This window comes from Sander vitreus, chromosome 15, assembly GCF_031162955.1.
Source record: "Sander vitreus isolate 19-12246 chromosome 15, sanVit1, whole genome shotgun sequence".
Taxonomy (NCBI): Eukaryota; Metazoa; Chordata; class Actinopteri; order Perciformes; family Percidae; genus Sander; species Sander vitreus.
Window position 1 is genome coordinate 12,558,773 of NC_135869.1, and position 142,988 is coordinate 12,701,760.

The window sequence follows — 142,988 nt, forward strand, 5'->3', positions numbered from 1 at the left end:
AAACATGTGAGCCTCAGGTCGACATGCACAGACAACAAGCCCCAGGCCAAAGCAAGGCCACAGTCTTCTCAGTCAACTCACGTGGGCACACCGAGGGCATTTATGTCCACGCAGACTAGTCAAACTGCCTCGCAGGAGACTTAGAGAGAGACGTGTGACTCACATTTAACCTTTCCTGGATATTGAGGCTGACACTGACAACACCAGACTTGGTTTGATAGTTTTGTGCAACACTGCTGGCGGCGCTACATTCTTTCTCATCCCGCCAGGATGACAGGAGTTCCTGATGGCTGTTGTGCCCCAACTACAGCAGATGGACCTGCTTGTCCAGGTGGAGAGGAAGATAAACTTTGAACAGGCTAAAATCCTACTTTGAAAATGATTTTAATCCAGAAACTATCTAAATAGTGTACAGGCTGAAACTGTCCTTGATCTGATGCATGGCTGCGAGGCAAGCTCCACTACAGCTTCCTGTTTATAATATAATCTCTCGCCAAAGGCTACACACCATCTTAGACAATCCTTTTTAACCAGCGTCTTATCCAGCCTCATGTCCACCCTGCGACAGTCATTTTAATGTTCTCTCTTCTTGTATTTTTTTTGGCTGATAATTTTTCCTAGGGACAACATTACTTCCATTTATAGGGACAGAAGAGAACACCATATGAATGCAGAATGCCAAACTTTGTTCTGAACAAATGAATAGATTAAAATGAAACATTATTGATACCTGTCAGAGTAAAATGCTGTAGTGTGTCAGGTAAACACACACCTAAGAGTTCAAACATTGTGTATATGTAAGTGCTGTGTATAAATTAGAGATGGTACGATACCATTTTTTGCTTCCCGATACCGATTCCGATACCTATACTTGCGTATCGGCCGATACCGAGTACCGATCCGATACTAGTGTGTCATATATTTTATTATGTTTTAACAACTTTATACTACTATCCCTGTATGGATGTGATATGATTTCTATCTTTGTTGTCTGTCTGGCTCAGGTTAAACTCTTTGTGAAACATGAACGCCACAGAACGTTCTTTTATTATCCAGTTTGACAGTCAGTTATAACGGAAAAAGAACATAAATAAACTACTTTAACGTATTTTTTCTTTAGGGCTTTATTACATGGTATCAGATCGGTGCATAAACTCCAGTACTTACCGATACCAGCGTTTTAGGCAGTATCGGAGCCGGAACATCTCTAGTATAAATGTGTAAAACATAATGGATTGAAGCTTTAATAAGATGTAAAAAAAGAAGGAATTGAATTTATGGACAAAAAGAACATGACAATGATTAATGCATCAATATATTTGATATCTGACATACTGTACAATAGGAGCATAATAATATGAACAAAAACAGTTTTCTTAGTTCCCAATCACAAGCTTCGTATGTAAATACAGAAATGATCTGTGTGTATGTAAATGTGAGCTGTGAAAGTACTATGTATCTTATATCCAAATTAAAGATGTAGATAACATGCAGTGTGTAACAGATATAGACACATGTTTTTTTATATTTGGATATGAGTGTTGCAACACTCATTTTTTCATTCAAAAAAAACTAGATGGAGAAGACAGATTTACATAAATTGTGGCAGTGTGTGCACTGATGTGTGGTGTCATTGCAGTTGCAATCAACTTTGCAAGAAGATGTAGCAATAGTATATATAAAGTAAAGCATATATACAGTAATATAGTGTTGTATACACACTGATGAGTCAAATACACAGCACAGGCACAGCTATACGCAGAGAAGCATAGAAACATGGATCATTCTTTAAAAATGATCCCTTAGCAGTTGTAGATAGACAGTTAATATTAAATGTTGATGTGGTGATGTGGAAAAGACTGAAATGCCTCTTCAGTTTGATTTATATTCACCTTCATATTGTAACATTTTTCGAAAAAGATGGCCAAGAGAGCTCATAAAAATGCCCTATCCAGCACACTAAACAAGCCATTTGATTGAAAAATTCAAATACTAAAATAAAACCTTCACCGTTCTCTTTCACAATCTGATTTTGAAAGTTTTAATGGTTGATGAATCGATCCCTCCTGCATTTTTGCTACAAATTGAAAAGTAGAAAAGGATAAAAAATAAGTCAAGAAATAAGCCTGGAGCTGCATGAGGCAGTGCCGTGGAGAAATTACCTTTATTAAGTCTACAACGACCCTATTGATTTTCTGTTGCGTGTCTGCCATAATAATGAAGACGGCGGATATCAATGCTGCCACAGTGTAATCAGTGCATGCTCTGACAGCCTTTCTCCAAGTGAGGAAGAGGAGACATGTAACTGCCTGGCAGGCCTGCAGGTTCACAGCCAATTTGAGCGCTGCTGACTGAAACAAATTAGTTTTTAATGTGGAAATACAGATCAAGATAACATCAATCTTTGAAGTACACATTTTGAAAAATACACAGCATCTGGGTTTAGGAGTTCTTGAAGGTTGAAGGCCCAGTTATTTGTTTTACATGAAAATCTGAGCTATATTTACATACGTTTATGATTAAAGAACTTTTCTTAATGATGAAAAATCAACATTTGTATTAAAGGATGTTTCAGGGTTTTTACAACTTGTATCTCATTGTCATAGTTTGGCCATCATTTCTATTAGGGCTGCACGATATGAGGAAAATATCAAATAGTGATTATTTTGATTCATATTGCGAATGCGATATGATTCACAATATTGGAGGGAATGATAGTTTTTGTATCATTATTCTCATTTTCATTGAAAAATATTAATTAAAAGAATAAAATGATTTTAGTGTACTTTTTACGAGGATCTGTACCAAACAGATTTTTTTCTTTAGTCTGTAGGCTACAATTTGTAGGCTGGGACGTCTCTGTAGCACCACAATACTTAATTCAGAATAGTTTGACAAATATCTTTCCATTAACAAATGTCCCAGATGTCAGCATTAATCAGTGAGTCTAGTGTCATAACTAATAGGAATGAGGGCCAAAACTATGTAAATAAGACTCAAGTTGTAATGAACGGCACTCAGAGAGCACAGACCTCTACCAAGGTATGCCCTATCTCGCAATAACTTTCTAACTTGAGGGGTTCATGTGAATATTATGAATTTTCCCACATTTTTGTGATTATTCTGACACCACCGATTGCAGCACAAATGCCCTATCTCCCAATGTTAATGAAAGTAAAAGTGAAAAATAATTTGTCCGCCCCGTGATTCAGTTAACTCCAAAATTCAATGGGTTCTTCCTTCGCCCATGCTACACCCTTCCACCAAGTTTCACAATTAGGCCAGTAGTTTTTCCATACTCCTGACAAATAAACAAACAAAACAGACTGTCACACTTCTAATGGGATAATGTGATCATACCTCTGCCTGCTTACTACTATAGAGAGATGGGATGACAGTAGCATATTTAGCTACTTTAAGGATTAAGGATTTCATTTTCTACAGATGGTGAAGTGATGGGTAATCTGAAAAGGCTTATCAGTACTTCCATAGTACGGTAATATAGGAGTGGTGTAGAAGGAGGTGGGACAGAACCATGTCTATCTAAAAGCAGACATAGAGTAAGTTCTTCTTCAAGTTGTTCTCTAATCCTTCCCGTAGTAGAAGGCAGAGGTATGATGGGTATCATGGCTAGGAATACCGTGGATAGCCTATTTTCTGTCTGGAACCTAACTGTCAGAATGAAGCCAAAAAAGATTTAGTGAGGAAAGTAGCCACAAGATTGACTTCAACCATCCCCTCTAAGTCTTTTCTCATACATAACCATATGTACACCAGAGACACACATGCAACACACATACACACACACACACATTCAACACACACACACACACACACACACACACACACACACACACACACACACACACACACACACACACACACACACACACACACACACACACAGACACAGCAGACACAGATACATGCCAGCACAATCCCAAATTGTGGACTTTGACTTGATTCCTGACATATTCATATCCAGGACAATTTCTATGTAAATTTGCAGCTATTCTGCATCTCTTGACATTGTCTGTTCGGGCAACACTAGCCACAGCACAAATTGTAAAGTACCCAAGACGAATTTGATCCTGTTGAATACAAATGATGACACGACTCAACAAAGAGGCCTTTCACACGGACTCCTCTATCACACCAGCCCGTTGCCTTGAAGTCACGTCACAGATGGAATAGAAGTGTAATGCCTCACTCTGTAGCTTAAGAAAGCTTTTTAAAGGAATTTACCCGATGAAGGTCTGAGACCAAAACGTTGTATTTTTCTAAATAAATTATTGCTTGCATAATGGTCAGTGTGCGTGACTTTCTCTAAGCTCACTCTGTAGCTAAAACAGAGAGCTCAACACAGGGTGAAAAGAGGAGCTGCAGCAATGTGCAGTACAACAAATATATGGTATTTTTTGAAAATGAAACCATTTCAAATTATTGTAAACTTGCATATATTTTGCTTTTGGAAAATTGTTGATTTTTTAAAAACTATTTTCTGACATAAATATGAATTACTAGCAGTAACTGACAGATGGACAGATGCATTTGTAACAGGGACATATTTGCATTTGGCTTTATCTCTTCTTTCGCAGATCTGCGCAGAATCGATCACCACCGATCGCCGCTCAATGCATGCCGGTTAGATTTGTGTCCGACTTGATCCCGACTTGCTCTGACGTCATGCACATGTGGGCAACGATAACCTCACAAGATCAAGGAGGCCGCAGTTCTGAGATGCAGGCAGCGCAGTTGCTTTTCACCGACTGCAAGACCCAGGCGCACCCAGGGCATGCTGGGAAACGCCGGCCTCTCAACTGATCTAACAGCTGATTGGTTCAGAATCGACTCAACATGATGATGTTTTGTATAAACTTTTTACTGATTTTGAATTGGAGGGATTTTAACTGCTGTACAAACCACGTGTTGTGTGGCTGAGAGTTACGTTTAGAAGTCAGAGAGACGAAATCCGTTCAGATTACAGATCATCTACAGTCTGTTGTTTATTAACATCAGCAACAGATCGCATGTAGAGCATTTTGAGAGCTACTCTGTCATAATAAAAACAACTGAGACTGTGTACAAACTGATATATGGGTCTGATAACATTTTATTAAATCGGAATCGGACCACAGTGTTTCTGTCACTTCCTGTTCAGCCTGAATGCTGCTGGAAACAGCTGGAAACTGTCTGACTTGACAGCGGACTTTGTCACCGCCCCCTGCTGCTGCCGCCTGCTCTCGTCTACTTTACAGGTAAGGCACAGTTCATCTCGAGCGAGCCTATAGACAGAGGCTGTCAAGTCAACTCAAGTGTGTTTTATTGTCATTTCAGCCATATACGCGAAACAACGTTTCACCGTGGCTCAAGTGGTGTTACACATTTAAAATATATAAAAATGACATACAAAACAGGCTACATTTAGTGCACACACATTATAGGCTCCTTAAAGTTCAGCTAACGCATTGGTAACATTACCGCTTGGTGTGATGTAAACACTGAGTATAAACACAGCCGTGAATTTGCGTGTAATGTAGAATGGTCAGCATTTAACAGTCACAAACTCCACCAGCGGTTAGCAGTAGTTGGATAAAAGCACCCCATTTCTGCACCAGTCCGTGTCCGTGTTAACACAGCCCACCTCCACGAGTCTTACCCGACAGAGCAGCATCTGCTCTGAAGGCTAGCAGGCCTGGTAGCTGTCACACATTCCACCGGTCACACATTCATAATGCAAAATAATGAAAATATCCATCGGTTGCAGCCCTACTCGCCTACAGCTATTTTTCAGTAACAGATGGAACACAATGGCCAACACTTACAATAAAAATAGTGACCTGTCCTTAGAAAGGGGAAAGTTCTCATACATCATGTTTAAACTTGATAACAGATGGTGCACTCTCTTTTTTTGTCTCCAGGTTTCTTGACGATAAGGGCTGAGGAGGAGACGACCAGACATATAGAGGTCTGTTGGATGCAGGGTGTGAAGGTTCAGAGAGTGGTGATATATACTGTATATTCACAGAGATGTTCGCTCTGTGTGACTTATTGCTCCTTCAAAACCTTTTTATGCTGTAAGAATTCTTCATGTCTTCTACCTTGATGTGCAGAGTGCCGGCTCTCTGGAACATGATGGACATTCGAGTCTGTGAACTATAGGCAGTCCTCTCTGTTCTGTCTCAGCTTCTCGGTTTTGTTATTCATCTCTTCTGCTCTCTGCAAGAGGGAAGCAACATTGCCTTTCATTGATACTTCGTTCCACGGATCCAGCTGAGCATGCAGGAAGTTTTTGGGGTTGCTGTCGGTGTGTTCTGGGGTTGAGTGTCTAGAAATTCAGAACTGCTTGCTTATATGTATTATGTTTATAGACAAACTTTATAATTTTGCATTATTTTCATTTTTTTTGACCAAATGGTGGCCAAATTTCTAGATAGCTAGCTAGCTTGTTGCGTGGTTACACCTATTTGGGTGATGCGGAATAGCAATGTTAATTGATTTATTAATTTTGCTAATTAAGTTTAGTTTAATAAACTTAATGTCTTGTTTAGTAATTGAATGAAAGTGCATGGTAAGTTAATCAATAATGAAAACAGTTACAGTAACTGGTCATGTCACTCCGTACATACTGAGGCAGCCTACTCCATTATGCAATGCAATATCCTGTGAAATTCTCTTAGACACGTCTCCTCATTAAGAACATCAACTCATGAAGGTATAATCTGCTGTCAGATCATAACTTAATAACTTTGTACCTCTGTAAATATCAACAAACACCAGTGAGACTACCCTATCTTTTTCTAAATGTAAGACTAAGTATTTTTTGTGCCTTAACCTAACCAAACTTTGAATGTTTCAACAGTAACAGCGTCTTTAAAACAGCGACCATTACATTCTCTTATATACAGTACGAGGATGGAAAAACGCTCCTGTGGGTTGTATTTCCTGCCACTGCTGGGGGCGCTAATTTCTGAAACGCTCCTGTGGGTCGTATTAGAGGGTAGGAATAAACAACCCATATCATCGTATGGTTTGGAGGACTTGTTGCCGCCAGTACCCCTGATTTCTCCACCTCATCCCGCTCACTCTCCTCTCCACTTCATGGCCTGGCCCTCGCTCTCAGACAGAGAAACTCATTATAGCTAAGGATTAGATCGATCAGTATAAGGGGGGAGATGCCCAGTGGAGAGGCAGCATGCCTGGGCCAAGCAATTTATGCCAACAATGGAGCTCATCTCTGCATATCCTGACTGCTTCACAGAGGAACACTCAGCAGCAAGCCAGAAAGGGAGGGAGGGAGAGAGGGACGGACGGACGGGCACACACACACACACACACACACACACACACACACACACACACACACACACACACACACACACACACACACACACACACCTAATTATTAGTAGAAATCTACCAATGGTTACTGAGAAAACCTTGTTGGTAAAACTCAAACTATTTTTACATTCTGAGAAATCTGCAAAGAGAAAAAGCTCCCATTAATGGACCATTTTCCCCACAAAACATTTTATTTTCAAGGCTGAAATTTTCTCCTCTAAGTAGGTTTGCCTCTACAGGAAAGGCAAAGCCTCCTGCCATTGCCTTGGAAACCAGCGAGAGTAAACACAAGTGGAATTGGGTTGTTACTCTTCAGTGTGTCTTCATAGTAGCATCATATCAATCCTTGTGCACCCTCGGCCTATCTTTATTTCCCAGAGGGGTAATATTGGCTTCAGTACCTGGTTTCCCTGAATCAGGAATCCTCAGCTCGTCAAGGTGTGTGTGCGTTAGAAAGTGTGTGCGCACATGCATGTTCATGTGTGTCTGCCCAATGTTGTGGGGTTTAATAACGGATTAAGCATCAAAGCAGTGAGCATCGGAGCAGCTGAGCTTTCCATAAATTACCTTCACCTTTTGTCTCTATTTCTTCTTATTTGTGCCTCCTTACTATTATTTTCGGGTGGGAAACCATACAAATAAGGAGGTCTAATCCCGTCCCTGTTTAAGGGTGATAATGGTACCTTTAGTTGTTTACAGTAAGGAATTATCATTAGGCAGGTGGAGGAGTGGGCATGTGTTCCTGTCACTGCTATTTCACTTTACTTCATTTTGAGGCTTTTGGCTATAGCACACAAATGCTCTTTTTGAAGTGCCAAAATAGTTCAATAAATTGTGTCTCAGGGACAGAAAATGGTAATAAAAAAAAAGAGAAATCAACTATCTTAAATGCTTGGTTCAAAATAAGGGTTGCTATTCTGTCTGAGCAGTGAGGGTTTTCTTGTGGTTAAATCTCAGCTCCCTTATCGATTTGTCATCTGTACATAAAAAGGGTCTGCTTTTGAAATTAGCACAAGCTGTGCAGGCCCTAATTACACCCATTAAGGATGCTAATTACATACCTGAAAAATGGCCAAAAAACAAGACAACCAAGTGCAGATCACAGAAGACAGAGACTGGGAACAGTGTGCCCATAATCCCTTTCACCACACGGATGCTGTCCTTGGCCTGAGAAAGAACAGCATCCCGCAGGCAAAGACATGTTCTCATCTGCACAGTGGAGATAACTGCACCACACCCAGCATCCAGGCCTCCACGCTCCCCCCTCCGCCAACACCAACTTGCCTCTGCAAACCATCCATTCTCCTGGGGGTCCAAGTTTTTTCTCTTACAACTGTACATCGCAGCACACACACACTCAAACTAAAACACAACGGCACTGCAAACTCACTGAAAAAATGAAAAGGGAGAAGAAAGACGGGAGTTGAAATTAGTTTGAAAAGCAAAGTGAGAGCAAAGCTTTTTTTTCCTTTCCTTTCTACTGCTCTGGCATTGCTGTTCTGTCTGTATCTCTGCTGATCCAGTCACTTTGAAGTGTGCAGCCTTTGATTTGGATAAAGATTAGGGAATTTGATCCCCATTTAAAAGAAGCTGGCACATAGGGGTTGTTTTCATGACCATAAAAAAATCACTTTGACTAAAAATCAATGGCTGATTCCAGATGGGGCCTTCTTTGCTAGAAGTGAAGTGCATCATCTCTGCGTATGTCATTGTGTCTGCAAAGTGTTTATCAGGCAACTGGCCAAGGAGATTATTATATTGACTCCACGCTCACAGTTCAGAGGGGTTCGGCAATGACAAGCATCTAGCAGTAACAACAGGTGGATAGAGAGCCATCATACTGCATGATGACACACCAGAATCAATCTCGGCCAAGAGCTCTTACCACTGCAGATAACAGAGATGGGGACATCATCATCCCTGTGGTGCCTTGATATAAAATGAAGCAGGACAGCGCGAGTACGCTGTGCTCTGGACGGAGACCAGTGAAGGCCATTAGAAGCACTTTTCCGGTGATGGCTGAGCATTCTGCACAGCCTCCAATTGAGAGAGACGACGTAAATGTGCTGTAAGCAACGTGTCTGAAAGTTGTAAGTCTTCTGGTAGCTGTGCCAGGAGAAATCTCAATCATTCCGAATATTGCAGAGACGGAGAGCGTAGGTATATGTAAGGAGATAACATAGGCACAGGCTAATTATTGCTAACTAAAATGCTAGTTAACATTAGTAATTAAACTTAAACAGCTAATGTGAGAGGAAACTGCCTGTGCGCTTTTCCTATACTATACGGTAATTCCTCTACTATGCGACAGTAAGTCGCGTGGTTATGACACAATCGTTAGCCTATTTTTACAAAAACGTCCGCTACGGAGCCATAACCTTTTATACATTGTCGTGTTTCTTTAGAAATAAACAATGGACAAATAGAGTCTTTAAACACTTCAGATGTAAAGTTATTCGCTGTCAAAGTGGCGCCAAAATGAATGGCAGTCAATGGAATGCTAACGGGAGGTGATGGCTTATTAGCATCAAAATGGCGCCATAGGAGGTTCGCGGTCCGAGGAGAAGCTTACCCCCTTGCTTAATACATCCATGAGACACACCAGCAGTAGCTTCTTCTTTAGTGTTTTAGGGGTTGGCAACTCAGTTTAAAGGTGCATGGTCCATGCATTGCTGCAGCTGCTGATTCTCACACATTTTATCATGAGCTTTTTTAACTTTTGTTTTAACTCTGTAATAGATGCTACTTGAAATGTAGCAAATTGTACTACATATATAACAAAAATAGGTTACTTGGGGAAGTAAAATGACTGATTTAACATTACACAAGTTCACACAAAACGACTTTGTTAAAGTAATGAGAGCAAATGCAGGGGTGTCGGACTGGGGGTGTAAAGGGGACTGAGTACCTAGGGCCCTTGTGTGATGAGGACCCAAAAAGATGCTAGAATGAATAGCTGTGGATGTGGGGTGGGGCACATAGAGAATTACTTTCTACAGGCCCCAGAATTTTGTGCTACGCCCCTGAGTAAATGTGATGTATTACTTCCACAGGCTACACTGATAGACAATCTTATCGCCAACCCCTAGTATGGGGTCGTAGCACAAGTTTTCCAGGCAAATAGGCTATACCTCAAAACTCTGGAACATGCAGGTAAAACCCAAACTATCTGCATGGCTATAGATACCACCAGAGGTGTGTGATTTAGGTGAACTGACCCTTTAAAAACAGCAATAAGTACAAAGAGGAATGGAGAAGAACTTGTTTCTTCTTTTTGAATAAGAATAAATAAGACTCAACATGGTAAGGCATTGTGTCAAGTGCTTGGACTAAATTACAACAAAAGCAGCGAGCAAGACAAATAATACAGAGTGACAAGTACCTGAAAACCAATACCTGGTGGCAAAGATTGCATCCACCTCTATTACTGTTACTAAACTGCATTTTGTTGCACTTTGGACCTTAATTAGTACCTATAGTTCTGTAAATGGTAATTTAATGAAAGTGCCGTGTGGTTATCAGCATGAGAGGTTTGCTGATAAGCTGCATAGTCAGTCTCATAGATCCCATTTTGGACAAGAAGCACTAAAATACATTGATTATATAAGACATCAGCAATTCTAGATGTGAGCCAAGTTTTTTATTAGGCAGCTTCTTTTCAAAAGAGCCCATTCCATTGCTGGTGTTCAGGAGGAGAGTGCATGATTCTATTCCTTTCAAAACTCGCTCTTTTTTTCTGAATTTACTTTTTTCCTCTCCTCCTCCTCTCTCTCTCTTTGTCTGTGTCTCTCTCTGTGTCTCGCTCTCTGTCTCCCTCCTCCATTGCCAGCCTAACAGCTGCTTCTCCTTTGGCCAGCCTCCAAATGGATGACTGAGGAGAGTGAATGGGTTTTTAATTTCACTTGTTAACGCTGCTTTCTCTCTGGTTCTCCAATCTCAACCTGCAGTGCCAACCAACCAGATAGGAAGAAAACTTGGAGAGGGAGGAGGGGGAATAAACAGCAGCAGCAGTTTGTGACAAACACAAGAGCCTGATCTGACCTTCAACCCTTCAAATTAAGAGAATATTGATTAGGCAGGAGTTGAGATATTTGAAGTGTGTTTCATTCTCCTTTCTTTTTAATTAATCATGAAGGGTTTCACTCGAGTATTTCAGAGGAGGCGAGGACGATTGAAGCAGTGATATTGTTCTGTTACTCCATGAGCAGAGACCTCTGCCACCGCTGCCTGTCTTCAAACTCCAAAACCCCAGACAGGTGAATTCAAGATGCCTCAGGCAAGATGGCTGCTTTAGCTATGGCTACTGTACATGTGCAAAAAGAAGCCTCATGACTTTGACTCTTTTCACCTCACACTGACACTTTTACATGTGACCTTTCATTGAGTCATTACTGCATCATCAAATGAGGAAATAAGGGAAAACAGTGCAACTGCTGCTTGTTAAAAATCCTAATGATCATTAATCATTAAAATGATAAGTAGGCAGTCAAACAGCTTCAAAGAAACCTTGGTGAACAGGTCAGGTCTTCTTATTACAAAGATGATGGCAACATTTTAGCAAACACAGACACATGATCAAACTGTATACAACACTTAAAATTTCCTTCAGATGTTGCCAGGGAAACATTTTAATTAAATCAGCTGTTGTGACATCTGAAATATTCAGGTGTCTAGCAAGCTTTTTGATATCCATTAAGGACAACATAGTACTAAAACATTAGGGTACAACACAGCCAAAGATAAATACAACAAAACAAAGACTAGAGGCTGTTTAACACAGCTAGAGTCTAAAATGCAACAGACAGAAAAGAATTTAGTGTTTAAAGAGTAAAAGTTCCCAGAGGATGGTTTCCATACACCAGACACATTAAAACCGACAGGCGGCAGTGTTGTGAAACTTATAAACAACTGCTGCAGTGCATAACCCCTGGATGCTTTAAACTGAGTGCCTGCAGCATGTAGTTGAATGAATTGTGACATCCATCCTAAGTGAGATGGATTACTGAGAGCCAGTTTGATTTGAATAACAAGCAATTTACTGGGATGTAATGCTGCAGAGGTGCAGGTCTCAGGCAACACCTGGTGTAATGGAAGCTTCAAGGTGTTGGGTTTAAAACACCCACTTGTCTTTGTGTTGGTCTGCCTGTTTAAACATAGTCCAGCCAGGAGGTGGAGTATGGCTTGTAGTTGCCTTAGTTGTAGATAGCATCTTATCAGGCATAATCATATTGTTTGCATAAAATGCTTTAACATGATTGCAATCACACAGAAATGGAAATTCTGCAGTTGAGCACAATGCAAAACTGGTCGTTGTATGTAAGTTGTGTACCTTCGTAGAGAAATAAAACACACAGTGACCTGGGCCTTGAGAGACAAATAGTCAAATGAATCAAATGACACCATGAGCAGGAGGACGTGTCCCATACATCGGGCGAGGTGTGCCCTCTTGTGGAAAAACATCAACATTGCAGTCCACATTTTACACATCAATTCCTTAATTCATTTCAACAGTGAAAACGTATCACTAAGTCACCAACAAATGGAGAGTATACTGTTTCTCTCTGTTTGTGACAGTAAACAGGAAACAATTTCACATGAGAACTTGCTCCACAATGAATAACAATCCACAAATAATTGTGAAAGCAGAAGCTTTGAGAACATAGACTTTATTCATTTCATATAAAAAAAAGACACAAAAACGTTCAAAAAAAAGTTGAACAGGTGCTTCAGCTAATCTTCACAGGGACAAGAGCCGGCCTGCCTCACAGACATGATCTCATTTGGGAACACACAGAGGGCCGTCACACCTTCAGCTCAATCTGTTCATATTTTACTGTATATAAAGACAAACCTGTACAGCAAAACTACCAGCAGAGGCCAGGGTAAGCCACTGCACCCTTTACACTCCTATCCTGCCTTCTTCTCTTCCTACATCCCTGACTCCTCCTCACACTCCTCCTTTCCCCCCTTTTCTCCTTCATCTAGTTTTCCTTTTTCCAATCTTCTTCTTCTTCCTGACCCTTCATGTCCCTGAGCCCTCCTTCTCTGATTGGTTCCAGACGTGCCACTGAGCTCTTCTTGCCGACTCAACATTCCACAGCTGGAGACTGCACACGCTCTCTCTCACCCACCCACCCACCCACCCACCCACACACACACACACACACACACACACACACACACACACACACACACACACACACACACACACACACACACACACACACACACACACACACACACACACACACTTCTTCTTACTCCGTCCTCCTCCTCCCTTCCCCCTCTGTCTTAGTCCAACTCACGGAGCAAAAAAAGCTGTTTTTTTTTTTCACAGCAGCTCTGTGAGACACCAAAAGCCTCAGACTGAAACGGCTCCAAAGCATTCCTACAAGCAGAAAGACACAAATGCACTCAGAGGCAAGAGCTGAGGGAAAAGGAAAAATGTTCGAGGAGGCAAATGAGCTCTGATAAATGTAGTTATTACGCTGTGCAAATGTGAAATCTTAAAATGACATGGAAAAAGAGGTTTTCTTGTACACAATTTTCACTTTAAAACATTCCTTGGCTCTCATACTGTATATACAATAGTGTCATTCACTTGAGGGATGTTTTCTTTTGTGGGGCAATGAGAGGAAGTGTTGATGAGTATCCCATAAAAGTAGGAGTTTCCAAATGTCTTTACCAGTAATTTTTAAGTCAAAGCACATAATAAAACCTGCATCGTTAAAAAGACAAAATATCCAAAAGATAAAACATACAGAGAAGTGAAATGCGGTCCATAAAAAGATGAATCAGACAAATATCAAATTGCAAATCCTTTTTCATGATGCATACAAAGAGAATTACTGCTCTTAAAAATTGCTGAAACAGCAACAGATGGTGGCATGGAGAGCCAACGCAAAAAAAAGTTAAGAATCACAGGACAACAGTGTCTCAAGGAAAATGACTAAAGGCAAGTGGATGATTGAATTAGCTCAAGAAAATAGCAGAAAGTGCCAAAATGTACAAGGAGCTGGAAGCTGAAAGTCTGATCATGCAGTCTACTTACAGACCAGCTTTCAATACTAAGTACAAAACTTAGTATTAGTAATGTGCACAATTCTAGTGTACTGCCCTCAGACGGTCACCACTAATAATGGTCCCTGTCACCCTCCACACATTCACATTTGGACTTCCTCCTCTGTTTGCCTGACAGCTGGTGCTGACGTGTCAGATCAGAAAGGAGGAGAGAGGCAGACTCACAAAAAACACACATGCATCATCAGTAACAGCTCTCTACAGCTGCACAAATAATGACAAATCAATGGGAATGACATGAATGCAATAAAACAACAAAAACACACCTCAAGTTCAGGTAAATGGCAAAACAGAATTAAAAAAAGGTGAATTTGGTCCTGAAGAAGACTGTGACTGTGTATTTAGAGGACAGAGACAAATAGTTTTAGTTAAGAGTCGATCTGTGGATCTAGGACTTTTTTTTTTTTTTTTTTTTTTTTTTATAAATCTTTCAATCAAAATGGGAACAACAAAGGAAATATACACCGAGCAAAAATTTACATTGGCACCAGGGAAGACAGCGAGGAGTCATTTCAGTAAACCGATTTATGTTGAACTTTTCCAGCTGCGATAAAACTAAACTCCCAGTAGATCCACTCATGGCCTTCATGAACGCTTTTGGGGATAAGCTGTAGGCTACATATGGAAGGATCTGATTTGTCTGGAGAGAACTTGCCTGAACTGTTAAGTCTTGGCAGAAGAGGGTTGAGAAGGCAGGGATTCAATTTAAACTTAACATCTGCTGCGCTCTACACAGCCCTTCAAAATATATATTTTTTTTGGTGTTAAAAGAGACAACACAAGCATAAATGCCACAATGTGTATCTGAGTCAGCACGTTAAAAATCAGCCTTTTCTGTGTCAGGTAGGGTCCAGTCCTGGGTTGGTCGTTTTGTCCGGGGCGGCTCTGCTACTCTGCCTGCTCGTTCAGCTCCATGTCAGACACCAGGATGTTCTTCTCCAACTGCTCTGCGAGGCTCGCGTTGGTGCGGCTGTAGCGGGCCCCTTCATAGGACCCCTGGGACCCAACAGTTCGCCGACGGTACAAGTAGATCACGCCAACAATCAGCACCACCAGCACCAGGCCCGTCACCATGACAACAATCAGAGTGGGCAGGTGGTCGCTATCCACTAGGTAGAAGATGGATGTCAGGATTAGTATACATAATTCACTTTCTGGTTAAGTCATTTATTCAAGTGAACAGAATACCATAGCAGCAGATAATCACACTTACATTTTACAGCTGAGGTTTCAGCAGCTGCAAATGGAAGAAGAGACAGTTAGTAAAAATTGATCACTTTAGTATTTGGCATTCATTTTAATTGCATTTGATCTCCACTGTCTGTTTTTCTGTGGCTGCTTCATTGTTAATTTATTTTCTCTCAACACTATAATCAATTTAAGGGTTTAAAGTTTTGTATAGTATTATGTGAACCTCTTTTAATCGATTAGCCAATATTTGATGTATTGATTGGTTTGATGTTAAAGGACACTGTGTCAGCTCCTGCACATGGATCATCATGCTTTAGAACATCTTCAGCATTTGTGAAACCTTGAAAATGATTTGATTTACTCTGGTCTCATTGTTGACATAGTGTGATCTCAAACTTGACAAACTCAAATAGACTGAGAATAACCTCCCCTTGGCTAAAGTGGTCTTGTGTGTGCTTACTGCGAGGCCGTTTGCAAATGACTCCATGTGTGCGATTTCTGCATGAGCCCGGCTTCCACAGGCCACTGTTGCTCTGGATCCAGAAGCAGGAGTTTGGAGACAGAACAGAGAAGGCGACATCATGCGCCTCCCAGTTAGTGTACGACATCTCTGTGTCCTCGCTCCACACTAGGCTTCTACCTGCAGCAGGAACACATGCACACACACTCAGAGAAGCTTCAAATACACTGAAGCCAAAACTGTTTCTTTAGTTTTATCTTAAGGAGAGATAATTCGTCATATCATGTTTTGCCTGACATCTCTGTTTATTCATAGAGGTTTCCAATGTTGGATTCAGTTACCATTAGCTTACCAAGCATATTTTAGGGCATTTTACTCAAGAGATAATAATGCAGTTTAAATTAATTAATTTTTCCGAGATAATGCACCGTTCTTAATCACATTTATTTGACACAAGAGAAACAGTCTTAATTAGGTTTTGTCTCCATAATTAATTGTCTCATGATTATTCTAAAAATAAATAATAATCAATCAGGTAAAACTTATTAAATTAGGGGAATTATCTGCAAGCAGAGTAAGAAAATTTCACTACAAGCAGCCAAAAATGAATAAGCTTGGATTTTTTTGAGTTTTTAAACTGAAGGTTAATAAGTTTGCTGCTGTAGAGAGAGATGGGACAGACTGTCTGATGCAATGTTGCTGGACCTTTCACGCTGATGCCCAGCCAAGCTCCATGCGCCTGCGCTGCATAGCTCTGGATGTGTTCCCATACAAATCCATTCTCTGTCTCATCCAAGATAGAGAGAAGTTCAGCTCCCACTAGAAGAGACAAAAAGAAAGGGAATACACAGAGATGGAACAAATGATAAATGGGAATTGATCATGTAAGTAGATTTAACAATGGTGCAGCCGGCTCAATGATGAGCATTTCTAAATTTAGACATATTGATATTGATCCTTTTGTCAATTATGTTTGCAGTGGAGAAGGTCAGAAGTGTTGCACTAAATTGGCTTTCAATTCAGTATCATGAGCTGTGTGGGCAGCACAGTAGGAGGATGGAGGATGTGTGAGGGAGCTTCTGAAACTCTTCCCTACCTTGTTTACAGTATGTACGTGCATCCTGCTGCAGTCTAACAGTTTGCAGGTTAAAGGCGTAACAGTAGTTTCTGAAAGGCACCCATGGCCACTCCCCCACAGAGTGGGGGCACTGGCCAGGGTAGATCCACTCGTGAAGCACACGCTCATCTGGCAAGAAGAAAAACAACAGAGATTAATACATTAAATTAACAGGAATTGATTACTGACATGTTATTTTGCACATACCACTAATTTGACAGATAGCAGCCTCCAATTTAGCATCACAGGGAGTCATAGTCCACTGGCCAGTAGTGGTCATGCGTCCGCATCCAGCTGTCTGATGGGGCTCCCCATCTCTCCAGTTTGAATACCAAACTTCTTCTTCACCCAGCCAGGTGAAGCTTCGTCCCTGAAAACATTATTATTATTATTTTTTTTTAATTAAAGTTGCAAGTCATTGCAGTTTCCCTCTGCAAGGAAAACACTGTTGCACGTGTGTAACTCTATTAATATTATAATAAGATATACTGTAAGTTAATAGGCTCACTCCATAATTGTAGAGACCGATCCAGGCAGGCTGACGCAAGCTGTTGATCAGCAGTGTGAGGTAAGCTTGCTGGTAGGGATTCTTCACCGTGGCCAGGGTCCCATTCAAAGATTCACAGAGGTGCAGGGCGCCAGTCCAATCCAGACGCTTTTCCACAACCCGGTATGTCACTCCACCCAGCTCCACAGGCTTTGACAGGGAGGCAGGAATAAGCGCCGGGGCCGGAGAAAGACTTGAGTCTGAAACATGGAGAAGCAGGGTTCAGTTTCTATGAATTTAACATATATCTGGAACAAACTCCCAGAAAACTGCAGGTCCGCTGCAACTCACAGTTCCTTTAAATCAAAACTACAGACTTTTCTGTTTGCCGCTGCCTTTTATTAAATCAAATAATTATTAATCTCTTACACTGCACTGTAACTTTTATTCTTGTGTTTTATACCCATCTTATTCAATTTGTTCATGTTTCTATTCATTTGGTTGTTTTTAATTGTATTTAAAATACCGTTTAATCTTTTATGTAAAGCAATTTGAATTGCCTTGTTGTTTAAATGTGCTATATAAATAAAAGCCTTGCCTTGCCTTGAAGAAACGACAAAGTCACACAAGATGATTTACAGTAAGTAGAATTCTGTTTGTGTTGCAAATATTCTGCAATTTTGAAGCAGACATTGTTGTGGTTATTATTCAATATCCCACCTTGTTGCCTTTGACAGATGAAGCCATTACTTTCCATCTCACAGGCTCGTGAGGCCCACATGCCAGTGTTCTTCTGTGGGTTCCCATGAATCATCACCACACAGTTTCCCTGAGAGGTGACAGTGAAATCATCAGAACAGGAACAGATTGAGGACAAAAACATGACGCGTGCGCTGACAGGTAAGTGTTAGGGGTACCGGGGTCTTGTTGTGGTGTGGTCCGCTGTTGTCGAGTGGCTCTCCAGCAGCCCAGTTGGTGTAGCTGAGCAGGCCAGCCTTGGCCCAGTGGAAATGACCTTTAGAGTCTGCGGTCAGACCCACCCAAAGGTCAACACTGGCATTTTGAAGCAGGGTAGTGACAAAGGCTGTGAGGAGGAGAATCGATTGCATCAGTATGCGTGTATGTGGTGAGACTCTTATGAGACACTCATAATCAGTGTTGAATATAGGCATAGGTAAATACAAACATGAATATCTAAATCACACACTGATGAGTGAATTAACAGGCAATCACGTAAAATCAACCTATTAAAATAAAATGACTGTTTCTTTTAATTCTCATAACATTCTACATCCATTTGATGCTGCTGACAATGGCAGATCATACGCATTTACCTTATAAATAAATTTAAAAAAAGTAAGTTATATTGAAGTAGAGAGGTAAGTTCATTAACTTCAGCTAAATCCAGCACCACCTTCCTGCTTCTAACTTTATGTCGGATGTATTCTGCTGTAATTACCTTGCTCCAGATGATTGGACACCACTGCCAGTACACCTCCCTGCGTTTCACATTTCAACTTGGATGCAGACCATGTCACTCGGTATGACTGATCAAATACTCTGAAACACTACAGAAACACCAGATGTCATGAAATAAAACATTAGGTACTTACTTGCTAAGCTTCACTGCCTATGTGGTAACATATTTGATACATTCTAGACACCCAGCATCCTTTATACAACTTAACATAATAGCTGCATTATGCTGAACTCCTGGTGTGTTGCAGCTCTACCTTATGTTGATAGGAAGACCATCCATCAGGACAGCCTGAAGGTAGGTGGGGTGATGACGGAGTTGGAGGAATGGTGCCTGTGACATTCACTCTCTTACAGATGTAGGGCAGGTCAGACTGGCACTTCTGATCAGCCCAGTCCGCTGTTTTAAGAGTGAAAAATACAAGCTCATGTATGGGTACTGCATTTGATTTACTCTCTTGAGGTCTCTTATTCTGGCTGTTCTCACCTGTGCTGGCGGACATGTGGACACATTTGCGATCACGGCTGACTGGGTGCGGCCTCCCAAGGGCCCAGGACACATAATTGAGCACAGAGTGGTCAGACCAGTGGAAACGGCCATCGTTTTCGTAGGTGTGAAGCCCCAGCCACCAGTTGTCACCCTCCACCTTCACCATCTGAAAGTGAGAGAGGAATGGTAAAAAGGCATGTTGAGGCCTCACAGACTTTTAAAGCCTGCGGAAGGCTGCCATGCGGAATATAGACACAATAATTACAGAGATCACACACAGGTTGGTGCCTGTTAGGTATTTCAGAGAGTTTTGCCCTTGATTATATCAACTCATACAAAGAATTATGAATTTTTTGATAAAGTGTGCAGTGCCTTGCGTAAAGTGTTGGCCAGGAAAGCTTCCTCCTCAACTGAGTGGACCGAGACCAGCGAGGAATCAAACCAGGAGCAAATCCTCTGGGCCTGGTTCCAAGTGGTGCGGTGGTCAAAAAATTTATACTCAGCTTCCTGGAAGCCAATCCACTCCGGTGAAGTTGTGCCTGACAGATGAGGGATGAGATAAGAAAGACAGCCATGAGATAGAAATGGATGGTTTTTAAATAAGCCCTGAGGAAATCAGTTTAGTACCATGACAGAAGTTCAAAGCTAAGAAAATAAGACTGACCTTCAGAGACGTCTGGTTCCTTCTCAACACTACCTAAAAAAACAGATTAAAAAAGATAAATACAAAATAACAAAGTGTGAGAGAACCAAAATGCAATGAATAACAAGAGGGAAGACATCTTGAGAGACTCAAATCAGAGAGTGATGATATAGGTGGAAAAGGGTATTTCAAAAAGATTTATAGAACTATATAACTGTATTTTGACCGCACCAATACAGTGTACTGTAGGATTGTCTAAATAAGCCCAAAATAAGAGGTCCAGTGTTGTTGTACCTCTGGGGATCTTGCAGATCCAGTCTAACTCAGAGTCACAGTGCATGGCCAGCCAGGTCATAGTGCCCAAGTCTGCTGCAGCACATTGCCGGACGTTGTAGTAGTAGCGGCCAAAGTTCTGGTATGTGAACTGAGACACAAGCAAAGAGTAAACAGATTGTGCTTCAAGCATTTTTAACTACACAGTGAGGCTGCATCTTGTCTTTACTCACAGCCAGTCCATCACTCCACTTCCAGCTGCCATTGTCCATTGGGTTTCTGCGGTTCAGTCCGATCCAAAACCAGTGCTGTTCATGGTCCTCTGACTCCCTGTGGGCCCCATCATCATCATCATCAGCAACAACATCGTTATCATCATATGACATCACACGTCACCTGGTCAGAGGTGCACACCCACCCAAAGGCCTCATGGAGGACCTGCAGAACAAATTGCTCCTCCTCAGGGCTGCTGATACTCAGCAGGTTGGCTCCGTGTCTCCGGCAGGACAGGTGAGCCTGCAGCCAGCTCAGCTTCTTCTCCAGCTGGGAAGAATGGAACACCTGCACACAAGTGATAAAAGTATAATTGCAGTCCAATTAAAATGCAATACTGGTGTAAAACAATTAGTATTAGCAATAGTATTACTTCCACTCCTTTGTCTGCCATTTGACAGTAAAAACTGTGAAGAACTCAGTGCTGTTAACTTATTTTTTGTTAGACTTTACAGATTTTTTTTTTTTTATAGTTATGAATTAATGAAAACCAAAGTGTGACTGAAGTGAGTACTGATGGTGTGAAACAGTGAAACTTTGCTGGGGTGAACCTTGTAACAGTAGCGCAGGTCGCTGTTGCTCTTCCAGCTGCTGGGACAAGAGCCGCTGAGGCTCGGGGTGGGCTGGGGGACAGGGGGCTCGGGGCTCAGAGACGTGTCCTGGTTCTGACGGCAGATGAATTTAGCCTTCGATGACGCACACTCCCTCACCTCCCACAGACCTGTTGCGAAGCCCGTCGCCATGGAAACACAGCCGCCACGGACTTTCACTGAAATAGATACCAGGGTGAAATGTAGGTGAGTGGAGAGAAAAATAGGCTACAATGATGAAATGTGTGGAAATAGAGGAATGAAAAAAAAGTGTGGAAAATGTAATTACACATTTTTTAAGAGACAATTATGAGTGTTGGATGCTACATTCAACTTTTCTCAAAACAAGGGCAACATTTCCTGTAAACCCTGTTTGGGCTCTATTTCTCTAATCACCCTTATGGATCTCTGTTATGGACCATATTTAAAAGAAAATAGTGGTCTTCGATGTAATGATTTTTAAAAATTTCATTATGAAGATATCTGTCTGTATATTTTTCTATGTGATTGTCTCTGTATCACATAGAAATAGTGGGCTTTTCTCCTAAAACGTAATGATACAATCATAGGCTTTGGAGCTTTGAAGAGAACCAATAGAGGTGTTGGGGTTAAACTGTAGTAAATACTTCTGGTACTACTAGGCCTCAGGTGCAAGCTCAGGTGTTACATTTCGGGGGTTATGAATATCATCAGAATATAAGTTAGTATATAAGTGTTTATACTAGAAATTAAATGAGTTCTTTTAATAAGCCAAGTCTACAAGAGCAACAAAGTGCAGCTATAATCTATGCAGAGGTCAACCAGTTCATATCTTTGGATCTATCAGTGACTCTAAAGACAGAGGACTCGCCCACAACTGGTTTTTGCGTCTCCACGTATGGTTTAGAAATTATGGTGAATCTAAAATCCATGCTAGCCGGAATTTCACAAGGAGTATTCTCCCCTGTTTGCTGCCTCATTCCTGTGGAGCTCTAATGACTATTTGCTGGAAGACAAAACACAGTTTACGATTTCCTCAACAAGCTGGTCCAATTTTGATACATTAAATTTAAATCAGAACATACCCATGCTGGCTGGTTTTGACAGCTGCTGATAATTTTTGCAGATTGTCAGCTAATCACAATGCTTTACAGCCAAATCAGGATATCAGGGTATAGTTTTGAGTTTGTATTTTAGCCAAAGAAAAAAAGAACCTCGAAGAAATCCAGTTTCTTCTTTGTAGATGCAATCCAAAATTGGCTCTGGTTCAGAATGGACCTCATGTTAAAAAAATCTCCAGCTATAGAAGTGAACTCACAGCAACAGGAATAAAGTAATAAATAGGCGGTGGGTGGAGAAGATTCTGTAACAACCCCAATCTGGTCATTCTACTTCCTGTAATACATTATCAGATCATATTTGCAGTTCATTCTGCTCATTCAAACATGGAATATATGACCTACCCGGCTGGTCGCGATTCCAGTTGGTGTAGGACACTTCATCCCCGCTGAGCCAGTGGAAAGAGCTGGGGCTGGCCTGGTCATGGAGGCCGATCCAGAAGGAATCACCAGAGCGACCAAACACCAGGCTGTTGGCGAAGGCCTGCTCGAACCTTTAAAGATTTACAAGGAATTTTAGAAAGGCAGAGTTAACAGAACACACTGTGATGTCGGTGTGCATGTGTGTGTGTGTGTGTGTGTGTGTCAGGGTATGTACAGTTTGTGTTGCTGTCGCACCTATTGGTAATGGTAACAAGGGCGGCTCCATTGTCCTCGCAGGACTTCCTGGCCTCATCAAAGGTAAACAGATCTTCTCCCACCCAGTAACAAGCTGGACTGTGCCACTTCCAGCCCTGAGAGAAGAAACAAGGAGAAAGTGAAAAACATAACCATAACGAAACTCAAAAAATAGACATTAACCATTCAAATAGTACTAATGTCTACAATGGCTGTGCAACACTTTAGATTGGCTAATTCAATCATTTAAAACCTGGATGTGCATCAAAACACACATGGAGGCATATAATCATGCAGCTTTTTGGATACTGTCTAAATCCCAGCAATACTGGTGCTTTGTAAATGGAAAGTTACAATTCAAGTGAGTCAGGCATTTAAATAGCTCATGTTTCAGTAGCACCACCTGACTAGTCTAGGTTTTGGCAATTTATAGGCCAACGACAAATTGGAACAGTTAAAGAAAAATAGAGAATCAAATAACATTGAACTGGTTTGAGGTGTTGTATGGATATGTGAAAGAAATGTGTTTGACCAAGGAATCAAAGAAAAAACTCACAGACAGACAAGCAAACAACACCTAAAACATACCCTCCTTTGCAGAGGTAAAACACATAAATGGTGTCTCTCAGAAAATAATTTGAATGCCATCTTAACAGTTAAAACAAAAGTGAGTCCACTTATCCCAGTATCCCAAATGCAGATTAAAAAGAACACGTCTAGGCATGCAGAAATAACTTTTCCCTGGCCTCAATCCCTCCTGACAGCTCATGTAGGCCTACTGTAGTTGTGGACGTGTACAGATGCAGAGCGCAGCCAACACGCAGAAGGTCACAAGGGGTGAGATTTTGCAGAATAATAGAGAGAGACAATTCGTATACAGTTGTGGAATAAAGCCAAACCTCGGGCTTTTTGCACAACCACGTTGTTATAAAGACAAAAACCTCAAAAATTACAGCTGCTGGAGGTTTGATCTGTTCAAACTCACGTCTCTTAAACACTCATTCCTATCCTTCCTTTCCCTGTCTGACAGTCACAAGATCAGTGTTGACTTATTGCATCTTCTGAATACCATGTAACAGTATTGGGACGTATTTCAACCAGAATAGACTGTTATGTAGTTATGTTATGAAACACCACACCTGATTTCACCCATATTTCCATTATCCATTGATTTAGCTCCCCAATAAATGACACAGAAGCTGAACCATCCTAACATTACATTCAAGTACACAATCATCCCCCCCAAACAACAACAACAACAACAATGACATGGCAGTATGGTAGCAAACTATTTACATTCAGCAATTACCTAGCAACATTATCATTCATTTGGAGTTATGTTTCTGAGCAGCAGATAAATGTGCAATATTCTCTCTAGCTTTGTTGTAGGTCTCTACCAACTCCTGAGGGAAATATCTGATTCTTTAGCTGCTAAATGTTGCACTATGTTCACCAGCTAATCTTGGTGGGTTTTTCGAGCTTTTTCAGCTGCCAGCTGTGGCCGAAAATTGACGCTATGAGAGCGGTGAGAGTGACCCAAAACCTAGACAGATAAACAAAGCTGAAACTCACTATAAAGCTCTGTAAAGCTGAGGGGAGCTGCAGATTCAGTTGATCATTTTCTATTGGTTTATCACTACAAGCATCCTCTTTCACATTGTTTTTTACCTTGTCATTTAATATTTTGTCATTATAACAAATATCGATTAGTCACTGTAATATACACTTGCTGATTTTGTTGCTGTTGTTCCTCTAGAATGTGTTATTAGCTATAATTCCAATTCTGGAAGACATCTGGGGTGTTATTAGGCAAAATCCGTACTGTGGCTTTAAATGGTTAAATAATCACACAAAAATGAACACAAACGAAAGAGCTCATTTCTAACTTTTTCCCTGATGAAGATCCTTTGAGGCAAAACACATTGGTTGTTAACTTACTATCAGAGTACCTCGGATACTTTTTAAAACTGACAACAAATACCATGGACTTCCTTTAAAGTAATCTGTTTTTTGTATTCTTACTCTATTACTTGCCCTATCCGTGACGAGCACCTGGTTTTTTACTTCAACATCAACAACGGCACTCCCTATTTTTTATTCCCATTTTCAATTATTGCAAGGGTCTCATGGTGACTGAGGGGCCCTAAGCAGCTGCTTACGCCCCAGGCCACCTCTGACATCAGAGATCAGTGTTGTCTCATCTCTCTGTTTATTCACACATGAAGCAACTGAGTTATCCTGATAATAAAATCACTATCTTTGGAAGTATAAAGCAGAAATGCGACACTTCAGTGAGTAAGTACAATGACAGCATTACTGTGATGAGCAATCCATTACATTATTTGAGTAATGAGCCAAGCGCTGGATGGGGTATTGGTTCGGGGATCATGTGGTGTAATGTTGCTGAAGCGGTCTGTCATTGTTGTTTCACATGTGTGAAGTGGCTCATCTGCCTGAGACGAACTGACCCGCCACAGGGCCCTGCAGTGTGTGCCATGCCAAATGACCCCTGTCACATTACCACCCATGATGCCTCGCTCCCCCAGGGAGAAGGGTAAAGATTCATTACACCAAACAATCCATACAAAGATCTTTGTTGAACGTAACAGCTGAGAAACAGCACGACTCTCAACGTCAGATCATTTACATCATAAATCAACGCTTAGCAAAAATGTAACATTGCTGAAGGGCACAAAGACACACAAACGCACACTAAGATTAATTTTCTCACTAAGATTATCCCATATGTCAAACATGGATTGAATAAACTATACTGTCCACTTAGACAGTGACCATCAGCAGCAGTGGTCAGGTAGAGACAAGTAAGGTATGAGAGGCCTAAAGTCTCATATGGAGAGAATTATGGACTGGGAAATCGGAGACAGATGTAGATGGATCCTCCAGATGGGGTTTGGTTCGCCATGTAGATACAAGTAGTGGGCGTGATAGTGCATTTCTGTTGTATGTACTGAACACACTTGATGAAATGAAGACACAAACAACATTTCCCAATTTGAATACCGTAAAAATATAATGTATTTTGTTTTGTTTTATTGGGCCATGGAAATGTGTTAAGCCAAGTTTCCAGCGTTCCGTTTGTCTGGGGTGCATGCTCGTAGTCTTAGGGGAGTGATTTATATTACAGTTACAGACTGGGGGTGGACTAGTGGATCAGTGGACCAGTGAAAGGGTGAGAGATGAAGGGTGAGAGATGAAGGAGAGTTCTGGGAAAAGGGGTCAAAGGTAAAGGAACAGCTGAAATACTTAGAATAATAATTATGCTCACTACATACTGTCAGCAGCTGGAATAAGAGCACAGAAATGCTGCAGGGGATCTGAATAAAATCTTTGTGGCGTAAAACTGAAAGATATAGGGAAGGAAAAAAAAAAAAACTAAATTGTATCTACTCCAGAACTGGGGAAAAAAACAGTGATCTAAAGCACAAACAGACGCGTCAATGAGAAATTGAAATATGTAGCACTAAAAGCAAAGCAAGAAAAAGAGTAATACTTGTTTGCAGTCTTGGTGCTGTGGCTTCCCATCACTCTTTGTTCCCGGTTTCTTACAGATGGAGGCCAGAGTCAGATTACAAGGGCTGTCATCCCAGCGGCCCTCCTGCACATGTAAGCAAGACACAAACAGAAAGAGAGAAAACAGCTGTTAAATATATACAAACAGAGGAGACTCGCTGACAGTGAGAGTCCATTACTTTGAGGTGATTAAGGCCCCAGACGTTTGGGGGTCAGTAAGAGGGTGAAGAGGGTCACTTACAGCTCCCCAAATGGAGACGCAATCTTCCTGGGTGTTGCGGAAGTTGTTGGGTTCAAAGGGGTGCCAGTAGGTGAAGATGACGGGCGTGTGGTCAGTCCATTGGAAGTCCATTTGCATATCAGTGTCATGGAGCCCGATCCATAGCTGGTCAATCTCTGACAGAGGAAGTAGTGGAAGAAGTATTCAGATCTCTTACTAAGTTAAAGTAGCAACAATATGTTGTGTTAAAATACTCTGTAAGTAAGTAAGTAAAAGTCATGCAAGATGTTACTAAAATTAAAAAAATATTAGCATTAGCATTGAAGCATGAATGTGTTAGTGGACTAAAAGATACTATTAATAATAGTAATATTTCACTCTGAAATGTAGTGGAGTACAAGTATAAAGTAGCATAAAATGGAAATAGTCAAGTAAAGTACAAGTACCTCAAAATTGTACTTAAGTACAGTACTTGAGTAAATGTACTTAGTTACAATCCATCACTGGACAGAGGACACAGACAGACATTAAAAGGGTGATAGAATGATTATATAGGGTATTTCACACTGTTCCTTAAGGTCTCCTAATAGGGTATGTAACATTGGTTGGGCTGAAAATTGCCCGAATGCTATTTTATTAGGCCCTTAACTACCCTGTGAATATGGCTCTATTTGGAACAAGAGCTTTTCTTCCAAATATGGTATGCTCATGAATATTTAGATGAGCTGCACGATGATTGGTTTGAGCGAACCACATAGAAACACATTGGAGACGAGACAGCAGGTCTCATATTTCAGCCACTGCAAAGTTACACATTGTTTGTCAGGCTATTTCGTTATTAAATTCACTTCTGATACTTTTTTAAGCGAGAAATCAACTATATAAAGCTCAAATATGGGCTGTTTTACGAAAATTGATTCCTAATTGCAAATTTGGTAAGACGTGTCGGACTTTAGGAGCTTTAGCAACCTCCATACCCAGTGAAAGTCACCATTTCTCGGTTACTGGACTACCGGGGCTCGGGGCTCCGGAGAGCTCCGCGAAGCTGGCTGGCTGCCAGCTGCCAGCATACCTAGAGTATATTTACAGTTTGAATTTCGTCACTCCACTTATATTACAGCTACCCCAAAGTCTTATAAAGCTAACAATGGTGTCCGATTTCAATTTAATGCATTTTTGTGAACATTAGCTAGGGATTTCGTTAGCTGCTACTGTCCCTTCAATCCTATGTGTACAGATCGCGGCTAGTTAGCTTCACTTTCGGCATAATTAGAGTATAGTTACAGTTTGAATTTCGTCACGCCACTTATATAAAATCTACCCCAAGGTCTTATAAAGCTAACAATGGTGTCAGATTTTAATTTAATGCATTTTTGTGAACATTAGCTACGGATTTCGTTAGCTGCTACTGTCCCTTCAATCCTATGGGTAAAGATCGTGGCTAGCTGCAGGCCTTTGAGCTCCATCAGGGCCTCGGCATTTTGTAGTCCAGTAACCCAGAAACTGTGACTTTGCGCGGATCCAGCTAGCTCACAGCGAGCCAGAGTCTATGAAGTAGGACACGGGGCGGCGAGGCAGCACCGGCCGCTGTCATGTAGCCTGCTGAGCTCCTGCTGAACTGCGACACACAGTCGGACAAAATTTGCAATTAGCCATCAATTTTCGTAAAACGGTCCATAATTGACCTCTACATAGTTGATTTCTTGCATAAAAAAGTCTCAGAAGTGAATTTACTAATTAAATAGCGGACCTCTGGAGATCTGCATGACCTAGCTAGATTCAGAAGACTAAGCTGACAGGTCAGTGGTGTAGCCTATGCAAATGTTTGGGCGTGACAACGACTAGGAGTTGAGATGTTGACGTCAACTTTCAGCGGCAGTTTCAAAATGTGAGATTTGCATAGTAAAGGGGTATCAATGGGATTTTGAGCTTCTATGTATGTCCTATTTACCCACCGAACTGTCATTATTCAACTATGACAAGGTTTTGCATTCTATCACCCCTTTAAGGTTAGGAAGACAATTAGGAAATACAGAAACAGGGTTCAAAATGGGATTAGGGTTCCAACTTTGACCATATTATAAAACTGACAAACTTTTCCATGAGGTTCATTAACTACACTGGAGCAATTCCATGACCTAAAAATTTGATTCCTCACTTTATATGCTGTTTTTCAGCTCAGGAAAAGGAGTGAGCTGCCTGGTTTCCACTACATTTGAGCTTGCTCTGGAGATGTGGGCATACAATGTAGGATAAACAGCTGGAAAATATCATTGATCGTCGATATTTTACTTATCTTAACTGAAATATTTGCTATTGCTTTTCTTTTCTTTTTTTACACAGAAATATATATCCAAATCCACCGGAAAGCATACTGAAGAAGGCATAGCTGAGACATTTTGCTCCACTGTGCTTAAAATATAAATTGAAGAAAATAAATTTACAGAGCATTTTGATAGACTTGAGTGTGTGAACTCTGTGAACCATTTGCCTCATTAGTTACACACAGTGCAATCCTGTTCTTTCTTTTTTCCTTGATTGAGCGTGATGTTTTTTATTCTTCTATAGTTATACAGAAAAATAGCAAATTCCCTCACTTCCTCTGCCTGGAACAGGTTATTTTTGTATTTATTATATTCCTTAAAGTGTACTACTAGTGGGTATCCTGTGGTATAGAGATTGAACTCTGATTTAAGATAATTCCATTTAATTTCTGGCTTCCAACAGCAATACAGTTTAGAGGAAAAGGTGCAGTACAATAAAAAAAAAGGACAAAACACCTTTCTTCAGGTTGCGTATGATGAACTCGAGCTCAGGTAGGGTGTGGATGCTGACCAGGTTGGCCTCCATCCTCTGACAGGTTTTCTGAGCTGTATCCCAGTCAATCTTATCTGAAGTTAGCTTGTAGCAGCCAGCCTGGAAGGCCTGCCAGCCCACATCACACTCATATTTCTCATCATCTGCCCACGAGTCTGTGGGAGAAAAAAAGATAAAAACCCATCAAATGCTGGACTTTGGCACTGTGGCAGGACTGTTTCTATTATATTTCACTTCAATGTACTAATTCAGATGTCTGTACACTGACCAGTAGTGAAGGGGTCCAGGGTGGCATTGGGCCTCTTCTTACAGACATACGGCAGAGCAACAGAACAATCTCGGTTTTCCCAACGACCCGATGTTCTGATCACAGCGCAGTTCTCCTCCTCAGCATGGTTTGGCTGCTCTGGAGGACGAGAGTTAAAAAAAGAAACTCACTTTAAAACATCACTAATGCCAAGGTACCTTTATTCACCACTTAACCCCAAAATACTCCAGTGCTCGACAGTAAAAGACTGCAAATGCACTGGAAGGCCACAAAGAGTGTATTTACACTCAGAGCAGTGTGTGCTCAAAATGAGCAAGCATGCTCATTCAGCCTTCTGTGGGAAATGGATGTTTAAAAAAAGACCACAGATACTTCAAGCTTAAAAAAAAAAAAACAAGAAAAGGGTGAGTTGTTTTTACAGTCTAACCTGACTCCCAGTTGAGATATTTGAGCGGTGACGAGTCGGCCCATTGCCAGCCTCCATTAATGTCCAGGTCATTGAGGCCAATCCACAGAGCAGCACTGTAGCCTGTCAGTAAACCTAAAACAGTGGAAAAATACCTTTCTCAAATGTTGTGAAATATGACAAAAAACCCTGTGTTTTCTCTGTGTACTTTTGGGAAAGAAAACACAATAAAAGTTAGCCATGATTTTAACCAGGGCTGCTGTGTGTCTTGCTCGTGCCCAGGACAAGATGATGTCCAAAGGCCCCACCCGCAGATTATTTAAAGGTTAGAGAGCCCAACTGACCCAGTGTTCCCCCCGTGTGAGCGGCCCTGGTTTTAAATGTCAACACTGTATTGGGCAGATGACAGAATTATTATCTAATAATTGACTAATATTGGCAACAGGGTCATAACATCCCAAAAATCAATTATTCCTGTTAGGAGAGTGAACGTGCACAGAAAATATGAGTAAATATTATTCCGCACATCAAATGTTATTGCCCTAAATGGCCTATTAATATTTGAGATTTTTTTAAATGTTTTTCACAGGAAAACTAAGAAAGAAAGGCTTGATCAGCAGACATGATAACACAGTTTCATTTTAAAAAGTAATATGGTGATTGCTCATATTAGAAATTAGAAATGTATTAAGAAATCAAGATTATTTTCCTCACTGCTGATTTGATCAGGGGTGCAAACGGTGGAATTGCACCCCTACGGATAAAAAAACCCAACAGAAATCCTTAAATTCCAAATTATCTTTCTTTAGACTGTAATTAGACTTTCTCTTATTTTTTTGTATGCCAGGACGTAAATCAATGATTCATTGTCTAACTGTGTTGATTAATGTGTGGTTGCTGCATATTTCTGAGGTTTTATTTGATGGTGTATTGTGTATTGTATTTCCAATATAGTAGCTTTGTGTCTACCCTAAACAATATCAATGTATATTTCAAACAAGTAGCTATAACATGAGTGGATGTCTTTGCACATAAAAGTACATGTGTGCACATTGACATTACCATTGATGTATGTCTGCTCATGTAGCTTGGTGATGCTTAGCAAATCTGCTCCCTGCTGCTGGCAACTGATCCGAGCCTCGCTCCATGACAGCGTAGCTTGGAAGTTAAACTGGTAACAGCTCTCTGTCAGCGGGTCAGTATCCCAGAATGTTTCACAGCCACTGGCTGACAGTGAAGGAAGGGAAATAAGACGTTAGTTAGACAGGAGGGTGAGAGGAAATTGTAGTAAATTTTGCTGAGCTTCTGCAATTAATCATTTGTGCAAAGTGATAACTCACTCTTTACAGGACAAAAGCCCCAACGTTCGTCTTTGCCGTAGTCAAAGGTGGTGGCACACCAGAGGTGACCGTCCTCACGCCCGATACTGGTGCAGTTGTGGAACCACTGGTTGTCATACTGGAAGGGCAGATAGCAGGGGCGGCCATGAGAGTTCCCTTGGATTGTGTAGATCTCTGAGGAGCAAAGAGAGGAGAGTCTTTGAATCCCTGCATGCGGAAGGAGAACCGGCTGAGAACGGTGCTGAACTGAAATACCTCATCTGTTTTCCCAGTGACTTGTATAATCAAACACATTGTGAAAAACAGAGGGTGATGTTACAGTTAAAACAGTGAAGTCAAATAGTGGTCAGCAGAAGGAAGAGCAAACAAACAGGAAAAGCGATATTATGAACTATATTTAAAAACAGAATCAACTGTTTTCATTTTCATGTCATTTCATCAAATATGTATGCCTCAAAGCAAGATCTTTAAAAGAGCACACGCAATTTGTGAACCAGGCTAGTTTCCCTTATAAACTATATCTGTATTTATATTTTCACAGTTTCACAGTCACTCTGAGGTTGCCGTTCTGCTCTCTAGAAGTAAAGTATGGTGTGAGGAAAAGGGCAACAGAGAGAGGGAGACGCTGGATCTGCAGTGTTACCAGAACAAGTTAGGCCAATGGAAAGTAGGGCAGACATGTTAAACGAGGAAGGAAAGATTTCTGAAGCTCCCTCCCTGACTTCCCTCCACCGCTGGCCAGCTGGCTGGTAGGTTGGCTGCAGCGGAGTCTCTCCGTCGCTTACTAATGTCAGAGGCATTTTTCTCCAGCAGCGAGTTGACTTCACAAAGAAACTTTTGAAGCTCGGCATTTAAAAGTTGAAAATGTCCACGCGCCCAATTCCCTCGCCACAAAAAAGCTAAAGAGAGGAGGGATAAAGGAGGAAGTATAGGGAGATTTTCTGATCTTGCGTTTATGGCAGATCTGGTTTTTATTGCAGTCAAGCAGAGCCTGTTAACTGTAGACTCGTACAGCTGACTGAGCCTCACAGTATAGTTTGTCAATGAACAACTGTGACATTTGATATTGGTAAGAATGGCATTGACAGCGGAAATGAGGCTTAGCTGTCAACCACCATGGTTAGATTTAATCTGAACTGAAAACTATACATAAATATACTTGAGGGCAAGGAAAACTCTGTGTGTTTACTGGAGTTTACAAACACTAGCAATGTTTTCCTTGGTGTCAGCCACTTGTCCTCAAAGATGCCCTAAAAGCAACATTTTGTTATATCCATTTGATCAGATACAGATGTGGCATTCACAACAGTAAGTCTATCTTCCGCACTGAGGCCCCACAACATGCAGCGAAGGAGCAGTTCACTGGGTCACTGTGTCAATATTTGGGATCTCATTTCTTATATTTAATGGATTTGATGAATTACTTTATCTATTGTTATTATCATTACTTTTATTTTTTTTATTTTTCATCTTATGTATTTTTATTTTTCCTTACTTAACTTAATGTTGTTCCTATATTATTATTTTTTTTCAAATTTAAATAAATAATGATCACATTAAATAACATACAGACTTAATTAGCTGTGCAGGTTGTGTAAAGTGTCTATTCTATTGTCTATATAGTATTCTATGTTTCTATGATTATTTTTTTAAATGAAAGTATTTTAAAGGGAATCTGGAAGTGTAGTTAGTTAGTAGGGTGGCAGTAGCTTTGTCCTGGGCACTGCCAAGGTGTTCTTGAGCAAGGCATCGAACAAACCCCCAACTGCTCGGTGCATGTATAGGTCCTTAGCAAGTGTGTGTATTTCAGGCCTGTGTGTAGTGTGTGAAAGAGTGAAAAAAATTTAATTTCCCCCCTGGGGATCAATACATTCTTATTATAATTAGTAAAGCCTTTTGGGTCAAACACACAGGTAAAGACTGACCACCAATCTGAAGAATCAGCAAATCTGATCTGGTTTGATTAAAAGCATGCTTACCACGATACGTTTTAGAGCACAGGTCCTGCACACCACCATACAGTGTCCATTTGAGCTTTGAAGGAGGGGAGGTTGAGGAGGAGTTCCAAAACGAGGGTGAGGGAAGGTAGTTGTTGAGGTTGTCCAACACCTGGCCACAGTTCCAGGTCCAGCGTATTCTGGGTGGCTCGCGGTCACAGGTGTACACACCCAGAGGAGACCCGTCCCGTCTGGAGGTGACGTTACCAGTGGTTACGCCCAGGCACAGCGACGAGCCCAAGTTGAACAGGCGACCACGGGTCACCCACTTCCAGCGCTGGTTGTCTTCCTCACAGGAGGTTGACAAGACGAGGGAGTGATCCCGCACCCCTAGGCACCCCTGGGCGCCCTCATGGAAGAAAGCAAACTCGTCAGAGTCCAGCGGCGCTGTCCAGACAGAGGGAAACAATTGCATCAGTCGATAATGCTGATGAAAACGGGATTCCATGTTAGCAGCTAATGTGGCAAAAGAACGGGTCAGCGGCTAGATCAATATCTCCATTAATGGAGGCAGTGCTGGGTGAGAACTAGATTGAGTTGTGGCCTCTGATGTCCTGCGTAATACACTTCAGTGGTATTAATAGTAATAATAATATTAACCCTGTAATAACCTTAAAATCCTGTGAACACATTATATGAAAGAGCTCTCAGCAGGACGTAATTGCAGAAATGTAATGCAATAAACTGTAATAAAATGGTTATGCATGTTTATAATGCAAGGTTAGGAAGTATTTTAACATGCACCCACCCCATTCCTAAGGCTTGACCTGAAATTGCCTCTCACTTTGTTCACTTGGTGTCTATTTAGTTGGGTCTGACTATGGAGAAAGCAGCATTTGGTGGTTTTGGTGGAAAAGGTCTTTATCGTGAGAATCTGGCGGGTGACTGATACATTCGACCCAAATGACTGAATGTTTTCACAGGTCTGAATTTGATTAAATTGATGAAACTGTAATGATACTCAGGAGTGAAATGGGTAGCTGTTTTCATTCAGCAGACTGTCATGGCTGTACACTGATGCCTTTATTGGCATCACCTCAGTGTGATTCTTTGAGGAGCTAATAGCCGCCTGCAAGGTGTTAACAGAGCTTTGCAGTATTCTCATATACACTTGTACAAATGTATCAAAAATAAATAAAAATGTAAGCAGAAAACTGATCCTAACCCTATCTGTAACGGGGGGGGAATTATTTTGAACTTAACATATTCAGAGCAGTGGCTGGATGCCAGCCTCGGTGACTGGAATTTCAGGATGAAAACCCAACACCCTTTCTCAAAAATATATGTGGTTTTCCATCATTCTTTTTTTTTTCTTGAAGGATTTAGGGTTTGGTAACCTAGAAGCCAGGATTGTGAACAGAATGGTGTGTGGTTGTGAGTCTGTGTGAAGGTGGTAGAAAAAAACAACAACTCTGGAGTGTAGGAGTGATTCTAAATTACGGTCCTGCTAAAATGATTTGAAAGAAAATATCCACAAAATACACATAAATCTCTTTTCTCAGATCTGAGATTTGGAGAAAAAAAGTGAGACCCTCAGCATTCCTACTCGGCAGGCTCCTGTGAGAGGCCAGGAAGTGGGGAAGGTGGGAAAAGATCACTGGGCATTTGGTTTAAAAAACACAGCTTTCCTATGTGGATACTTCACTCCGCTCAATGAGCGGCAATTTCTCGTTTCCTACCTAAAAGCTAAAACCCTCCAAACCTCCTGTGCTGCTTTTATAGACACAGAGACAATGGAGTCTCATCAAGAGCCCCATAAAACTCCCTGTAATCTGGGGTAGACGAAAGACACGCCCCTCTTTTTGCTCTCAGCCTCTGTGGTTGAGTTTCTCAGAAGCAGTGTTAGCTCATTTGGTCGGTAGCAAACACAGTAATGGAGCGCAGTAGAGGCACAGTGGTTCAGCTTAAGTTTGAAAGTGCTCTGTACAGTGTAATCAGATATAATCACCACCCTGTTCTTTTTATAAAGCTATCCCTCTTACAGTAACACCCAGCTGCTAGGTTTGTGTACTGCCGGTTATGGTTTTAATCATGAAAGATTCAAATCAGAGCAAGTGTTCCCTGACAGGGACACAAAAAAAACCTTATATCTTCTCAGAAATTCTATTGTATCCAAACACTGGTCCAGTTAACACAAAACATCTCAGTTGCTTTTGGTGCAAGATTATCTTTCCATGAGGCTGTTATTCTCGTCACTTCTATTAATGCAACGTAATCCAGAGCAGGATCAAATGTAAAAAAAAAACAGACAGCAAAGAGCTGTGGAAAATCACAGTAATCTCCATTGAAAGTGGAAGTGTTAAAAGGCAAAAACATCAGCGACATCTGTCTGATCCTTTTCTGCTGATTATTTTCTTGATTCATTGATTAATCGTTTTTCATATTCGTAATCGTATTTAAATTGTTTTGTCCATTCAACAATCCAAAAACGATACATAGTTAGATACTTAGTAAATGTAAATATTCACATTTGTGAAGATAGAACTGTTGATATTTCTTTGCTTAAAAAATGACTTAAACAATGGATCGATTATCAAAATAGTTTGATTCATTTTCTGTCCACTGACCAATCGTTACAGCTCTAAAAATCGTATTTTGCATTAAACCCTCAGGATAGTTCACATAAAACCCTCTCTGACAGACATGTCCTCCGATCTCTGCTGTAATTCAGCTCTACTCTGCAATTACAGTGGGGTGTCTACCACAACACACAATAAAATGTTGATCTATAATCTTAGCTCAGGTTTTAGTTACACTTCTCTTTGCAAGTAAAACCCTTATGAAGACTTGAATAGCTGGAGTTACACAATACTGACTTCTTAATGAGATGAGGCATATATGCAAATAACTCAGTCTTATGCCATTTTCACCCAAAATGGGGATTAAAGCCATGTTTTATAATGGACCACAGTGTTACCTCCAATGGTGCCTGTAAGAAGATTTTCACACTGGAACCAGCCCAGTAAAAATCAGCATTACAGTGACTGTTGAATAAACTTCAGTATGTGAATATAAGATCAGGATTAATATGATGACTGCATGAGAAGTTCCTGGCAAAAGCTTTTGAACCACTAGACAACCTGAAGCTGAAGTTCCAGACAGAAAGAAGCAAATTCAAAAGAAGTTTTAATTCCAGTCTGGAGGCGACACAACTGGATGTTTGATGTGAGAAAACTCCCGGGCAATCAGAGAGAGTGCAGAATTCCAGATTAACTTTAAGCCATTGAGCCCTGTGAAAGCTAAGCCACAACAGCTCTCCTGCTGTGATCTCATCCTCCCCTTTGCCTTGTCACCCCTTTCTTTCAACGCTGGAGACAGTTTCCTGCTGAAGAGAAGCTGAAACTCACGGCCAACCACACTTGCCAAGAGAGGCAGATATTCCCAGAACCCCCACCTCCGCACTATGGTCATCTGTTGGACTAGGTTTGAGGACAGTACTTGCAAATCTGGGTGACGAATCAACAGCGAGTCTCGGCTTGAGAGATGATGAGTTCAACAAACTTCTCCATTGTGTGACTCATTGCGGTTGAAACAATAATTTAAACGAAGTGGCCTACTTTTACCATTCATTTATTTTACATAATTATGTCTAATCTAAAGATTTAGATTGATGTTCGAGCAGAAGGCTTTTCCCGTATAAACCTTTCCGTATTTTGACAGATGTCTGAGATTAGAAGAACAGGCCTTTACTGGCCAGTGTGATAAAATGGCAACCAACAAATAGGCAGGAAATTCCAGCCTGCTGTGTTTGTTTCTTTGGTGTTTTATGGTGGTCTGGCCTCTGAAGCAACCCAAACTGTGGATAGGTTTAACCTCATCCAAGAAGCATGGGACAGGGGAGAGGAGAAAGGGGGGGGGGGGCATCTCTCAGCCACACTCAGAAACAGAGCTAACTGGAAAGTGTTTATCAAATTTAGAAACCAGTGTGAATACATGCAAACTGTCGAAACTTTTCATCAGTCCTCACGCTTCTGCACGGTATAAGGGGGATAACGACTTGTCACAGTTCAGGTTTAACTGCTAAATTATAGTTTGATAAGAGTTATATACAATAGTAGGTAAAGGGGAACAGTGCTAAGATGAACGTTGATGGGTATTTTGTGTGAGATCATGAAGATCTTCGCTCTAAAGCTTGGCACCAGAGACCACCAGAGAGCTGGAGCTGAGTCTCCACATATGATAAATCATGGGAAACTTACTTTGAAATCCCACACCATATTGGTCTGAACTTTCCATGCCCGAATAAACTCTGTTGTATTGCAGTTCTGCCAGTCATGAATCAGGGGAATCAAATCCTAATTTCCTATAAATCATCTAGTATCACTGCCCTTCTTTTTCTTTCCTGTTGTGTTGTGGTGACAATACATGGTCCCGGACAGCACTACACTCTCATTTCTCATGACGTTACATAGTGCATGAAAGTTCATGACAACATGCTGAGCACATAACAAATCCAAAGAGACCTAATTTCATTAAACAAATCAACAATCATTATATTTAAACTTAGATCAGTTTGCAGCTCATTAATTTGGTCCAAAAAAACATTTAAAAGGGATTCTATAGTTTGGCAACAGGGCAATTTGATGGCAAATGGATGCAAGTCATTTTAAAATAAAGAAACTAGTGGCCAATTAGCTCAGTTGGTAGCGCGGGTGCACATATGCAGAGGTTTATTCCTCGATGAAGAAGGTCCAGGGTTCAAATCCAATCTTGCAGGTTTTCCTGCATGTCTTCCCCCTCTCTCCTTTCATATCTCAGCCTTCCTATCCAATAAGGGCAGAAATGCCCCAAAAAATACTTGTCAAAAAGAGCTCCAGATTATTTAGATTGTGCAGTATATTCTTAGGGATAAGACTGGGAATGTAAACCTACACAATCTCATAATCTTAAACTAACTTTAAGATCAAACTAAAAGTGGTACATGTGTGGTTAATCATTTTCTTTATGGTAGCTGCCTAACTCTTATTTCCAGTTGACAAGCAAAAACTCTGGAAAAACAATTATGTGGTCAAAAAAACAACAAAACATTCTATAAATTTCTAATTTAATATTTACTGGAAGACATTGTTTAGGTGGGTTTAGCCTCCACAGCATCCCATAACATGTTAAGGTCTAATAGCTGTGCAGGCCTGGACTGAATGTGTTAATTGCAGCCTGTAACAGGATGTAAAGGTCACATCTGCCCGCAGGGTGCCAAATGAATCGTCACCCCCACGTCAGTTTTATCAATCCGGCACAAAAATAGAACAACACAGTTAAAAAGTGCGTTGCTTTGCAGCTTTAAATAAACGTAATACATAAATAGACATCACAATAGAGACACTAAGCCAGCAGCCCCCCTCCTCCCCCCGTTTTTCTCCACATCTGGTTCCACTCACTGCTCGGACTTTTGGTTCGTGGCATACCGAGGCACCGAATCCAGAATACGCAGAAATGATCTCTCAGTATCTCCTTTCTAATGCCTTTTCGAACTGGAAGTCGTTGTCAAAACAAAAGCATGCACACTAGGTTAAACGTCGGCCCGGTTTCTCGACTTTTACATCAATTAAATTAAGCGAAAGTTGATATTTTCTCACCCGTAACGCTCCTCTTCAGTTCCAGACTAAAGATGAATAAATATAAAGTGCATTTGTAAAATGTAAGTTGCCGATTTGTCCATGTTTTCCTTGATTCCTTGTTTCGGTGATGGCCGTTGCTTTGCATGCTCACAACTACAACACACACGCTGCGAAAAACACAGCAGAAAAAAGCGAAGCAGGAGCAGCAACTGCCCCAGTGTTTTACTTTGAGTAGCCTACGGATGATGCAGAGTTGGTGGCGAGTTTGACCGCTATAGCTCCGTCTGCCTCTCAGTCAGATCTGAGTGAAATGAATGGAGCAGCGTCAACAACGTGTGTGTGGTTCCCAACATGAGGTCCGGGGACCTCCAGGCGCCTGTGAGGGGACCCCCAATAGCAACCAAGTACAAAGAACTGGTGACAGTAAATAAAAAAAACAATTTAATCTCATAAAAGCTATTTATTAATCGTAGCTGTGAGGAAAAAGTAAAATAAATGATGATGATAATGGTGCTAAAATCAAATATAAAATCGGAATTTTTAGAAAATATTTAATTATTTGAGAAATTCCTATATGCCTCCTTTACATCATTATTTTTTGTATTTACTTTTAGAGTTTTGGCTCTTTTGCACAAAACACTATATAGGATTTACTAGTTAAAGGTCCCATGGCATGAAAATTGCATGAGTTTTTTTTTAACATTAATATGCATTTCCGCAGCCTGCCTATGGTCCCCCAGTGGCTAGAAATGGCGATAGGTGTAAACCGAGCCCTGGGTATCCTGCTCTGCCTTTGAGAAAATGAAAGCTCAGATGGGCCGATCTGGAATCTTCCCCTTATGAGGTCATAAGGGGAAAGGTTACCTCCCCTTTCTCTGCTTTGCCCACTCAGAGAATTTGGCCCACCCATGAGAGAGAGAGACATCATGGCTTTCAAACGAGCAAAGTGGCTGTTGGTCAAGGCCACACTAACACGCTAACAATTAGAGACAGGTGGTCTTAACTCTTCGCATATCACTGGGTCTGGACTTTCTCCTTTTCCAGAGTTGCTCAGGGTGAGAGCCCCGGCGATAGTGGGGATAAGGTAGTAAAGAAGCTTGCCAGAGGCAAGGCACCATGTGTGGATGAGAGAGCACCTTCTATGCTGAAGCTGCGGAGGGTATGCTTAAATTGTCGGGGCATCCCACTCCTCAGCCTCCTGGGAAAAGCTTATGACAGGGTGCTGAATCTGAGGTCCGACAATCTGACCTCAGATTCAGGGGGGGTACTACGCACTGGTGTAGTGGAAGGGTAACGGCCAACGGTTAACAGTCAGCCACCCGTTCCTCATATAACTGTAATGAGAGCTCTGTCTATACTCCGCCACGGTTGTCCCTTGTCACCGATTCTGTTTCCGATTTTCATTGACAGGATCTTAAAGCCATCTGGGGAAGGAGAGTGTACTGTTTGGGGAACATGGAATTGCTTCTCTGCCCTTTGCAGATGATGTGGTTCTGTTAGCTTCATCAGGCCGTAACATTTAAAACACACTGGGGTGGTTTGGTTTAATTAGTCGAGACTGGGGTGATAGTCAGCTCCTCCAAGTCTGGGGGCATGATTCTGCCGGAAAACAGTGGATTGCTTACTTTTAGTTTGGAGTGAGTTGCTGCCCCAAGTGAAGAAGTTCAAGTATCCTGGGGGTCTTGTTCACAGGTGAGGGTAAAATGGAGCTTGAGGTCAACAGGCGGATTGGTGCGGCATCAGCAGTGATACAGGCACCGTACCGGACCATTTTGGTGAAGAGGGAGCTGAGCCGGAAGGCAAAGCTTTCAATCTAGTAGTCGATCTACGTATGTTCCAACCATCATCTATGGTCGTGAGCTCTGGGTAGTGACTAATAAATTAGATTGCAAACGGCTGAAATTAGTTTCCTCCGTAGGGTGGCTGGGCTCAGCCTTAGAGATAGGTTAAGGAGCTCAGACGTCCGGAGGGAGCTCGTAGTAGATGTGCTCATGTGTAAGTTGAGGTGGTTCGGGCGTCTGATCAGGATGCCTCCTGGTCGCCTTCCTTTGCAGGTTTTCAGGGCATGTCCAACTGGTAGTAGACCCTGGAGAGACCCAGACCATGCTAGAGATATTAAATATCTCATGTGGCCTGGGAACACCTCAGGATCCCCCAGGAGAAGCTGGAAAAGGTTGCTGGGGAAAGGGACATCTGCCTTGCTTAGCCTGCTACCACAGCAACCCAGCTCCGATACTGCCTAAAACGTTGGTATCGGTATCGGGAAGTACTGGAGTTTATGCACCAATCTGATACCACGTAATAAAGCCCTAAAGAAAAAATACGTTAAAAGTAGTTTATTTATGCATTTTTCCATTATAACTGACTGTCAAACTGCATAATAAAAGAACGTTCTGTGGCATTCATGTTTCACAAAGAGTTTAACCTGAGCCAGACCGACAACAAAGATAGAAATAATATCACATCCATACAGGGATAGTAGTATACAGTTGTTCAAACATAATAAAATTTATGACACACTGATATCGGATCGGTACTCGGTATCGGCCGATACGCAAGTTCAGGTATCGGAATCGGTAAGCAAAAAATGGTATCGTACCATCTCTAGTTGAGAGAGAGCTACTTATGGAGTTTCATATGCATGCACAGTTGTGCAGAATTCCTTATTGTGTCTATTATCATTCAACATGCCACCACAGAGACAGATGACAAATGAGAACCCACTGAATATTGGCTTTTAAAATGGTGTTTGTATTAATGTTGTCCTTCACCTTCTGACAGAAGCACAGTGACTCCAGACCAGTACTGGATTTATGAATGAGACAGCATTTATCAAACTTTACTAATTTGACTGCTGCGCTACACTAACATTTGTATTAAACCATAAAGTAAGCTCATACTAAATCAACATTGTCAACGTGGGATTACGGTCCAAGTTTACAGTATGTTTTCTGGCAATTACTGAGTTGTTTGTTCCATTTACTCACTAATCAGAGAATATAGCTTAATTAAATATAACTGAATACGAAGAATACACCCCAACACCAGCTAGGTGAGGCTGGATGTAAGTATTATCTAAACATATTTGAATTATATTCTGTAAAGCCAATTTTACTTAGAAAAGCATAACACAAAACCCAAGTACAGAGATAATACTCATGACTACATTGTCAGCTGTGTTGTCATTAGAGGTTTTTCCTTCAAAGAAAGCTGTGATGGTTACGCCAGTCAAACAGAAGCCCAGAACAACAAACACATTTTAACCAATAGTATTTAATGGTTTATGCAATTCTCTGCTAAGGCCCATTCTCCCCCAACAGTACTATTAGGCAAACCAGTCCCTTGCATTTTATTGGCCAAAAATAAATTCAAACATACCTAAATAAATATGTGTTTATGGTAGGGGGGGGTCAATAACAGTTCTAATTAAAAGGCAACTTGAAAAACAACAGTTTTCGTCATAAAACTGGTTAAATTGAAAAGTCTTTAAAAAAATGTAAAAGGGGTTGTTTCTCAACAGCTTCCACTCCATATAACACAACTCTAAAACCATTCATTATAAAAAAACGGAGGTGGAACACTGCCACCAGCTGGAAGTTCTAAGCTTTGGTCACAGGAGTTTGACGAGGAGATGGGAGAGGGTTAGGGCCTAGTAGCTTCTGTCCCTCCTCGTCACAAACTATCTGGTCTGGAATTTAAGCGGGGCAGGGGATCCCAGAACAGCGGGTTTGGTGACATAGTGCCATAGATATTTAGGGGTTCAATACAATAACAGGCCAGACTGGTTCTTTCAGTTAAGTTCAGGGAGATGAGAACAAACAAAATGTTTGAGCTTGGGGAGTTCAGACTACCTCGGACCAGAATGGCTCATGCATGGGTGTGTGTGAGTGCGTATGGGTATGAGGCCTTCCACAATCCTTTCCATCTGGCCAAGCTGAAGCAGTTCTATACTTCTTTTTAATTTCTCTTTTTTAAGCAGAAAAGAAAAATCCCAATCACTGAACCCCACTTTTCACCAACACAGTGCCAAACCACGCCCCCTTACTGCGGGAGTCGTCCAGGGCTTTGACCCCCAGAACAATGCCAGCCTTTGGAGAAAGGAGGATAGGTAGGCTGGGGTGGGTGGACATGAGAGGGACGATTGGACGTTGGTCTCCCTTCCCAACCCGTCCATGACTTCTCACCCACCCCTTGCCGTCATCTGACCCGTTTCTCTTTCTCGTCATGGCAAGGTGGGATGCTGTCGGGTGGGAGGACACAATAAGGCGTCGCCCCCACCCCACCCCACTCAAATGGTTCTGTCAGTCAGTCAGTCAGTCAAGGGGTGTGGGCTCAGTTTGAGGCGCTGCTGTTGGAGGAGCTGGATGTGGAGGCCACGGCCATGCCCGAGGTGCCCGAGGAGGCCACCGACTTGCGGATGTGGGGCATGAGGAAGGGGTCACTGGCCAGCTGGTGCACATCGATGCGGTCCTCCTTACGGTAGACTAGACAGCGTCTTATAAAGGCCTGGAGAAAGACAAAGTGACATTGGAATGACGTGAGTTATAGTATAAAGAGAGAATACGAGGAGGGTATTGTGGGGGTTGAAGTGCAAAGACATGATGCAAACACTAAATAGAGAAAACAAAAGCAGTGAGTTGAGAGAGCAGAACCAGTACCTTAGCTTCAGGTGTGACTACTGGTTTAGGTGGAAACTGCACATCTGTTGCCTTCAGTATGGTGTTCTCCTGCAGGATGTCCTGCTGGGACTGGTTGTGGCCGAAGGGCTAAAAGAGCAAAGAGAATGAACCAAGTGTTATTGAAACAAACCAAAACATGAACTAAAATCAAGTGAATAGGAATCATTTAAGTGTGTTGATGTTCAATACACTGCCCATAATAAAATGTTACTTAATCTTCTTTTGTCTAAAAACCATTTTACATACAATAAAACATTAAATTCATGTAACCAACATTTTTATCGACTTTATAACTGACTTAATAGCTTAGATGTCTTGTTGCAACATATTTTCTTCAGTGTGTCTCCTACCTTGCGGCCATACAAACACTGGTAGAATATGACTCCTACAGACCACACATCCACCTTGTTGGAGATTTTGGGTGGTTCCTTCCCAACCACAAAGCATTCTGGGGGAAGGTACCTAAACAAGAGAAAAGGGGAGCTATGTTAATATTAATCAGTTTCAACAGATACAATTTAACTGTCCAGTTTCAAATTGCATTTTGTAGTCATGACAAAAGACTAAGAATCTTTTTTCAACATGATCTCAGCTCTCTGTCCCCACATATGAAGTAGTAACATCAACAACAAACAATGTGCACAGAGTGATCCTCATGAGAACCAGGCTGTGAGTGGATTTGTTCGTGTGGTGGGCATCTTGCTTAAGTGACCTTTGTGTGAGCATTCGTACACCAGAGGCCTGTACTACGAAGCAAGATTTGCCGTTAACGAGTAAACTTCAGGTTCAACCCAGGGTTTTGTGTATCACGACGGTGGATCAGTTGTTACCGGGTTAAATCACTGTGGTAACTTATGCTAACACCTAACCTGCTCGGGAGCAGGTTATGTTGGAGATTAGAGATCAACTGATGTAAAAGCACCGCCTACTGACCAATCAATACTCGATTGATAACAGCGTCACCGTTCTTAGAAGATCAGGTGCGCTCAGAAAAGTTAAAACATTTAGAGACCGACAACCCCGTTAACATTCTCTGATGGGCATCTTTATGAAATATATAGATTTTCAACGGAGGGAATTACGTATCTTTGTCGGCTTCTTGAGCCATGTGTTGCCAATGCGCGCGTCGGTTTGAATTACGTTTTTATACTTTTTTTATTCGCTCTCACGATCGCTTACCACTGCCAGGGTTGCAAATGAAATAAAAGGCTAAAGCAACAGCAGTTTATGGAAAGCACAAGTGTAATTATGGGCAGATCTTGGTCCTGACTGATGGGAAAGTGATATTGATAAGCGTTGTGATTTACGCATAACAGCGTCGGCTATTTTTTTGTCAGCTTTCCTTCCCGTTTTAGGAAGCAGCGACTGTATTGCGTTTTGCCTGTAAAACCGTGTCCGTGTTCTTCATATTTATGTAGAATTATAGTTTGCTCTTCTTATGTAAAATATGTAGCTCGGGTAGATGTTTGCGATTGGTCACGATGTGCAAACACCGCCTCTTTTATGTGAACGCGTGCGTCTCTAGATTGGAAAACCCTGGGTTGATTGAACTTGTTGTTAACCACCGTCGTGACATAGTTTAGGCGGTACCACGGTTGTTAGGGTTAGGTGAAGCCGGGTAACAAAGAAATCCAGGGCATGTTGATCTTGCTTCGTAGTACAGGCCTCTGGCAGCATGATAGAAATGAAAAAAGCATTCAACTAAATAGACGCTGGAGCTTTTTACATATACCATATATGTACCATATACCAAGATACACCTCAGTAACATTACAACTACTGGGATTAAAAGGCATTATAACCGTTGCTGCCCTGTTCTCTGGATGGATTTTCTCACATGTCTTTATTGCTCCTAACAATGTTTATTGCTCAAGCACACCCTGTCATATTTCTTTGTATGATTCTTCTACAAATGTTATAGCAAGCTTCCAACTCTGATTTTGCATCTAAAAACACTCATACTGCACACTTTAGATTCCGCCATATTGTTGTTTCCTTCTACAGCATAAAATGCCTTCACACAGCAAAATTATGACTAACGCACTGTGCTGTGGGAAAGCAGTCAGGCATTGAGAAATATTTCAGCCCTGACAACTGAACATAAAGTTGACCCTTGAGGACTAACGCTCCGTAGTAAAAAATACACAGCACAATTTATTATATCACAGATGGTGCCCCCCCCCCCCACCTGCGGCAGAGTGGCATCTTCTTCCAGTGTAAATCTCACCAGTATGTCCCTGCTCCCTGTGACGTCAGCTCCATCCCGTCCACTGAGTTGTAGCTGTCATCGTCCATGATCTTCGACAGGCCAAAGTCTGTGATCTTGATCTCTCCACAGGCAGTGCCGTTCACCAGGAGGATGTTACCTGAGCAAGGTGGGGAGAAGATTTACAGCAATGAAAGAAAACGCCTGCATAGTTCAGATTTATATTCACATTTTGAGATGAAAATAAAAATTCTTCTCTGGATGATTCAGTTCTGTTGAATGCACAATAAGTGCGTTAACCTCCAGTTTAAAACCTGGTTGTATTGGGTTAAGGCAATGCCCCGGTTTCTCAAACGCCATGTCAACACCTTACCCTGGCTGAAATCGGAGTTCTCATACCCCGGTTAACAGACCTAGCTAACTCCTTTAGTAACCGCGGTATTCGCGCATGTATACACCTTAACAGGGGTAAGTTCAGGTTATGCATCTGCGCATGCTCCGTAGGTCATAACTACCCCTTTTGACCCGGAAAGAGAGCAGTAGAAGCCAAAAACAGCAGCAACAACACAAGCTTTAAACTCACTTAACCGGGGTAAGACCATACCCTGCATGTAAACACACTGAATGATTTCAAATTTTCTTAATCTTAATGGAATAACGGCCAGCAACTGGATTGAAGGCCAAATCACCTATCAAGACAAACCACAAATATAATCTGCCCAACAATTGTATTGCGTGTACGCCTATTAAGACGCTTGTAAATTCCCAACGCTGGACAATGTCTCCCTATCATCACTACTGAAGCTGCAGTGGTTTAAGTGGTTCATTTAACTGAAAGTTTAATTTGAAGTAGAACTGCACAAAAGACAACTGAAACTAGACCATGCAAGCTGGAGACCCACCAGGTTTGAGGTCATAGTGGATAATGGGCGGTCTGATCTCATTGAGGTACTTCAGGGCGTTAACAATCTGCATGATGATGGAGCGGCCCTCTTTCTCTGACATAAGTTTGTGCTGCTTCAGGTAGAAGTCCAAATCATTGCCTTCGCAGTACTCCAGGACTGTGCAGAACCTGCTCCAAAATAAGGGAAAAGCATTTATCCACCTCAGCAGGATTTGGTCCATCAAATCAAAACACAGTTAAGGCTCTACTTTTTGGCTCAAACTGAACACAATCTGCATGAACATGAGTCCATATTTTGGAAGGCACACATTTCTTTATGAGGAAATGACTTACGAGTCAGTGTCAAGCGAAAAGTAGTCGTAGAGTTTAACTATTCGTGGGTGGTCCAGCTCTTTATGGATTCTATATTCCCTGCACGCGTGTCTGAAACAAAGAGCATTTCCAACATTTGCACCAATCACTTGAAATGTGGATATATTACACACAGTGAATCCGATGTGTTAATAAATGAACTGAACATAACTCATAGTCATTCAAAATATATTACAGTATTGCATTAAAAATTGAACAGCACTCACTTGTGATAATTTTCCTTCTTCTCATCCCTCCAGTTCTTGTTTAACTGGTGGATTTTGACCGCAACATACCTTTGCTCCGTTAAATCAAAGGCCTGGAAAATAAATGTCTCATTAGTTAGGAAGTACATTTGGCTTTACTTTGTTTTAACTGCAGTGAAACTCTTGCATCATAATTTTTACAGTGATGACGGCAGATTCTTGGAAAAAGTCTCACATTCTGACACAAGGAGTTTTAAAATCCTAACCGATTTTGAAATCCGGTTGCAACACGAACATGAGAATCTCCACAGATATTCTGTTCCCCAATCTTAAACACACGCTACAAGATTTGAAAATAATGGTGCATCTATGAGTTACGATAATCTAAATAATATCCTGTAGTAGGACTACAGGATATTATTAAGATTACCGTGCCAGAGGGAGCAAGGCACCACCTCACGTGATCTCTCTAACGTGATCTCACGGGGAAGCAGATGTAAACAAAATGGTGACTGACTTGGGGCGCCGACTTTCTGTAGCAGGGATTAAAAAGTGGTTGGGAAGGCGTGGTCAACACGGATTGTCTGTTCTTGACTCTTCAGCGAGAACTGGAGGGGAGTTAAACCATTTCTGTCTCATGTTTACTGTTGCTTGGCAACACTGTCAGTTGCTGCAGGACTCATTTTCTTTTGTGAACTACTGACATAATCATACAGATAACCAGTTCGGGAGGTTTAAGATTGGATCTGTACATGGCTCACATTACCAGGTAATCTGGGCCGGATTATTAACTATTTTTTATATATATATATAAAAAAATTATTATTAATGATATCAAATATTATTTCTCCGCTGCTTACGGGATAAATCGGCCCAAAACTCTTGTAGTCTGAGCCAGGCTTTAGTGTATAGCAATGAAACACGCATCCTCAAATATTTTCTAAAGTATCACTTTGAGTATATGAGCACCACAGTCTATGACATAAAAAATGACCACAGACTTCAGTCAACTCACACTCTCTTAAGCAGCAGAACACTGGTAGTTGTTGCAAGGCTGTTGTACAAGATCATATCGAATTGTACACGTTTATTACCCAATTTTTAAGCTGGTAGAACTGTAAATACTGAGTACTAATACTGCCTTTTCTCTGTCTAATATACAGGATGTATTGGCAAAGGTATTCACTACATTAATTCAGTAACAGAAACTGGAATGTATTTATAGTGTATAAACTATTATCAAAAAGCAGTGGTTCTGCCTAACAGAGAAAGATGAAGTTTCTCTCACCTTGTAAACTTCACTGAAACCTCCCCGTCCAAGTAAATAGAGTAGCAGGTATCTGTCATTTAGCGTAGGGTGATCTTTGAATCTACACAGGGTGAGAAGCAATCCAAGTCATGTAATTAAACAGAGCATAGGACACATCATTACAGACGAACTAGGAAAGAAGAAATCGTACTGAGAATTATCCTCATTGTGGATCCTTTTCAGCTCGCGAATGTGCAGGTTCCGCACTCGCTCCAACCTCTCCAGCTCTGCCTGGATCTCTGCCTCCTCCTGCAAAAGGACAACAAACGTATATCTAAACCTGTGCAGCTAACAAAACAATGAAACAGAAAACAAAAATACATCAGGCATTACCTTCTTAAGGTGGCCTAATCTTAGTTTAAAGATTTCCTCTTGCTCGTGGTACTCTGCCTGTGATAACCTACAAGGACACAGAACAAATCTCAGTGCCACTTCGAATATGCGAGCAGGGGAAAAACAACTGGTATGAAAGGGATAATAAATGAAAAACAAAAGCATCGTACGCTTCACTTTCTGTTCCATTGGTTTTGCTTTTGCGTTTGTTTTGCTCCAGACTTGGAGGTGGAGTCTGGGCCATGGAGGGCGGTTTGCGTTTGGCCAGCAGCTTCCTCTGTCTTTCAATTTCCTCTCGCTGGGAATTGATTCTTTCTTGTTGTCTGTAAACAGATGACACATTGCAATGACATGTAGACCTAATGCATTTATCAGTTTGTGTATGATCTACTGTAAGCGTTCTGGCCCTGGTCACGATACTGCCCCTTCTATGTTATATTTGATTATTTGCAAACAACGGCTTCAACACTGTTTTCAGACATGAAACATTTTATGTATAATGCAAATTGTTCTGCATACAATGCCACAAGACGAAGATGTATTGTTTATTTTGCAAAAACTAAAATTTTAACTAACAGTGATATCTACATAGTACCAAAACCGACTTGGGTTGTTCATTTCATACTAATACCACAACTATTGAAGTATGTTAGTGTGATTTTGCCTCTCTAACTAGCAGCTTAATAGTTAAAATAATAATAGAAAAGTGTGAAAGGAGGATCTTAAAGATGAAACATAAAAAAAGTCCTCACTTGATAAGGTTTTGGAAGGCATATCCATCCGTCCACTGCTCAGTGAAAGACGCTCCATGTCTCACTGTGGTGAAGTGACCCAGTCGAAGCCTGTCCTGCATGCTTTTGTCCCGGCACGCCATCTTCTCCTGTTTGGACTGGAGGAAGGGCAGAGAAATACAGGCATCAAACCAGTACTGTTGATTCCACGTGGCATACAAGGCAGGGTTGGTAATGTTGAAAAGCTAGCAAGATTTGAAAGTAGCATCTCCTCGGGGCTCCGTCTAACCCCGCCCACTGCCATCAGGCTACGACCCACACACAGACGTGCACGAGCACCGCTGCTTCAGAGCAGAGCGCAGAAAGGACCGCAATTTTACTTTATGTCTCATTCACCACTAAGCAAACACCTAATATTATCATACCGTATGTTTACAACAAGCCTGACAACTGTTAGCACTGCGGTGACAACACGTATTGAGCTCAGGCTCATACACTGGAGGGGTAGAGTACGCGCAGCGTGGCAAGGAGGCATTTCATTGGTTCTTTCAAATCGGACCCCGAGGCACCGAATGGTGGATGTTTTCACAGGATTACAGCAACAAATGAAATATCTTTTTTGCTCCATTTTCAGATCCCATAAGTTATTTATTGCTGTTTGGGTATAAAGACCATTTCAAACAATATATAAGAAAATGTATATTGGAAATAGTTACCAACCCTGCCTTTAAATAAGAGCTTCTAAAACTAGCTCACGTCAAAAACCCACAATGACCCACTCATTGGAAACTAATAGTTTAAAATAAGTCATGGTGCTATTAGATTAAACATACTTTTTCAATCAGTAGCTTCTTGGACATGGTCACACACTTATTTAAGCGTTCCTTGTATCGTTCCAGCATCCTCTGCTGTTCATCAATCTGTCTCCTCAGATCACAGTTTGCCTGAAACAGAACGAGCAGGAAAAAGTTCAGGTAAAAAATATACATGTACAGACAGAAGGAATGTTTCAGCTCTGACATGCCTTGAGTGAAAAACCATACATTCATTCAACATAGAAAATGGCAAGCAGAGTAGCAGGGATGAAATGAAATGAGATTAGTACCCGCAGCAAATCGTCTATTCGGCCCTCCTTCTTCTCCAGGTCAGAGTTCTTGTTGTTCTCCATTGCTGTTAGTTTCTCTATAGTAAGGTCAGACTACAGGGTACAGTGAGCACAAAAACAGTGTTTATGTTAATGGTGGATCAATGTAATACAAGTAGTCCCATCTAACAAACTCTTCCAGTTGCTTACTGGTTTCCAGTTGCAAATGTATTGGTTTATATGTACCACTTATATAACAACGGCCTTTTGAATTATAATAAGAGTTAAATTAGATAAACAGCCAGTGGCATTTCAAGTACCTGTGTGGCTTTGTGGAGCATGTGAAGAGAGGCAGGCTTCAGTGAACACGTTGAGTGCTCTGTGTTGGCCGAACTTACAGAGGAGGGGCTCCCCTGCTGCACCTGGGAGGCAGAAACATTCATCCAATAAAAACCTTACACAGACTGAGGGTGTCTTAATGTGTGAACTTTCACATTAAAAGAATTCGAGACCTGCAGCTGCAAGTCATGATAAGACAACATATAACAAAACACCAAAAGATGTGTGCAACTGGTTAAATTCAAAGTGTGTTTGAATCTGTAATTACTGGCCAAACCGTGTTTATAAACCACATCAGATTCTTCTAACCTATAAACCACTTGACCTACTGATGTTAATAACAAGCGTGGAAGAGAGAATGGCACGGAAATGTTAAGATAAAAGAGAAGAATGAGACAGATCATAGAGCAAACATGCTCACCGTGACAGGGGGGTTGGAGAGGGAGTGTTGTGGGGAAGAGCGGACCACTGGTGGAATTCCCCTGGCAGGGCTGGTACCAGGACCGCTACCTCCCGCAAACTGACAGACAAGCAAAAACAGAAGAAAGCAGTTCAATGGAAAGACCAAGATGGAATAAAAAAAAAAGTGGTTAGAAAGTAAGTATGAAAAGTTAATACTGAAGCATTGTTAGAGGCCATGAGCTTTGCTGCATACACACTCAAACCTTTCTGCCACTCACCTCAAAATAATCACTAATTTTATGTCCCCTTGCACCTGCTTTACCTAGAAGAGAGACACACGGAGTTCAGACAGAGAGGCTGATATTTGGGATACACAATGAGAGGATCATAGCAGTGGAACAATCTTACCTTGGCTGCTGTCAAAATGTTCTGCTTTCCGTTTTCTCACTCTCTGCTCATTCCCTTTTTTCTCAGGAGTCTGTCAGGAAAGTAGTGTGAATCAACTGCATGTATAATAGGGCAACACAGACAGATGGTTGACATAAAAAAAAATCCTGTTCATTTGTAGCAGAGACTAACCTCTAGCTCTTTGTCACTGAGCGAGCCTACACTGCATAGACTCTGATTGGATGACTCATTTTGGTTCTGACCCGAGCCCTGTTAAAATGAGATAAAAATACATAAAAGTAAAGTACAACGAGCAATTAAATACAAAGAAGCATAAAACTTGCAAGAATACATTCGTAGAAGTGTTTTGTTTTTAATGTGTGCACATGTACTTATTGTGTATGCATAAACTTGTGAGAGAGAGAGTGCACACAGTTAGAAAACAGAGTATAATGGGTGAGAAACAGAAAGAAGGGATGCAGAGGTTTGGCTGCTGTCACTATTAACTTGACACTGAATCTAGACCTGCATCAGCCCTAATGCGGTTCCCTAGGTGATGCCTGTCAGTCAAATGAGTCACATAAAAATTCTGCAGGCACTGTCCAATCAGGGAGAGATACTTAGTCATTCAGAGCACACCAGAGCTCTCTCACTGAACCCTCCTAAAATGGCTGAACATTAGGCATGCTGCTGGGGATATAGTCCTCCCTCTGTCTGTCACCTTTAGATAATGTCATCCATTTTTCTCCTGTTCACCATGGTCTTAACTGTTTGTTTCTTCTCTCTCACTCGCTGGAGAAAGCCAGTGTAAGATGCTTTGCTTGATTTAATAATGACAGCTTGTTTTCACCCCTGCCACATATACTGGTTTGATCAGACCTGTTCAAAAGGAAATGCACTTTCCAAAAAGGTTAGTAGGCCATCTCTGTTCCATTACCAAAAGGTGTGCATTGTCCTCAAAGGATAACAATTTCCCTTTCTTGAATACCAACTCAGTGATAACAGGGAGCACAGCAGTGCCACAGGGCTGTTCCAAGGTCAAGAAAAAAAAACTTGGCTCTGCTCTGTGACATTGAAGGGCTTTTAGACCACCAACCCACATTTCTTCATAGCCATTTGTTGACACACTTCTTTCTCAATACCCCCCTACACACATTGCATCTCTTGTCCTACAGGGTGGCTGTGGCATGATGCCTTAGCGAGAGCCGCCATTTTCTCTGCGGCAGCATCCATGCCATGCTCTGGGCTCAGCTCTGCCTATGGCTGGCACAGGGCCCACTCCTGGCACCGACTCTCGCTCCCTAACTGTTCCAAGATCACCTTCCACAAAGACGGCTCCATCCATGTAGCAAGCAAGAGGGTAAAAAGCTAAAATGCTGCCTCCACTCACACCTGGTCAAGAACTACATTCCTCCTCTGCCTCCTCCCCCTACCACCCCTGTCCTGTCTGTGGCCTTTTTGGCAGGCATCACAACTTGAATATGCAGCCTCTACATCATGAGCCAGGAAGAGATGCCATATCATACTAGCCAAAAAAAACACAGACACAGCTCAACCTTCTCCAGAGACAGACAAAGAAAAGGAGTGGGGCCAAGCTTGTCCAGGCCAAACAGCAGAATGATACTGAGGCGGAGTGAGACAAAGAAAGGAAGAGATTCACAAAAATGTGTAATGAAGAAAATCTGTGATTATAAGCACTTTGACAGGAGAAGAGTTCTCATGCTCCACCTCAGAGACATCTTCTGCAACACAAACCTTAGCCACACCGACCCCAGTGAAGCGAGCCTCCAACAGCTCCTGTCGTCGGGGGTCCAGGCTATGCAGTTCTTCCATCATGGCTGCAGAGACAAGAGCACAGATTAAGGAAGGCATTGTGGGGTCTGGTATAGTCAAGCGTGAGTGACGATCAGTGTTTCAAAAGGCATTATTGGTGATGAGTCATAGCTGTTTTAAGCTATATGGATGTGGAAAATTCCTGTTCTAAATCATCAATAAGCCTGACAATAATGTGAATGACTATCATGTTTGTACAGCAAGCACCAGTAATGCAACATAAACACTCACAGCGCTAGAATGCACAGAAATATAGCCAATAATGGATACCAAATATGCATCAAAGACTAGGGCCAGATGTGTAGAGCCATTGCCTGCTAACGTATAGCATCATGTGATAACACCCTGGCAGTTTAGGCCGAAGTTACATAGCGCTGGAGTTATGAACGGTCACTAATGGAGGTACTGCCAAGTATACTCTCAGAAATGGAAATCGCAACAATAGACAATAAGTGCCCAGCTTGCTAGCCTATGCATGTGTTAACGTTTAAGTTAACGTCATACGCCCAACACTGATTGCTAGCTAGGTCTTTATTGTTATATAGCTATAGCTTGCATTAACGTAGCTACACACATTACATGAATAGTGTAGCTACATTAACCTAACGTTACAGCATTCGTGTCGATTTAGCTAGGGATACATAACGTTACTAACGTTAGTCCTTATTCGTGTATAACTCAACTCGGGATTGAGTTTGCTGGCTCAGCTAACAACGATTTGAAACATTATCAGCGAGGTAGCTGGCTAACATTGGATAAATGAGCTAACAAGCATACCGAGGTTGGGCATCACTTAGCTAGCATTACAATCTAAGAGCTAACGTTAGCTAGTGACATTAGATCTGATTTTGTAAAGTAACGTTAATGTGCCCAAACAAGGCAAATTGTAATTAATGTTGGCCCAATTACATTTGTCTGATTAGCTAGATAACGACTCAACCCATGACAACTACTGTCCGCAATAGTTACATTATTTTACAAACACTCTATGATAGCTAGCGTTAGGTAGCCAACATGCTAACGTTAACTCGTCTGTCAAAAAGAAGCATCTTCTCGGTTCTGTGTTGTCAGGTGCTTTTGGTGCCACGACGCCTGCAATCACTGTAACAAGAGACCTGTCCAGATATATGACGACCACCTAACGAGATACTTACTGCAATTCAATATTTTCTGCGTCTTTCGGAGGGTCTGTGATTAACCCTGAAAACGTTCCCGTTGTTTCCCCGGTGCTTGACAGACCCTCCCAGGCTAGGCCGCATCCACAGCCGCGTCTCTCGCGTGCTGACAATTAACGATCGAGACACGGGAGTGTGCGGCGTAGCTCAAGGTAGACGACGGTGGATTCCCCTCGGAGGCCTCGACAACTCCGGGTAACCCAAACCCGCCTTGCTGTGCTCCTTAGGCGGGGATCCCCATCACATCCCTCTCGCCGAGGACCATACCGTGCCTATGTCGGGTATCTCCTTCCACACAATGGCGACCCTCGAGATTCTGCGTTTTTCACCAGGTATAAATGATGTCTTTGAAACTAGCTTAAGTTACCCCTATATTTTCTCCCCCGGTGGTGAGATCAATTTCGGGTCCTGGCTTTCAGCTCGATCAAAACAAAGTTCGGCTCCAGTCGTCTTCCTCGCCGCAGGGAAAAAAACAATCTGTTTCGGAAGTTGTGCTGTTGCAGGCGTTTCAGTTGAATCCGGATCGATTCGGTTCGGTTCTCATGTTTTTACAATGTAAACAATAATCAGTAAAATCTCATATTTTCTCGTGAGATTGTTTAAGTATTTCACCTTCGTTCAGTCCACGCCTGCCCCAAATCTCTTCTCTAGACCAATGGCAAATCCCTCTGTACACAATACAATTTACAGCGCCCACCCAGGCAACCACCAAAATCACTTATCACTTATCAGAAAGTTTCCATTCCCATGATGTTCACGCCCACACATTGAATTTATATAATATCAGTGAATTGCCAGATTATTGGGTTTTTCCCCCTAAAGTAGCCATTCAATCATAGGTGTTTAACCATTCAAGAGACTGTGATGGAAAGTAAGCAGTATGGACCAATATCATTAAGTATGTGATTCCTTTGTTTAACAAAACACGTTTGAAAGCAACTTTAATAGATGTAAAAAAGATTTACAGTTTGATTTTTTGATTTTGCATGTACAAAAAGATTAGAAAGTTATTTTTAAAAACATGCAATTTATTCCAAAACATCAGCTCATTAAAAACTGCATCTGGCAGAATAAAAACACTTAAACATGGGTAACCAGTCCTTTCTCAGATTACTGAACTCATCAGCACAAAATTAGAAATCATCACTCTTGTAGGTAGAATTTCAGCACTATATGGAACTCTAGCCATAAAACAAGCCCATCAACATTATGGCAGCTATCCAGTTCCATCCCTTTATCACAATGCAATGGGGCTTCTCAATTCCATACATCCTCAGAAAAAGGCCTTGATTTGATCTCCTAGTTTCAGTGGTTCAGGTAAAGGTCAAACCAGGCGGGTTCTCTCCCCTGTCTCAGCCCTGGGTCTCAAGTGGCTAGAGCCTTGCGGTACTTGCACTGGATCCACACCCTGTACATGGTGAGCTGTTTGCCTCTATTCACCTGGAGCCTTCTGTCCACGAGGTTCTGCACTTTCTCAAATCCTGCCTCAGTGAACATCCCATGGAGCTCATCTAAAATACAAAGCACAGAAATATTTTCATATGTATAATAAAGAACAATTCTGCAAAATAATCTCAGTAAATCTGTATTAATGTCTTGAATTTTACCTTGAGTAAAGAAATACACTCTTGTTCCATCACCTCGGACATAAAAGTTTTCTGACAGACACCTTCCTAAAAGAATTAAAAGGGATGCACAGACAGTACCTATTATTCTACAACAAGTTGCAAACATTAAATAACACTTATTCATTAATGCAGTGCCGTTTTAATCTGCAGTGTACCATTAGAAGTACTGCATATGGACCCCAAGTCAGACAGGTCTTGTGCAGCCAGACTTATTGTTACTATCTACATTAAGTGTGGTCCATAGCATACTTTGACTGTCATTTAAAATGACCAAACGCAGAAAGTTGCTTTGGTGTGACTTAATGCAGCAGTCAATTCTGAAACGGTGCTACCAGAAAAACACATTTTGTGAAACGCATTTTCAAGGATAACCACTAATCATAGATCTTGTAAAATGAAGCTTTCTGGATCTGGACGTTCTGAACAGCTATTTGGACTGGCGCTTCGCTGGACTTCAGCCTGACTGACCTTTCTTGAAGCGAAGCTGTGCCATATCATAGCGTCCATAGTCCCTGAGCAGCATCACTCCCCCAGGCTTCAGCAGCCGCGCTAATCTACTGATGGATGCCTGCATCCTGAGACAGGGTAAAACATTAAGACAAACAGTGCTATATTCAATGACACACACACACTCTTCAAAAAGAAGAGGAGAAGAAAGACAGAGAAAGACACATACTTGTTGGGATGCAATGCTGATAACACAAAGATTAGCACTATAACATCAAGGGTTCCATCTGGGATGGGGTAATTGGCTCCCACATCACTCAAGTCATGAACAAAGGCGAAGCAGCGCCCAGGGTCGTACTCTGTATTAGTCTGAAGACAAGAAAGCAATGTTAATTAATCCGTTAGCCCACAACCCTAGAGATGAGACATCAGATGAGACATCTTTTCAGGAATCCCACCTCACCTTGACTAACTCCACAGCAGTGCTGGAGAAATCGCAGCAGTAAACAAAGAGTCCCGGGTCACTGCAAAGAGCAAAGCTGCAGTTATATGTGCACATCATAAGACAGTACCAGAGAACAGTATTTGTCAAACATGGTTTGAAACGACATGCTAATGCCTTCACTTACTTGTTGGTCTTCAGTATTGGAAAAACTGTATTGCCTACACCGCAGCCAACCTGTCCAATAAACATCAATTGTTTACTCCAATTTCACCCAATGTCACACACCAACACCTACAGTAGCAAAGTTTGTTTCAAGAGAATGAATACTATCAAAAAGATTGATACGGTTACTAGAAAATGCATTTCTGCACACATTTATTTTAATAGAAAATGTTTAGAAGTGTTTATTTGGCATAACAATAAGAGATACCACAATGTGATCCATGTGAGGAGGCTGCTTATACACAATACAAAACAAATTTCAAACATATTTCACTTTTTGCTCTTTAGTAAACAGAAAAAGATGATGTATTGAGTGAGGCCGCTGACTTTTCTACTACAAAGGTTTTGTCTGTATCTGGAACTAGATTTGCATCATATTCATAAACAGTGGTAGACAACCATGGGGCATGTGCCATATTTTTTCATCCATTTATGTAAGTGCAGTAGTTAATTAGAGATTTTGCAATTTTAGGCAATTCTTTGCACCAATTTCCACTAAGATCTGTTGCCATTCTTTTTTAGACCACTTACTAACAGGCAGACAACAGAACTGAAAACAGAGGTGTATAACAGCAGACATTTGGTTTTGTCATTAAATCTGTATGATTCAAGTTTAGCTAACTTGCTTTCAAATTAATCTCTCACCTCTAGAATGCGATATGAGGCAGAGGAGCCAGGGATGTCACCATCAGTGTGAGACAAAGCTGCAACTTCCCTTCTTTGTTCTTGATCCAGAGAATCCTGCCGACTGTCATCTGTGCCAGAGACCTCGAGATGGGACTCATGGTTGAGGCTACACTGTGGGGCCAACTCTGGGAACTCTGTGAAGAGCCAGTGACGGTCTTTGAAGAAACGATTCTCGTGGATTGTGTAAAAACCATTCCAGAACTCATTTGCCCGGCTGTCGTATTCCTCTGCCAAAAAAAAAAGGTAAGGCAGGGGAGTAAGAGCAAGAGTAAGTCATAATTATTATTACAAATCAACGACAACAATTTCTGTATCCTTTTACACATTGATCAGATAAAACTCAAATGAAATGAAAATAAATACATATACAACATTAGAATCATTTATAGTTCTGTTACTGATCCTTGATGCCAGTCATGTGTATGAGCAATGAGTCTCGACAACAGCAACGCTACCTTGTTTCTCTGCAGGTAGTGGCTGATTGTTTTCTGAGACTTTCTTCTTAGCAGATGCTTCTTGTTCTTCAGTCCACTCCACATTGTCCCTGTAGGCAACAGAGCACTATTATCCAGTGTGGGTGATGTGATGCGGTTTTATATAGCCCTATAAGGTCTTTACAATCTGCATAGCATGCAACACCCAATATTTTTAGACTCTCAATATGAAAAAAGGAAAAACCTGCCAAAAAATAAACAACCAGTACAAAATAAATTAACCAAAAACAGTTAATGGGGATAAAGAGTAGGGAACTTCAGGTAATGTTATATTGTTCACTTGCTCAACAGAATGGAGTAATGCTAGTAATGTCATCATTTTATCCACATTTGATTATTGGAATTAAAATATATTTTATTTAATGGCCAATATAATCAGAGGAGATGACCACAGGATAACTTATAACCCCTCTATCAAAACAACAAACAGAATGCCATAGCTAACGTTACTAAATAATAGCTTTTACATTTGCTTATTTTTAGATAACGTTACAGTCAATTCAGCAAAAGACCATCCATACAACTAATGTACTACTAAAGTAGCTAAGTAGTGATAATACCTCAGCCAGAGGACACTGGCACTGACCATATTGCTCTGACAGAGATGCACACCAAACATCTGCCTGCCCTTTTGGGTTTCTGGAATAAATGACCCACCATGCGTTGTGCTGGAAGACCTGTCGTGGGTCTGTGAGGAAACGTGTCCCGAACTGAGGTCTCTTCACATCTCCGGTGGTTGAATCTGACAGAACAAGCCCTGTTTCGCTGCTGTCTCCATCCACACCGACCACGACATGGGGCGCCGCCATGTTCGAACTGACGCAACGGAAGAGGGGCCGTGCATCTAATAGTGCTGCGTTCACGGATTATCGGACATATTGCAATTAAGACCAGTAATGTAAATGCAACTTAGTATGTCGAGATTTTCTGACAACAAAAGTTGCAATGCATTTTTAAAAGGTAGAGAGTATGGTTCTGTAATTATGTTGTTGTTTTGGGATCTAAATATTTGCTATTGACATGTTTTCACCTGTAAAACAGGTCGCGTATAACTCTAAGGCATATTTCCCCTTTGTCTTTACCTCTAGAATTTTTGTAGAGCATGTACATACTCCTTCGTTGCCACAGTACAAAATGATACATTTCATTTTCACTGGCCGAAGTACAGACTGCATCGGCATAGACAGTATAGGCTACCAATAGGCATAAGTTAGTTGCGACCTACATATTAGCGATGTTGTTTGGAGCACATGAAGGAGACACGCTTCCATATCCAAATGTCGATGGACGGCCATAACAACTCAACTGAAAAGTCACAGTCACACTATCATCCAGCTCTGTACACTGTACTACAGGCTGCTTGACAATTAAATGATTTGCACAAGACTTTCAGGGCTGCACATCCACAGGTGTGCTGCAGCATTTGAGCAATGCCGTGTTTATACACTAGAGGGAGACATTTGCCAATATCATCATTGCTATGGTCAGTCTGAGGCCCATGTATGAGAATACACATGACTTTCCCCCAGTCCTATCAAACGTAATTTGTGCACAGATGTAAAACAAATGAAATCATCGTACACTTGTGGATTGATTTTTGTGACCTCATACATTTATCAGTTGTCTGATTCCCAAATAAACAGGTTCCACCCTTATTAGCCATTTTCTTGCACTCTGGAAGTTTTTGCAGAGATCCTACAGCAACTACTTACTATCTGTAGGCTTGCGGTAAAGATTTAGTGATACTTTGAACATGATACTTTTCTACATTTTTATGCACATATCTTTATATTATTATACTATAACATTTGCATGGGCTGCAAGAAAAACCCTAAAAGGTTATTTACTAGATTAAGGACAATGCTTAGTTGACCTGATTGTTGTTGAGTTTAAAGTCAGGAGGTAGTAAACATCTGGACTGAGCTATACGATTTACAAATACACCCTCCTGTTACTGCAGATAGACACACTCTTCATTTGTACTAGGATTCTGGATAAGACAGCAGATATGCTACATACCATTGATTAAACATGTTATATTACAACATAAACAGCGAAACCTAAGGTAACTGTACGGAGGCATTTCCCATGTATGGTAATTTCCCCAAGATCCGCTTTGATATTATCCATAAAAAATTATACACATTTAGAAAATACTAGAATATGGGCATACTTGCTGTACCCTAAGCAGTACCAGTAACACATTCTACATAGTTGTGACTTAATGTCAGCTAATAGGAAAATTAATTTAGACAGTAATGATGAATGTACCTTTTATTTCCATGGTGAACTTAAGTACCAACAAACTGTATAAAAATGGCTGGGTGCAGCACATATTAACTAGACTCAACAGGCTGGTGTGAACAGGATGCCATGACAGAAATATGTTGTGGGTAGTGAAGGAAATGCTATGTTTTGTGACAACATTTATCAGATTGAATACCAGAGAAGTGCACAAGAACAATAAAACTAAAAACGTCATGGGCCATGCAACAGGAAATATGTTATGGCTTGATACAGAAGATAAGTGAAGGAATGTGGTCAAAGGAAATTCTCGCCTCGGCAGCCTGACATTCGATTAGTATAACACCCACATCACAGTGAACTTAAATTGAATGGAAAAACCTAGCTAACGAATCATTCTTTCTTTAATATACTTCTGACATTTATGACTCAAAGAAAACATTAATTAAAAACCTCTTAGGATTTATACATCTCTCTCTGCTTAATTTAATGATTTTCAATGTTTGCATTTAGTCATTTTCAGAGTTTATCTCAGAGTGTTTGTGAAATATCTTGCTGTGTGTCTTAACAAAGCTGGGAGGCAGAATGAAACATTCAGCTTTTCACTGAAATCACACAGGCCATCAGTGATATTTATTGTAATGTTCCACCAAAATGTACTGTCAACCAACATCACAGAGGGAATACAGAAAGAGTTAAATAACGTTTTCTATTTCAGAAATTTTAGCAACTTATTGCTTGTAAGTCTGATCTTAAAGGCTAAAATCAGTCAAAGTCAGGTATATTTTTTTAATATTTAACATTCCCTTTGTGTAACTACAGCAAAACCTCATGCATCTTTAAAAATGCTGCACAAAAACAGACAACTACGCAACAGGCGTGCAAGCCATCTCCTAAGACAACTAAAATACACCTCACATTGTGCTATTTTCTCCCATTTTGAGGTTACGCAAGAGTAAATGTGTTCATTATCAACAATTACACTGCATTATGGCCAATCATATTGGATGTGCAATAAAATCTGCTCATACACAAAGGAAGAGCTTGGCATTTCAGTGTAACACAGTGCTGGTCAGTAGAAAATTGAAATATTTTATAATTCAGCTATGGCAAGATTCTTTTTGCCATAATACAAAAGCCCAACCGGCGCAAAAACAGGTGATGGTGCAGGGATAAATAAACATGTCAAAGCATTTATAAAGTTACCATTGCTGATATGCATTTAAATAACAATCTAGACCACACACATCACTGTAAACCAAGTCAGCCTAGAGGTTGCAGTTAAGGAGATATAGAAAAGACACTGAAGAGGGCTTCAAAAAGACCATTCATTCATGTATTTTCTATACCTACTTATTACTATTAGGCAATGGTTATTCCTTTTTCAATTTCAAAATGTGAGCCAAACTAAAAAGGCATACTAAAAAAAATGTAAACAACTAATATTGCAGTGGTAGAACCTGAAGTGGTAGAAGAATTGGTAAAAAGACCACTTTCAGCAGCAGTTCCCCTTGTGGCACTGAAAGCTTTGACCCGTCAAGATCTGTGTTGCCCTACCTAAACCTGAACAAAACCCTTATCCCTAACCCTAACTACGGAGGGGGTGCTACGCATTTTAGAAGGAGGGACACAGATCTCGACTCATCACAGATTTCGGTAACACCCTTACTGTAAACGGACAGTATAATTGTTTATGTTAATGAACTCCTATCCGACTGTAGAGTACTTAGAGAAAACCATGTGACATAGTGTGAAAACAGATTTTTTTACAATATGTACAATTATTACACCATTGTAATCATTATTGACAGCATTAACTACTTTTCAGCTACAGTGTAGATCTTCTTTCCATCCATTTCTCTGCTACTACATTCCATCTCTGTGGCTGGCCCCTGAGTTTTGCTCATAGCATGTAGTCGTTAGTTGCCTCGGTATGCTACATTGGTGAAGGTGCTGGTGGCTCCTTTATACAAAGGATTGTTAGCCTGGGAAATGAAAACAGAGGAAATGCTGTTTAATTCAGTCCCAAACAGATCCAACTTTATGAAGAAATCTTAAGACTTTCCCCTTTAGAAGGCAGCCAAATTCTGTTACTGTATTAGCAGCACTGATGAGAAGCTGTTGTTGGATGCGGTTAGTGTTTTAGTTATATTATTATCTCACCGTATCCCATTTGGCTTTGGCTCTCTCCTCCTCAAACTTGGCGAACTCTCTGCGGTCGTGGATGGTGACCAACAGCTTCCAGATGAGCAGGCCAACAAGGCCCAGAAGCAGGATGGCTCCGGCCACTGCCAAGAGCACCACTAAGATGTCTGGACCCTGAGGACACTCTGAGAAACGAGAGACAGGAAGGCAGAGGGAGAAAAAGAGCTCATTTCCTCCTGGTTTCCATGATGTTTGTTAAGCAGTGGAGCCTACTCATGAAGCTGAGCAACTACTGCAGTCCAGTGTCAAACACTCCATTGTACAGTGGTTCAGTACATCATCACAACATGTTTGAGTTTCTGTGGTGCGGCAAAGTGTAGCTGTTGTTAACGCGCTGATGAAGCCGATGACTCTTTTTTTTAGAAAATGACAAGTTACCGAATGCACACACTGTTCCCCTTTTGCTGCAGCAGGCAGGCTGAAATCTCTTCTGTCCTCATAACGCACCTGCATTATAATGCTCAGTAGAGTTTAGATTCTCTGCCCGAGCCCGAGTCTTTTGTGTTTTTTTAATCATTTTCAACATTCAACATTCAACATACTTTATTAGCCTAATTGGGTAGGGAGAAAGCTATGCCTCTCTAGCTTCTCCCGTAGCTCTGGGTATATGTCCTGCACTGACTTGAGTGTGAGGTATACTGTGCTAAATTGTGTCTTCCCCATCTGTAGCACTGTCTTTGATAATTGCGCAACCAGGCCAGATTGTTTCAGATATCTCACGAGTCCTTTAGCAGCAGATATGGTCTCTCCTATATCCGGCGCGTTGTCGGCCAGTGTGTCGGCATGCAGACCGTGGCGAAGGACAGTATTAATTAGGTGATTGAGACAAGAAAGTCTTTCATTATCTTGCTGCCTTGATCTGTTACCCACAGGTAAAAGGAACTGTAGTTGAGAACGTCAGTTATAACGGCCCACGTGTTAAAAAATTGTCAGGTTTAAATCGGGCTCGGGCTCATAATTACAGTTAATGTGTCTCGGACACAACGTGCACGGGCTCGGGTAGGGTCGGGCTTGATTTTTTTGGGCCCGATCTAAGCTTTAATGCTCAGTTCTCTAAGAATGTTAACGTTTCATACATGCACACAAACTCTAACAGTACCTGGCTCTTTTACCACGAACAGAATGGATTTGCCACTTTCATCTTCGTAATACTGGAAGTATACCACGCAGTCATTCTCATCTTTGTATGAGCAATTCACTGCAAGTCTATCATGGAAAACTGTAGGAAAGATGAGAAAAAGAAGAAGAAAACAGGGTCATTAAAAGTGATAAGTGATCTTTAAAAACATTGAGTATTTATCAGTGTATTATGTGTTTGACTACAATGCAAGTATGAAGCCTCCAACTACTTCCATATGATCAGCAGGAGGAAATCAAGAGTAGGCATTACCACAACAGATTAAGACCACAGTATGTAGTGAGGAGGTTAGAGAAGAGTTCTCACCCAGTTCATCCACTACTTTAATCTCATCTTTGCAGATTCTACTGCAGCTGTTGTCATCGGTGTACTGTCCTCTCTTGAAGTGCTGACACTCAACACACTCCCTGTAAGCAGAGTCCCATTTGGTTACCTTTATACAGTACACAGTGTTAAAACTCTTGATGCTCTTTAATAGCAGTGCACGGTTCAACTTGATATGCAAGAGATGGACAAACTACCAGTACCACCTAAGGGTATAGCTACATCAAGATACATCTTCAAAGTGTTGATATCTGCTGCCTGTTGTGGCCATGAAAAGTTTTTTCTTTCTCTGCTGTACATGAAACCACACCTGAATTTGTTAGAAAATGTGAGTGGGAGTGGTTTGTTATCATCTTGGAATGTGGGAATATCATGATGGAAAGATGTTGCACTGCAGAGTGCTATCAGCCAACATAGTTAGCCTCAAATTCTTTGCTGAAGATTTAGTATTAGCAGTGCCTGAGGTCCAGAGCCCGTTATATCAGTTAGCCCCTCAAAGTTTTTTTTATGTTTCCTGTTTTGTGATTGTCTGTGCTGGTATCTTTTCATGTTTCACTGTTTTTACCTGTATGTTTTATCTGTATGGTTACTGTTTTTAAGGCACTGTAAGCAACCTTGGGTGTCCTGAAAAGCGCCCAAAAATACAATTAGTATTATAATTATAATTAGCTACTGGCCAATTTGCCATGAAATTCGGTATACATCTTCAGAGGATGACTTCTAATAATTTGGTGACCTCTTACCACCAACTTTCCTTGACCAACAATTGTTTTTTCCATACAAGTTGCATACATTTATCTATGGATATTCATGGTTCCCTGTTGTTTTTGATGACCCTATCTTTAATTGTTTTAGAGCCATGACGAGGCCAAAAGTTTCACTTGTACAGTAAACCCACAAGATTTCTTTCTTATGGCATACATATTTGTGGTTCCCAAAGGATGAACCGTTTCCATTTTGGACACTCCATGATCTTTCCTCTTGCGCCACCCTCAGATCAAAATGTTCAGATCAAAACTAATTTCATGGTAGACTGCATGTGATTTGCTGAGAACATTCATGGTCCAAGGGAAATAAACCCCATGATCTTTCCTCTAGTTCCAACCACAGAACAAAAAAAATGTTTTAGCCTCGCGACTGCTATGACTTTAAAAGGTTTGTGCTGTCTAAAACATGAACGTTCTAGGAGGTGGGACTCCATCTAATTGAGTATAGGTTACTTCAAAAGTTACGCAGTTACACAGTCTGTTTGCATGTATTTTTTCTGTTATTTTGTCCATTCCTTTATCTCTCTTCTTCGGTAAGAAGTAAGAAATATAATTACTTTTTTATAGTGCAGGAATCAGGACACGTAGGGCACTTCTCACAGGTCTCTCCGTAGGCGCCAGGCTGAGTACACTGACAAACCCCACACTCACAGTTACCCCGGCCGCTGCACAACATGCCGATGCTGGACATGCAGGTGTCTATGCGTGTGGTGCAGTTACAGTTTTCTCCTTTCCAGCCTGCGTCGCACTGGCAGAGGCCACAGCTGCACTTCCCATGATCTGATTAAATAAAAAAAGGATGATGAGGTTAATGCTATAATAGTAATTTAAAGGAGCAGTGTGTTGGATTTAGTGGCATCTAGCGGTGAGGTTGCAGATTACAACCAACTGAATACCCCTTCCTTTCCAAGCATGTAGTAGAACCTACGGTGGCAGGAAACATAAAAACACAAAAGGCCCTCTCTAGAGCTGGTGTTCGGTTTGTCCGTTCTGGGCTACCGTAGAAACATGTCAGTTCAACATGCAGGGCTCCATGGAAGAGGGCCCACTCCCGTTCATTTTAAGCTAACGAAAATACGATTCTAAGTTTCAGGTGATTATACACTACTGAAAACATAATTATCAATACTGTATTACATTTCTGCAAATATAGCCCCCTAAATCCTACACACTGGTCCTTTAAAATATATTCTATCAATTAAAATAATTTTTTGTACAATTCAAATAATACATCTAATAATACAATGCATATTAACTGAAATATGTTTTTCAAGGACCATAATCACATGGGTGGGGTTGGGCAAACAAAACTATGAAATACAAATTACACAATTGCTAAATGAATCAGTGAGTGTGTGTTTCAGGGGGGTTGTCCTTTGTTGCCTATTATCTTGTGTATTTACATGTTGCATGCCTGGGCAAGTGTACCTGTGGATGTATTTTGATTCTGCAACAATGTACTCACTAGTGTTAAGTGTAATGTGTTACTGATGTGTTGTGTACTTATCTGTTATGTGTTACTTTTACAATTAGAATGTTGCTTCTTTTGTCATTAGATGGTTATCTTAAATTGATTCATTAATTAACTGTTTATCAATCAATCAATCAATCAATTGATTAGCTTGCATTTTAAAACAATGATCAACATCTGACAGCAGTAGTCATAAATTGATGGTATTTTAAGTGGGTAATGCAAACATTTACTTACTTTTATTTACAAGTAAGCTTTGTGTGCAGCTCTGTTTGTCTTTACATTGTTACTTTACTTTAGAACAATGCTAAATAACTAAATAACCTGGTAACTTAATGTTCTAAAATGTAATATGACTCAGCAAGGGACATTACACATATCTCTTAATCATCCCTCTTCTGACAAAGGCAGGAAATGCTCTTTTGTAAATAAACACACAAATGACCAACTTCAGACAGACAGACAGACACACACACACACACACACACACACACACACACACACACACACACAAACCCTCAGACTCTACGGAAGTGTAGAAAGCACCAAATTCCAGAATTTAAAACAAATCATCTGCTGTTGTAAACTCAAATGTACAATTCCCCAGTCTCCACCATGACTACTACAGCTTCTCTTTGAGATAGTGTTATAGCTGTGATAGGACAAGGCATGGTCATTGGTTAATGGTTAACAGTCTCACACATAACGCTTAGCAACAATGGTTGAGTCATCGTTCTTACTCTGTCAGCAAGATAACAGCTGAAAACTGTTGGAACACTTTTTAAACAAGAAAAATCTGATATTTATGTCAAGACTACATTGTTATTGTAACTATGGATATTTTTGCAGCATATTGCACTTAAACCTTTCTTGTTCTTCTTATTAATTGTAAAGTTGATTCACACATAAAAGGGAGTTTTTAGGTTTACATCATCCTTCTCTCTGTGAGACTGCACAGTAATCCTGCCCATTAATCACATGCCTGGGCTTTAGAGAATGTTAACATGCTAAAAGGACAAAACAGGGATAAAGACCAAACAGTTAAACAGAGCATTACACACTTTGAAGAAGAGAGGAAACTGAATCAAGTGCAGTGGGGATAGCGACATAATGGAGAGAAAGGAGGTTGGGCAAATTGCGAGCAAAGGAATGCAAACTTTCCTGTCCTCTCTTCCCTCATATTTATGGCCTGGGGCTGTGCTTGCTGACTCCTGCTCTCTGGCCCTGCACCGGTCCCACAGCCCCTCAGCAGACGAGGAAATACACAGCCACAGGGAATATCACAGAGATAGAGCTCCAATTGAGCTGAGGCAGAGGGACGCTCGCTTTTTAAAGACAACAACGCCATGACTCTACTGAGACACAACAACTATGCGGTCCAAAATTAAGCTTTGTGGACTGTCTTACACCAGACATGGCTTTGTGTGTGTGTGGGCAATTTGGGTGAGTGTCTGCGCCCAAGCTCTGGGTGTCATCACTAAATGCCTTAATACCTGTTTCTCAGAAAAACAACCTTCTTTGAGAAAGACTCCAAACTCCTCCTTGTTGATATAGATCAGCATATGTTAGCAGCTTGCTAACATATACATGGGTGGCCCTCCATCTTCTCCTTAGGTCATGGTGCAATCACAATTGGCCCACAGTATGTTTTGTTTAGTTTTGGATGTTGAAACTTAACCTTGAAGTACTATAAGGCTGGTATAGTAAAGTATATATTAACCATTTGGGATTTTCATGTCAAATTATACCCATATCCTGAATGTTGTACTTTCAGTTCTGTTCACTGGAAACCAAAGTCCATTACTGTAGAACTGTATGGAACTTTTAAGTTGTGAATTTAAGGTAAAATTGCACTTCAACGATTAAGTATTGCACTTCCATTGGTGTCACAAGAGAGATTTAAAAAAGAATGATCAAAATCAATACAGCAGAGGCTGAGATATCCTGACTTCTAGCTCCAAAAATGCTGGTGCCTACTATTCCCATAATGCAACTTAAATGTATCTTTTAATTTCAGTTAGTATGCATAGTTTGAGATTAATCTGCCTAATGTACATAAAGATAAAAGAGCAGTTTCCTATTCTGCTCAGCGTCCTCCTTACAATCAAAGGCCCAAACTGCTGTTACATTGAATTACCCAAGGACAAAGCCTATTAAAGTTTTATCACTGTGATTGAGTAACTGTGCACTGAGCTGTTAAAACTTGTAATAGGGAGTAAAAGCACATCATGTTGCACTGCTGTTAGAGGTAACAACATGAATCAAACTCAGTACACACATCAAGTTTACAGACCTAACAGAGGATTGATCATTTGTAAGCATTACTGTTTATGCTTGGCAACTAAATTTACAATTATGTACATGTCCTTTCCAAGCAAACAAAGACTAATAATAATTGAACATTAGTTTTGAAAAGACTGTGGATTTTGTATTTGTCAAGTATCAGAAAACTATGTAAACTGACTAATATGTGTTTACAGACTGAGAGCAACTGGAAACAACCAGAGTAATTCCCATTAAGGTCAGACTGGGCTTCAGAGAAGAGGAAAAAGGAAGGGAAGGACAACTTTATCTTTCCTGCTAACATTGGCATAAAGGATTGCTTCACCCCAAGTACAAAAAACATGCAGATATTTTAAGTTGTATGTGGCCAGGTTTTGAGATTTCTGCCACCATTTGATATATTGGAAGGGAAAAGCTGTTAAGTTTGTGGTTCTCACAGTGATGCTGTGGTTTGAGCTAAATGCTAACACCAGCATGGCCCTCGTGCTCACAAAACTATCTGCATGGCTAGATACCACAGAGGTAAATAAGAATATATGTGCAATTTGTGTGAATCAAACCATTTAAGGCCAGTGCTTTTGCTCTAAATGTTTCAAAGAGTAAGAGCAAAATGGCGTGGTTTCAAGATAATATACTTGTATATATGTTTTCATTACTTTTATTTATGACATATTGTATATTCATTGAGTACTGAGTACAGGTCTAATGAGGGAGCTGGATGAGGCTATTAAAATTATCATATGTATGATTGAAGCTTGTACTTAATTCCCTTGTCACTTGTGATTGTGTGATTGTTTGACCATGAGGAAGATTGGCGTGCGGTCAACACGTGTTGGTCTTGTTTTAAATAATGTTTTTTACTTTTGTACCTTGATGAAGCAAAGTGCCTAGAATGTTTGGGAAATTCATTCCACTTTTTTCCTTACCCGTGCATCAGGAGCACTGTCAGATCCATTAAGCGCTTCCTTATTTGTTTGTTTTTTAGCAAAATGTCATATTGGTGTTGGCAAAGCTGCGAAGAGGACTGACACTGATCATAACAGAAAGACGTGTATCTACTCACCGGCGCACAGCGACCCTTTGAAGCGCAAGCAGTTGAAGTCGTCACATTCGCAGTATTTGCCCCACACCTGACCGAACTCATTTGCATGGCAGGAGCACTGTCCGCACAAACAGTCTCCTCTCCCGCTGCAGATTGGCCCCTCTGGCTTTGGGATGCAGTTGGCATCATCAGATGGACTGTAGTCCTCCACTGAGCACTCGCAGCGTGGGCCCAGACGACCCTGGTGACACTGACACACACCGCACTCGTGGGTCCCGTTGCCGTTGCTACAGATGGGACTGTTGGTTTCGGCCTTCGCCTCACACTCGCAGCCACAGGCAAAGTCCATCGTGACTTCCAGGGAATCCTTGAAGCCTCGAGGTTTGATTGTAAAAGTTCGGCTCTTCTCTTTGGGGCAGCCACGCAACTGAGCCTCCACATTGAATGACACCTGAAGAGGAGGACATGTCTCTGTGACAATCTGTGTGTGTAGATATCAGATGTGCATATCAGCATTTCAACAGATACATACTGTGTCTCCAATCTTGAGGCCAGAGCAAGACTTAAGTCCAGGGATGACCTCTCCATTTAGGCAAGTGGCGTTGAAGGAGAGATTCAACTCTTCTGGGACTCCCAGTAGTTCCAGCTCCACTTTAGAGCGAATTTTCTGCTCAACACCAATTTATGAGGTTAAACAGTTAAATTATATCACTTTACAGATGTTACATACATATTGTCCTACATTTGGGAAATTCTTACCGCATAAGCATCCTCAATGAGCTGAATAACATTCCCAGAGTCATCGGACAGAGTTCCCACAGTTGTGCCTGGAATGAGCTGACTGTACTCCTGGAATGACAGGCATGACAGCAAGATGATGTCACAGTTTTTGTGTTTTTCATAACTTAAACAAATTCATGCTGCACAAGCAGTGCAGTTACCTGGTAAAGCGGCACCACATAGCTGGTCACAGCAAAAATTAGATTTATGTTGTTTTCAGACATTTTGTCTGTCATGAGTGCCAAGGAAGGATAGTCCTGAAAGACACAGGAAGCAAATTGTCTTCAATGGAAGCAGCTTCTGTCCAACAACTCCACAAACTATTAAAAACCAAAGTGAATAATTGATGTACTTTAATTTATGCCTTTACCAGCACAGTGGATTTGTTGTAAACATCGTCATTATCAAGGTAACACTGTCCATCATTGGGCTGGACAATTCCAGCTATACGTCCATCCAGGGCGGTGTGAGTTTTGGCATCAGTGGTGAATACTAAAAGGTGCGAGGCATCCGGACGCCAGCCAATCTTGTCCTGATGATGATTAAATCAGAAAAAAAGATGATAAGTAAAAGACAAACTAATACTGTATGTATGTATGCACACAATCTGCAAGCATGTGTATGTAATGACATTTTCATACCTTGCACACCACAGCCTGCATGACAGCATCAAATCCACCCTCTGGAGCATCTCTATTTCTAGACACCTGCTGTTTCCCCACCTCCTCGGTGAAGCGAGCCACCTTCTCTGTCAGTGACAGGACATGCTTGAACCCAAATTGAGCCAGGCATGTGTCGTGAATTCTATTTGTATTGAATAGGTGAATGGGTGATAGGAAATCAGTGAAGGGAACTGGACAGAATATTTGAAAATCGCCATTTCAACTCTTTCTCCTCCTTAAATGTAGCATCAACAATAACTTACCCAAAGCAAGGGTTTTTGACTGCCTCTGGAGGATACATGTACATGTAAGGGGAGGTGGTCTTGTCCACAAAGGCTCCAAACCCCATGCGTAGGTTGCTTGTGGTGCGGCCCATGGCCACTGCAAGCTCACTGCCCAAGGTGCGAAGGCGAGCCAAGTCATCCTTCATTGAAAATGAAAGATCCATCAGATAGTAGAGGTCCACTGGGTAATCCTCCACCTGTTTCACTGACACGGTGAAATGCTTGGTATCTCCTGAGAGGGAAAGAGCACAGGGTTGATTGCATGAGATAAACTGTGTGTCCCTGAATCTTTTTTTGTCTTTAAAGTGAAAATTATTAAATATTAGATAATAATAAAAAACAGAATCAGTATGTTACAGATGTGCAACCAACTCTGGTGCATCAGGCTTTTAGTGCATGCACAACAATAATAATGTTCCTTGGTGTCTGGTGTCCAATGTGTATATCTGGTCATGGTTGTTAGCAACTAGTCATAAAGGTGATGTCTTGTTGGGTGTAAAAGTACCTGGCCTTAGTGCCATATGGATTTTCTGAGGCTTTATCTGTGTGACATCGTCAGCAGTACCCAAGGCCTTGTCGCTGAGCGGTTTGTTCTCCTGAATACTCAGGGTGCTGGAGGGAAACTCCACAGCCGTACTACTGCACCCTCCATTCAGCAGATTCTGCTTCAGGTCGCAGCGGGATGTGCTGGATCCCCCCTTCCCATACTCCTGAATAAAGTACCATTGCATTAAAGAAAATCCATAAGTTCTTATGTATCTCCCATGTAGCCCTGAGGACAACACCCATGTTCCTCTTATTTTTAATCGTAACAGTTCAGAGGCTACAATGTACTGTAATAAGAATGTTAAACAACAACTAGGATGACAAGAAGAAGAATGCTGTTGGCAAATGAGGTTTCTGCTCCAACTTGTTGCACTGAGCAATGAATGGGAGGAGCAACTAGACACTGTGTGTATGTGTGCGTCTGGTGTTTTTACCTCCTGAGAGCACCACGCACAGGTAGGGTGAACAGCCAAGCACCGTTGACAAGTGGTGACTCCTTGTGATGTGCAGATGTTGGAACCTTTGATAATCACACAAACAGAAATGTAACACAAAATCAGTGGTGGAAGAAGTAAAGTAAAAATGAAAAAAAATAAAAAGTAAAGAAAAAAAGAAAAAAAAAATGAAAAAAAGTAAAGTAAAAGTAGCAGTACCACAACGTAGAAATACTGTTACAAAAAGTAAAAGTACTCTTTATACAGAATGTACCCAATTCAGAATAATGTTTATTATATAATTGATAATAGGCAAATTATTGATGTAAATTACTTAAATGTTGTAACTGGTAAAGGTGGGGCTATTTTCTTTTTTACTATATACACCACAGGTAGCTTGTGAATTTCACCAAGGGATCAATAAAGTCTTATCTTTATCCATAATAATACATCATAATTTAGTCTGATTATATTTTGTATTATTAATCGGAATCTGTAAATAAGTACAGTAAAAGAAGAATAAGAAAGTAGCAGAAAAATGGAAATACTCAAGTACAAGTACCTCAAAATAGCACTTTAAGTATAGTTCTTGAGTGCATTTCCTTTCATTTACTGTTGAAGCAGAGTGACATAGATAACTACTGTAGTATCTGATTGACTTAAAGTCTTTGTTATAACAAACATGTTTCCATTTGGCTGAGGCTGAGGGCACACAGAAGTAGCTCTGTGGGGGCAAATGGGGTTACTGATTGATTGACCCCAGGACCTGGATTCATTTACCCCCATCATCACGTCTCATGTTACACACAGCTCAGGGTATATGTTTTCAGGTTTGACCAGAATAACCTCAGAGCGACAAATTTCAAGATTGGGTCGGTCATCTCTCCAGATGTCCATGGAGTCTGTAAATTGATGCTGAAATCTTTGATGTAATAAACCTTTTATAATCAAGGACAGTGTCAACGAAGTTCCTTTCCTACACATCGGCAACACAGTGCTGCAACTTAATTTACCACACTACTGACCACATTTTTTAATCAGCAGTGCAACATGCAGCTCTGTTCAACCACAAATGCAGATACCGTCCATCACAAGAGTACCGAGCAAGCTGGATGGTCAAGTCTCGGTGCAGTTTACCCATAACGTTAATGATTCTAATCCTTGTCCTGGCCATTTGACCATGTTAGCAAATGACACCTACCTTTTCATTCTATGTAGTTCAACAGATAGGCCTAATACCAAACGCTTTTCTATTTGTTATCTAGCATGGCCTGTGGGTGTGGCTCACTGGAGATAACACAGAAGCATAGTTGCCAAGGTGAATCTACCTGTGTAGAAAGTGTTATATTTGAGATCTGACAGAAGAATAAATGGACTTCATTGGACTCTTGAATAACTACCTGAAATCATATCAACTCCCAAATTACCTGGCATGGTCAAGGACCCCTAAAGTACACAGTGAATAAGCACACAGTAGGATATGGTTTTTCAGTTACACTACTTAAGCTCCAAATAAGTCTGATAGTGTAGTAGACTACATAGTCATAATAGTTTTTATTTCATTTTTGAGTTAATTGAGAAAAAGTAAAACCCCAAACAAGCACACATATATATATAGCCTATATAATGTACAGCCTACACATTCCCTATTATTTGCTGATAATGAAATGATCCTTGATTCTTTTTTCTGAGGAGACCCAGGGAGTCCTGGTCCCCTCGCTTTGGGAAACACATTTTCACTCCCTTATAAGGAGAGGTGGCGAAAGCTCCAACAGAGCAGCGCAAATTACAAACAGCGTCGCTCCATTCAAGTCAGCGAACAGTAAATTACTCTATGTTCCGTTTGAGAACATTTTATTGAAAAATCATCAGAACATAATAAATATTAACAGTAGGTGGTACCTACAAAGATGAGCTACAAGTCGGGCGGAAACACCCCCAGGTCGGCTAAACAGGTGAACGTTTTAAAAAGCAGCCCAAGTAATATAAACTTACCGAAAACCTTTGATGCTGACAACATAAGGAGAAACAGGATCACTGGACGGTCTGATAAAGTCCCCATGGCTGGAGAGTAACGGAGCCGACTTGACATGAGCCGCGTGTGTTCCCTGTGGGCTTGTTCACTTCTCAACTCGAACGCCTTTCCTCATTCTCGACAACGCATGTTGGGTCATAGCGTTGCCTCATACATAAAACTCTCCATACAGTGGGCTACATGTAGCCTACATGGGAACGGCATGTTGACACTCGTTTCTTAATGGTTCAATAACATTTGATAAGTCGAGGAGGAAAATAACACCAAAAGCCTACTTCACTTTTGCATACGGTAACAGTACATTGACTTTTACACACAGCCATTATGGTTGGGTTTATACCTTGTCTCAAGAAACACCTGGACAGATGTCTCTGCAACTCCTAAAAGCTACAAAAAGAAGAAAAGAAAAAAAATCAGATGGGTAGGTTTGGCGAAAAACCCTTAAAACAAAGACAAAAAACTAACAAATTATTTTGAACAAATCACTCTGAATATCAAAACATACAGCAGTGTGTTTCAGTAATAACACTTTAAGTACAGTATGTGGGCAACTTGGTTGAAAGTCCTTTACTTTGGCATTCGTGTACAAGAAATTCATATAGCCTATTTAAGTTTTTGTTTTATTTTAATGAAAAAATATAAGTGAAATCAATCAAACTAAAACTGTTGAACACAATGTCACAATAAAAAAATATAGCCTACAAATTAGCTAATTAATACATTATTTAATTATTCTGTTTCTTTAAATACTGGACCATTTGCACCACTGCATACATACGTTTTCACCTTTTTACAGCTGAGAACGCCCCCCTTTTCCATTTTGGAATAAATAGTTGCCATCAACACTAATGGGAACGTGTTTTATTTTAAGTGTGAACCATAGACTGTTTAACCCTTGTATGGTGTTAGGGTCTGTGGGACCCGTTTTCAATGTTTGCTAAAAGAAAGATTATGCTATTTATTACTTCTTCTAACTCAAACTCATTGGCCTTGGCTCATTTTCTGTGAAGAACATACAAAATAACTTATTTTCAATGACTGCACATGGTACACCCCCGCTACACATAACTATTAGGTCTACATATGAGGTGTTCGGGTCTACTGGACCCGAGTGTAATAATTGTGTAATAATTGTAGGTGCTATGAAACTTAACTGTGTCCTCCTCCTAACTGGGCCTGCTGTGTGTGTGTGTGTGTGTGTGTGTGTGTGTGTGTGTGTGTGTGTGTGTGTGTGTGTGTGTGTGTGTGTGTGTGTCTATGTGTCTGTGCGTCTCTGTGTGTGTCTGTGCGTCTGTATGTCTGTATGTGTGCGTGTCTGAGTTTAGGTGTCTGTGTGTGGGAATGTTGTCTTTCTGCACCTGCTATTCCCACACAAAGTTACAAAATTGTTACATTTCAAACACTTTCATCTGTTCTGATTAAGTTCTAAGAAATCTTGTTTCTATTTTTTTTACCTTTTTTATAATTGAATTTCCTTGTTTTCTCACAAAAAACGAAAATGATCATATGATCATAAATGTGATCGCACAGGGGTAAATGGCAAACATGAACCATAAATGATGTATATATCATTGTTAATTGAGCTAAAGTAAACATCTGTTAAGTATTTTTACATACATTGTCATGACTGTATTGATTTAAAAGCCTTATAATGTGGTGGGTCCACCAGACCCGGGAACATTGGCTGTGTAACACTACACAAGGGTTAAATAAGTTACTAAAAACTAATATGCTATGCTATGCTAATCCTCATTGTGTTTTCTGGAGTGTCATTTGACCATATATATATACCAATACATATCAGCAGCATTTTGGACACCTGCATACTGTGCAGAGGTGTTTGTCAAGACTCAGCGCAGTTAGTGATTAGTTGCTTTGCATGTACTTACGTATTACAGATACAGTTTATTTGAAATCACTACCACAGTGCTCCTCTCAGGATACATATATTATTTAAAAAAACTGAGTTTAAAGTGACTTACATCCTGTTAAAGCCCTGCCCTCTACTGGATTGAAAAAATCACAGCATATAACAGTTAATAAGCGTGTATACCTAAATGAATGAATCCACACAAAGACTTGAAACAGCCAATACCAAGTTGTGTAGTTGTGGTAGAAAGATAGTGGGAAAAATAATATATAAAAGAATAGTTAAAGTATTTCTTTCTTGATTTTTTTGGGGGGCTAAGGAGAATGATATTGCCCCAAGCAATTTCTATGCAATACCTCTAGCCAAGCTCTCTGTCCTCCTCCTCACTAAATTTATGAACTGATAAGAGCCCGCCACAGGAATCCACTTCCCATTCCACTAAATAACGGAGCATGTGAAGATTTGGCAGCTTTTAAAACAAGAAAGAAAAAGAAAATGAGGCAAAAACTGAGATAAAAGCTAAGATTGCCCGACTGAAATGAACTTTGGGAAGTGTGGTGTTGTATGTGTGTGTGTGTGTGTGTGTGTGTGTGTGTGTGTGTGTGTGGGGCTTGCAGAAGCAGACAATGCTTCTTATGTCTGCAATTGTCCATTTATTGAATTTTTATCCCTGTGCCTTGCTGTTATTCACCAGCTTGTTGCTAAGTTACTGCCACCCGTGTCCAAGAATTGCCACGACAAGAAATGATAAAAATAGAGAAATAAGTAGAAAAGCTATAACAGTCAACTTTTCTGATGGCATTAAGCTCTTAGTATGGGTGGATGGTGGAGGTAATACCCTGGGATCAATCAAACCCCCTCTCCAGTATTGACTGATTTGGATCTATTGGCTCCAAAGCCTTCTGTGGCAATCACCCCTACAGATGAATGGCATTTTTGGAAGACCATAGTGCCAGTTGTCCTGAGTAAAAAGCTAGACACTGGGTCAGATGGCAGCCAATTAATACTGAACAAGAAGCGAGGATGTGGGCTGGAGGAGGAGAAAGGGATGGAAGGGTCCTGACCTGTGTTGCAGATCTATCTGGTGCCCTTTAAGCTTTTCACTGAGTCTGAGAGTCAATATTAAAACGCAATCATTCTCAGACAAAAATCAGTGTTTGGTTTCCTGCTTTCCTGCTTCGCTGCGTTTAACTGGCGGGTGGGAGGGTCAAGTGGGGGGACATTACTTTTTTCTCACTCAGGTGAAGGGTTGGCAGGCTTATGAAATGTGCTCCGGAGTCGCTGACGTGGGACAATGTGTATTTGTGTTGTGATGCCTTGCTATCGAATCTGTCTTCACCTCCTCTAGCCCCTCCGGATCTGCAGCTTACATCTCCCTCTCAGGGGATGACAGTGTTTATGTGGAGAAAGTAAAAATAAAGAGAGAAAGAAATAACTGAGGATACATGAGGGATGGAGAGAAGGAAGCAGCGTATTTCTGTTGTTGTTTTAAGTGCATCCAGACTTCAGAACTGTGGGAAGTCTAATGTAGCCTGCTGTTTAATATAAGCGAGACACCTGGAAAGAAAGAAGTTGAAGGAACAAAGGAGACAGAATGTGACAAATAAAGGGAAAGAAGGGACAGAGCAGCATAGCCTGCATTACTGAGATGTGTCTAAATGGAAATGAGGTTAATGGGTGGCGGCTGGTGGAGTGCATGAGATGTCTGCACTGGAAAGGATTTTCTTCAATCAGATTCATGAAATCTGTAATCTGTTTCTCAACAAAAGACTTTCACCATTCAAATGGATGGCTGCAGTAGGTGCACACACACCCACACACACCAACACACCCACACACACCCACACACACCCAAACACACCCACACACATACACACACACACACACACACACACACACACACACACACACACACACACACACACACACACACACACACACACACTTAGTCGAATATCCCCCTACAAATCAAAGCATCAACTTCAATAACTTTAATGATGCTTGTTTAGTGGGGTTGATGTGGGGCACCACTCTGCTGTGGCAATGTGTCCCTGCAATCTGTATCAGTGTGTAATTAATGATTGTATTTCTCTCTGCGTGATTAGGAGTCCCAAAGGTGACAAGCCCCTTAAGATCAAAACATGGCTTCTAACACTTTCCCTGCTATTTGTGATACTTGGTCCATCCATATTCAATATCCAATACGTACTTTTGTTAACCTACATTTTACTTGCCTTGGGGTTTCCTGGCATATAACAGCACGCACACACACACACACACACACACACACACTGCTTCCTTGCAGTTCTGTGCGTGCTTTGATCAGCTAATAAAGGGGCATCTTAGGAGGAATCTGTTAATTGAAAAGAGGGAAGTTGTGAGGAAAGTCTGCTCCCTCCGGGGTGGAGGGGCTTGAAAGGGTGTGTCCACTTTGAGTCCTTGGTCACGTCAGCCCTGTGGCAGCACCACGCACAAAAAGGACGTAGGGGTAAAGAGCAGAGGGGACGTGGGTGGGGTCAAACACCACCTCCTTGTTGCTAGGGATGTCTTCACTTAGTTTGTGTTGCTAGGCTGCCAAATCCCCCATGTTAAGTGGAAACGTTTCCCCCCTCCTCCATCCAGGCACCTCATCGCTCCCTCCCTCTCCTTCTCCTCTAAACCAAAATAACTTCACCAACCATCTGTCACTGGGCTCACAGGTCTACTGTTGCTTAGGAACAAGTCAGACACTCACATCCATGTCTATATGCATCCTCATATGAATATCTCTTCATATACAGTTATACCAACAATAATCACCGGTTAGTTAAATATCTCTTTCTGTGACCGGTATATCAATGAAATGTGCCGCATTCACAGTAAATCCTCAGCCTGATAATCCAAAGAGTCTGAAGTTGTAAATCAGCCACAGGTTCTTCCATTTATGAAGCTTTTAAAAGGGGAAAAACCTCTTCAAAAAGACATTTAATAATGATGTGGCAAATTTTCAAAAGATTTTGGTAATAAATTAAAAGGAGTAGCATGTTCATTAAAGTTTCCTCCTCCGGGGCGACCTCTAGCTCACCCAGTAGAGTGTGCGCCCCATGTAGGCTGAGGCCTTGGCAGCGGTCCGGGTTCAAATCCGACCCGCAGCCCTTTGCTGCATGTCCTCCCTCCTCTCTCTCCCCTTTCCTGTCTTCAAGCTATCCTGTTGATTAAAGGCCATAAAAAGCCCCAAATAAATAATCCTAAAAAAAGTTTCCTCCTCCTTGACCTTGTAATTACTTTCTCCTCATTTGTAAATTCTTTGAAGTTTTGTAGTTTAAAGTCTCAAAGAGGTAACCTGGAAATCTAGACGCACCCTAGCGGCAGCAAATTTATTTTGCAGCCAGGGAGGTCTAGGCACGCTCCGTTGGCTTGCGAGATGGAAAAACCAAACTCTGGTCAGGCCAATCATATTGTATATAGAGTCTGTAGGCGGGCTTATGGCTGCTGCTGCTGCTGGGAACGGCGGTCTTCTGGAAGACTTGGAGTTAAGTTTTTCTTTGAGAAAAGAACAGCACTGAAATCATTCTTAAAAAAGGAAGATGTGTTCAGAGTTTTGCCGACCGGATATGGCAAAAGTTTAATCTATCAACTAGCTTCGCTACCTTCTTCGTTGCTCTGCCTGGTTGTAGCGCTATCCTATTGCGTGCAGAGGGAATTTGAAAGACAACCGTTTATCCCACCCCTCGGATTGAGCTCCGTCAATGGTGAGTTCCCAGACCCAACATCTTGATGTGGGTCTGGCTTGTCAGGCTATCAAAGAGGTATTGTTAGGTTTTAACTGTAGCGGAGGATTTGCATATTGACAGAGAGATGAAGTGTAAGTACAAGCTACTTTCCATAATCACACTGCAATGAATAATAGAACAGAATCAAATTGTGCAGGATTGATTTACATGCTGCCAGTTAATTTGCAGCAACCAAATCCTCAGGCTAATGAGATTACTTGATCGTATTATACACAAAAAACGTTCCTTGTTCTTCTGTTATCAGCCATTAATGAATGATCTGTAAGTAAACCACCTCAAAGCTTATGGAAGGTATTTGTGGATGGAGCTAATCATTGTTTGTACACAAGCTTGTCAGTTGGTAGCTGAAAGCTGCTTACCCAGATGTCAGGAGCATCCCAAATTGAATTTCATAGTCTTTGTTTTTAGACAAACAGCAGATTAATTTGACAGGCTCTGCAGACAAGTCTTGGGGACTCGTTTCAAAATATTTGAGGCAGCTTTTTATCAACCTGTTAATAATAATAATAATAATACATTTTATTTATTGGCGCCTTTCATAGCACTCAAGGACACCTTACAGTTAAAACAAGCAAAAATACAGTTAAAAGCTGAAGTTCATCAGTGCAATTTCATGTCAATATAAGTAAAAGGGAGGTATTAAGATAAAATAGGAGAATGCAGTTTCTCTTCTGTATCTTTTAAAGAACATTTGAGAGTGTTTATGTACAATATAATTACATACTTTATTTATATAGCAGCTGTTATCCTTTGCCGATGTAATTGGATAATACATATTAAATTGGTGCCCAGATAGTTAAATAGTTTCTAACTTGGTTATAGTACCTCATTTCAGTGATTTTAGGGCCCTTCCCCTTGCAGCAGTTACATTTCCATTAAAATCTGATGATATTTTCATAAATTTGTAATGTTTGAAATTTTAAAGCAAAGACTAGCTGTGTCAGATTATTTTCAAACTTACTGGGCAAGTCTCCATCCATCCAGTAACAATCTGTGTTGATGTGTAGTAGATATCCACTTATACTCATCAGAAAAAGGGAGAATCTTGCAAACAAGTCAGAATTTTTAAACGAGTTTCATGTATGGGTAGAAATCAGCTTAAATATGTATAAGTTATCTAATAATACAATCATTGGAGTTATTCTTTAATTACAGGTAGGACATTATGATTAATTAAGTGCTGACCTAAAGAGAGAGAACTACTCATTGCCATTTCTTTAAAGTCTGATAATTTAGAAAAATGCAGAGATAGTATTGGATAATGTAGACTGTTAAACCAATAACAAATGCAGCCTGTCAATACAGTACAGACCTCATAAAATAAAACCTCACATTTTGCATGCAGAATGAGGTGGGGGACGAGGGAGAGAATACTTCTGAGAGAATGTTATTGTAATCAGGATCAATAATGATTTGAACTTTTTACTTTATTCATCATTTGGTATATTTGCATCTGGAACATGCTTACCCAAGGCTCATATTTCTTTACAGAACAGGTTGCAGGGGTTTCAACTCCACTTTGGTAATGGTGTCCCAGGCAGCTGCAATAGTTACACACATTTTTTAGATTTTAGATGCTTTTTAGTGGGCCCCCTAAATTGAATATTTTTCCATCAATCATGGATCATCAAATCAATTTTGGTACTTCAAGTGAGAGTTTGTGAACTTGTCTGTTAGTGACAGAAGACAAACAATTACAGGTTCAAAGGGTTTGAAACAGGTTTAATATCCTGTGTCGCTGTCGCCGATGCTACGCACCTGTAACCCAGTCAAGGAAAGGGTTAACAGAAACATAGTGTCGGCCAATCGGAGGTGGTTGTGCCAGACTCCCACCTTTGGCTGAGTCTCTATCTAATCTGTCAGAGGGAGAGCAGGAGTGCTGTTGTGAAGTTTAACGTTAGCAGTCCCCAGAGTCAAGTCGCAGATTAGAACCCAAATTGAAACGTAAGCAACTAAAATTGATGAATGATAGAACATTGTGTCAAATTAGTCGATATTGCTGTGATTTATGAAGTGTCAGGTTTAGTTAAAAAACGTTAGCTGACGTTGTTGTTCAGTAGCTAGCTCAGAGATTATCAGCTAATGAAATTACTGATTTAGCAGGGGGGGATGGGGTTAACACTAGAGATGTTCCTCCGATACTGCCTAAAACGCTGGTATCGGGAAGTACTGGAGTTTATGCACCGATCTGATACCACATAATAACGCCCTAAAGAAAATCTACGTTAAAGTAGTTTATTTATGTTCTTTTTCCGTTATAACTGACTGTCAAACTGGATAATAGAAGAAAGTTCTTGGGCGTTCATCGTTTGTTCATGTTTCACAAAGAGTTTAACCTGAGCCAGGCCGACAACAAAGATAGAAATAATATCACATCCATACAGGATAGTAGTATACAGTTGTTAAAACATAATAAAATATATGACACACTGGTATCGGATCGGTACTCTGTATCGGCCGATACGCAAGTTCAGGTATTGGAATCGGTATCGGGAAGCAAAAATTGTATCGTATCATCTCTAGTTAACACTTATGCAAGGCACTGTATCCTTGTCACATTCTCATTAGGGGCTGAGCCCCCCCTAAAGGTCTGATCCTAGAATCGCCCCTGGTTACACACAACACCTGGAAGACAAAGTGATGTTTGAATAACACATCCAATAAAAACAGAGAGCCGTCTGCTTCTCAGAGGTTTTAATTACAGCTGCTGCCTGAAAGGAAATAGCAGAGACAGCGAAAGCAGAGGAGCCAATATTTCTGATAAATATTTACCATGGTTCAATCATAGATTATTAATTCATGTCTTCATTTCTAAGTTATAGCCGGCTGTGCCTATATTGGTCTCTCTCGCTATGTAACAGTGACATTTCCCTCAGCAACAGACATTAAACTCCACATAAATACCTCTCAAAGAAGCAGATGCTAATCTGCAACTCATTTGGATTCTAATTGAACTGAAGGCTTTCAGGTTTTAAAATGATTTTCAAACACTTTTTTGATTTGACTGAATTTGGTGAGGCTTTCAGGCATTATTGATGTGCATAAATGAGTGCTACCGGGGTTTCCGAAGAGCACACTTAAAAATATCCACGTTTAAACTCATTCTTTAAAAGCAAATTTTCTTGAATTAAGAGACTAAGACAATATATCACTTGTTTGAAATACATTCACCTGTTGGAGGATATTTTTTAGGAAACAAGAATGCACATGATTCCCAAAAAAACTTACTACACTACTGGAGATAAATAAATAAAAAGAAATCTGGGAGAGTAAAATGTGCATCTAATGTTAAATTCTTATTCTGCATTAGAAACAGATATAATTTATGCCAGTAGCAGTTATTGACAAGATAATAGGAGGAAGATCAAATAAAAGGTAGACTGAATTACAGATTAAGACTTGTTCAAATAAAGTTTTCTTTCTCTTTTTTTTGCACATCAGAGCAGCAGCGAATAATCTGAGGACCTCTGAATACCTCCCCTGGTGAGGAGTGGTGGTTTGGTCAACGGGGAACTCATCATCACTTTAAAACGCACCACAGACTTGGCACAAAAGAAGCGCTGGCAGGCGAACACAGGCGCAAACAGACTGTCTCTTATTACAACGGAGGAAAGACGTTTTGCACTTTGCGCACTGTCTAAGAAGACTCACTTAAAGTCAGAGAAACGTAGACTTTGAGTTGAAACTTACTTTTGACTGCACCTGATGCGACGCTGTTTGACTGCAGTCCGGTGATGTGGATGAGGTCATTACGCACTGAGGCTGTGGCAAAACTCGTTTTCCTGTAGAGCTGGACTTTACAAGCGTATTATTTTTGTGTTTCTTCCTCTTATTTTTGTCTGAACAGTCACATGACGCTAAGTTTTACTTGGAGTCTAGGTTTTGTGGTGAGACTGTGTGTGTGCCTGCCTAGTGGAGTCTTTTTGCTGATAACCCGCAAGGAAACATGAACTTCTCCTTGTTCGACGTGACCCAGGGCGCGCTGTTTAACGGCAGTCAGACCCTCGCCGGGACTTTGGCGACATATTCCGGCAATGGAACCGACAACGTGGTTACCGGCGACGGCGGAGGGTCCCTGGTGCTGGTGCAAGACGAGCGCAAACTCTTCGTCATGCGTGTGGTGCAAATCGCGGTGCTATGCGTGTTGTCGCTTACCGTAGTGTTCGGCATATTTTTTCTCGGGTGCAACCTGATGATCAAATCGGAGAGCATGATTAACTTCCTGGTAAAGGACCGGAGACCCTCTAAAGACGTGGAGACGGTCATGATCGGGCTCAGGTAGAGCACGGAGAGCAGGTACTGTGGAAAACTGCAGCGGAGATCCGGTGTGAGGATCTGGTGCGCGTTTCCTGCCGCAGGTCAAGATCTGTATCTGCATGTACTACTCAAAGACGCCCCATCTGTTTATTAGTGAGGAAAGATATGCAAAAACGTTACATTTCCTTCCGAAAAACGACTACAGGAAAGTAGTCCAGTGACCAATGTTCGTGCGTAAAATTTGTGCGTAAAACACGGGAAATTGTTTACACGTGGGCCGATCTGTTGAATCTTTTGAGTGAATTTAATGTTGCCAAACTGAACAAAGTGACAAAAATGTTTACAAGCTGTTATTTTTTGTTTAGTTAGTTTTTCTTTTTTTGTAAATTTGAAATGATTGTTCATGAATAGTTTTAAAACTGTCAAAAAGCATGATTGTGAATTCTTATAGTTCCACGTCTTCCAGTGTGCTATATGGACGTGATGGACATGTGGGTATTCTCTATACAAAGTATTTTTCTTGGTCTCGTTTGGTAAATACACTCTAAATACTGAAATCTTGCACGTTTTTCAACAAACTCAGTCCTAGCTTTATGGAGTGGTTCTGGTCCTGTTTGGCATGCTCACTTATTGATCTGTAAAGTGATTTTTGGACCTGTTTTGCACTTTTGAAATCACTGATGCCGCATGAATTATTTTGTACCAAATAAAAACTTTGCAGCATGCAATTAAAACATTGAAATTACCATATAAAGCGTTGCCATCTGTTCATGAAACATATCATGTCAACACTGAAATGAAATTATGTTTTCTTCCAATAGTGTGTCTTGTCTTTCAACTCAGAACTGAATCAGTACTATACCAATCTCTAAAGAAACATGTACTATTTTACGTTTTAATTTCAAACTCAAATCAAATCAGACTTGTTAAATGTTCTCTGATCCACCTCTCCCTTCACATCTAATCAGATGTGATATTATAGGCACAAGATGAAAGCATTAAGTGAATACATTAACTCACTAGTAGGTGCACTTTTAAATGTAATAGGATGATATTTATTAATATTAAAGGAGTTACACAGAAAAGGATATTTTAACTAGTTCTAGCTGAAAATAAAGACAACATTTGAAGCAGTAAGGTGAAGCGGAACATCACACTTAATACTTTATACTAAGTACAAGGAGCGTGGCATTTATTGCAGCTTCATATAGAAAGGCGATGAGAGGCCAGGCTGAGTTATCCATCTTGTAGACAACAGGCCGAGTTCATATTGGCTTCATGGAATTTAATCTGATCTCTCTGAAGAGTGACCAGCAAATAAGGAACATCCAGGCTCACCTTGACCACTTAACTTCCCAGCAGCCCCCACTGCATCTTAAGAGTTTAAGTATGGCATCTAGAGCTAATGTTCTTCTTTTGTGCCATCAGAGTGTGCAAAAGAGAGCATACATGTGAATTAATATAGCAGTGAGCAAACCTACAGTATATGCAGGTTATGCAGCATTAGAAGGATTTCACACAAAGAGGACATACAGCGACATCCATTAGGTGTGATATCATTATTCTTTGTGCCGCTGAGTGTCTGCACATTGCACACACCTCTTTTCTTTCTCAAGAAAAAAACTTTTTACTATTTCTATTATACAGAAAGTGTAATTGTAGGTGTCAGATATTATTGCAGATTACTATTGTATCCAGCTCAGCATTTTGGTTCAATTTCCATTTCTATTTCTTCTGTATTTCTATATGCATCCCCTCATCATTGTCTCTTGTGCCCTACTCAAAAGCAACCAAAGTTCTCATTATTATTTCAGTACTTGTTAGGAGAGCTGGGGTAGATGAATCCTTACAAACACACCCATGCATCCACCATGCACACATCGGACACTGATGTGCAACAGACCAGCAAATTATTAATTTATAAAAACTCCTTAATAAAACTCCTTAGATAATTAGACTTTAATAGCTGGGAACTTTACAAACAATTTCAGACAAAACACATTATGCATGCGTATGAAAAATACTATGCTTTTTTAAATATGTTTACATGTTTTTTTTAACCTTTAGTTAACCATGTAAGCCGTTGAGAACAGGTTCTTATTTGCCACGGCGACCTGGCCAAGAAAAGCATAAGCGTACAAGACAACATATAGTTTCACATTCAACATAGTACAAGAAAACAGAATACAATAGGCTACAAAGGTACAGATTAAGTAGGCAGTTCTAGCCGGCACAAAGTGAGGTGTAAGTAAGTCAATGGCTATGCGAAAGTAGTGTGGTGATAACATAATATACATGAAATAGACAATCTATAACATTGCTGAGAAGTAGTAAAGAGTCAGAATACAGTTAGTGCAATGTAAATTGTGGTCAAGATTAGAGATGTTCCGGTATCGGCTCCGATACTGCCTAAAACGCTGGTATCGGGAAGTACTGGAGTTTATGCACCGATCCGATACCGCGTAATAAAGCCCTAAAGAAAATCTATGTTAAAGTAGTTTATTTATGTTCTTTTTCCGTTATAACTGACAAACTGCAGAATAGAAGAAAGTTCTGTGGCATTCATGTTTCACAAAGAGTTTAACCTGAGCCAGACCGACAACAAAGATAGAAATCATATCACATCCATACAGGGATAGTACTATACAGTTGTTAAAACATAATAAAATATATGACACACTGGTATTGGATCGGTACTCGGTATCGGCTGATATGCAAGTTCAAGTATCAGAATCGGTATCGGAAAGCAAAAAATGGTATCGGACCATCTCTAGTCAAGATAGTGTTGTGGATCCAGTGATCAATGATAACGCAGTATATATATATAAATAGATAGTCTATATGAGTGCTGAGAAGTAGTGAAGTCAATATACAGTTAGTGCAATATGTAATCTAGTTAGTGATGTGGATCAATAATAACAGTAAACATGGACAGTCTGAATGTACTAAAGAGTCAATATACAGTTATTTGTCTGGGTAGTGAGGTAGAAACAATATATATAATATATGAATATTAAATGTGAGAGAGTCAATGTACAGTATGTACAAAGTGTGGACTAGTTAGTGATGTTGAACAATCGTAGCACAATATACATATACTAGACAAAAAATATTAAAATGCTGAGATGTAGTAAAGAGTCAGTATATAGTTAGTGCAGGTTGTGGTCTGAATAGCGAAGTATGAGAGCAATTAATATGAAAGCAAATAAATATGTTTTACACTTACAAAAGATCAATGTAAGGACATTATAAGCATTTGTATAAACAGTAGGCCTGTGATTTCACTTACATATAAACAGATTGTTTACAGAGAGGCGGTTAAGGGGTCAGGCTAAATTATCTACTGCAATAAATTAAATTATTTTGGTGAACAGAACTGCTATTAAGACAATTTATGGTAGTTCTTTGTAAGCCTCACCTTTGCTTTCGTAAGCCTGTAATCCTCAGGAAAAAGAAAACAAAAATTGGTATTGTTACCATAAATAATTGTTGGACACAAAGAAGCATGCAGTCCTTCATGCAGTTATTAACTTGTTACACGGATTAAAAACATATTGCACAATAAGTCAGGCATTCTCTTAACGCAACCCCCACAGGGTGAGTAGGGGGTACAGTTAGGGGGAGCTGAATGATTCAGAGGGCCCACTGGGGTCCTGGAACATTGCAGGGTTTATACATGTTTATTGTTTTGCTGTTGTCAGGTGGCTCAAAAGTCTTTTTCACCTATTCAAATAGATCTGGTGTTGTGCTCATTGAGGCCTGTTCCCCAGGTTGGAAAAACCATCAGAGTCCATCAGAGCTTTGTAGGCAGGAACGTCGAAATATCAGAATGGGAACGTCATTTTTCTGTGCCAAAACCAGAAAAGAGCAACAGGAAAACACCCAGAAAAAGCATGGACGAGATGGACACAGCTACTGTATAACATTTTGTAAGATGACTTACAGAAAGAACAACTCTATTGTTGGCATATTTCTTCGATTAACATGACAAGTGTTAACTACTTGTAGCAGCCAATACCACGGACCATCGACTGAAAATGACTGCAATAGGATACGTCACTCACTGACATTTCAGCAAGACTACAAGCATAGAAACATAGCAGCTTGCACCCAGCATACTCAGTGACTACAGTAATACAAAACAAATCTAGTTTTGATATCTAGTCTTTAACAAGCTGATATGTAAAACACCCTCACTTAATACTGCACAAAACAAACATAACTATTAGCACTGGCACTGAATGTTGCAATTGACAACTGATTCTTCGGCGTCTTGTCACTTTCTTACACAAAAGTCTTTTCTCTTGACTTGGCTGAAGTTAAAATGACTCACCATCTTGCCTGAGGTCCACTTAAAAGTTATTTCTCTCTCTCTCTCTCTCTCTCTCTCTCTCTCTCTCTCTCTCTCTCTCACTTTGGAGGCAATGTGAGTCGCCCACTACCACTGAGCATATGCTAAAGAGTTGTAGCACCATCCATGTCCACAATCTGTTGTGGACACAAGGAAGGTGCTCACTATGGTGCTTCTCTTCACAAATGAAATGATCTGCAATAAATATTGTATATGTTATATACCGTTATGGGCCCACAAGTTAGACTGCTTGACAAGGTTGAGATGTAGTTAATTATAATAAGTGCATGAGGAGGATATTAATAGGATAATGATCCAGTGGCAGTGCAGGAACAACACGTTAACATGTTAACCCTTCACCCCAATCAACTGTCTGCAGTTGTGCAGGTTTGGTGAGTTTCAAAGTACTTTTGCTTGTCACAAAGTGTCATCACTGACCTTTTACAACAGAGACCTCACAGAAAATAATGAACCGTGCAGTGGCCATGAAATCATGACAGAAATAATGGTGATTAAACCGGCAATGGCATTCAGCACTCAACTGTAATAGAGATAGCTCTTCCAAAAAGCTTGTCTTTGAGTGACAATACCTTATATATCATTGTGAAGGTCTCTTGCTGTGCTTTGCTTTTTTACCAGGAAAGTCAGTCAACGATATAGATTTGTCAACTAGGCGACACTGTGTGGGAAAGCCATTTTTAAATCCCTCAGTATTTTTGATTAGAGGGCAAGATACACAAAAGATCTGTTCTCCATGCCAACGCAGGTCCCACAAGGATGATGTGGCCTTTCTCAGCTCCATTCAATGTTTCTAATGGGATGTGATGTATTCAAAGGTTGAAGCAATAACAATACATGCAATGAAGTTGAGGAATGGAAACCGTATCTCATATCTTACACAGGTGAGTGGATGTAAACACTCTTTTCTCTCCCTCCCTTTGGTACACACACACAAAAGTGGTATGACTTGGCAATCATTTCAAAGGGAGTCACATATGACATCTACACTCAAATTATAGCATGTATTTTTCGTTCATTTTCCTTGAACACACAATGTTCGCTAAAATATGATTATTTTCTTAAAGCAGTTATTTTCATTTTTATAGCTGCTGTGAGAACCCTCACTGGCTTGAGCCCCTTGAAACAGATTTCCAAAAAACACTACAAATCCACACACACACACACACACACACGTTTTCTCCACATCACCCCAGGCAAATTGTGCCGCATCCAATTCAGCAGGGAACAAACAGTCCTTGCATTCAAACTCATGAAATTTTAAATAAATCTATTATGTGCAGGCAAATGAAATTGCCTCATTCTTTCCATTACCCACATCACTATGAAGCTGGCAACAAACGTAAACATACGCACATACACACACACATAAACACTTTACTCAATTAACGCATTTCAAACCAGCAACAAAATTATACACCTACATTATTTCACACTCACCAATGTGTTTCTACAGTATGCTGCTCTCAGTATGAATGTGAGCATCATTTACCAATGTGACTGTTGTTGATTCCATAATAATTTCGTGCTGTCAGCTCTAATCCCAAGGTATTGTTCAGTTTTTCAGGTAATGTGACTTGTCACTGTGCTTTTTTACCCGCCCGTTCCTGAATTTCGCCTGGCAGTATGTCAGTGTGATCTCACTCCAGCAGCTCTGTCTCTTTCACTCCTGATGCCTTTTATCTGTCTGTACTCTCAATATTTTCTATGAACTATAAACCAGCAGTTGAATTCATACACGCATGTCGTTTGCCATGTAATAATGGATGAAGTAAGAGATAATTAAGAAACACAAGATGGTGGTAACTAGGGTATCATCACCGTCACCTTCTTGTTGTTTTTTTGTTGGGTTTAGAAATAAATTAAGTGGAAATGTGGCTCTGGTACATACAATGAATTTGCCAGTGAAAAACAGACAATACCAAAAGCTCTACATTTAAAAGTAATTCATTTTCCTCCTTCTTATTGAATTCTTAAGATGTGGACACTTATTGTATCTGTGCTTTTTAATAAGCATAATATTAATTGCAACCGTAATCTGAAGGAGGTAGCAGTTTTACACAAAAAAGGTGGTACTCCATTTTGTATGAGTCGTTACAAACAATATGCAAATAAATACTTTGCATTCACAGGTTTATGTCACATGAACTCACATGTGCTATTTTGTGTAAAGAGCTTAATCCTATTCAAAAGGAACACATGTCTGCACTAAAATTAAAAAAACTAAGAGAAAGTCAGTGGTGGTGTGATCTTTTGCAGTACAGTCTGATTCTGCTCTGCAGCTTTTCTGTATTGAGAGAAAAAGAGGCAGAACGGAATCAGAATCAGAATCAGTGTGTGACTCACTGTTACAGATAGTTTATGATTTAATTGAGGGAAATCATACACTATTCTAAATTGAATTATCTAATGAGCCTCTGACACAAAGGAAAGTTTTAGATGTGCAGGTCTGTGCAGGCCTTCGGCACTAAGGTTAAATCTAATTCTGATGAAGAATGGCGAGTCATACGTTGCACTAAACCATCTTTGATTGCTGTTTCTGTATTTAATTAGGGATCACGTCCAGGTCAGTGCTGCATCTGGATACACACAGAGACCCAGTCAGAGCGAGGCGACAGCTTGGCACTGGGGATGTCAGATCAAAACAGAAAAAGGGAGCTTGGCACAGGTTGTGTGCGATTAAGTCAGCATTCAGAGAGGAGCACTGGAGAGAAGGAGTTGAGACACAATGACACCAGCTTGGCTGCCTTAGATGGAAACGATCACCATGGGACTAATCAAGCACACAATAAACAAAAAGCAAACACACAACAGAATGGGAGCTCATTCTGTCTAAGGTGAACAGCATTAATATGCTTTTCTCTAATGGCTGCATCCTCTCAAGGGAATGGTGGATGTCTCATCCCATTGATTTCGACTAAAAATCCCTTGCCTTGACCATAAACTGGTGTACTGTTACCACTTACATTTAAAGATAATTGGTGTCTGTTTCTAACTAGTTATGTATTAATAAACTCAGAGTGTGCATAGAGACGTGTTAATTGGCTCGAGTTCGTGGTAGGCACTATACAAAGCTTGCCGACAGCCAGGGAAGGAGGAGGTGGTGGTGGGGAGCGTCTGTCAGTCAGCCCTCCTCCTTAGGGAGAAGAGAAAAAGAAGAGAGTGAGAGGAGGTATATTCAAAGCCTTATCTCACAGTGCTTTTCTGGCTCTCTTTCTACCTCAATCCTACATCCCAGACAGTGGAACGCCAAAGACAGAATAACATCCACGCTCTATGCCCTGTCCTTCACTCTATTTCGGCTAATGTCACTGTCGTTGTCGCTAGATATCATCCCTTTATCTCCTCCTGTTTGTCATTATGTCATTGCTACCGAGATGGTTAAAAACTTCTGCTTTCCTAAAAGGGTCGGGAGGGGGGGGGAGCATTGGATGGCCCCTGATGAGAAGGTATGGAGCCTTTCTGACTGTCCAGTTGTTCCAATTTAGAGATGTTTTAATCACTCCGCAGGGATCATTTAAAAAGAATTACAACACAACTGTTAACTTATTACAAACCCACAAACATTCACTGGACTGCATCATATCACTACTAGACAATTGAAGACAGCTGAATGGTGTCTTTCTTGAGGCTGTGAGCAGTGAACGTTTATCAGAAACAGACAAGGCGAGAGGAAGAGGACGACATTAAACCTTATTAACATATCGATTGTACTCTTCGCTGACACTATCTAAACAAACCTCGCTCCATGCCCATGCACACACACGAACAAGTGATTGTGAAAACACACACACACACTGCTACCAACACATACTGTAAAGGCTGCAGGGTGGTGTTGCCATAGGAACGGGGAAAGGTAATGGCCATGTTCTTGAGCTGATGCCGCAGGGGGTGAGGGGCATAGGGGGTGAAAGTGAGTCAGACTTATGGACTAATGATAACAGCTTTAACTGCCATCTTACTGTCACCATCCCCCCGAGTGACGGCGGCAACAACTCCAACACCAGCGTTCTAATAGAAAAAAACATTTGAAGAAGTTCTAAGCAACAGTGATGCCATGCCATTTGTTTTTAATGCCTTCAGCAGAACTCCTGGCTAATATGGTTAATGCTGTTAGCTTTTTTTTTTTGTTTGTTATTAAACTTTTTATTTAAAGAGAATTGATATACATGTTGCTCTTAAGTCTGTATACATGCCATTGATCAAGAAAGAAAAATTAACATCATTACAAATGCTAATGCTGTTAGCTTTGATGCGGAGAGAACTGCTAGGCATCTTAATGCATGGCTTTCCATCTTCACCCCTTGGGTATGATGAATAAATGATCACTAATGCAATGAGCTAACCCTTTAACCAACGCTGAGGATGACCGTGTGTGTGTGTGTGTGTGTGTGTGTGTGTGTGTGTGTGTGTGTGTGTGTGTTTGTGTGTGTGTGTGTGTGTGTGTGTGTGTGTGTGTGTGTGTGTGTGTGTGTGTGTGTGTGTGTGTGTGTGTAATTTAATCATACCTCAGCAGCCCAGTCTAAGTGGGCTGTCTAAGTGTCAGAAAGCTGCAGGGTCTCATTCATATTTTACATATGTCATATGCATATATGGTTCCTGATATATACTAATAATAACCTCAATATTCAGAGTGAGCTTATATCATGATCTTCCTTATTTTACTTCATTTCAGGGCTGGTATGGTTTAAATCAATATATCAACTGAAGACTAATTATTCAGGCTGGCATTTAGTTAATGTAGTTAACTTTTATCTTTTACTACTTTTATATCTCTGCCTTATTTTATTGTCTTATCTTTTATTCTATTCTTATGAAATTATTTATCTTGTGTATGTTATCTTTTCTCTGTTGTTTTTTGTTTTTAATGCCATACTGTGAAGTACTTTGAGCTGCATTTTATGTATGAAATGTGCACATTACATTTACTCAAGTACTGTACTTAAGCACATTTTTGAGGTACTTGTACTTTGCTTGAGTATTTATTTCATGCAATTTTATACTTCTACTCTACTACATTTATTTGGTAGCTACAGTAAGTAAGTTAACTTTCAGATTAGGATTTTACATAAAAAACATCAATTTAATATAACGTATTGATTAAACTACCCAACAGTATATTGCATAGTTAAAATTAGTGTCACGTCAACATCACATCGATTAAATACATCAACAATTTCCAGAATTCTACAAAATGACAGCATATGATATATCATCACAATATGATCCCAGTGAAAGATAATCATTTCTGATACTGAAGTTTTGCCCAGCCTTACTTACTTTTTTTGTCCAGGGACGATTTTATTTGGAATTTAACATCTTGAACATTCACAAGATGTGGATTGCATTTCTGTGGTGGCATTTGTAAAGCACTTGTAAAAAAAAACAAAAAAACATCTGTTGATGGGCGTGGGCTGCACTGGATAACAGGATGAGAATTATCTTTAGGCCACTCTGCCAATAAAACATAGTTTATTAGTTTCCTCATCTCTCACAGAGTTGGTCATCACCTGCTGCTGCGGTTGTTCCTATCTCCCCTCTTCCTCCTTCTCCTCCTCCTCCTCCTCTTTCACCGCTTGATGCTTCCCATTGTGTCACTTTACCCACACAATGACAGGGGGGCTTTTAAAAATAGAGATGATCCCCCCAGATTACAGCGTTTTAATTACAGAGCTGTAGATGCGACGGGGGTGTAGAGGCCCCTTCCACTGACAGTGAGTGGGGAGGGTTGAGGAGGGAAGGAGAGTTGGAAGGCAGATTGGTACAGTGAATGTAAACTGTGTGCTAATTAGTGTCGTCTTTTTGTTGGGGATTGTTGGTTGCATTCTAAAACACACACCAGTGGCCACGTCATTGTTATTTTTAAATAGTAATACCAGAAAATCACCTGTGGGAAGACTGGGGGTAATTCAAAACAACTGTATCACACTCAACTACTACAATCAGGGCATTTTCACACCTATAGTTTGTTTGCTTTGGTACGAAACAGTTGATGAGTTTGTAAACTTGGAGCGATATGCCCTTGGTTAGGTTTCGTTTCACATCTGGAAAAATCCAAGCTTACCAAGATGCGTCATTACAAACCACGCAAGAACGTTCACTCTGCTTATTGTTCAGATGTGTCTGGGGCAGGAGCAAGAAAGTAAATACAGGAAGAAGGTCCTGTGTTCTAGACTAGTGAATATTTCATGCATCTCCACTGTAAACCAACTCATTTCATTTAAATAATCAGACATTGTTTTGCGAGCATTTGCTCTGGTCACCGAGACTTCACTCTGCTCTGACGATGTCTATCTCCAACTCCGCAGTCTATTTCTGTAAGAGAAACACTGCAAGCAGCTACAGTTTGCATGTTATGCCGATTGCAAAGCACACCTGACTACAGGAGCCATAGCTCAGACTTGCGGAGTACGCAGTTGGTGCGGTTCGAGGTCGGCTCACGTTCTCACCACAAACGAACTGCGGCAGAGTTTGATTGAAAGCATACCGAGATCACCTCATCGAGCAGGTCTCGGTAAGCTTGTTTGGTCTGCTTTTGGAGCGCGCGATTGCCGCATTTTAGGGCGTTTTCACACCTGTAGTTCGTTTGCTTTGGTCCGAATCAGTTGGTGAGTTAGTAAACTTGGGAGCATTTTGCCCTCCGTCGGTTTGGTTTCACACCTGGAAAAATCCAAGCGTACCAAAATGCGTCATTACAAATCAGGCAAGAACGTCGAGCCCTCTTATTGGTCGGATATGTCTGGGGGCGGGAGCAAGAAAGTAAATACAGGAAGAAGGTCCTGTGTACTGGTCTAGTGGTCAAACCAGCTCGTTTCATTACAATTATCAGACATTGTTTCGCAAGAGACGTCACTACGTCTGCTCTGGTCACCGAGAATTCGCTCTGCCGGCGTCTGTCTCCAATTTTAGTGGCAGCTGGTTTGACCACGGAGATACGAGTGAAGGGCGCCGAGCTTGACTGCAGTCTATTTCTGTGATAGTAACACTGCAAGCTGCTACAGTTTGCTGCTCTGCTGCATCGCAGATTGCTAAACACACCTGACTACAGAGACATTAGCTCAGCCTTGCGGAGTACATATAGTTGGTGCGGTTCGAGTACGGATCACGTTCTCATCACAAACAAACTTCTCCAGAATTCGATTGAAAGCGTACCGAGACCACCTCTTCAAGCAGGTCTCGGTACGCTTGTTTGGTCCGCTTTTGGTGCACACCAGAGTTCGATTGCCGCGTTCTCACCTGCCCAAACGAACCGCACCAGTTGGGCAAACAAACTCTGGTTCGATTCAACCAAACTAAAAGCTGTCGGTGTAAAAACGCCCTTACGCCTGCCCAAACGAACCACACCAAAGAGTAAAGCGAACTCTAGTGCGATTCAACCAAACTAAATAAGGAAGGTGTGAAAGCCCCCTTAGAGTAAACATTATTTTAAAGCTGATCCTTTGCAGAGGCCCTGGTTCGGTTTGCTGTCATCCCTTCGCTCCCCCCCCTCTGGTATGTCTACTATCACAATTTAATAAAATAAAAAACAAGAAACGGCCAAATGGTTGTTTAAATTCAGGGTTTTTCCTGGCTCAGAATGGGTCTTTTAGGGAGTGTCAGGGTTTGCTGAGGGATTGACTTAGCTAGGACCCAAATGCAGGTAAAAAGGAGTTTATTAAAACTAAAACTCAAAACTGAAAGTGTCCAGAGGTTGGCAGGCAAATACAAAATAATCCAGAAGACCAGGAGGCAAAAAATACCAGAGACAACACGACATAAATCACGGAACAGAACTAAATGCTCCCACAACACAGAGACTAAATACACAAAGTAAATGAGGAAACAAGCAACAGGTGACACTAGGGCTGGGAAACAGGTGAAACACATTAGGGCTGGGCAGAACAATCAAAAAAGGCGGGAAACAAACAAAGATAGGAAGAAAAACCAGACAAGACAGAAAACCAGACTATCGAAATAAAACAGGAAACCGAGAAAAACAGAAAAACAAGACTACCACAATAAAACAGAACACGGAACAAAATACCAAAACCATGACAGGGAGAGACTATGCACGGCATTAAGAGATGATCGGTCCACCTACAGTATTGACAGAAATGTATATGCATTTACTTGTTATTTCTGACAATTTAATAAACAAAAATGTATATTATGCCTGAGTAAATAAACCCCAGTTAACAAAACAAATGTTAATATTTAAATAAATAACCGTGAGAGTCTGGTACAGCCTGACCCTCCTATTCAAGTTCATGCTCTGCTTGTTCAACTGTTGTTTGATAAATAACTCTTAAACACATTTAGGGAGGATTTGAATTGCTATTTTTATACTCAGTTTTTACCAGTTTTTTTTTTTTGCTGGTGATTTTATAAAACCTCTTTGGGGGGGGCCCAAAAATTTCTCTGAAATTGTTTGTATTGTATGAATATCTAAAATGACAGATGTCCTCGTAATTGCTTATTACAGTTACACAGTGATAGTGTGTAAATTAAAAATGTATTAATTGATTATATGCATGCACTAATCTTTGTAGGTATATGTATGCATCACCTGGTATAGGGATTTCATCAAAACAAATGAATCAGCACAAAGTGTATGTTATTGGTATGCTGTGTCATCAAGCATTCATTAACTATACACTAGTAATGGGTGGTCTATAGGAGGAAAAATAGTTTCAACAAATACAAACACACATATATAGACCACAACATAAACTTATGTATCCTTCTTACAAACCTTACTACAATTATGTGCTAGAAATCTAGTAGTATCTGTTGTTGACCTGATAATACATTGTAAATGGTAAATAGGGGGGTACAATTTAAGTGTTGCTCATTTAAGATGTCCATGTTATTTTTCTAATCCAAACATATCTGTTGAATCTCTAGGCTGTTGATTAAGGATGTAGTCTATGTTATCACCTGTTGTAATATTGTAGTATTATACATTTTAGTGCAGGGGAAATAAAAAGGCTATACACTACCAGCGTGCAGATTAAAAATCACTCACAACAATCTCTAATTAGAAAGAAACAACTTCTAAATAGCATTATAATTATTACTTTTCAATTGTTTGTTGATTACTTGATGACTCATACATTACCTCATTTCAGACTATTAGTATCTAGAACACCTACCTAGGTTTTAAATTAATTTAAATTGCAGATATTTTTCTCTCTCGTTTGATTAGTGTATAAAAAAAACAAATTACATCCACTGTGATTCACGGTTGAAAAACAGTAAAACATAAAGAAAAGTCCTGAGTGGGTGGATACTTTTATAGACAATAGTTTTGGATCTTTGAGTTACCAGCTGCTCTGCTTTAAGCTTCAGAAGTGAGATTAATTAAACAGCCTGTACTGCATACTGTAGGTCAATGTAGATCACAGACGGAGGTAGTGTGAGAGAGTGTGTGTGTGTGTGTGTGTGTGTGTGTGTGTGTGTGTGTGTGTGCATATGCAGACTGTCGCTTGTATTTTGGCACCTTGGCAACCCGCTACTGTGTGCCTCTGCATCTCAGTAACAGGTTAGAATTACATACTGAGCATAATATCAGCTGAAGCTCTCACATATGGCGTGGACAGAACATATTTATCCACACTTTGAGCCGTATGATCCTTTTCATACATTTTCTGTAAGTGTGTATTATTTTAACTCATTCTGTTCTATTAGGTCATTAGGCTGTCAGCTAAAGCTTGTAATCTTAGCAACGACTAACCTGCTGCTCTCGGTTTAGCTCAAACACAAAACCAATCACTAAGCTTTATGTCATAATACAATTGTTTCTAGTATTACAAGAAGTGATGTTTTTAATATTGTTTGCATATGGGAAGATAATCCTTTGTTCTTTTTCCTTACTGTGGAGTAGAGCTTCACCCCGAGTATAGAGGTTATATATAATATAGTTTATTCTCAGACTCTGTGCCTCCAGGCAGAGAGCCTCATTACAGTCTCATCTCTCCTTCCCAGGCTCCTCACCAGCCCACCACTATCTTGCAGCAGCTCCCAGCGACCATGATGCCTCCTGGCTCTGCTCCTTCTATTAAACCTGGTGGTCACATCAAGGAGGGTACGACAGACTGTCATCAGACACAAACTAAGTCTCAGGATTTCACACTCACTGCTGTTCTTGCCTATCTGTCACATTACCAGCTTGGTAGCAAGCACTCAGATATATTATTTATGGTCTACTCTTGAGCTTGGACAATTACATAAAATGTGTGTACATGAGTTTGTATGTGAGAGTGTGTGTGTTAAATTCATATCCAAGTGCTGCAGCAGGTGTTAGTCAGCCCGGTTTACAACTTTTAAAGGGATAATTCAACTATTTAAAATAAAGTTTTGTAAATCAGTGGCATTTAGTTTAGAGATCCAAAGGTTAAAATATGGATTTTGGGTTATAACAGGTATAATGGCTGCCTAAACCCCGCTTCTGTTTCACTTTGAGTTGACTCTGGTTATAAAACAATCATGTGCTATAACATAAACTGAATTCATTTAAAACCAAACTTGTGGTTCGGCACATAGCTACATGAAGCAACTTTGCATTTTGGTTACATTTGTTAAAAGTTTGAAGAATGTCACAACACAAAAATCATGTATTTTGATGAGCGGTTACCAGATTTCATCATATCCCTCTTAAATCCTGAACTTTCAGTGATTGGAAAAGTGGAATGGAGATGGTTTTATATGTTCAGTTTAAACTTGTGCGCACTAAAAATGGCCTTACCAATCACCAATTTTCTCTTGGGTGTGAAGTATTAGAGATAGTACATTCTTCTTTATTACAAACACACTTGCTGGCTGATATAATGGTTACTATTCTACCTTTAACATTAATTGACTGACAATTAGCTACCACCCTTCTGAATTTATTAATACTACTGCAGTGCTCATTTAAAACGGGCCTGTTTGGAACGGGCCTCTTGCTTGACCTCTAGTCTGGTATTGTTGCTTGCAGCTTTCTCCAGAACCATTGTACCCCGAAATAGCTTACAGAGTATGCAACCCAACTGTATACTAGTGACTTACTGTGTATATCTACTTCATAGGAAAACATTGTACTACTACATTTACCTGACAGATAAATGTTATGTTGCAGATTTCAATTTTACTTACAAAATATCACAATTAAATTATGATGAAACTATCCAGCATCATATTAAAGTTGAATGCTCCACCTTGAACAGACATTAGGTAAATTGAAGTACATTGTGCTGATAATGCCTCTTTTTTAACTTGAAGTAAACATTTGAATGCCGGACTTGTACTGTGCAGTATGTCTAGTTTTACTATTAATAGTTAATAGTTTTACTTCAGAAAAATCATTTTGTGTATTTCTTCTGTGAAATATCACAAAGTTTGTCGAGTTACTGAATGTTGCATCACTGAGCTAACAAACGACTGGTGCCCAGAGATCAAATTCATATTGCCTGGAAACCATTTCATAATTTATCAGGGTGACAAATATTTCTTAAAATTTACACAGCCACATATATAAAACAAGTTTTTAAGTGACAGTGGAATTATGATAACTTATAGACTTTTCTGAATCTTGGTCAGAAAATGTATTTGTATTTCTGGGAAACAGTAAAATAATTTTGCGAGGTGAGTCAAACAAATATTGAGTGACAAGGTGAGAAAACTCACATTCACCACCTCGGTTTGACACAATGTGGATTAATGACCTGGTCGCCTCGAGGGAAGAGGACAGGATAGCAGGCTGATACAATAGATGAGACAATCGGAGGACCGTCAGATGGTGCTGATTGTGCTGTGCTGTGCTGTGTGTGTGTGTGTGTGTGTGTGTGTGTGTGTGTGTGTGTGTGTGTGTGTGTGTGTGTGTGTGTTTGTGTTTGTGTTTGTGTGTGTGTGTGTGTGTGTGTGTGTGTGTGTGTGTAATATTTTCAATATACAGACCTTGTAGAGCTGATGATGATCCAGAATGCCCAGATGAACCAGGTCATCATGAATAACATGACCATGTTGGCACTCAGCTCGTTTGGATACTCCAGCCCTCCGCCGGGCCCTGCGGTGGGTACCAGACAAGGATCAGGGTAAAAAAAACTTAGGGGTTTGACTTTTAAAAAATGGAATAAAAAATGAAACAGACAGTAACATCGGTCATAACTTGTGATATGAAACAGAGTTTGAGTATATCACCTTTATCTTGATATAATCAAATGTAGGAACAAGTTCAATGAATTCTACTTAGCTTTAACACAAAATCTAATTCTTCCACTCACAGATGTACAAACAATATGTGATTTTATGCAGCGTCCCAAAGTTTCCTCTTGAAACTCCAATGTGAAATCATGTTTTAAGACATCAACAGTAAGTTACACATACGTTGTGGGCTGTCTGGGTGTAATAACAAAATGCATGAGTGTTATAACTTATTAACTTATAACTTATATTTGTTGAATTAAACTGGTAAACTATGGACATAATCCAGGTCTGAGTCTACCTGTCGGGTAAAAAAGTTTAATCTATTTTTATTTCATTTTTAAATTAAATTAAATTAATTAAATTTAGAATCCAGCTTGTTGTCATTCCTTAAGAATTTTTTTAATAAGTAACAAAGCAAGGTTTTCTTTCTTTTCATTTATTACAGTAAAGACAGTGTCAGTGAACTAAAACTTAAGCACTAACAACTTAGTAATGATCTTAGTCTTTCACTCAAAAATAAAGCTGGGCTTTTTTTCTCCATCACTATGTCAGGCTCCCAGAGATCTGGTTATAATTCAAGAGAACGAGGCTGACCCAGAGATACACCACCACTATTACCAGTCTACGCCTTGCATATCCTACCCTGCGTGGTTCCTGCCTCAGGCCACACTGGTCTACCAAGACCCCATCAAGCCCCCCTCTTCTCCTCCACACAGAGACAGGTGATCAGAACCCCTGCATGTCCATTACATTTCATGCGGCAACTCATTACTGATGGCCAGTGGCGTTTTAGGTGGAAAAAAATGCTTGGGTAACAACTACTTTGGACAGATGCAAACCCAGAAAATTACACAATTTATACATTTGACATAAGTTAAGAGGCTATTTCATATTTAGCATAGGTGAGCAAATAAATACCTGTTCTCCTCAACTTTCTGTTATACAGTATGTGTCCTGCTGCTTTCTAGGTTGGTAATCCTCTCAGAAACAGGTTGAGATCCTGAATGAAAAACTGGTCTTGACGAGGTGCCATCCCCTCTGAACTACACACACCGGAAACAGAATTTCTCTGACAAGCTAGCCTAACATTAGCAGTTATCCATTTTTCCTGGAGAAGCACTCCACGTCAAGTATTTTCACCAGCGATTTGGTTGATAACAATAACTTTACCCTGCAGCTGGTGGGCATCAAGGTGTTTGATCTAAAAAATAATTCAAAAGGCAGACTTTAAAATAAAATAATCCACATTGTTACTAAATTACTAAAAGAAACGATTCCCAACCCAACTGCTAGCTAGCCAATGACGACAACAGTGCTTGGCAAATAGGTAATCAAATTGCATGGGGCAACATGCAATCAGCCGCACTTGGGCATGCGCATTGTTGTTTTCCTACACTCGAGGCACTTGATATGAGCTGTTCCGCCTGTTGAGCCCAATGATGTAGCCAAGCACATTTAAAACACCATTTTAAAAACTATCAGCCACTGACCTTAAATTGTATAATAATGATTAATAGATACATAGCAGCAGCAACCGAGGATGTTTATGTCATGCATTAATCCAGAATTATATTGATTTCTAAATTAGAGTCAGTAGGCTAGGCCTACCACTACACCCACAGGTGGGGCTTTGCCACTTGCACCAAATTACATATTTTCTACTGGTGGTGCAGAGAATAACTGTCAGAATAAATAAAAAGTAAAATGCACATTCATCATTCTGAAACAGAAAGAATAGTCCTAACTAATCAGATTTCATTCCTGTATCAAATCAAATTGATGTGTTTGCATCAAATCCATATACTGTATAATAATAGGCTGAGACATTTTTTTATAGCAGGCACCAGAATGTAATTATGACAGACAGAGCAAGTCTATGAGGTTTTGATTAAAAAAGAAGGGACATTTTCTCTACAGAGGCTCCACTGTGTGAGGTAGATCCAACCTGTGTATTCTTCCATTAAAATCATTCCGGAAATGGCTCAAACTTACATGCTTTGAAGACACTGGGTGTTCATTACTGCAGGTGTGGAAGGATCTTATTTTAAGTGAATCAGTGTGTTATGTTGTAGATTTGATCATCTTAATAGTCTAAAGTGCAAAGATTAAGCAAAACCTGATAGCCATATACAGCATTTTAATGACATTCCAGGATGATTGTTTCAGGTAGAAGGTCCACTTTTAGAGATAGTCTATTTGTCTTGCCATATCTTAAGTTGAGAGAAGAATTTAATTTTCTATTCTCTCTCAGCGTGTTCCCCTCCCGAATCTCCAGAATACATCTACCATCCATTTATCAAATCTGTATATGAAAGGAGAAACTATTACTTTATTGACAGTATATCATTGATCATTGGGCTTTGGACTTGTTATCATTGCCCATTATACTAGGTAAATAAAACATTCAGGAGATGTAACACTAATTTATATTTTTGTGTTTTGTGTGATCAGGTCTGCTCCTCCTGAGTCGGTAGGAGCCGATGTTACGCCTGCAGCAGCTATAACCAACCACACAGCAACACCCAGCCAATAGCCAATTAACACGGTCTGCTCCTGTCATAGGGCCCTTCGAAGCAGGGTGACAAGAAAGGTGCCAACAGCAGGATTCACAGTAAGTGTGATGAGAAGGGTACTGATTTAGGATGCTGCTAGTGATTATGGTGCTGTTGATTATGAATGGAGAGAACAACAGTGCTGCGGAGGCAGAAGCAGAAAAAAAGATAGAGTGATTACTATTCACTCACCAATTATGTTTTTTGTATGGGTTCTATGGGAAAAAAACAGTCTTGAATTTATTCATCTTCACTCAAAGATCATGATTGATTTCACACTTCACATTTCACATTTTTTTGCTTATTACAATTAAATGCATTTATGTTAATTTACAATGGATTAAACAGGCAAATAAATATAATACTGTGCTGTGTTAATGGCATGTTTATGCCTTTACTTTTTCTACCCTGCATTGCCCAAATTATCCAATAGGGAGCAGCAACAGATGTTAAGTGGGATGGCAAATAGACCACAAGCAAGATTTATACCTGTATTGACAAGCATTCACAGTGACTCTGCATGCAATATTGCTGATGTAAGCCATTACATACAACTGGATGACATAGCAAGAGTGTGACAACCATAGACTGGTGACAACACATACAATCTATTGCTGTGAAACACTATGTGACCTTTTCTTTAAATACACTGTGATGAGTACTTAGGAGGAGGCACTACTCAATCCCTACAGATGACGACAATAAAAGAAAGAAAATCAAATCAAATCAAATTGAATCATTTTGACATGTTTAAATAAGAAAAACAGCTATGTTTTCTGGTTCAAACTCAGGTAAAGTTGAGTTAATGTACAGTGTGAGTCAGTTATTAAGGGTTGCATTAACTTGCTTGCAGTAGCAGTTAGGTTAACTTTGCCAAATGGGATAATACAACCAGCACCACGTAGCTGAGACAGCTGAGGCATAGGAAAGAATTTTCAATGTCAATTTACGAGATTTGCCTGTGACAACACACAGCATCTCAATTCGCACATTTCTTGGCATCCACTGAAAATAGTTTCAGGGTTCGGAGGTTCATTTGGAGTTTGAAAAGTGGATTGTACTGTGACAGTGCAGGGTGGGGAGCACAGGGTTTTATCAGCAGTGTGGGAGGGTAATTTTAAAGATAGGGGGTGAAGGCAGCACAACCAAATCTCTGATAAAAGACTAGGATTAAGAGCTCAAATGGGAAGGATGTGCCAATACGGCTGTCTCTACACTGTCTCCAGGGTAATGCCAATGTTTACCCAGCTATTAATATCAAACCACCACACGTTGCCTAACAGACACAAGGGAAAGTGACATGATAGAGAGAGAGGGACAGTTAGTCAGAAGGGGTTAAAGAGACACATATTTTCAGAAGAGGAATGAGATTAGAGAAGGGCAGCAAATGGCAGAAGTAATAATTGGATTGAGCATATTATTGTAGATTTAGAGAGTAAATGAATTGAGGTGGTGCAGTGCATCCAATAAAGCTCCGCACACCAACAGAGGAACAGTGCGCTCTGTGTTGGAAACAAACACAGGTGGTGGGACATGAAAGATAAATGAAGGATGTAAAGTGGTGAAGTGGGGATTGTTCAGAGGGTGGAGGACACTGTCACAGTATACGTGTGTCCAAATTATGGGTGACAGATTCCCAGCTATTTATATGTCTGCCATCATGGTGCCTCCTGAAATGCATTTCCATATTGATCTGTTCATTTCAATGTTTTTATAGTTTTTTGTATGTTTTACTGCTTATTCACATAATTTTTTTTCCCATTCATGTTTGGATTTATTATCACATCACATCATTGTTTAGGTTATAACCCCTTTTGCTGTAATTATATTTATCCCATTTTCTTTGTTGTATCCCATTTTCTCCCAGGTATCAATAAAGTCTAATCCAATCTATTACAATTTATACAGTGATGAAACTGCCTAAAGCTGCAAGATAGTGTTATTATAGTTATAACACTGTCCTTGCAGCCTAGCTCAGCTCTTACTGCGTGGTCAGAATCCTTATAAACCAGGTAAAATTAAGCTGTGATTACTTGTCACTCTGCTTTACATTATGTCTTTACTTTTAAAGCATTGTTTGATTCACCAAACCCTTACCATGCTACAAAGCCTTTTCCATTCACCATTAAATGTAATGAGAATATGTTCATTTTCCATTTAAAAGAAAACACAATGAGTGAAGAGCAGCTCAGCTTTTATTAGTAAAAATATAAATATCTAGGAAAAATATTTCAACATGATTGCACACATTTCAAATTAATTCAGAACAATAGGCATTCTTAACTAATCTGTATCTGTCCACATATCAACTAACAAGACAGATCACTTAATACACAGTGTGTTATTAGTTTTCCTAAGTCCTCCTAATTAGAGGTGTCAGCCGGCACACACACATATGTACAGCTGCAGTGTGTGATCACACCGGAGCATTCTGTACTCTTCACAGATATTGTCAAGGACCTGTAGAGGCCTGGGAGTTGCATACCCAGACCCCTCACCCCTCATCCCCTTCCCCTCTGACTCTCCCTCTTTCCTTTTGCATATCATTTTCCATCTGTCACTTTCTTTCAATTTAATTTATTTAGTTATCTCAAGACACTTTACAGATAGAGTGGGTCTAGACCACACTCTATAATTTACAAAGACCCAACAATTCCAGTAATTCCCCCAAGAGCAAGCAATCCCCTCACCACCTATTACAGGTATAATCCATTAATCTGATCTCCAAGAACACTTTTGATTTACCTTACAAGGATATTCAAACTTTTCAATGCAAAATAAAGGAAACAAAAAGTTGTACGCAGCATTGTTAAGGAATAGTTGGGTCGCAGTGATTCCACTGAGAGATCTGATATGGTGAGGCCAGCTGGCCAGCACAGGCAGGGATCAGCCCATGGCACAGCTGAGAACACACACCCTGCCTCTTCATCAGAATGCCTTAACCTAACCATTTCTAGTACCACTGACCACCAAATGCCAACAATGATTGATGCTGTGCTTGTCAAGAAACACAGATAGTGCTAAAGATTTACAGTTTTGGATGAATGTCATGAATGAATGAGATAAATCTATATATATCTTGTCATGCTCTTTCCTGACACACACAGTTCAATGCATATTCCTTCCCAATTGTCACCCATCTTGTCCCTCCCTAACATCCCCTCTTTCTCTTTTTGTTTTTCACCCTCTCTGGGCCTCTTGAGACATGGAGCGACCCAGGTCTCTGGGTGCTTTGAAGAACTCCATGAGGGTTGGCTTGACTGGGGGGAGGTCTCTTGTGATCTCGTCCACGGTCCTCTTACTGGGACAGACTCCGTCTGGGGTGGGGAAGGTATACAGGTCCTCCTCAGTGTGTGGGGCTCCACGTCCAAGCCTGACACCCAACTCTGCGGGGGTGAAGATTGGCAAGGGGAGGGTTTTTCTCTTTGGCAGCAGCTGGTGCTCCCTCACCCCTCTTTCCACAGTGCCCACTCTGAAGACACCAGAGGGGCAGATCTGTTTCAGCGGACGGGCCTGCCACTGCCGGGAAAGAGTCTCCCTACGAGAGTCGTCATTCATGTTCATTGTCTGCCTGCGGGCATCGGAGAAAAGTTGAAGTTAGAAACTGTGGGAGCACTCACTGTGATTTACCTACTTAATTACACTATAACTGCCCTCCAATATGAGAACAGTTCTTCAAGAATTGTCAAGTAGATCTCAATCCATATCTGATGATGGTAAGGGAGATTTTAAATCACAGCCAGAATATTATTAGTAGAAATAGAAACTTTTCCCCTCTCATTCAGGGGTGACACATACCACATTAAGGCGAGACAGCAGAATGTTTTTTTGGTTGGTCTGTGAGCTCTCACCTGTCCTGAGGTTGAGTCTTGAGACTGACACTATGCCAGTCAGCGCTGTAGCTCTCCCTGTGAGCCTTGTTCTCCTCCCATAGGCTGCAGGTCAGCTCAGCTCCCACCACCACACCGTTACTCTTCTCCAGGACGGTATTGACTGGCATCATCTCTGCTGTAGGAAGATCTGTCTTGGATTTATCGCCTCCACTGGGTCTTGTTGATCAGTGTTAAGGTCTGGTGTTGTGTCTGTGATTAGGCTGTTTGTTCAAGGGGATAGTGATGCTTCAGCTGGCTGTATCTCCTGGCTCTCTGTCTCTCTTTGTGCTGTCTCTGTCTGGGCTCTGGTCTGTCCACGACTTTTATAGATGTTCTGTTGCTATTCCTGATCCATGTTGTCACCCTACAATCAGTGTGCAATGACATTTGACACCAAGTGCTCCGTGTCCCAGTTCCTGAGAACTGGAAGTCCAAACTCTGAGGAGGGGTTAAGGGTAATTGGGCTGAAAACCCCCTGATTCTCAAATTGTATGCCCAGTCTTCTCTGTAATCACTCAGCACTTTCCACTTCAGCTGGGATCGTGGTGTCAGAGTGGAAAGTATCATGGAGACACTCTGCATGGAGATTATATAAACACACACACACACACACACACACACACACACACACACACACACACAAACAGGTTTAGGAATCTTAATAAGGTTTTGGTCTTGATGTACACGAAGCAGCAAGTGACACTGCATTGATGTGGAAAGACTGCAATGATGCAGCTGTTTTCCATACACAAAGGATATTTCAACACATCTGTCACTTGAAGATAAAAGGTGAAAAGCTAGAGAACTTTATGGAGTAGCCTGCTGACTTTAAAATCATAATACAGTTGAGAAGGAGTTTATACAACAGCTGTGCCTTGTGACAACATCAAACCCCCTCATTAAATGCCATTACAGTGCGCTGCCTCAGTACAAGTGAGAGCTCCTCCATCCCCAGTGATTCATTACCCCGGTGACAGAGCGCCACGCAAGCCATAATCAACTCAGGTTACAGACTAAGAAACGCACGCACGCACACGCACACGCACTAACCTCTGACAGTTGGTGTGATGTTGGTGTGATGTTACTACCGGTCCCTGACTCTGACTCATTCATCCACATCAGGTACTGATATCATCAGATAACAGAGATCAGATATCACACACACAACATAAATGATCCTAATGATGAGATCAATCACACTGTCTTAAATGTGTTTTTCATGAGTTTCACATGTAGTTATGAAAAAAATATGCAATCTGCTAAATCTATGCCAAATTATATTAAATCTATAGCTGTCTATGACTGCTATTCCTTTCCACTGACTATTCATGCCCTGTATGTCTAATGTTACAGTTACAGTAAATGCTATTTTCCCTGTCTGTCAAGTACAGCAATATTTAAATTTCTTGTAACTTCTCAGCAGGGTGACATTGCTTATTGGTTAGCGTCAGAGGTAAAAGAAGAGCACCATAGGCATCCTTGGGGTCATGCCTTCAGTCATGTTATGACAACATAGCAACGATGAAATGCCACTTTAGAAACCTAGTAAGTCACTATGCAAGGTCCTTCAGTGTTGAGATTATCTTTTTAGAGTCAACATGACACAGAGCAATAATAAGGGGTTTTCCGACCGGAGGGATTTTTGCAGTTCTTAGAACTAAACATTCCTAGAACACTTTTTTCGTAGTGTTCCGACAGGAAAAATTTGGGGATTTTTAAGTTCCTCTTTTAGCTCCTACTTCAGAGCACGGTCTTTTCCCTTTTCCCTTTTCCTAGGTGTACTTGATTGGTCAAACTTATAAGTCACGCCCACTGCCAACTTGGAAACTTGCAGACAGAGCAACAACGGGACATTTTTAACAATCTTATACATCATTAAATTCACTTCTGACAACGTTTTAGGCGAGAAATTAACTGTTTAGATTTCGAATATAGGCAGTCTTGTGTAAATTGATGCCGAATTGACAATTTGCTTCAAAGTTTTCGGAGTTCAGAAGCTCCATCAATCGCTCTCGTAAATAAGAGGCTTTTATTTCGCCGTTGATGGTTTGTTTGTTTAAATATCACAACACATGTCCATCATAAGATTAACGGGAACCTGTGGTTAACTGTCTTTTCGGAGTTAAACTCCACAAGCGTGTCCTGCGGCTCACCGGCAAAGACCGTTGCAGTGCTTGCGTCACTCCCTTACCCCTCCTACCAGTCCCATATGGCCACTTGGCCAGTGGGAATGCAAACGGAAAAAAAGATTTTGGGGGAGAGCAGTTCTTAGAACTGAACTTTTCCTCTAAAAAGTACAAGTACTATCCGGTCGGAAAGCACCTATAGACTGTAAAAAAGAGGAGACAGTACACAGAGTTTTAGTTATAATTTGAGTATTCACCTGCTTAAACAGCAAAAGGGCATCAGATAGCTGTCACCTCCTTGCTGTTTTTGGGTGAGTCATGCTATGCTAATGAAGCCATGGGGTGTGAATGGTGTGTAAAGGTGAACAGTGATAAGGTGAGCCCTGTCACAGTGATCGTCACTGTCACAGTCACAGTCATCCCTCCAACAGCAGCAGGCCACACCTGGCCAAGACGAGCTTTGTGTTGCATAACAGCGCTGCCACAGCTGCTGGGAAGTGACATTTAAATGAGCTGTCTCAGAGAAAGAGACAGGGAGTCGGAGGGAGAGAGGGGGAGGAGAAGGGCAATTGCAGGATAAAGCCCGGCCTGTCAGAAGGTGGTAAAAAAGGCAAAATGTTGCAAGTTTGAGTAACAGAAGAAGACTGAATCCGACCCGACACACAGTGCTTGGTTAGCAGCAAAAAGTATCAGAGGGAAAGTGGGCATCGATTTCTGCACACCATCTTCAACTTGACTCTTGTGCTTCATACTGGCACCACAGAGTCAAGTGTTACCAGCTATTACAGTGTGTGTGTCAGCAGGCTGGTGCTGTGTTCAAACATGTGCCCTCAAAAGAGTGTCTTACATAACAACAGCAGCAGCAACAACAACAAGCAGCTGACCACCAACACTCCTTTTTCACCATCCATCTTGCAACCCGGTCTGGCCTTAGGGATGGTCAGACGCCACACAGGCAGCACAAGGCCAGGATTTAAGGTATGTCTGCGGATCAGAGTGTAAGCCAGTCATGGGTACACACAGCCGACATACCATGTGAGGGAACAGTAACAGACTGAAGAAGACCCTTGTGTTCCACTTCAAAGGAATGTTGCTCTCGTGCCACAGTTTCCATGGAATCACCACTTAATTCTCACTTGACACACAATCCTATTTCAGTTTCGGATTTGCCGATAGTCATGCAAATTCTTCTCTTCTTCTTTGTGTAAGTTGTTAGTAAATGGAAACTCATATCACTTCACATGAGGCAGCCCCAGAGACGTTATCATACCATGTGACAATGTACAGGCTTTAGGCTGGAACTTTATTTTATCATAAACTGGACACAAGAACACATACACAAACGTCTATATGAGCCTAGAAATCTTTCACATTTTAGGTATTTAATTGCTGGAGGGGGAAAAAAAACACCCTCATGCATTACCTAAAAGTCACCTCAGTCATATACACAACCAATTCAAATAGTTCAACATACTGTACTGTATTTCCATCTGCTATTTTCCCAAATGTTTAAAACCAAATGCAGACTATGAGTTAAAAGTATCAATTATGCAAACACACATTATTGTGACACTAAGAAAAATCTGATTAATGGGCTATTTATTCAGGGTTGTTAACCATCATGTGATGGAAGGCGTGTTGATAATCATAGGACAAAACATAAAGAGGCTCTGCTCAAAGGAACATTGCTACCCTGAAGGTTCACAACAGCTGAACAATCAACAGGCTGAGAACTTGATAAAACTCTGTGGTAGACAGAAAAAAAAGACACAGACATTTAATACCACTGTAACATTTACCAGAACATTTGAAAAAGCCCTTTTAGATTTTGACTAGTGAAAACAGAATAAGACTCAAGCTGTGTAGTTATGGGAGAAAAAAATAATCGTTCAGTCTAAAGCGTCCAAGAAGCAGCAACACACTTGAAGGTAAGAGCTATGCATTTCTATCACCCATGTCTCCAGGGTTGATGACTACTGCCCCCTGCCATGTATTTCTTATTATTGCAGCCAGTAGATCTTAAGATCTGTCACTTAAGTTTCCATCATCTCCTCCGCTCTCGTCCTCATCTTCATTGCCTTTTCCATTCATGGCCTCTACCCTGGCCAGCAGCAACGGCAGGTTTATGGCAAGGCCCGACTCCTCCTCGTCTGAATCATCCTTTGGAGGATAGAAGCTCCTTGCCTTTTCCAGAAAATCTTCAGCTATATCTAGATACAGGAGTCGATCCTACGAAGAGGTAAAGAAAGAGAAGACGTGATTGAAGCAGCGAAACTGAATGTGATTATTGTCAGAATATGGGTGTTAAAGGGGTTAGTGTCTTTCACTGCACCACAGGAATTGCATATGTCAGCCTATATCGTCCAGAGGCTGTGATCTGAACCTCTGGAAGAATCTTGATTCATTTATCTTTTGACCATTTAAAAATGATAAGATAAGCCTCTGTTGAATGATATCCAATACCTTCTCTGCAACTGTGAGATAATTCACCATTGGTTCATCCTGAGTTCATGCCCCTAGCCTTAGAGACACAGGTAACAGGAGCTAAATGGATTTTTGGATACTGAAGTTGCAGTTAGACCTATTTAACAAGACAGCTACAAGAGGTTGAGGAAAAGTACCCCTCGTTATGGCCTGGAGCACAGGGATGGAGTAAACACGCCCTCATTTTGGGTTAGGTCATGATTACGATGAGTGATATGTCTCACACCACCCAAGGGTGCTTTTTAACCTCTAGGTCACAGCAATGGCACTTTCACTTGAGGGATCAGTATGAGATCAAAGTTCACCAGGATTAGTAGATATCTCTCTGGTGGCGGCTCTCTGCTGCTGAAGATGGAAGTCTCACTGTGGAGCGTATTAAGCATGGCACGTGCTGCGGGGGCATTACGCATACGGTCATGTGAGGCTCCAGCAGACACCGTCAGCAGCGAGTCGGCCTCCGCCGTGAAACCTAGAGAAGAAGGTAAACCATGTCCCGTTACTATGTATGCAGAAGTGTAAATCTGTCCCACATCTCATCTGTTCAGCATTACCTAAATTCTCCATGACTGTCTTCCATTTGTCTCTGACTTCTCGACGGGTATCTCTCATGGCATCGATGCCAACACTTAGTCGGCGATAGCCCTGAACAAGAAAAGAACAAAGCTGTAAAAACTATTTCTTTCAGCATGCTGAATTTCTCTCATAGGAGAGGCTCTTCCGGTCTACTCTCTTGTAATTAGATCATTTCACCATTGTCTTGCTGCCCCATAGCTGGTTTGAATGACAGATCATAATCATTTTATACAGCTTAAGATGATTTGTCATTCATGTTTTCTGTCTGTTGCACTCTTTTGCACCTTCTGTAGTTACATTTCAGACCTTTTTTGCACCAGTCAACTGGAGTTCTTTTTTTCACTGCTGTACAAGTTATTGGTTTCTTTTTTCAACTTCAGGTTAACATGAATGAATAAAGCCTCAAGACTCTAATCTGTGTCAAGAAAATCTTTCCTCACATACCGTGGATCCCATGCGGGTCTTGTTCCTGGCCTGCAGCAGGCCGTATAGGACTCGGTCGTCATCTCTCTCCGAGTGGCTGGGGTCTCCTGGCTCACTCCACAGGTTGGTCTCCTCATCACGACGCTTCTGGACTTCACGGTTAAAATACTCCAACGGATCCTGACTGTTAGCCATCACACACAAGCAATAAATACACTTTCATACAGTGGATGTACATACATAATCAAATATGACACATGACAATTACAGTACTTACTGACACTATAAAATACATTTTTGGTGCATTGTTCTGTTATGTGTAAATGATAGGTAAATGATGATAATCGTGTTAAAGTGGTAGGTGGTCTTCTTACGGTATTAAAGGCTGCTTTTCCTCATCTTCGTCATCGTCGTCACCACTATCGCAGCAGCAGCAGCAGAGCTTCTTAAAGGCTGAACCCATCTAGAGTCAATGGGTAGTAGGTGTTCACAATGGTTGATAATCCAGACGTAAATCGGACTTCAGTTCTTTGAAAGGTAGAACAACTTCCTTGGTTCTTCAAGCAATAGTAAAGCGGATTCCAGTGGTGAGTCTGGTCTGATATGTATGAACTCAGCTGGTTTGCTTTTAATTTTCACAATGCTTCTGTGCTGTAGATGCTCTCTCCTTAGAGAGGAGACCTTATTCACAGCCTATGTATCAAAAAAGATTTGGCAAAGTAAGAAAAGGCACCTGTCACAACATGTGGTCCACTAGAATGAATCTAAATGATCTGGTTTCACTCTCAGAGGAAGAGCATCTGGTAAAAATGATCAGAAAGAAAATCAGGTTAAAAAAAAGTTACAAAACAAGTCACTGATCCCCAAACTACCAGCTTCCCATTTATAGGGCCCAGTCAGGGCTCCACATCCAGATCATGAACCAGAGCCTGTCCGGGTAGAGATGCTCAGGCAGATGGCAGCCCAAGGACTGGTGCTTCTCATCAGCCTTATGAAGGGGACAAAGAGCGCAGTGAGGCGCTCCCTCTCTCATCGATTTAAAAAACACACATTCACACACCCACAGCCTCAGAAGACAGTCACAACATAATCATGTGAGCTGCTCCAGCTCTTGTCCTCAGCATTTGGTTTTGCCCTGAGGACAACACATCTCCTTTTCAACAGTAGGTCTGATTACACACTCTATATCCAATCTACCAGAGCTGTATTAAGGATTATTATAAATTCATTGCATCACTGTGATCACTTAACCATGAATCTGTATACATCTGGTAAATTAGAATCTTTGTATGGATTACTTTGAATTTCTGAAGATTTCATAGAATATCTGAATATCTATCTATCTATATTCTAAAAGAAAAACAGAAGTCTGGTTAAGCATTGTGAACATTGCAACAGGCTGACACACATGTGACATAGGCTCAGGTCACATGTTATTATTGTTCATGACATAACCCCCCCCCCCCCAAGGATCCAATGCTGGAAAATATAGGGGTAGAAAGTACCATAATATAAGAGTCATTCAGTATCACGTAGGGGGAAGGTAAAATAATCTATATCACGTAGATCATACAAGATATACATACATACATACAGTATACAAAAACGATATACAGAGTATGAAATTGATAAAAGCAAGAGGTTTATATTAACAACTGGTTTTGACTGCAAGTTAAATGAGGCTTGGAAGCTGGAACACTGTCATGGGTTTATATATTTTATTAGACATAAGACACTGGTTAAGACTCAAAAACGGTCGGTCAGTATAGAGTATGTGATGGCTTCAAATTAACATGTTTGATGAATGGTCTATGGACACACTAAAAGTATTATTAAAACAAATCAAAGAAAGTACTCCAAGCAAGCTTCATACGCATACAGTATAACTTTGCTTAACGTATTAATCATTGATTCAACAGTATAAAATAAATGCAAAGCAAAAGAAAAGGTGGACATGTAATGTGACTATGTTAAAGGCACCAAAATGTCATTCATTAATGACATTCTCTCAGTACAGTACTGAATGTAGCTAAAACCAATCCCCTTAAATCTCTAGCCACTTGTTTGACTTTATAAAAAGGAATAATTTCAGACTGTGATCGCAGCATTCACAAATAACCTGGGCTTACAAAGTAAAATGCCTCAAGGTCGTGTGGCCATGATGCGAGTGTGATGTGGTGAATGACCACATTACACTCACAACATCAGTCTACACAAATATGCCGTTTCAACATATGAACATTTCAATAAAGTTGTTTCACGCCTTATTTCTCAAGATTGAAAAGTACAAGGAAGAACAAGTCACTCTCTTTGGTTCAACTCCACAGTAGTTTGAACCAATGACCAGACCTCAGTCTTTTTAGCTTTCATTACATATGCAATGTTAAACACAAACAAAGCTAGAACTCAACAAGCTAGAAGTGACATTTCTAACTGATTAAAAACATCATGCTCGATGATGTAAGAAATTATAGAAAAACATCATTCCGTGCCACATCTCAGGCCCTGAGGGAAGCCAGAACTAAAGTCAATGGAAATCCGTAAAGTAATAACTTTTGAAGACAAATAATGAGTCAGCTCTTTTACCATAAGGCCATTAGAGGTTATTGGCACCAAAATTAGCTTTAGTTAGTATACAGCAGCCCAATTTATGAACATTATCACCGTCATCTTCATTTGTCTTAATGAGCTTGACAATGCATTTGCAACACATCACCTCATCTGACTGGTTTGACTTCCTGGCTGATCCCGACGTGCAAAACAAAAGCAGTATTAAAAACCCTCAGTAACAGTTGATTAAATGTTAGCCAATTTTTGCACCCTGGGACAGAGAATGATGTCAAACCACAGTAGGAGGCTTTCACTATGTGGATCAGTGGTGTCTCCCTCTAGTGGTGATTAGACTACATGTGACATCTTTCCCCATCTATTACAGTGTAGAAAAGGAGAATAAACGGTGTGGAAATAGCTTTTACCCATTTAAATTAAGTGTGTTTGTTGAAAATATGGCTGTGAAGTGTGGATTGTTTTAGGGCAGGTGCACCAGAGAAACACATTTAAGATGGTACAGTGAAAACATACACACAAAATAATTAAAACAAAAGCAGCAAGTAAACGTGTGCGGTAAGATAAGGCTCAGAGAGACAGCTGCTTCATGCCATTGCACCAGTTATTTTGTAACAAGTGAAACAGATGCCCAAACAGTGAGATTCACTGGGATCTTCATACAGGTTTACTTGTTTCAGTAAGGTCCACCCTGCCACAAGACGACTTAGCAGATTCAGGAAGCACAGTACTCGTTGCACGGCGAGGGACACAGCAAAACAGTTACAGGTCCACATAAAAATATGTATGTGATCACGCTTAAAAAACAACATTGAAGTTTAAGGATGAGGAGGAACATTGTCTTTGAAATCTGAAAAACTCCTCTTCTCTTGTGACTGAAGTGTGGTTACATGTCTCACATCTCCTATGCTTACAAGTGCAGTGTTCTCAGTCAGGGTAGCACATCCCTTCAGCTGAGGGTACTGCTAAAGCATTGTTTTGGGGTCCACTAACAGAAAAGAATAGTGACATCTCTCAGCCAAAGTTAGATGTCTCTCCTGTTTTATGTGTGTTGGTGGGAGCGGAATGAGGGCCGCAGCTCAGCGATACGTTGCCGTAAATGGGACATGAATTCAAACATGGTGGCGGCCAGACTCTGGTGGATGAGGTAGCGGGGCAGTCGGCCCTGACGAGACACAAACAGTGACTGTTAATTCTGTGCTTCTTACACATAACTTTTTGGCACACCTGAAATATATTTATGCTTTTCTTTCATCTTTCATTTTTATCCATGCTAACGGCATGGCTCTATTGATGGCGGTCTGTCAGTCCACCACATAGAACTATGTTGAGATATTGCTATGACATTATGTACAGACATCCATGGTCCCCAGAGACGCTTCATCTAACGCCATCGTCACGTCAAAATTTCAATTTGTTCAGTAACATTCCCATCAGCTGCTCAGCAGCTTTCTTTGTCTCAGTGTGTTCTGCAATTCAAAAATTCATCCTTGTTATTTATATGTTAATAGATTCTAGTATAATTACTGATTGATCTATTTTTCTGCATCTGGTCACTATTTGCTGCTGCAGCACCTCTTTTTTAATTACAGAAAATTTGAATTTTATCGATCTTCAAGGCAACGATGATCCCATCTTGCCTCGAATGACATAAAATGGCAGATTAACTGAGGCGCGTATCTTCTCACCTTCAAGTCTGTGTTGAGGACCCAGATGAAGGTGCAGACGGACGGGTTACTGCTGGATTTGAGCACCACAAATCCTCCGGGACCGTTCTCTCCCCTGAGGCCAACAATAAAAAAAAAAAAGGTAGGAGAGAAGACAGAGAAGTTTAAGAAATTAAACTAACACAACTGCACTTTTGTCAAATCGACACGATGTTCAGAATCTCACCTGACGTAGCGACCGCTTGAAGGTTTGCTGTTGTGGTCAGTTGCCATGCCAGCAGACAGGTAGCAGTCTCGTTTGCGTTCCACCCGCCGAACATTAACAAAGTCCCTAAAGGAAAGAAAAATCCATCGGTCAGTCAATTTACATTATTTCAGACCTGCAGTCTGCATGAAAATAAGGTGAAAGAAAATAAACCGCCACATATTGAAGCTGGCTGTATGCTGTGCTGATGTACCTCGCAGACACAACTCCCCCTGCTGCTCCAGAGGCGACATCATATGATACTAGAGTGTTGTCGTCAACCCTCTGAAGGATCTGAGGAGAAGGCAGACAGCCCTGTTAAGACTGTGGCACAACACGATGCAAAATATTCAGAAACATGAGTAAAAATACGTCAAAGTTGTCACCTGGCAGGCGGAAACAGTTTTGTTCCACTGGACCATCTTCTCTGGTTGCAGAATTACCTCCTGATACACAAGCTCAGCAGGACACTGCATAAAGGCCTGAACAAAACCAACAATACACAAACATTACAAAATGCCTCTTTTAAACCTGAAAAACATAACTCAACACACAGGTCATTTAAGCACAAGCATAAGTGTGTCTAAAAGTAAAATGAATCTGAGGCTGTGTTATGACCAGGCCTTGTTTATCATTTAGGTGATTATCATTAGCATCTCAAATAGCCTTCAGTCATGTAGCATCCTGTAAATAGCAGGCGTCCTTTGACTATCTCTCTGGGAAATTACCCCTGCTAAAAGGACTCCTTTGCAACGTGACTCCAGTTGCTCTGAAGCTAGTAGAATAGCACCAGGAAGTCTCTTTAATATCCGATTTAACACCACATTAGTCTTGATTATTTCATAACAGTGACCTCTAGAAGTTGTTCAAATACATACATGCCCATCAGCTGCAAAGTGTACTTAATTCAGTTACGGCAGAGTGTTTAAAAGGTCCCATGGCATACAAATTTCACTTTGAGGTTTTTATGGTCCCCCAGTGGCTAGAAATGGTGATAGGTGTAAACCAAGCCCTGGGTATCCTGCTCTGCCTTTGAGAAAATGAAAGCTCAGATGGGCCGATCTGGAATCTCCTCCTTATGAGGTCATAAGGAGCAAGGTTACCTCCCCTTTCTCTGCTTTGCCCACCCAGAGAATTTGTCCCACCCATGAGAGAGAGAGACATCATGGCTTGCAAACGAGCGAAGCATAGCAGTTGGTCAAGGCCACACCCCCACCCTCCACCTTGCTCCCCCTCTCTCCTCCTCAATAACATTTAAAGCTACAGACACAGAAATGGCACATCCTAAGGAAAGCTCATTGTGGGACTGGCTCTAGTGGCTGTAATTCTGCGCCAAGGCTGAATTTCGGGAAAGAGACTTCAGATACAGTATTAGGGGACCACTAAGGTCTATATAAAAGCATCCAAAAAGCAGCATGTCATAGGACCTTTAAAAGGATTGTGAAGGCTGCACTGATACAGCCTGACCTACTCTTTACAGTTACAATAATGTAGTACAGAATCAGTCCTAAACATAGAATACCAATGAGAATGAATATGGCATTAAACAGACAGTTTTATATCCATGTTTAATGCCATATTCAGTCTCATTTTTATATCTATGTTTAATGCCATATTCAGTCTCATTTTTATATCTATAGCATTAAACAGCTTGAAAAAACAAATATTTTTGCTCTATATAAGCTTCATTTGGATCACTACTAGAGCATATGTCTTGGTGAGACACAGTGCTGCTGTACCTTCAGAATGAAAGTCTTTCCATGGAAGGGAATCTCCAGAGTGTAGACACAGTCTCCCATGTCCTGAAATGAAACTAAATACTGTTAGTAGGATGATTATTTCTCTTTCGTTTCAGTGTATCTAAGGAAAACTAAAGTAAAAAACTATTTACCTTTTTGGTGGTAAAATATAGATGGCCTTTTTTTTTTTTATCGAAAATTTCAGATTCAGATAAGGACTACAAATAAACTGAAACCATTCCTGCAGTGAATGTGGAACGAGTTGGGTTTTCGATTAGTGTTTGAAATTTGGATCTGGGTCCAATTTGCTAAATGATGTTGTTTCACTGAGTCCAGAGTCTCACTGAATCTGCTTTTCTTATTAGCAAAGAACTGTGCACGAAATACTGAATTAACTACATAGCAAATATGTGACCCATCTAAGCAGTAAGTTATAGTTTTAGTACTCTGAACGCCCATCTTGGACTTTTATTTCTCTCCAAACAAGCTACTTAACTGGATCCATATTGAATAAACAGCACAGCCCGACCAGTACTGGATTGTCGAAGCTGATGCCAATATTGAGAGTTTAAAAAAAAAACTGATAAAGCTGTATCAGCCAATAGTAATTTTTTTTCAACATTAACACATAACCCAAGGAAACTAGGGACTAACTCAGGACACCATTACTCCACCAATGAATAATAATCTGAATGTCGAGGACAGCCCCTTTAAAGAATTATGATCAAGGCATACAGTGTAAAATCAGTCAGTGCTATGTGGTGGACAAACTATGTAATAGTGAAAGACCTCAAAACCAGCTTGGCATTTCCGTACAGCAATTTTTTGTTACTCATCGACCGACATACATATACACACTAGGGCTGGGCGATATGGAGAATATCAAATATCACAATATTTTTGACCAAATACCTCGATATCGATACCGCAATGATATTGTAGCGTTGACTATTGGTGCTTTCACAAAATATTTACACAATGAGATTTTTGATAAATAATCATCAATAATGTGGATATAATGACTGATTGGGAAAAGGCAAATAATAGAACAGCTAGAACAGTCAGGTAAGTTCAGAAAATGACACAACTTTACTGTAATGCAGCCTATAAAACCAGGAAAAGACAACATTTAAGCCATATTACGATATCCAAAATCTAAGACGATATCTAGTCTCATATCACGATGTCGATATAATATCGATATATTGCCCAGCTCTAATACACACCAATATCTGCAATGTGCTAATACCGGTAGATATATTGGTCCAACTCTAATACACAAATTCAATACAAAATTCTGATTCATTAAATTATAATCAGGGTGACCGGATAGCTCAGTTGGTAGAGCGGGTGCTCATATATAGGTGTTTACTCCTCGACGCAGCGGGCCCGGGTTTGAATCCGACCTGCGGCCCTTTGCTGTGTGTCAATCCCCCCCCCCTCGCTCCTTTCATTTCTTCAGCTGTTCTGTCAATAAAGGCCTAAAAATGCCCAAATGATAATCTTTTTAAAATAAATAAATAAAACACAATTGCAATCAAACCCCAACCCTCCATATGGCTTGAAGGAAAACACAATGAAGTTTTGGTGCTTGAACACTTTGGGAGTCTGACACTTTGTCTACACTGGCCACATAACCAAAGCAACACATCACCAGGGCAGCTTCAGTCCTCTGTCAGTCCCTCAGATGCATTTTAGCACTGTAGTTACGCATGTGACTGCAACCAAAGGGCAAGAGAAGACACTTCTTCATTGGATAGATCAAATATATTGAAGCTAAATCATTCACTCACATTGTTTTTTTCATACTTCCAGTTTTCCTCCTGGGCTAAGATCTGCTCTACCACAGACATGGCCTCACGACCCTGTCTGACATACTCCTTCTCCTGGAACGAGAGTGAGAAGAGGAAATAAAATAATCAGTCACGATCAGGTGAGGAGTACAGAGACTCCTCAGACTGATGCAGGTACCTGTGTAGTGACAGCTTTGCGTCCAAGACCCTCCTCATCCAGATCCTCTTCAGATCCTGCAGACACAAGTTCAGAGCCAAAATTCAAATTGTGGCTCAAATACAGGACATAATAAACCCACTAAGGCCCACGCACAGGCTGATTAAACAAGGACCGATCACAACAGAGGAGCAGACATCACCTGCGACGGATTCAGGTGGAGAGTAAAACTGTCCGTCTGAAACAGCGCGGGGGTAGATCATGGGGGCTCGTTCACAGGCTGCGTTCACCGCTGCCAGGTAGGCTGATGTCAAAGAAGAAAAATAGTTAGAAAAGGAGAAACAGATTTTGGTGGCGTCGTGTTCAAACTTGTCAGAAATCTCTCTCTCACCTCTCTCATCGTCGGCCTCCTGAGTGAGCACCTTGAAGTCAAGGAACCAGGTCTCCAGCCAGGCCACCACAAACGAAGTGATGGGTATCACATAGCCAAAGGCATTCTGGGAAAGGAGCTGTGTAGAGAGAGAAACCATGTCATCCTGAAGCTGCGGGGTATCAAACTAAAATATAAGTACTATTACGAGAAGTGGTTGCATTTTGTGTTGTTATTTCCCCATTGTTGAATATTTAAAGAGCTGTAAAAATGTTCCTCTGTGCTGCATAAAACAATCAAATCATAAAAACTCTTATCAGCTCATCGTCCGGTCAGACAGCCGATTTACTGGCATAAATGCAGAAGTGAAAAAGTCTCTGTGGTTTTGACCGATATGCACCAAACACACATATACACAACTGTAAAAATGTAGCGGAGGCAGGAGGGGGGGGGACACTCACACTAGATACGATGACCTTAACAACGAGGAAGACGCTGGTCACTAGAGTGGTAACCTGTGGAGGAAGGACGATTTGTGTTATAATTCACATCCAGATCTGCTAATAAGAAATATAACATGATTTCATCAGTGTGTGCTTCACTGTGCCTTAGGTCACTTACCGCAATAACCCACCAATGCTTCAACCGAAAAGCAGCGTAACCCACTTGTAGACACAGGAAACGAAACAAGGCAAGCAGCTGAGACAAGGAGGAAGGAACAGAAACGTTAAAAAAAAAAATGACCTCAGGCATTTAAAATGATTGCGTGCTTCAGGCGTGTTGACCTATGTTAACATTTCCTCCTCTTGCGTCTATAAATGTTGTGATAAACCTTGAGAGCTCATTCACATACTATAATACAATATCCGCCTGGTTGACAAATAAATAAATAACAAATTACAGGTTGAACATGAGTATCTATCTGCTCATTGAGAGGTCAAAGCTTTCCAGACATGATCAGGATACACACTAACACACAATGCCATCTTTCTACATAGAAATTAAATGAAATGTTCTCAGAGTTGGATTGACCCACTTACAAAGATGTCAAAGAAGGAAGATCTGTAGTCATAAAGGACGACCTCATTTTTTAATCTCTCCCAGATCGAGCTGGAGATCTGCAGGAGAACAGAGCAGAGTCCGATCAGTCTTAACCCGTCACTGCTGTGGCAGACAGGACAAAAACCATGTCTCTAAAAACATCCCGCCCAAAATAAACACTCACATTCAGCTCAATAATCCACAGAAGGGAGATGAAGAGCAGATCGAATGTCACGAAGAGACAGAAGGTGCGGCGCACGTCAGAGATGGCCTTGCGCTCTGTGGGTGGCAACAGGTACGGGGAAGGGAGGGACAGCGATGTAGAGTAGGAAGCGTTCAGGGAGGCGATGGCAGGGAGGCTGCCCCCGAGCTCCCCATAGTCTCCACCTGGCATTCCTGCTGTGAGACAGGAAACTCCCCCCCTGTAAAAAGGGAGATAAGGTCCTTCTGTATTAACCAAAAAATGGAAAGAATGTGCATAAAAAGAGCTATAAAGCATACACTGTTTGCCCAATATGGATGTGAAAAACCCTTTAAAGCATAAAAAGCAGTTTATACTGAGTCCAATGTGTGCTAGAGTAGCACCTAAACACGTGTCACAATTTTCATTAAGGACGGCTCATAATACTCATAACATTAATATTCTAAAGATTAAGATCCAGTACACAAGTTTTCATCTGTCTTGTCTTCATCAGGGCAACATCTAAATAAAAATGTTTGGTGAATAAAACATGTATTAGATATAACATAACATACATTATGCCACATGTTTTTATTGTGATGGACTTGCTTTTACTAGTCTGCACCGTGGGGGTGGTGTGTGTGTGTGTGTGTGTGTGTGTGTGTGTGTGTGTGTGTGAAAAAAAGAAAGAAAAGATAACAGCAGAGAAAAATTCTTTCTTCCTTCACTGCTGTCGCTGCTCTGCGTGCAGTCTCATGACGTTGCTCAGCATTTTATCAGGTTTAAGATCCAAAAATACACATGATCCATTTGTTATATTTTGATGCTGATTTATAACATATATTTTTGACGATGAAAAACGTATTGTCTATGTTTGTTGCTACATTATCTATCCACAAATCACATGGTTAAGATAAACAGCTCTCTACATAAAGAACCACAATCCAACAGTCCTCTACCAATGTTACATTCAAGAAAAATATTTATCCATTGAAGATGTTGCCATAAAACAACCAACTCCATGACACTGAGAGTACAATCTGAATCTGGACTACACAGAATATGTTGTATTCTTTGTGTATATAAACTATTTGTGCTGCTGTATGTTTAAATGCAGGATTTGATCGTGTGGGAATTGTTGGGTCTCTGTAAACTATAGAGTGTGGTCTAGAAACTAGACTATACCTATTCCATCTGGAAAGTTTCCTGAGATCATTTCTGTTAGGATTTGACACAATAAATAAAATTGAATTAAAACGCACATTTAACTGTCAGTGTGTTTTTATAATAATTTATATTTAAAATAATAATTGCTTGTAACAGGAAGACAGTCTGTTCTGTATCAACAAGTTTGACCATTGGACCAAATGGTCAAACTTGTTGATAACCCAGTGAATCATTATCAGCCAATGCTGAGTGAGTTTCAATTGTCTCATCAACTAGCTAGCTATTTCTAGACAATGAACTTAATGTTTACAGGCATCATGAGACATCCCCGGTTTATCTACTTATCTAGAAAGACTACAGTCCTCCGCGTTTGGATAGGACATCTTTAAATCTTTAAAATTCAGATTAAAATTGTGTTTTAGCGTTTTCAGACCGCAGTAACTTACTAGCTACCCCCGCCCCTCACTTCTGCTAAAAAAAAACAACTTGTCTCGCTGTACTTCAGCATGTGTCAGGCAAGCTAACAAGCTAACGTTAACTTACCCCTGTCGACCAGCGTTACCAGTAAAACAAAACAGACCAAAAAATAATCACCAGTATCGCTGGTGCAATTTTATAGATAATTCTTGTAAACAAACGGAGTGATCAAGCGAAGAGAAGAGGCTATGTTGGCGACCACGGTTAGCTTCATGTTAATGTTACACCATGAAGAAACATGTCACAAACACATCACGTCTCACGTGAACAGCTACAGAAAGTAAGGCTATGAAGCAAGGTAATCAAGTTGACATAACCCCGCATAAAACTATTTCATAAAAACACAAATTGAAAGCATTACACTAACTAAACTTACTTGATTTACCGCATCATCATCATCATCATCGTCTTCCGGACCGGGGCTGACCTTTCAAAGATTAAATATCGTCGCAAGATGGTTTTTCTTCTTCTTTTTTGAGGTTTTACCGCAGTTGGCATCCACAATGTTGCATTACTGCCTCATTCAGGTTTTACTCTTACTCTCCCTCAGTGTCCATTCCTCTCAAAGCGTCTTTTCATTCCAGGCACTCTTAAAAAAACGTCATACTGTCTGCTTTTGGTGATTACTGTAATTGAATTAAAGGTTACAATGAATGCGTTTATAATCACGAGCTGCCCTCTGGTGGACAAAGCGCATGACTACATCACGCCGATTGTCAGTTTTATTTTGAACGTTAAACCGGATGTATGCTATTGTGTCTAGCTTGACGCTAACGAGTAGTTACTAAATGTGACCGCTAGAGGGAAAACACATGCTCGTTACTTCGACGACGTACATGGGTTGAAGCTATACAGTCTATGGTTGAAGCTATGGTTAAAGGCTGGAGCAATTAGCTAGCTAACGGTAGTAGTTACCATGTGTCTCTCTGTCATAAAGTCAGTCACTAAAAGCTTATAAATACTTTCAAAATAAAACTTACAATTTACATTGATGTAGTTACCCAATATGACCACCGGAGGGCAGCATAATCATGATTATAAACGCTCTCATCCATAGACTGTTAATATTTACAGTATGTTCTCTCATCCCACCTCGTCACGTGACGAGAGTAAAGGCAGACACAAAAACTTCGCACTTTTACTTCCGGTAAGGACATTCAAAAATAATCTTTTAAAATAGACACAAGTGTACACAGCGGTATGCACTTTTTTACGGGAATAGATATGTTATTCTCCAAACAAACTAATCGAAACACCATCGTCATTTTAAAGCCCAACTGCCGTTGCAAGATGTATCAATGTCTCAAATCAACACGCCAAAAATCTCGGTTATACCAGAGACGGTTTAGTTCTCTTAATACATTCATGTCTTTGGTCATACTGGCGCGTTATAAAAAAAAGGCAAGAGAAAAAACTCAATTGTACTTCCGGTTTCGTTAGAATATAGACTATGCTATTAATAAAAGCTTTCAAACAAGTTCTTAGCAATATGTATTACACCTACAATGTATTACAAACATATTACATGTCACCTACAAAATGTTTAAATCCATCAAAAACAAAATTGTAAAAAATGATCATTGGCCTACTTAGAGTTATTTAACAGCTATTCTTGGAACTTTTTTAAACAGCACAAACTTTAATAGGGGTTAATTAATTTAGCAGAATACAATAGTGACATTTATTAGACCTCATAGGCCTAACTAATAAATATAACTTTATGTGAGTTTACCTTCCTCTGTAGCCCTACATCTATAAAAAAAAGAAAGAAAAAAAAGTGGGTTATCAACTACTTTCTGGTTACAGCGCATATGAAAGGACTTTTTGTTTTGTTTTACATGATAATGAAATTAAAGAAACGTGTGATGAATCCATGCAACAAATCTAATCTTTTCTATATTTTATTTTATGGTGATCATTTTTTAGTATGTTAAATGAACAGTTTGGTTTTCGCAGTACTAATTAAGCCAGTGTACACACACACACACACACACACACACACACACACACACACACACACACACACACACACACACACACACACACACACACACACAAACAGTATACAGATCAGAATTTAAAGGAGAAAAGGAAAGACTGTTTATTTTGATAGTTTTATTGTTGCTCACATTAAAACAACCACATCACATTGAGAAACAAGAGAATGGAAAAATAAAATAAAAATAAAGACAGAAAAAGCATAAGAGTTCATACATGTCTTTCTATGGTTGTTTCTTTTGACCTGGTTGGAGAGGGGAGGTGGACAGAGAGGGTCGGCTGCAGAGTCTCCTCCAGGCATCCCACTATTTGGGCAGGTCAGAGGTCAACGTTTTACACAGTATTTATATACAAACCACAGCCCTGATGATACAAAGAATTATTCATCCTGGAAATGAAATTAGATGCTGACTAAAAACTTTTATAAATTGTTGTTGACTCCGAGAAAGGAGAGACTAAGTGGTAAAAAGACTTCAGAAAGTTTGCACAGTGACCGTTTTGCTCAAATGTCAGTAGTACAGTAACTGCAGTGCCTAGTTTTAGGCTTGAGAGCGGAAAACAGACAGTAGAAACAAGACAGAGCTGAGCTACTACAGTAATACACTGGACGTTAGATTAGAAAAATAGCTCTTACAACAGATCCATGACATACAATCAAAAAGATGACAATAGAAAAGTGTTAACATACAAAAAGGAATCTGTGAGCACTGAAAAATCCCAAAATGAGTCAACAGTATTAGATTTAAATTTACATTTTTGACTTCTTAACATGGTGTCAGTTCGCAGTGAATCCAGTCCAAATGTGTGATGCGTGGAGGCAACGGTTATTTCAAACAAATTAGAGGTAGCGTTGCCCTTTAATGATTCATTTTTAAGTATACTCAAATATGAAAAGTGTGGTATGAAATAACCACACACATTCACTCTCACTTGCTCATGGATTTAATACAATACAAAAAAGCATGTTGGTGCTTTTTATTGAGTCTTACAAAAAGTGATACTCCACCGCAAATATTTTCAATATCTATGTTTTTATTATAGATTCACTGACTCTAGATTGCGTGACTCAGATGGTGGGCACTGGGCAGACTATAAGCAGGTTATGATACATAAATGGTCTGCAAAGTGGGTGTTTTTATACTTTTTTAGGTCTTGAAAACTTGCATTACAGTTATAGCTAACATGAATTAAAGTTGACCACGTCTCTCTCTTTTTTTAATCCACCTTTCAAGCTATCAAGAGGCTAAAGTTATAATCCATAACATTTCAGTATGTGGTAATTTAACACAAATACAAAAATATGATATAAATGAGATACAATTACAAAACAGTAATCTGGGATTACATGCTGCATTGTTTTTCTGTGAATCACCTAACTAAATTGAAACTCTCAATAGAATGGCAGACTCCGCCACAAACACTGATAACTACCATAAACTGGATTTCACTCCATGAAAATATGTAGCTATAGCTGGAGTATCACTTTAAACCTGTTATTTCTACCTTCTACCACAAGATGGCAGTGCATGCACATTTAATCTCAGGGCCAAAAATGAAATATTCTGCAAATCAGAACTATGATGTTTCAAAATAAAGTGGAACAAATACCACACACATTTAAAGACTTTCATGTATTGTTGAACGAGTCGTATAAGAGACAGTCTTTGTTTAAAAAAATGTGCCCAAGAGAGTTTATATGCATGTGAGTGTAAATATGTTGGTGATTAGTATCCTCTTAAAAGGAACATTTAGCTCTGTGCAGAAGCATTAAGATAGAGGGAGGACTGGTCTTACAAGGTATTTGGTCATGTTGACCTTGTTGGCCCCTCCACTCTCATTACAAACAAAGGGACATTTGGGCCAAAGTTACCATGCTCTGTTAGTAGATCATTCCTCACCTGCTCATAGGGGCTGACTCTTAATACACAAACTCCCTCTCTGTCCTCTCTTTATTCCACCTTTACCTTCCAATCTTTAGAGGTGAAGTGAAACCCCCCCCCCCTCTCTCAGTAATTCCCCCGACTTTTCTTCTCTGTTGTACCCTTGATTTTGTCCCCCTCTTCCTCCTCCACATCTTCCTCCTCCTCCTCCTCCTCCTCCTCGTCCTCCTCCTCTTCCTCCTGCGCTGCCTGGATCTGCCTGGCCGTCTCTCTCACGCTGGAAAACTTGCCTGACTGTTCGGTAGTTGGCGTCTCTTGGTGATCTGAGGGGACAAAGACTGATGTCAAAAGGAGCAGTAAACTCACAACACCAACTTTGCTTTTGGTAATTGTAACGATTGATATGAATATATCATAAGTATCCTATGGAGTGCCTCCTTTCTTCATGGATTGAAATGCTTGTGGAGTAAATTCTGGTGAAAGAGATGACTGGTGGGCAGGAGGCACTAGGATTGACAGTAAAGCTGAAACAATTAGTCAATTAATTGATTGGTAGCTCAACAAAAACAACTAAAGGTAGAAAATATATTGGTAAAAAGTGCTGCCAGAATGCTATACAGTCATTCCCCGGATGCAATGATGGTGGATGTTGAGAGCGCAGGAAACGCTGAATCAGAGCAGACTGGGCTTTTTGGGAGGGGGGCTTTAAGAGACATGCACTTAAACAGAGTGTTTTAGACAGAGGGTGAATACAGGTATATTCAGACAGACAGCATGGGAAAAAGTATGTGATTTTTGAACATTACAGCATGAAAACATATTCTAGTAGAAACCCAAAACACAAGTATGAACCTGAAAATGAGCATAATATGGGACCTTTAAATCAGAAATGAAAGCAAATTTCCCCAGGAACAGGCTGTACTATATACAAATGTAAAATAGTAATATTTCTGGTGAGTTTACTTGAATTTTGTGTTTATGTGTTCCTTTTTAAGATTCAAACCCAAATTCATAAACACACTGGAGGAGACTGAGAAGGAGACTGTCCTTATTTTTGAAATGTATATACTTTTCATCAGATGTCAATTTTGTGACGTACCTGATTAAATAACTTGTTTTCCTTGATTTGTTTTCTGTCTGTGATAACACAGGCCGAGTCCAAACTGGGTCGCTCGACTGAAAGAGCAGATGAGCTCTAATCAAAGGACCCAACCGGGATCTTTCAACATCCTACTTGGGTACTTTGTGTTTCAAAGGGATTTATTGAGATGGCCTGTCATCCGTGCCGACAAAGCAATAATTCTGAATAAAATGCCACTGTTCTCATGTGATATATTGGAGATTAAAAAACAACAATTTGTGAGTGTATATGCAAAAGAAAGTTCACTTCAACTTGAGATGTGTGTACTAATTTTTACTAATGCGGGTATCAAACTTCCACAGATATTTTGTTGCTTCACATAACTCAAACTCAGTCAAAAGGTTTTATACTCTAAATATAAAATAATAGAAGAAGAGGAAACGGAGTAGAATACAGGGCAGGATCAGCACAGACAGCCTGCTCTGTGTGCTTGTTAATCCAGTCTGACATCTCTGTCTGGTATAGGTGTTGTGTCCAGGCCTTTAGCCAGCTGCAGTGTGCCCTCTGACAGATTTGGGGCGAAAGACAGAAAGCCAATATGTCTCTGTCTCTCAATGCACAAAGCTTCATCTGTGCTGCTGGTCGGCCCACAGAGGAGCTTATGTTACCCTGAAAACTACTTTTCCTCTGAGAAGAGCATAACTGTTCTACCGGAAAAAAATAGGGTTTTCATGATTTCAGAGCAGGTTAAAAGTTGTAATATTTCTTGCTCGTTTACATCTGCCTACTTTACTTTTGTTTTACAGTCAGTCTTGCAGTCAACCTAAATACAAACTTGATCATGCAGAACTTTGGAACTTGTTGCTGTCTCACATACTGTAACAAAGAATCAGTGTTTGAGGAGGATTATCAACGATGAGAGACAAATTAATCCTGAAATCTCAAAGTGTTTGCAGACACAATCAGGATAAATATAAAAGGAAAAGGGCAAACCATTCACACAAACCTGATGGAAAAATACACCTTTAGATAATCTTACACTGCATTGATTACCAGCCTGTGATGTACCACTGTATGATTTCTGATATACGATTGTCATTTTCATTTTCAGTATACCAATTTCCATGATTTTCAAGATTTTGTGTTTGTTTTTACTACTTCAATAACTTTGGAATGAGTAAAACGGTATAGACAATCTGAGTTGTGACATGAACATCTATTTAAAGTTTAAAAAAAAAATTCTCCTTGCAGCTGTGCTGGAAATGTTTCAATCACACCATTTATCTGATCTGACATGTATATCTAAAATGACACATCACAAAACTATACACCCAAACCAGGCCCATATAATCAAGGCACGATGTCAGCGGTTCTGTTTAAAGCAGTGTTCAAGTGTCACAGAGTGTATTTGTCTGTAATACAACAACAACAACAATATTGTCCTTGCTGCCACTGTGTGCAGCGTTGCTGCTGTTGTGTTCTCAGCAGGTTGACATAGAGCCTCCCTCTCACCAGCAGCTTTGGTGGGAGAAGTGTCCTCTCCCTCTGTTCCCTGCCAGTGGTCCTCTTCCTCCTCCCTTTCACAAGGGTCTTCTAAAGAGGGGTAGATACCTAGGCTCTGCATATGGGCTTCGGCCATCTTCTGCACAGCTACACACAGGTAAACACAGCACACACACACAGCACACACACACACACACACACACACACACACACACACACACACACACACACACACACACACACACACACACACACACACAGGGAGACGGCCACACAAACACATGGACACAGGAATAGAGGGATATGTTGTTTTGGTTTTACCACGCTTCAACACTGTCATTTTTTAATCATGCCTCACAGGGGTTTTTGAATACATGTCAGGCAGGCAGGAAGCCAATTAAACACATGCACTGACAGACAGACAGACAGACAGGCAACTGCAAAACAGTATCCCGCACTGATATTTTGAGCCTCTGCTGTTGTTTTCTATTTCTACTCTCACCCTGTTCTCCCATCTGTTTGTTTGTACCCTCTTCTTTCCTCGACTGCCTGCCCATCTCAGCGCTTTCGCCTAGCAGTGCTGACTCAGACCCTTCTCTTACTTCTTTTGGGTCACCTTGACTTCTCTCTCTCTCTTTTTCACACCCTCAGATACACAGTGCGGCACTAAGGCAGGTCACTTATTCTATCTTATGGTAGGTTACGTAATTAAAAGTTATTCTGAGGTGGCTCTCTCTTCCACTCTCTGCGTAGGAGCTGATGAAGGACATATTCCTGATGCAGTAATGAGGCTTCCTGGCTCATTATATCATCACTCGACATGCAACACACACCCAGAAATTCCCATTAAATGAAGCTCTGCTGACAAGCTCTGTTAAGTAGATTTGTGCTGATTTAAGGACCACATGCAACAAGCAGGAAGCCACATGCATAAACACACAAAAGAAAGTACATGTTTGTGTTCATGCATGTATTTCTATCCTGCCTACATGCGTGTGTTCATGTCTGTGTATGTGTGTCACAGCTGTATACACAACTGACTGTAATCCTGGATGATCCAGACTTTCCTAGACTCACACTCAGTGTCTCACAGCTGTCACACTCTAATCTCTCTCTTTCTCCCTTTCTCTCACACACAAATATACAGATCCTGTAACCAGATTGTACAGTAAGAAAAATGCCTATGCGCATCACACATACGAAATGATGACAATAAGAAATAAAGGCTCTTAATGCATATCTACCCATCTGTCACATGCATTTTTCCCCTTTGGCTGCTATTATGAAGCATGGAAAGCAAGAAGGAAATTGACTGCAGCGAAGCACGGTAAAACAAAAAAGGACTTAAACACAAGGATGAATCACACCACACAACCACCACCTGTAGTACCATTACTGCTCACACCTACCTCTGAGTGATGGAGGCTGATACACGTTTGGAATGACACGTTTTGGTTTGAGCACTCCGTTTTCTCCTACAACCCACTGCGAACAAAGAGAGAGAAACGTTACCCCACATTTTCCACGTAACTTTCTCTTTAAAAATCCCGTCCAGACATGATTTAAGACATAAAAATACTCCTGATACTGTTTGTTTTTTTAGTCCACTCCAAAAATCCAGAATCTATGAATATGCAATTATTGTTCATTTCTAGACACAAGATGTCTTCTATTTCATTATGTGCACTGACTGGAGACTTCAAGTTTTCATGTCACACTTAATGTGTTGCATACTGGACCATGATTGGCTCCAAACTAACTGTTATTTCACAAAATCCTGCAATACAGTAGGTACACATCAGATTGAAGGTGAGCACAGAAAAAAAGAAAAAGCCTTCTATTGTCAAACTCTGCTGATATATACCGTACATCATTCTGCAAAGTGAAGGTCAATCATCCAAGTCAAGAAACAATGCGCAAAACAATAAATATTTTCTAGTAGAGGGGGGCTTGAAGTTTTTTTTCTAAGAATTCACATATATTTCTTTGTTCCAAAACTTCACAGAAGTAGGCAAGGTATGGCAAATTAATTATATAGCACATTTCATTCACAGTGGTTCAGTTGATGATGCCGACAGACATCTTCAAACCCAAAATGCCATGTTTTTCATGGCTGCACCTCCACATCATATTAAAAAGTTCTTTCTTTCTTACACTACCTTTATTTCTATGGCACTATATGTGTTTGTCAGCCTTGCGACGCAATATTTGCAGGACAGGTTTGGCTACCGAGAAGCGTCAGTATTTGCAAGGATACTTATTTCCTCCGTCGGTGTTAACACTTCCCCAAAGTACTGCATGGCATATGTAATTCTTTGACACTTTCTTTACTAGAGTTTAAAATTCGACAAAAAATTCTTATCACAGGGTTCACTTACCTGTTTTTTGGAATCTTTCAGTCACATCTTATGGTCTTCCTCAGTGGATTTTTTTTGTCAAACATATTTAAATAAATGCTTTTTTGGGTTTGAAAATGGTTGACCACACACAATGAGTTTGTGATGATGGACACATTAAAGGATAGCAGGTTTAAATAAGTTATAACATTACAAAGTAAATACCAGTTGGGAGATGATATTTTTGAGGCAGACAGCAGATAATATAAAAACAAAGCATTATGATGTTTAACAATGAAATACATAACTCCAAAATGAGGGTGGGTGATTCTTTTAGTTCATGGGATTGAGTGAAGAGGACAGATGAGAATGCACAGATACTTATTATAGCAAAGGTTTTGAATTCACCTTTACCTGATGGGTGGACTGATCATCCTCAGGAGATGATTGGTCGGCTACTCTAAACAGTGTAGCAGGTGTTGGCCTCCTGCGCCGGATCTATAAACAAAACACACACACAAACAAACATAAAGGGCAGACATAAATAAATTAATAATTAAACTGTCCGACACTGTATTATTAATAATGCTCAGCACAAAGCCTTATCAATCAAATGGAAGCTATTGACAGTTGATGCTGGTAAAGAGCATGCTGGGGCCTTGCTGCCTTCATCAGTGCTGCTGCCCAGTTGGCTGACAGGTCAACCAGTGGTCAGGTCAGAGCACATGCCATGGTCAGTAGAGCAGAGGAAGATTCATTATGTAACTTACTGATTTCATAGACAGATACAGTGAAAGGCATGTTGTGCAGAACAGAAGCTAAATTCATGCGTGTTGCTCAAGTTTCAAAGTATCCAGCATTTATAGAGTGATAAAGCTTTTGATACAGGATTTCATTGAACTGAATGACCTCTTCACACAACACACAAGTGTGTTTGATCACTTGAGTGCACCATGCATGGTCATACTGTATACACCCTCATAGACAGAGGGACCATGGAAAAGTGGAATTTAGACTAAATAAGCCTCAGCAATCAGCCCAGACACTCCCCTACGCTGTCCAGTCTCCCTCTCCGACGGCGACACACACTGTTTTCTGGAGGCTCAAGCCAGGTCGTTGTCGGTCTGAGAGCAGACAGCCAGACGGACTGCAGGTCTGCACTTCACCTCCCATAGAAGTCACTGTATACAGTGAACTCTCTGTCCTTGTGGGAACAAATGCCAGGCTATGCCCCTCCAGCTTGCCAATATGGTGCCCTGCCCTTGGGACTGCACTTTTACAGTTTGGCATTTCTTTGACAACAACACGGTTGAAACTGATACTCAGTTTAGCCCTTTTAAAGGCAACTACACCAAAAATTGTTTGAGTATCAAACCATAACCCCCTGTAGAGTTGAACAAGGTTTAAACATTTTTTAAACAGGGTTGTGTGTGAGGACTAGGATACAAGTCTTGTATTTAGCTGTATTTTGTCAAAAAATATAAGCATACGGAAAATTAATCAACAACTATTTTGATAATTGATTAATCCTTTCAGTCATTAATCAATGTCAAAATGCTGATTTTCTCTGATGTATATCATTGTGAATTGTAATCTTTATCTTTTGGTTTTGGCCCCTTGGAACTTGTTTTGGGAATTCTGATCTGACATTTTATGATTATTTTATGACTAAAATAAATCAATTAATCAGACAAATACTGTACATATTAATCAGTGATGAAAATAATTGTAAGTTGCCACTCTTTAGAGAGTGGTTTGAGAAGTTTCTCTGGATGTTTTGCTATTTTTGTGTTAAAAGACAAATTCAAGTTTAAAACAGCTTCTGTTCTGCTTGAAGGATCAAACTGCAAACTTTTTACAAGCCACCTTTAGAGCAGGAAGTAACTGTTTGATACTCAAAAAGTTTGGGGTGGCACATCACTTTAATAACAATAATGAAATAATAAAGACAGCTTTACATCTAGAGCTCAATACTTTAGCTGGCATCTATAAAACTAGTTTTTGGATCAAATGTGCCGAGAGTGAAAGCAGTGCAGCTAAGTGAGCTAAGTGGACTTGGCAGGTCAGACAAATGAGGTATTGAAAAGTGTCCTTTGTGGAGCAAGCCAACCTTGGCCATGGCATGAACCCTCACTGTTTACAGCACCACATAACATCGCAGTAAGAGTTAAGTAGCCTGGCTCTATTTACCATAAACTGCTCAATACAGTGAGATGTGTATGTGGTCGTTTCCCATATGTCTTGTTAAGCGAGGTGTGCATCATCACTGTGAGGCACACGTTGCCAAAGCAGATGCTTGCTGGGCCGTGGAGTAAAAAGAGTAGTCAAATGAGGATTTTACCCTTATTTATGACACCTGACATTTTAATCTCGTCAGGCAACTTCCAGCTGTCCTGTCTCCCCTGGCTCTCTCACACTATCCGTCTTTCTCTCATTCACTTCTCATTTCCATCTCACTTGATCCTCTGCTTCCTCTATCCTGTTTACTTCCATGTCCATCCTTCATTCCTTGACAGTGACATTTCCCTCACTCTCCCACTCTGCTCTCTATAGCCAGAATGCATCATAACTGAAATTAAGTTACTTTTGACTTGGCTGTCCTTTCGATCTCTCTTTCTCTCGTTACTGGCAGGGAACATCCACAGGGGCTCCCACACATCTCCCCCTGGCAAGGTGTGGCGGCCTGGGGCTCCATGATGCTGTAAACCCTGCTGCCTCCGCCTGCCTGACACCTGCTACCAGCCTTGCAGGGCAGCCTGAGGTGTCTCACACAGAGACCCACAACAGAGAACACACACCAGATGTTGCCATGACCAAGCCTATGCCCGAGTCCTGTGGCATTAAAGCCAATAAACTGGGAAAACCACTGGATTGGTCCTATAATGTCCCCCCATGCAGACATTGTATTTGTACGGTTATGGCAAGGAAGGTTTAAGGGACAACCTTATGGTTCTGCTGGTTAAGGTATCCATGCCAACACATTCTTACAGGTCTACAATAATTTAAATGGTGAATGTCATTTTCAAGCAAAAATGCCCCAAAATTCCAAGTTATAGCTTCTTAATTGTCAATATTCACTGATTTCCCCTGTTTTATATTCTATATACTATTGTAAATTGAATGTCTTTCAGTTTTGGAATGGTCAGAACAAACAAGACATCTGATGAGGTCATATTTGACCATTTGATAATTTTTTGCTATTTTCAGACATTTTAAAGACCGTTTAATCGACAACTCAGGACTATAATCAGCAGATGAATTGATAATGAAACGATTGTTAGCTGTAGTCCTAATTAACTTTAGTTCATAAAGAATTTCACATCATAGCTAACGAAACATTTGACTTACCACAAGTTTCTAGTTTAGTCTAATAATAATAGTCTAAGTACAAAATAGCTGTCACACCACTTCTTTAAGTTCTACTTCTGTTTCTTAAGGTATGGTTGTGTTACATTAATGGAAAATGGATAAATTCACAGGGCTAATATGTAAAGAATAACATTTATCAGCTCCACATTACATGTTTCCAGAGTGATGTATGTAATGTCCAAGGCCTTGGACCTTTATCTACCATTGTTTGCTGTATCCATAGTGAAAACTATGAAACAAAAGTAAAAATTCCCATTTTTCATACTGTCTGAAGTCCATTTCATCACTCCTGACAATGACATCTAATAAGGTGTCATTGAAAGAGACAGTTGCAGGAAAAGATACTACTAGAAAACTACAGAGTCCAGTTTATTTATTCAGATGGAGCTAAAAATAGAGACGACGAGATAGATGGAAGGTAAAATGATTGTGTGGGATAATGGAGGTCACTGAGAAGCATAATCTGTAAATCTGATGATCTATTTACCTGAATGTGTGCTCACACGCAGTGTGTGTGTGTGTGTGTGTGTGTGTGTGTGTGTGTGTGTGTGTGTGTGTGTGTGTAGATGACTGTCCTCATAATGTCATCATGTAATCATCATGGTGGTCTTGTGAAATGCCAAGACATGAACCAGGAAAAAGAGTACACCTCCCAGGTAAATTATAAAACAGGTTGTAAAGTAGATGAAAAGACATACATAAATGCATTTGTAGCAAGCAAACACAGATGTATCTTTCTTTTATGCACATTACACACACACACAACATGATGGTGACAGTGATGGTGACGGCGGCTGCGTGCTACTGTATGACACTGGCAATGCCAGATGACATAAATACGCATAGTGACTTCAGTAATTTTCCAGCCTTAAAACCAACCCCATTCTCCCAGAGTTACATAATATGTGTGTTACTCCCTCACACACACTGGGGCACAGTGTGTGAGATTATTCCCGCTATGCTTTATCCCTCATCCCTCCTCTACTTCCCTAAACCCCTTGCCTCCAATCTCCCAAACCCTCTCCTCTGCCGGCAGCCATTGCTTTTGTACCTAGATCAGTTGAGATGCTGTGGACTTGCACGCAGGGGCTCTAAGCAGGCTGCTGCTGTGGCCTTTCAGCGGCTCCACAGGTGTATGTCTGCTGGCTTCTCTGAGAGGAAGCAGCACCTCTCTAGATTTCACACAGAACTTTGGTCTCAATAAAAACATTGGCTAATGGATGGTAGCAAATGAGATGTTTCAGTTTATCTAAATTTGATGAGTGAATTTGAATAATGTGCTGACTCTGCATTGTGTGACAGATAGAGGAGGAAGAGAGAAGCCTAGATTCATTGTATTGCCGATTGTTAGACTAAATTAACTTTGTTGAACAACGTTATTTATGTCTTTTCATGTAATCCCCTCTTATTAAGTTTAAATCAAACAATCATGGTTTTATATACCTACTTTCATTGATTTGCTGACAATATCTTTAAACATCCATAAAGCCATTTGGAGGTATGTTTTGAGAATCATATTATCTAAGAGTTGTATTTTTATAAGTCTGTCAAGTGTAATTAGAGACAAGAACGCTAAGTAGCCAAGAATGACTCTAATAGGACTCCAATACCTTATTCTGTGCTGTGTGGTGTACATGAATCATTGGTAAATACTGACTCTGCACAAGTGTGTATTTGTACACAGGTATGTGTGTGTTGCCTCAGCACAGTCTTGCGTAGCAGCCTGGGTGCAGATCGGCTGATATAGGTCTGCTCTTCAGAGGCCATCCTCTTAGCCGGTGCTCTCGTGGCTGGGCCTATAAAAAGCTGCAGCAGTAGGACAGCATAAACTAGATCGGAGGGGTCCCTGGGGCCCCCGCACCAGCACTAACAGTCGAGCATCTCGAGGGGAGTCAGCTGTGCAGATCTGGCCTTAACGCAAAGACAACAACGCAGAGAGAAATACACCTCAGATCTCCTTCCCTGTCAGTTTAAATCTCTTGTGTCCAATAGCACTGCATTACATTGGGCCATCCTATTAAGCAGTGTGTCAACTCTCTCTGACAGGGGTGGGGGCATCACTCAGATTCATATGTAGCTTTTCTAACTCTCTCCCTCTTGGGCCAGCTGTAACCCAGCTCCGGATGAATAGATATGGATTTGTACAAGATTGATTTTCTGTTATGGCATCTGCCCACAGGCACATGCCACTACATCACTCAGAAATAAGCACTTGTGTATTTGCATGGCATACAGTACACCAATAGGAACATACTCATATTGTTCAGCCAGAAAGTAATGGGAGGTATATGGAGTAAATTTGTGCAAAGAAATGTAGGTCTTGTGTGTGAAGTCTGTTCCCCCTTTCAAAAGAGTTTCTGAGTGGAGTAGCTCTGCTGTTCTTCCCAGTGAAGGTGGATTAAATTTTTGGCTTGTGATTCTTCATTTCTTTTTAATTCTATTGTAGAAAATTAACTCCATGGAGCAGCAAATCATTCTAATATTTTCCGTCACCTCCAGTTTTTCTGTCATTACCATCTCTTCCTTACAACCTCAGGTACGTCTACTGAATACAAAGTTCCCACTCTCTCCTCTTGAGACCATCTCTGTCCATCTACTCTACTGCAGTTTTATTCCCTGTCTCTGCTGTCGTGATCTTTAGCCGGTTGAACTCTGAAGAGCAACTCAATTAAACAAAGGCATGATGTTGCCATTTCCTATGGGCCATGACCCCCTGTGAGCCTTTTGAAATGAAGTGGCAGAACTCCATGTGGTGTAAGTGCAATCTCGCAATGAGTTCAATAACACAATAAAGTGAAAAATGATCCCTCTCAGTATGAGCTGAGTGTTTTTCTTATTTTGTTACATTTCTAGTGCTGATGATTTTGACAAATAAAACATGTTTTACAGATATGTTTGTTGGAAATGTTTAGTAAGTTCAATTTACAAATGGTGGAACAAAATTGTATCAACCTTGCAAGTTTAACCATTCCAGACATGTAACACATTAATCCATTTTTGCAAATAGTACAAGAGCACAATTGGTGTTGAAAAACAGGTTTAGCAAATTACATAAATACAAAGATAAAGGTGTTTTTTGGAGGGAGGCTAAAAAATAACACATGGAACGGTTTGTGAGCTCCAAGATGTAAAATATCAGCGTGGTTAATTTGACATCATCATCTCTGCCTGCTGTTTTGTTTGTGAGCATATCCACACTGACATTTTAGGAATTAGATTCTTTAGGTTTTGTGTTTTGCTCAAATAATTGGACAGACTGTTGGCTGTTGTCATGATTGAACCTAAATACCAGCCCACTCTGCCCCTTCCTGATAAAGCTGGCAGACACAATGTTTCCATAAGCATGACAAACACACAACCAAAGGCCAGTGATCAGATATATCATGTGACAAACAGCTCTGTCAGACACATTCAGGCTATACTCAGTCATCACTAACAGACTGTGCTGCCAGGCAGCTTCAACAAGGCTTCAGTAAGTACCATGCACTTGTCAAGTTTCCAAATGTTTTAAAGAGGGTCAAGGACATGGCTACGCAAATTTCAACCCGAACTAAAGCTCAGTGAGTTACGAGGTCTGTCAGATATGCACATGTGCTCATTCCTATTCAAATGAACAGCACCATTGAATTCCCATAAGTCAGTGAGGCTGCTGCATGTTGCTTCTCAACATTCACATAACACTCTTGCGGTGAACTTTGGCCCCACCACTGGCTAACTGAATAAACAGATGGGCTGGAGATAGCATCTGGAGGGGCTCTCCAATGACCCCAAAAATAGGAAATAGAATTATGCTGCACCCACTGGCAGAATGATATAACACTCAGACAACCACCCCCCTCTCTCTCCTTCTCCTCTGTCTCGCTGTACTCCCCCAACATGTGTGTAATTAGCTGCTGGTTTGGCCTGTTGTTCTGTTGTAAGAAAGGTTTACCATCTCAACACAGGAGATTATGTGCCTATGTGTAATGAGTGACAGGAAGCCACCTGCCAGGTCACAGTGCACACTGGAGCAACACACAGGGTGAGGCGACAACAGGGGGGATGCCAATGAAAGCTTTCACAGAGACGATGGACCTCGAACAGCTTGCAAACACCATAAATCTGCTTTTTTTTTGTTCATGCACTCAAATTTAGTGAGTCACATTGTGCAACTGACAAAGACCAGTTCCAGAGGTCAACAGGCAGGTACAAACAAAGGACAGCTATAGTTACTCATTTGCAACGTCATATGTACCCACAGGTAATACATGGAGAAAAGATTGTTTGGCTGCAAAAGGCATCACTTACGATTAAAATCAGGTTTTGTAAGCATTAAGTTGAAATCTGAAAACACCTTAATTTATCATCTAATTGCGTAAATTCCAAGTCTTTTTGTTTAAGTACGACAAACCATGTGTTACTATAATATTGTGCATAACCTTGTTTCTGCTTTGGGACATTCCCCCTTAACACATTGAAGGTGACCTGCTGTGCCAATGTAAGCCCATTAAGTTGTGGGCAGATAAACATGAAAAACAAATGTCTCAACCGCTGTGACGACAATCAGAGATTACAACAGGCAAAGCAGCAATAACATAATGCCATGTCTTCTCTGTGTTGATGAAACAGAGATCAAGACCAATCCCATTTGTTTTGAGTCATGCCTCAGTGCTCCTCATGCCTACATCAGTCTGACCATCCGTTGGCTCTTTGGTGAGAGAAAGGGACTCCAGCTCCTGACACTGAAAGTAAAATCAGGAGGGAGGAAGGCAGCTCAAAGGTGCAGTTCAGGGTCCAGATTCCAGTTGCATAGAACATAGGCTACTGATATCTGACACTGCATTTGGTGACAAATTGGCTCCTGATCCGGTAAGGCCTTATCCCCCACCCACATTCTCCCCCTGCTGTGCCACTTTTGTCTTTCTAATCCTCAACCAGATATGATAACTGCTGTTGTTGCTATATAGCTAGGGTTAAATGTTGGTTCAGGTGCACTGTGATTTTTCTGCATCATCATAAATAGTACACATTTGGATGTGCAGATGAATTAATGCACATTAGTGGGCTGTATCTCTTCCTGTCTTGACTACAGCCTGAACTGGTTTGCTTAACGAGGATCCCTGAAGCGACAAATAAGTGACTGAGTGGAATAACGACACCAACTGACAACAGAGGATTTGTTGACCATGAGGTGAAAGGCTAAGAGGGCCTTGTTACAGCATTGCAGGCCTCCATAAGGTTCTGGACAGTGCCCGCTGCCTGTGGTGCAGCAGGCATTATGGCGCAGATTGTTCAGTTAATATAATCATTAGGACAACATGATTTTGAGAATAGAATATAAATAATTGAATGGAATAAACAGGCTTTTGTGCACATAGACCGCTAAAACAAAGTAGAATAGGAACATGAATGGACACTTTGTGCTTAACTGCTTTAAACAGATACAGAACATGAAAATATTTATGTTCTACTTTCCAAGTCATTAACTACTGACAAAACGCCCGGACTGTCAAAAACTGGGAGGAACAAACACATACACAGCCTACAGAAGACAGAGGTCCATTGATTGTGTCCAAACTGTAATTACAATCTGTGGTTTCCAGCAAGGCAATTCATCTTATTTAAATTAT

The 142,988-nt window shown here is 40.6% G+C and overlaps 10 protein-coding genes and 1 long non-coding RNA gene across 18 annotated transcripts in view; 3 read left to right on the forward strand and 8 right to left on the reverse strand.

The window, feature by feature from the left end:
* Positions 1-12,990: 12,990 nt before the first annotated feature.
* Positions 12,991-39,588, reverse strand: mrc2 (mannose receptor, C-type 2). Its single transcript, XM_078269131.1, has 29 exons — positions 39,292-39,588; positions 33,698-34,102; positions 31,719-31,892; positions 31,441-31,605; positions 30,400-30,513; positions 29,973-30,110; positions 29,668-29,859; positions 26,909-27,063; positions 26,648-26,752; positions 23,137-23,252; positions 22,864-23,012; positions 21,383-21,600; positions 20,977-21,119; positions 20,792-20,888; positions 20,580-20,709; positions 20,307-20,339; positions 20,015-20,181; positions 19,640-19,808; positions 19,410-19,552; positions 19,136-19,244; positions 18,594-18,760; positions 18,397-18,505; positions 17,698-17,936; positions 17,397-17,559; positions 17,169-17,318; positions 16,778-16,891; positions 16,073-16,252; positions 15,635-15,658; positions 12,991-15,530 (listed from the first exon to the last, which is right to left on the reverse strand). The coding sequence occupies exons 1-29, from the start codon at positions 39,416-39,418 to the stop codon at positions 15,310-15,312; spliced, it is 4,416 nt and encodes a 1,471-aa protein (XP_078125257.1). The 5' UTR covers positions 39,419-39,588; the 3' UTR covers positions 12,991-15,309.
* A 3,102-nt stretch (positions 39,589-42,690) lies between these two features.
* tlk2 (tousled-like kinase 2) lies at positions 42,691-55,923 on the reverse strand. 4 transcript variants are annotated; one of them, XM_078269412.1, is made up of 21 exons: positions 55,580-55,923; positions 53,960-54,042; positions 52,397-52,474; positions 52,226-52,295; positions 52,096-52,139; positions 51,837-51,935; positions 51,397-51,498; positions 51,098-51,190; positions 50,826-50,936; positions 50,014-50,150; positions 49,432-49,584; positions 49,262-49,328; positions 49,080-49,177; positions 48,908-48,989; positions 47,641-47,732; positions 47,396-47,485; positions 47,061-47,230; positions 46,180-46,318; positions 44,303-44,414; positions 43,932-44,039; positions 42,691-43,779 (listed from the first exon to the last, which is right to left on the reverse strand). In XM_078269412.1, exons 2-21 carry the CDS (start codon positions 54,038-54,040, stop codon positions 43,606-43,608), a joined length of 2,100 nt encoding a protein of 699 aa, XP_078125538.1. In that variant the 5' UTR covers positions 54,041-54,042; positions 55,580-55,923; the 3' UTR covers positions 42,691-43,605. The 4 variants fall into 4 exon arrangements, with proteins under 4 accessions (XP_078125538.1, XP_078125537.1, XP_078125539.1 ...); XM_078269411.1 differs by having other exon boundaries at positions 55,192-55,923; XM_078269413.1 differs by having other exon boundaries at positions 55,825-55,920.
* A 213-nt stretch (positions 55,924-56,136) lies between these two features.
* mettl2a (methyltransferase 2A, methylcytidine) lies at positions 56,137-59,966 on the reverse strand. Its single transcript, XM_078270165.1, has 9 exons — positions 59,793-59,966; positions 59,097-59,185; positions 58,600-58,868; positions 57,917-57,966; positions 57,751-57,811; positions 57,517-57,656; positions 57,309-57,415; positions 56,820-56,885; positions 56,137-56,723 (listed from the first exon to the last, which is right to left on the reverse strand). The coding sequence occupies exons 1-9, from the start codon at positions 59,942-59,944 to the stop codon at positions 56,578-56,580; spliced, it is 1,080 nt and encodes a 359-aa protein (XP_078126291.1). The 5' UTR covers positions 59,945-59,966; the 3' UTR covers positions 56,137-56,577.
* Positions 59,967-61,394: 1,428 nt separating this feature from the next.
* itgb3a (integrin beta 3a) lies at positions 61,395-75,475 on the reverse strand. The gene is made up of 15 exons (XM_078268982.1): positions 75,311-75,475; positions 73,316-73,401; positions 72,841-73,045; positions 72,315-72,567; positions 72,031-72,193; positions 71,760-71,921; positions 71,551-71,646; positions 71,369-71,458; positions 71,142-71,276; positions 70,631-71,060; positions 66,371-66,593; positions 65,029-65,129; positions 64,684-64,803; positions 63,543-63,709; positions 61,395-63,364 (listed from the first exon to the last, which is right to left on the reverse strand). The coding sequence occupies exons 1-15, from the start codon at positions 75,405-75,407 to the stop codon at positions 63,299-63,301; spliced, it is 2,394 nt and encodes a 797-aa protein (XP_078125108.1). The 5' UTR covers positions 75,408-75,475; the 3' UTR covers positions 61,395-63,298.
* LOC144529723 (uncharacterized) lies at positions 68,520-70,316 on the forward strand. The gene is made up of 2 exons (XR_013503044.1): positions 68,520-68,727; positions 69,765-70,316. It is a non-coding gene; the product is annotated as an uncharacterized LOC144529723 (long non-coding RNA).
* A 9,031-nt stretch (positions 75,476-84,506) lies between the features above and the next one.
* On the forward strand, positions 84,507-85,979 carry rprml (reprimo-like). Its single transcript, XM_078269510.1, has one exon. It carries the CDS (start codon positions 84,940-84,942, stop codon positions 85,273-85,275), a length of 336 nt encoding a protein of 111 aa, XP_078125636.1. The 5' UTR covers positions 84,507-84,939; the 3' UTR covers positions 85,276-85,979.
* Positions 85,980-90,461: 4,482 nt separating this feature from the next.
* Positions 90,462-104,314, forward strand: LOC144530018 (proline-rich protein 29-like). Its single transcript, XM_078269419.1, has 5 exons — positions 90,462-90,503; positions 99,583-99,682; positions 101,531-101,646; positions 102,334-102,503; positions 104,233-104,314. Exons 1-5 carry the CDS (start codon positions 90,462-90,464, stop codon positions 104,312-104,314), a joined length of 510 nt encoding a protein of 169 aa, XP_078125545.1.
* Positions 104,315-106,531: 2,217 nt separating this feature from the next.
* tcap (titin-cap (telethonin)) lies at positions 106,532-108,565 on the reverse strand. The gene is made up of 2 exons (XM_078269653.1): positions 108,185-108,565; positions 106,532-107,904 (listed from the first exon to the last, which is right to left on the reverse strand). Exons 1-2 carry the CDS (start codon positions 108,334-108,336, stop codon positions 107,514-107,516), a joined length of 543 nt encoding a protein of 180 aa, XP_078125779.1. The 5' UTR covers positions 108,337-108,565; the 3' UTR covers positions 106,532-107,513.
* A 3,050-nt stretch (positions 108,566-111,615) lies between these two features.
* Positions 111,616-115,235, reverse strand: LOC144530075 (melanoregulin). The gene is made up of 5 exons (XM_078269482.1): positions 114,186-115,235; positions 113,833-113,995; positions 113,367-113,457; positions 113,121-113,284; positions 111,616-112,560 (listed from the first exon to the last, which is right to left on the reverse strand). Exons 1-5 carry the CDS (start codon positions 114,272-114,274, stop codon positions 112,351-112,353), a joined length of 717 nt encoding a protein of 238 aa, XP_078125608.1. The 5' UTR covers positions 114,275-115,235; the 3' UTR covers positions 111,616-112,350.
* Positions 115,236-115,515: 280 nt separating this feature from the next.
* Positions 115,516-125,817, reverse strand: stard3 (StAR related lipid transfer domain containing 3). 2 transcript variants are annotated; one of them, XM_078269386.1, is made up of 15 exons: positions 125,589-125,817; positions 123,572-123,809; positions 123,387-123,464; positions 122,968-123,045; positions 122,808-122,861; positions 122,368-122,485; positions 122,179-122,280; positions 121,998-122,053; positions 121,820-121,912; positions 120,027-120,089; positions 118,674-118,769; positions 118,502-118,581; positions 118,270-118,374; positions 118,065-118,158; positions 115,516-117,541 (listed from the first exon to the last, which is right to left on the reverse strand). In XM_078269386.1, exons 2-15 carry the CDS (start codon positions 123,779-123,781, stop codon positions 117,419-117,421), a joined length of 1,350 nt encoding a protein of 449 aa, XP_078125512.1. In that variant the 5' UTR covers positions 123,782-123,809; positions 125,589-125,817; the 3' UTR covers positions 115,516-117,418. The 2 variants fall into 2 exon arrangements, with proteins under 2 accessions (XP_078125512.1, XP_078125513.1); XM_078269387.1 differs by lacking the exon at positions 125,589-125,817 and adding an exon at positions 125,279-125,551.
* A 1,495-nt stretch (positions 125,818-127,312) lies between these two features.
* ppp1r1b (protein phosphatase 1, regulatory (inhibitor) subunit 1B) overlaps positions 127,313-142,988 on the reverse strand; it is a 19,977-nt gene continuing 4,301 nt past the window's right edge. The window contains exons 2-5 of one of the 4 annotated variants that reach the window (XM_078269820.1): positions 134,419-134,508; positions 133,084-133,159; positions 131,684-131,821; positions 127,313-129,413 (exon numbers count right to left, since the gene is read on the reverse strand). In XM_078269820.1, the coding sequence (XP_078125946.1) occupies positions 129,217-129,413; positions 131,684-131,821; positions 133,084-133,159; positions 134,419-134,508 (501 nt within the window). In that variant the 3' untranslated portion in view covers positions 127,313-129,216. The remainder of the gene's footprint in view (positions 129,414-131,683; positions 131,822-133,083; positions 133,160-134,418; positions 134,509-142,988) is intronic. The other 3 variants (XM_078269821.1, XM_078269822.1, XM_078269823.1) reach the window with 3 other exon arrangements.

Bases quoted from the DNA above. Each gene is read 5' to 3' on its own strand.
- mrc2 (XM_078269131.1), bottom strand. From the start codon at position 39,418: ATGCAAAGCAACGGCCATCACCGAAACAAGGAATCAAGGAAAACATGG. The intron at 27,064-29,667 runs GTGTTTTGTCCT...TTCCTCTGTCAG, and splicing joins CATACGCAACCTGAAGAAAG to AGATTGACCAGCTATGGATC. The intron at 21,120-21,382 runs GTTCACCCCAGC...ACTTGTGTGCAG, and splicing joins ACCTGCGCTACTGTTACAAG to GTGTTCCATTCTTCCCAGCT.
- tlk2 (XM_078269412.1), bottom strand. From the start codon at position 54,040: ATGATGGAAGAACTGCATAGCCTGGACCCCCGACGACAGGAGCTGTTG. The intron at 49,329-49,431 runs GTACGATGCTTT...GTGTCCTTGTAG, and splicing joins AATGGAACAGAAAGTGAAGC to GTTATCACAGGCAGAGTACC. The intron at 44,040-44,302 runs GTAGGAGACACA...TTGCTCTTTTAG, and splicing joins AGTGTTTGTATGGCCGCAAG to CCCTTCGGCCACAACCAGTC.
- mettl2a (XM_078270165.1), bottom strand. From the start codon at position 59,944: ATGGCGGCGCCCCATGTCGTGGTCGGTGTGGATGGAGACAGCAGCGAA. The intron at 59,186-59,792 runs GTGGGTCATTTA...TGTTGCCTACAG, and splicing joins GTCTTCCAGCACAACGCATG to GGACAATGTGGAGTGGACTG. The intron at 57,416-57,516 runs GTATGTGTCTTT...ACCCTGTCTCAG, and splicing joins TCAGCATTGCATCCCAACAA to GATGCAGGCATCCATCAGTA.
- itgb3a (XM_078268982.1), bottom strand. From the start codon at position 75,407: ATGTCAAGTCGGCTCCGTTACTCTCCAGCCATGGGGACTTTATCAGAC. The intron at 71,061-71,141 runs GTATGTATCTGT...CCTCCTCTTCAG, and splicing joins GCCTCAAGATTGGAGACACA to GTGTCATTCAATGTGGAGGC. The intron at 63,365-63,542 runs GTGAGATAATAA...TTCATTTCCCAG, and splicing joins CCAAAGCCAAATGGGATACG to GCTAACAATCCTTTGTATAA.
- rprml (XM_078269510.1), top strand. From the start codon at position 84,940: ATGAACTTCTCCTTGTTCGACGTGACCCAGGGCGCGCTGTTTAACGGC.
- LOC144530018 (XM_078269419.1), top strand. From the start codon at position 90,462: ATGAAGTTGAGGAATGGAAACCGTATCTCATATCTTACACAG. The intron at 99,683-101,530 runs GTACGACAGACT...TTCAATATACAG, and splicing joins TGGTGGTCACATCAAGGAGG to ACCTTGTAGAGCTGATGATG. The intron at 102,504-104,232 runs GTGATCAGAACC...TTGTGTGATCAG, and splicing joins TCTCCTCCACACAGAGACAG to GTCTGCTCCTCCTGAGTCGG.
- tcap (XM_078269653.1), bottom strand. From the start codon at position 108,336: ATGATGCCAGTCAATACCGTCCTGGAGAAGAGTAACGGTGTGGTGGTG. The intron at 107,905-108,184 runs GTGAGAGCTCAC...CGATGCCCGCAG, and splicing joins AAGACTCAACCTCAGGACAG to GCAGACAATGAACATGAATG.
- LOC144530075 (XM_078269482.1), bottom strand. From the start codon at position 114,274: ATGGGTTCAGCCTTTAAGAAGCTCTGCTGCTGCTGCTGCGATAGTGGT. The intron at 113,458-113,832 runs GTATGTGAGGAA...TTTCTTGTTCAG, and splicing joins AGACCCGCATGGGATCCACG to GGCTATCGCCGACTAAGTGT. The intron at 112,561-113,120 runs GTGAACTTTGAT...ACCTCTTCGTAG, and splicing joins AGAGATATCTACTAATCCTG to GATCGACTCCTGTATCTAGA.
- stard3 (XM_078269386.1), bottom strand. From the start codon at position 123,781: ATGCCAGGTGGAGACTATGGGGAGCTCGGGGGCAGCCTCCCTGCCATC. The intron at 122,862-122,967 runs GTAAGTGACCTA...CTTCCTCCACAG, and splicing joins AGCATTGGTGGGTTATTGCG to GTTACCACTCTAGTGACCAG. The intron at 118,159-118,269 runs GTGAGATTCTGA...TGTTGGCCTCAG, and splicing joins TCAAGCGGTCGCTACGTCAG to GGGAGAGAACGGTCCCGGAG.